This window comes from Hirundo rustica, chromosome 3, assembly GCF_015227805.2.
Source record: "Hirundo rustica isolate bHirRus1 chromosome 3, bHirRus1.pri.v3, whole genome shotgun sequence".
Classification (NCBI taxonomy): domain Eukaryota; kingdom Metazoa; phylum Chordata; class Aves; order Passeriformes; family Hirundinidae; genus Hirundo; species Hirundo rustica.
In genome coordinates this window covers 53,929,996-54,073,469 of record NC_053452.1, presented here as the reverse complement: position 1 = coordinate 54,073,469, position 143,474 = coordinate 53,929,996, and the positions used below count along the sequence as shown (strand labels likewise).

The window sequence follows — 143,474 nt, the reverse complement described above, 5'->3', positions numbered from 1 at the left end:
TCAGGCAGTTGATACTGCTAGCTCAAAGGCAATAAAATCTTTGCATCCAAACATAAGCTTTTGTTAGATCTTAGTTGACAGATGGATTTATAAGTTGATAATACAATCTTGAATTTCTTCTTAAACTTTGTTAAATTGAAGCATTTGGGAAGTGTGGATCTTTCCAAAACAGTTCCTTGAGGAACAACACTGAAATTATGATGCCAGTGAACCTTGACTTTCCAACCATTGTAAAACGTCTTTAAAAGACTATTATAAAACTAGAATCTAGTTTTATTTTTATTTGGATAAACAACTGAAGATACATGGACCAGGGCAGAACTAACCAGATAGGAGTTAGAGCTATACTAAACCTGCAAACTTAACTCTCTGCTCCCTTCTAAACTTTTTTCCCCAGTAAAGATAACTTAGCAGTGGGCTCTATAAAAGGTTCTGTGAACTTTTATGCACTGAGGGCACGTTCTCAAGCACAGTGAAATTCCTGAAAAGACTCTCATAGGTCACTACAGATTTGTAATCAAGTTCTGAATGTGAGCATCAAGAAATCCCCCAATTTCATTTTCTAAATATGATCAACAGTGGTAGAAGTGCCCAGTTTTGTGAAACGTGTACAATTTTATAGCACACTGTTGTACATGGCTCAACAGTGGTCCCGATGTGGCAGCTTGGGAATCCTTATAGAGTAGTACATAGTAATTCCTGAGTGAATGGCTTTTTGGAAGTAGATTTTCTTTTAATGAATTAATGAGCAGCAGCTGTTTGGAGGAATGCATTTCTTTTTCTTTCAACAGTGCTTCATAGATAGAACAAACACACATAACTTGTGGCTGTACAAGAATGATACGCTTCTAAATATATGGACAAAAAACATATCCAGGATTGTTCTTTAGACATTACAAAGCACTGCCAGGCAAACAGCAGCATAATCTTTCGTTTAAACCATTCAGTACTCCTGGAAAAAAACTTTTAAGCCATAACATAAATGGGTTCTGAGACCCTGCAACAGGACATGGACAAACAGAAACAGCTTCTGCAAAGTTTATGTATTGCACTCTACTTGCCAGAAATGGAGTCTAAGTCAGGAAAAGGTGTGAACTAATTTGTTCAAAGTGCAACTAATTGATTATTTCCTATAGCTACCAGCAGACAAGAAATGTAAAATGTCCTTCCCTGTCTGTGTGCTTAGCATGTGATAGACCTGGCAGAAACTGCCCAGGCGTCTTTTGGCTCAGGCTCCAGATTAATACGGATCTTGCCTGCAGAGACAAAATCCTGTGGGAGATGAAGGGCTTACACATAGCCTATTTTAGGGCTATGCCAATATGCTGCTGCTTTTCCAACCTGTATTGCTCCCAGAAGATGCTGGGAGCATTTTTTTCTACTGGCTGTAGAAAACTGGGGATTTTGGACACCCAGCTCCATGTGGCTTAATTTCTACATTCTCCTGAGAGTTACATCCAAGAACTTCAGGGATGATGACTCCTGTAAGACTTAAGGAGGGCATTTTGGACATCTTATTCTGTCCCATGCTACATTTGCCAAGCCAATAATTGCACCTTTCTCAAAGCGCTGTCTCAGCTGAACAGTTTGGTGGACTGGAGAAACTTCCACACTCACGTAACAAGATTGGGCAATTGGATCTTGACACTACTTACTGTGGAACTCTTCAATCACATGAAATGGCAGTCTGCTCTTTCACCTTTCCTGGTGGAGTTTTCTGACTCTTCTCTCACGTGTCTGCCAATGCATTCACCAGGTCTACTGGAGACTTGAGGGACTGAAGCTGCCTAAAAACCTGTATCCCACCCATCATCACACACTGTCTCTGTAAATGGAGCGGGAGAGTCATGCATGGCTTTCATGGGTGAGGTGTTCTGGAGGCTACTTTGGAATGCCACTGAATCCTGGTAAAATTTAATCCCTTTTTAAAATGTTTACAAAGCTATATGAAAAAAAAAAAAAAAAAAAAAAAAAAAAAAATCTGCAGTGACCTGAGCCATCACTCTTTGAAGACCGGGGATGTGAGGATGCTCCTATCTAGAGCCCCAGACCAGCAAAGCTGAATTTAGGTATTTTAAGGTGCAGAAAAGGGCAACAAAGCTGGTGAGGGGTCTGCAACACAAGTCCCACGAGAAATGGCTGAGGGAGCTGGGGTTATTTAGCCTGGAGAAGATGAGGCTCGGGGGAGACCTTATTGCTCCCTATGAATCCCTGAAAGGAGGCTGTAGCCAAGGGAGGGTTGGTCTCTTCTCCCAGACCCTAGCGACAGGACAAGAGGACATTGTCTAAAACTGTTCCAGGGGAGATGCAGGATGGACATTAGGAGGAATTTTTTCACAGAAGGGGTGATTAGACATTGGAATGGGCTGCCAAGGGAAGCTGGTGGAGCCACCATCCCTGGTGATGTTTAAGAAAACGCTGGATGTGGCACTTAGTGCCATGGTCTAATTGAAAAGGTGGTGTTTGGTCACAGGCTGTGCTCAAGGATCTCAGAGGTCTTTTCCCACTTTTATGATTCTCTGAAGGCAGCTGGTACACCTACAGATGGACACAAGCTGGCCGCTCCCTGCACGTTCCTTTTGCCGGTGTCAAGGGTGGCAAGGTGCCGCAGCACGCTTTCACAGTTAGATGCCCACCTAAGGCAGCCGGGCCTGCTGTCACTGCTCCTCGCACCCACCTCCCATCAGGCTCTTACCACAGCCCAGCTGCCCCTGCCAGCCTTTCATCCCTGCGCTGCCCCAGGGACGGGGACCAGTGACTGCCGATGTCCTCCCGCTCTGCTGGTCTGGCTAAGGACGAGCGGCCTGAAACACGCCTCCGGCACCCTGCCTGCTCGCCCCTGCCGGTCCCACCCTCGGGCGGGGACGCGCCGCGCGTCCCCCGCTGCAGGGGGGCGGGAGCCGCAGGGGACCCTCGGCGCTGCTCGGGGCGGCCCCCCCGCCCCACGCCGGTGCCCGGGCATGCGCACAGAGCCGGCGGGGCCCCGCCCGTGCCCCCGGCGGCGGGAGCGGCGGGACTTTGCCCCGGGCGCGGCGGTGCCGTCACGCGGCGGCGCCCAATGGCCCCGCGCGCCCGAAATAGCGCGCTATAAATGGCGCCCGGAGCCCGCCCGGCCCAGGTGTGGCGGTGGCGGGGCGCGGGAGCCGCCGCCCCGGGCCCCGCCGCCGCCGCCGCCCGCACCTCCCCTCGGCGAGGCTCGCCCACGCCCCGAGCGGCCCCGTTGGGCGCGGTCCCCCCGCGGGAGAAGCCCCGGGACAGGGTGTGGCACCCTCGGGGCCCTGGGTGACTGGCTTTGTCACTTTGTCCTCCCTCAAGGACTCGCCGGCTCTTCATGCAGGTTTTCGTTCGTTCCTCCCTTCAAAGCGTGCTCTTCGCTTCCCTCTACAGCAGCCGAGGGGACCCGGTTCCACAACGTCGTGAAAAACCCAAACCTGTCCGGGCACCCGTGTCGTGTGTGTGCTTTTAAAACAGCATCTGTTTGAGACCTGAGACTGCCTGTTCCCGATGAAGGAAGCTGGCTGATAACGCTTATCTCCTTGGCCCGAGCTCTTCCATCTCTCCTGCATTAGTCTGAGCCGTGGTGCCACGGGAGGAGGTTGCAGAGATAGCGTAGGGCCAGGCCCTTTCTGGGTAAGATGCTGCTGGGAGACACAGGCCTGCCCTGCCGGGGGCTCGCAGCTCGGGCCTCCCCACCCTATGCAGACACGCACGATGAGTGCGTAGCTGCAAACCTACCCGCGGAGAAACCTAAGGTGGGATTTTCTTTTTATCCCCTTTCCAGCTGGGAAAGACGAGGATGCATAACTGGGAGGTGAGGAGAGCAGAACTGTGAAAACTGACATGACTCGGAATGAAAGCAAATAGTCTCCTATTTGAAGATGTGTGCCTTCTTAACAAACACACGATAAGGAAAATGTTAAAAATATACCAAGTTCCTGACTATCCTCAAGACAGCAAAGGCTGTAAGTGCAGTGGTCCCCTTCAAGGATGTGTTGTTCCTGTTTGCTTGAGCTGCACTGGTTTTGTGGACATGCTCCCAACACGTGTTCTCAGTCTGCACTGTGCAATTGCATCTGTTCTCACCCTACTACTTGCACATTGTCCTTTGCTACTCTCAGATAAGGTATCTGCTGTAGGATCACTGGGTTTGGGGTTGTTTTTTTTTGTTGTTGTCTATTTTGGGGGGGGGGGGGGGGGTAGTTCTTTTGGTGGCTTTTTTGCCTTTTTTTTTGTGAGACCTTGTTAAGATAATAAAATATATGCATTTTGTGTTGGGAGACATCTTTCAGAGTATCTTATATAATTCTTATATATGTATGATCTTATACAGCTGAATTCTCTAAATAGGAAGATTATTCTCTTTTTTTGGTTGCCACTGGATTCAAGGAGAGGTATTTACTGAAGTGCTAAGCATAACAGCTGGGGGAGAAGAGTGATTGTCAAATGAAATTATGAGGTGACAGGTTCAAAAGAAGGGATCTCTTTGCACAAAACAAATCTTGGAAGTTACTGCTACAGGATGTCAGGAAGCAGTTCAGAAAGTAATTAAGCGTGATCACGGAAGAAAAATCTGCGCGGGGATGTTCAACACAAACACCTCTGATTCAGGAAGTCTTTGAGGTGCAAATCCGCATCCTGGGGAGCAGCCTCCCCTGTGCTGTCATTAGCAATTACTGTTGGCTGCTCTGGAGATAGTCCTGGACTGGACTTGAAATGCTGCTGTTCTGACCCAGCAGTCATCTCTACATTTAACTGTCATTTCGTTCAACATGGGGCTTTTCCCCAATCTTTAGTAAGACAATTTTTTCACAATCTTTAATCCTAGACAACAATTCTTGCAATAAATCTTTGTGACACAGAAATGCTCTTTCTTTATGCTCTGTACTTCTTTTGTTCTTTCCTGCCTGTTACTTCAATTGAGGCATGGAAGGTTGCTTTGCTGTGTGTTTGTATAATAGCACATTATCAAGCTGAGCACTGGTCCATGCCTGTATTTCCTAGTTAATTATTTGATATAAATAAATATTAATAATCTGTATTTCTGAAGGTGGCCACAAGCCAAAAGGTTTGCTGCTTGTTTAAACACTCCAAGTAAGAAACTGTGGAGCTCCAGTCCTCATGTGCTGGCAGAATGAGACAGATGGGCCATTTGAGAAAGTGATTAAAATACCAGCAATACCTGCCTAAACAGTTACAAATTCTGAACTTCACATCTGCAAGGGCTTGTATTTACTACCTAGGGCACGGGACCAGACCTTGTGAACCTGCTGACACTGAAGGGTGAGAGCAAGGATGAGGTGCCAGCATAACAGAACTGGCCTGGGGGGCTGAGTGGTGCCAGCCCCCAACCTCTGCGCTGATCTGCGTGAGCCTGGCTGAGGGCCCGTGGGCAGCTCCTGTTCCAGCCTTGCTGCTGGAAAGAGATGGATTGTCACCTACACTTTCTGTTGAAGAGTCAGTTTGGGCATAGGAATGTTTGCAGGGTGTTTTTGGTTTTGTTTTTGTTTTTCCCAAAAACAAGACAAATTTTAGTGCTCAGGAGTGGAAGTGCCTTGAAATCACGTGGAGAAAAGGAACATGATCATCCCATGGTATTGAACAATATTCAGGCACAGGTCTTCTGAAAACAATTCCTGTCAAGGCTGGAGAACCTCTATACACTCTCATGTGCTTTTTTAAACATGGTGGAAACCCAGTGTATCAGTCATAAGGCAGGGAGGAATAACCTGAGGGAAGGCTGTTTCCCTAAGGAGAAGGGAAAGGAATTCTGTTTCTGTTGAGGAGTCTCCTTGCCATATGGATTGGATTTTACAGTAGTGTACGGCTTTTAGGTTGGAGGCACAACTTCCCACTTGTCCATGGATCCAGTTCAGGATGTATGTGGGCAAAAGCTAAACGGTAGAGCTGTTGTTCTTCCTGTTTGTCTCACCTGTGTTCCCATTGCTCTGCTGATTCATGGGGGATCAGCGAGAGGCTGTGTATGGAATGGGAGACAGCAGCTGTTTACAGAGAATTGACCATGTAAGCCCATCCTGCTGAGAAGTCATGTTTCTTTTACATGGCTGCCATCTCTGTTGCTGATAACCATGCAGACTGTGGCTTTAGCAGCCCTTCAGGGACAGCTGTTTCATGAGGATGAGCAGTTCTTCAGAAGCCACTTAAAGATGAAACTACCTTGGTCTTGGATGCTTTGTATAGCACTTTTCCCCAGAAATGAGTTAGTATATACTGTAAATAAAGACAGTAAAAATGAAATTATTCTTTGGAAGACACAGGCCTGGAAGGGATGGAATAGGGAGCTCAGTCCCACAGAACCAGCAACAGGGATTGGGCTTCAGCCCAAAAAAAAGGGCTGCAGAGCAATTATTCCACCTGCCCCAGACTCAACATACATTTGTACCACATTGTCTGCACCACCATAGCCACCTTCTGTATTCCCATAACTTTTTTATGAACCTCAGATACCTGCTGACCTTTTGGACACCTTCTAGTAGGTGTCCAAAAGTCCCAAGTCTGAAGTCACGTAGGAAGAATGGAGAGGTCAAGGACACTGGGACTGTGTCCCTGTGGTTGATGGGTTTTCCTGTCTCAAGTCCCACACTGCAGTGGCGCCTATTAAGCTCATGCAAAGTTCTCAGAGTACTAGGGAAGACCTCTCCTGACTTCTGTGAGTTTCAGCTCCTGAAAAACACCTGACTTAGATTCCCTTTTAATTTTCCTTCAGCTCATCCAGCCCATTCCCACAGACGCTGCTACAGCCCTGTACGGTCTGCAAGGCTGGGCAGCACCTGCAGCCCAGGCACAGCGTGTAGGTGTGTTCCCATGGAGCAGTTTATCAGCACTTTGTAGGAACTGCAAGTCATCCGTGACTGGGATGGCAGGAGATCTTGTGTCCCAACAGCATTTGGAGGGCACCAGTGTTTTCTTGGAGTGGGGCAGTAGCTGAGGCTCTTTGAAAGAGGAGACCTTTGATAAATTGTCTGAAGGTACAGAGATGGTGCCACACAGGCATAAGGAAAGAAAAAAAAAAAATTATTATTATTGTTTTAATTTTCCGGGGGAAAGGCTTATCTTTATTCACTGATATGTCTTCAGACAGTGCTGATTTACAGGCACATATATAACATTTTCATTCAGTCTGTGTTTTTCACTAACCGGAACTAGACAGTGCCCATCGTGGGCAGTTATACACATGAAAATACATTAATTTGGATTTGTAATTTTTAAATTTTAGTGAATGCTATTTTTGCTCTTCATTTGGTGTGTCAAATCTGCCAGGGGACTTCAGGCTCAAGCACTGTGCTGTAAGAAGAAGAGGTTGGCAGAGGTGGCTCCCCAGCCCCATGGAGAGCCTGGGCCCATGAGGATCAGGTAAACCCATGCTGGAGTTTTCTCTTCTTCCTTAACCTTTGGCCGTATGAGGGTTTTGGCAGGCAGCTTACAAGGCTGGTCACCCTGGAGTAACCTCACTTCTCCAGCCTCAGGACATTCACTTGCCTCTGTGACCCAGCAGAGACCACAGGGCCAGCTGTCACCTGTCAGGCACAACTCTTGTACCCTTTGGTATCCCTGCCCATTTGTCAGCTTGTCCCTGCTGCACGTTTCTAATGCTGCTTTGTGCGAAGGTTTTGGGGCAAGTAGAAGGAAATGCAGCAGAACCTGCCCAACCACTGATCTGTCTACTAGCAAGATGCCCTCTCTGGGTCAGTGCAGTGCAATTTTATTGGCATGGGAGCCTGTCTGGCTCCTAAGTAAATTCTGTTGCTACTGCTATCTTTAAGTTAGAGCAAACTTAAATAATTCCCACTCAGCTGAAAGAATGTGACTGCCAGGGTGACTACAGAGTGCAGCCGTGTCCTTTCACCAAGAGTCACTTGCAAAAGGTGTCTTGGGAATGGCCATTATAATACTTTTCTTTTAAAGTTGGGTACACCTTATCCGTGTGAAGAAATATTTTTCATCAAATAAGCATTCCTGGTGCTGTTATCATTAAACAAATATTTCATTTAGGGGGTATGGAAACAAATTTATGAGTTTTTTTATCTGACACAACCATTAGCTGTTGACAAAAGAACACAGATTGCACCATATTTTAGGGTTAAGAGAATTTGCTCTCCTATTCTAACATATTCTGCAAATTTATTGCAAGGTAATTTTTACAGTGTAGTAATATTTTCACGCTTCCCCCCCCCCCCCCCCCCCCCCTTAAGTGCAGATTTTGAAGTGTAGGTATTATTTACATGCTTGGATGTATTTGTAAATTCTAGTGAAGTGAAAATGGCACTCTCATATGAATGATGCTACAGGAAAAATATCTACCTGTAAGTTTTCACATAACTTTCCACAAGAGTGCTCCACCCATACTACGGCAGGTGGGGGGTGAAATCCCAAGCAACATTAGCTAAAACACCTTAGGCTGACCTTGTAGTCTCTTGACAATCTCCACAAAATAAAAATCCATACAAACTCTTCACATTCTATTAAAAAAAAAAAAAAAAGTGATATGAAGTAATGAGCCTGTCTTTCTAGATACTACCAAAAGTGTTTTCTTTCCTCTACTTCTGAGTTGTTCATATCACTTCAGGTCGGTGACAACAAGGACTTTCTGAACAACACTTTTAATGTCATGTGAAGATTAGCAGTGATGTATAAACTTTGGAATTTTTCTTCAGAGTCTTCTTGACCCTTCATAAACCAATATTACTAAATTATTGCAATGGGTGTAATTAATTATTTTTTTTTCTTAGAACAATTTAAGAATAAAAATCGCAGAGAATTTAAATACAACTCAACACCCTCTAACTGAATTTTCCAGCCAATAAAACACAAGGCAGAAATGGCAGAAATGAAAACCTTTCAGTTGACCACTTTCCCCTTGGACAATTTATAAAACAAATATTAAAGTCAGCATTCAATGGCTTGAATATTTTTGCAAATATCCACAGCAGTCCTCCTAGTGATACTAAAGTCTCATGTAAAGACACAAGAGGACATCCAGTAATGAGTAATTCCTAAAACAGACATTTAATATTCCACTAAAGAAGCTAAAATATTTATGGTTCTCACATGCCACACCTTAATGTCCTTTTTATTTTTTTTTTTTAAACTAGATAAAATAAGCCATAATAAGGCTGATTTCTATGAAGTCATGATAAGAGTCTCTATTCTCATGAAAACAAAACTGTTGTAAAGTCCTGGTCCCATCGACTTCAACACCTAAACCAAATTTTCCCTGCCGGCCTTTGACTCCCATCTTGTCTGTCACCAAAATAAACAGAGCAATTGATCTCAAAGACTAACAAGCAGGTGGAGTGAGAATTCAGAAAGATGACATCTATTAGGATACTTTTAGGCATTAATGATAAATGAAAAATATAGCACAGTATGGTGAATTTGCAGAGTTTACAGAGGAACATTTCATCTTTAGAATGTGTCTGTGCTGTGCTAGCCTAATTTTGACTTCAAACCATCTGACTATATGCACTCAGTTTAACACATTCAAACCTGTTGATCTTCAAACCACCAAGTGGATTTGTTGGTGGTTACATCTCACTAATTCTGATTTTCAGCCACCCACAGAGAGGGTGACACCTTCCAAGGGAACTTTTCCATCTAAGCAAGTGCTACCCTGATTATCACTAAAGAGTTCTAGCCTAGGATGGGTAGAAGGCAGGGCCTGCCTTTGAGGTCACACATCTAAGTGGTCCAGTGAGGTCTGGTGGACCCTTTTGAGGGTATGGGGTGTGAATCAGGTCCTTGAGTGGTGTCATTCCTTATATTCCACTCCCAGACTGGGATCTACCCTGCTAGGTCAGCACATGAGGCAGACAACCCTCTGAAGACCTTTAGGAACAGTAGCCATTGCTCCATTGCCTGCTGAGGTACCTGTGTGAGACTCTCTCAGGGCTGAAGAGGCAGATGAGATTATAGCTTTCCTGTCAGTCCTTTCTCAGCTCCCTGTCAGCCACCAGGCCCATCCTAGCTGGGTCTGTCTGCTCCTTCTGCCCAAGGAAGGGCATGGGGGGAGAGCGTGGCTGCTGGCTGCTCCTCAGTAGCAGCCACATCGATCTCCATGATTGTCTCTCTGAAGATCATCCTAATCCTCTGTTGCCCATTAGAACCATTTTGGTACAAGCCCAAAAGTAGAATTTTATTACGATTTCAGTTAGCCGGTTTTTGATTTTTACCTTAAACTATGGAAAATGTGTGTTTTGGTACCTTGCCAGGCTGCATCAGTAAGCCTGACACTGATCTCCTGGTCACCCCCACAGCTGAACATTTAGGGAAGCCCAGTTCTAAGCCTTTGTCAATCCAATCTGGAGAGATCCTGGAGAAAAATATTACACAACCCGAAATGTGTGATAAGCAGGAGTGATGCCAGGAAGGGCTTTACACTGAATAACCTCTGCATGACAAATGCTAAAGTAATGTGTCTGCAATGTCAACCACCCGTGGCCATGGTGCAGACTGTGGGCAATAAATATGTGGGTGTAGAGGCCTGCCTTTGAGGGAAGGCTTTAATCACAGGTAAAGGTGCTTTGCTTAGTGTTATCAGTGACATCTGGTGGTAACAGACAGCAAAGTAATTTCAAATCTATTGGTTGTGTAGGAGCTTAAATGGCTCATCCCAAATGAAGTATTTTTGACAAGGATGTATTTCCCAAAGTGTATTTCTTTCTGACAAAACCACACGGTGACCGTGCTGCATGCTAGGAGCAAACGCTAAGCAGGTCTCTATATAGTGTGGGATTTTTTGGTGGTGGGAAACACTGGAACCAAGCAAGCCAAAATATTTAGTGTGCCTGAAAAGCAGTTGTTAAACACGTATTCTTTGTTCCTGTTAGCTACATATAGCCTTGTAGGTGTTCCATACCTCACAGCCCTTCCAAATCAATGAACACGGCAGCAATTCAGCACATGTGGGTGGGGGACCAGTGTCAGGTAAGGCAGAGAGAATCACGAGTGCTGCTGGGGGCTAAGTGACGAGTGGGCTGGACTGAGACACCACACACCCTCCCACAGCTCCTGTGGGGACTGTCAGGGAGAAGCCAAGCACTTATCTGGACCCTATTTCTGTGTTCCCAGCCCCTTCTTGGGCTGGAGACCTTTTATAGGGGACAGCATTTATCAGCGATGTAGCTCTTAGGTGAAAGCAGCAGAACCAGTGCACATGGAGACACATCTTCCTTAATTTTGCCCTTAACCTCATGGTGTAAACAGAAGACTTTTTTTGTTTCAATACTGTCTCGGAGTAGAAGTTCCTTTCTGATTTTGCCCCACCAGAAGCTTTGTTCATACAGGAGACTTGTTTTGACAGTGGTTGGGGAATTGCACCTCTCCTTTTCCTATTTGCATGGCCACATATACGCCTCTTTGTCAAAAATGGAGAGGGTTATCTCTTCAGAAAAGCACCTTCTCAACTCCCTGTGTGAGCCTCGCTTGCTGCTCTTCTGAATTCAGCTCTAGTAAGCAGAAGTGCAGGACTTTGCTGTGATTTTTAAACCTGACAATTCAGTAAGGTAAGCATTATCCAATAAATAAACAGTAAAATGAAACAAACTCCAAAACTCAAAACCTAACTACAAACACACACGAGGCATCTCTGCATGTTGTAATGTCACGTTCTCTGTAATGTGTTCTGCTCTTCTGAAAATGGTCCTTGAGAGGACGTTTCACACCACAGATTTCTGAACCCAGCATCGAAACTTTCAAGTTTCATCTCACCTTGAAGAACAAACAGTTCTTGAAGCAGTTAACTTTGATAAGGCAAGTGCAAAAAAGGACACAGATAGGATATCAGCTATACTGAAAATGTGTCCTTCTTTTTGCAGCCTGTTCCTCCTGAGAAGCAGTGACAAAATAAAGACCTCCGGATCTGTTAGGTTGGGAGAATGATCCTCTTTTTCAAGCCTGCCAGAAAGATCCTTGAAGTCGCAGCACATCTGTAACAAAATATGCTTTAATCACATGTTTACTATTGGGATTTAACTCTGGTTTGTGAGTGTTGTAATTTTGAACTTCTGGAGGGCATTCCTGTAAGAAAACACTTCATTAACATATTGAACTGTCAGCAGCCCTCTGTGTTTCCATAGATATATTCACATATCAAATTCAATAATTTGGCCCAGTCAGTGACATCCCCAGTCCATTCTCATACCTGTGGAGCTGTCTGTGTGCTCTGGTGACTCCTCAGCCAAGGCACAGGCAGGGAAGGCAATGTCCTCCTCAAATATTTCCGAGCAGTTGTTTATGAGGAACTCCACCAACACTGTCACCTGCACCCAGAATACAGCTCATGTCAGTCAGGACACATTGCAGATTCTGTCCTGACCCTGCCTGCTCTCTTTGTAGAACGACAGCACAGAGCAGGGTGGCTTCTGCCAAAATCCTGCCTTAAACTCCAAGGGTGAGTCCACCATGGGGGATAAGGCCTGATGCTGCAGACAAATGGATCTGCCCCAACGCAGACAAAACACCATCAGCCACAGCTTTGGCCTCACTGCCTGAGGGCCCAGGGGTGACAATGCCCACAGGTGCCCCTTGCCCTCCACATGCAAAGGAGCTGTGACTTAGGGGGCTGCAGAGCAGCTGCTGCTTTTGCTCAGAGGAGGTGAGATGAGGAGCAGCCTGGCCCATCCCATTGCAGGCTGAGGGACACCTGATCTGAAGGGTTCCCCCAATATCCAGGGGTGCTGTTCTGTTCGGCTGCTGCAATGACAGTGGGATCCCTATGGATGGCTCTAAATTGCCCCAGAGGAAGCGGCTGCTTGCTGAGTTCAACACACCTTGTCATTCATCTCCTTCTGCACTTCCAGCGGGAGCGTGCTGTCTGTCCCTGGGCTCAGCATATTTGGGCCAATGCAGATGGCCAGGTTGCTGGAGTCCATCTTGTTGGTCTCGGCATTCTGGCTGATGTGGTGGAGCACAGAGAGCAAGAGCTTGAGCAGGACGAGGTTTGGTCTCGGCAGCTTGTCAGCCACCCTGCGTGCACACAAACAAAATGTGACGTTAATCGATGCTGCAGTGGCCTCTGCTTCTCGATTTGAGCAACTCTCAATTAAACTTAGAGCGACGTCACTTCCTCCAGAAAGGGGCACGTGTGTGCTCTCTGTATCTTTCAGAAATCCCCATCTGCAGCTGAGTGTGTGGTTAATTATGGGACCTTGAATTACGAGGTCTTGACTGAAAGGCAGCATTGCAGAAGCCCATGCCCTGGAATAGATGGGATGGCATCAGGAGATGTCACTGGGGGCTTCCCAACGCCTGTGGTTGTGCTGTGGGGCTTTCAAAGCAGTCCCAGTCGCCCCCCACACCTACTGTTCCTAAAGAGCCAAACACAGGGGTGGTCTCCATGTGCCCAACTTCGCCCCCAGCAGATGTGAAGGCTCTGTGTCAGTGCCTGTCCCACAGCACCGTGACTGTGCCAGCTGAGGCACTGCAGCCTCTGCCCTCTTCCTATGCTGTTCATTTTGCAGGGCAGCCACCAGCAAGGTCTCCCCTGGACAGAATGGAGTGACTGGCAAGGGTGTTTTCCCATCCTCACCAGTCAGAGGCTCCTTGAGAGTGTTACAAAGTACTCAGAGACACACAGATAAATCAGAACACCGTGAGCCAGAGATGCATGAACCCAGGGGACAGGAACATAGAGAGAGACAGGGACATCCTCTTCAGTAAGCCTATGAGCTGCCACCACTAAGCCTGAAATCAAAAAGTCATTCAGACCCTCAAGATGCTTTAGAGAAAGAGACTGATTTTGTGATCCATCACCCCAGAGCTGAGGAGACACAGAAATGAGGGTAGGTGGTTGGATATGGGCCTTGGCTTCCGGAGGGGGTGCTGCTCCCCAGCACACAGGGTCTGGCACATAGCCGCTGTCTGCACATGGGGCTGCACCGCCAGGCGCGGGTGCTACAGGGTGCATGGCTGCCGCAGAATTTGTCAGCTGCAGGGTTTTTTGAGCACTGAGGAACATTGCAGCCCTGGATGTGTCAGCTGGAAGGAAACAGTTCGGACTTTGTGTTTGATAAGAAGTCTGCCACCTCTGTGGATTTGATAAGAAGCCTTTCACTTTCCCACAGGGCTTCTCCTCCAGTCCGGCTCTGCACTCATCATGGCACAGGGGAGGCCACGGGGGTTTCCAGTTCCTGTTCCCTACTCAGAGCCGCCGCATCATCCATTGAGTGAGCGAGCGCAGTGTGCACGGGGGAGCCGAGAGAGGCCGAAGGCAGCGGGCGTGCAGGCACTAGAGGGCAGGACAGCCCACGGCAATCCGACTGGAGAAACGCGGCCGAGGACACTGCTGGTGTCACCTATTGCACACTCTGCACTAGTGACGCCCGTCTGAACTTCCCTCCTCTGCTGAACCCCAACGGTGTCGACCCTTTGGAAAATCTGGTCACACTTCTAACGTGAGGAACCAAAACTTAGGGTCACCCTACGCAGTCCACAGTACGAGCATAGGCTCAGAATGGTCTGGATTGGAAGGGACCTTTAGAGACATCTGGTCCGATGGCCCTGACGAGTCCACATGTCCTCTAATCAGTCCGCACCACAATCGTGGGTTTCAGGGCTTTTTAACTGCAGCTGCCGAATGTTTCCACATCACACCTCAGCTTTCAAGAAGTTCAGCAGAACTGTTTCAGTCTGTCCTTTGAGCGAGATGAGAAGAAAAAAAAAATACATTATCCTGCCTATATTCAAGCATTTTTTTGGATGTCCCAGTAAGTAGCCCTTGTCACCTTCTTGCCAGAATTTGGTGGTTTAGCTTTCTACCACCATTATGAGATGACTCAGCTGAAGGTGGGAGAAATTGTGCCCCACAGCTCCAGCACACTTAGTGAGAGTGAAGCAAAAGCTTCAGCAAGCAGATTGGCAGGATGCTGAATTTCTGGGTTTTTTTTGTTGTGGTTGTCACAGAAATCTTCTAGAAATATCCATGAAGAAAAAGGATGTGGCAAAATTAAACCACTGAAAACCAGAACTTGTTCTCTGGAGCAAATATTTCAAAAAGTTTGTATCCCACATGGGCTGAAAAACAAAAAACAATCAAACAAAACCAAAACAAACAAACAAACAACCCCCCCAGCAAACTGGGAAAATTTTCAGAAGAGCTCAAGCTCCTGGGTGCTTTGAAAGTATGTCCAGGAACCTTGTCCGTGTAGAAATCTAGTCCCACAGCCTAGTGGAAGTGACAGGACACCCTCTTTTTACTGCTTAACTTCTGAAATCAAATACACAAACTCAAACCCCAATTACATGTAGAGCGCACTGTACAAAACCAAATGAAATACTCAACAGCCACCTGAAATATGCATGATGTACCTCAAAAAGGACAGATTACTGTGGGCTCATTATCAAACCCTGTGCAGGGAGCAGCCTTGTTCTGTTTGCACAATGCTTTAAACTCATTTAGTCTGCAGTCCCAGAGCTGCCACTGGTGATTCATTTCCTCCAGCATCTCTGGCTGCTTTCCCAAGAGCAGAGCTCCCAGCACAGACCCTTGACACTGCTCCTACCCCAGTCCCCAGCTAAGCAGCTCCTGCATAAAACACTAATATTTTCTCCTCATGGAGACCTGGAGGGAGAGCTCAGCAAGCTTTATGCAATGTACTTGTAGCAGTGTTTCCAGAAGGAATGTGTTCCTGCTGTCTCACTGCTCAGGAACCACCAGCAACTCCTCTGGTGCTCTTTGGCCTCAAGGGGCGAATTCTGCCGCATCCCATGCTGCCTGATGCCAGTTTCACTCCAGACCATGGGGCATGGGACTGGCTGCTTTTGCAAGCAAGCTGGATATAAGAAAAAGATGTGCCTCTTTTCCAGTGTACAAACGCTTCAAGATACAGTTCCTGAGCAGAGTTGTAGATCATCATGGCATATGCAGATCCAAATCATTTGCGGCGCCTGATCTATGTGCAGCAGTCCTGGGTATGACCCATGGCACGCCTCCACCGTGTTAGCTGACCTGAACAGAAAAGTCCACCTGGGGATGACATGAACTCCGAACTTAGAAATAATCAGCAGAAGAGTCTCTCAAGAAAAATGGACAGCTGAACAAACCAACCTAGGAACAGGCTGCCTCACTCACACTGCAATGTGCTGGCCACCAGCACTGCAGTGAACATTTCCCCAAGTGTAAAGTGTGGCCCAATGCAAGAGTCGGGTGCTCTCCGTTGCTAAATCTCCTTCCAGCAGAGGCCTTCTGGGCTGCAGAGGCACACCTCGCCCCCAGCACACACATGAGGTAAGACACTCCTTCACTGTGTGGTCTCTGCTAAGGGCTCAGCAGATCACACTTCCCAGCTCTCTGATCCAACCCACAGAGCAAAATGCACGCAAAGGAGAGGCTGCACAGCTCTTTTAACAGAGGCTAAGGGAAAGAAGGATTGTGGTGTTTGTCTTGCCAAGCCACCGTTACACATGCTGAGGCTCTCCTTCCCAGGGAGTAGTTGTACATCTGCCTGTTGATGGGAAGCAGGGAATGAAGTCCTCTTTTTGCTTTGGTTGCATGCACAGCTCTTGCTTTTTTATTAAACTCTTTGACCGTTGAAGTGTTTTTTAATCTTATTTTCTCCCCCTGTCCAACTGAGGGAGGTGGTTAAAAGCATCTCGGTGGATGTCTGGGAGCCAGCCAAGACCAACCCACAAGTCGTTTTTCTTGGGCACGAGATAAAGCCAGTTTTGATCTGGGCATACTATAGCAGCGGTAGCTGATACAGTATAGTATGTAGCAGGCTTCTGCGGGGCTCATAGGGCTCACTTGATTTACAGTGTAACAGAGCCTCGGGCTCTGCAGTGGCTGCTTTCAGCTCCTGTCTTTGCTGCAGCACTTATCTCTATGTTTTGCTGTGCCTGGAAGCATTCTGATAAAAGCAGCAGCCCTGCACTTGGCGCTGGCACAGGCACTGCTCCTGTGCCAGGAGGGCTGTCCTGTGGAGAGCTGAGGGATGGCACCTCTCTCTTCCCCTCTGAGACTGATGTCTGTGCCTTCCTCTCCAGAGGTCCTTACCACATCCTTATCTAAGCTGCTCGGCCATTGTCATCTTTTTGTCATTTGCATAGAAACTGGTTTTGGTCTGGTGTTAAGAGGAACCAGTTTGTCAGTGAGGTGACAAGGAGATGTGCCTTTAGGCAACTGATCCCTGAGTACCTCCATGGTGTGTGGGAGGACTTGGGTGGGTGCCTGGCATGGTTATCACCTCCCATAGCCTGTGATCTTGCACCTCTACAGGTGTGTAATCTCATTGAACTGGCACTTGATGGAAGGGTGCCTTGCCTGCTCCAGTGAATCCCATCAGCTACACTGAGGCTTTCCTTGTGCTTCTTGTGTCTCCCTTCAGCACCATCGGGGGACACATGGTTGAGACAGGGACCCAAACCACATCTGACAACACCATGGATAAGACAGGGACTCAAGCCCCAACAACAGTAATTGCCTTAGCAGTCAAAAAGAACCACTGGATGCAGAGGTCAATGGGGCCATACCAGCAATTAGTACAGGAGCAGGAGGAGGAAGGATCTGATCAGGCAGCTGGTCCTTCAGCAAGGAAGCAGGAGGAGGAAGTGAGAGAAATGACCGGCCCTGAAACTTGGGCAGACTTCAAAACATGCAGAAACGTGACAGCCACCAGCCAGGCAAGCAGATTGCTGCCACTACCACTGAAGAGGGCATCCAATATGTGAGACTAGAAGCAGTGCTGGAAAGTCTTCTACAGTGACCTGGATAACAAACATGTCTCTGAAGTTTCTCTGAAGCCACTGTACATGAGCAAGTGCAGAAGGGTTGTCTGAAATTCACCAACATTATATTCCATTGGCCTGGAGATGGTGGACTGAATGGGCTTGAATATATCAGCTGTGGAGAGAGCACCCCACTGACTTTGACTTTTGCAGAAAACCTGTCTTTCTCCCTGTTCCCACAGGCCAGGGCCTTGGCCGTCAGGGGCACCCAGACACACGATGTGTGCCACTCTCTGGTTCCTCCTGAGCGACCTCATGACGAAGTGGGATGGTGACCTTCCTCTGAGTTAGGAGCCCACGTACACAAATTGATCAGGAAGAGAGATGATAGTGAGGGCCATCCACTACTGCAGTCTGCTTGGCTGCTGTTGAGATGGTGGAAGGCAACCAGCAGTCTCCCTGGTGTAGAAGAGGATTAAGAGTGCCTCTCTTGATTTTGGTGAAGGGGCTTTTGGTCTGACAATGCAAGGGTCTCCAGCCTAGAATAGAGGGTCACTGACTTTGATCAGAAGGAAGAAAGGGGTGACCAGCTTTACTGGGCTGTGTGGATCTGATGGCCTGGCACACTGGATCCACAGAAGCCTAAAGCACTGCTAGACACAGGTGCACAGTGTATCCTAATGCTGTTGCAGCACATCAGAGAGGAATCCATCTGGATTTCTGGATTGACAGGGAGATCCTAAAAGCTGTCTATACTGGGGGCTGAGGTGAGCTTAACAGGAGACAAATGGCAAAAGTACCCTATTGTGACCAGCTCAGAGGCCCCTTGTATCCTTGGTATAGACTGTCTCAGGTGAGTGTACTTCAAGGACCCTAAAAAGGCAGCGATGGGCTTTTGATGCAGTTGCCATTGATTTAGAGAAGCTGAAACATGTGCCTGCCTTGCCCAGCCTCCTGGAGGATCCCTGTGTCATGGGATTGCTGTACATCAAAGAACAGCAGGTGTCCATGGCTGCCACGATGACGCACCATTGGCAGTGCACATCACCCAAGGTTCTCTCATTCCCATCCATGACTCACCAGCTCAAAAGCCAAGGAGTGATCAGAAAGATGTGCAAGGTTTTTTTTTCAAATCTACTTTTGCCCCTCTGTCCTGCTCAGGAGGGAAAATGAGAAAGCATCTGGGTGGGCATCTGGCAGCCAGCAAAGGTTAACCCACCACACTCCCGTGCACAGACAGACTCACAGGCTGGTACATGTGCTCATATACCTGAATGTACATATGTTCTCCTCTGAGCTGATTCGCTTTGTAACAGCGGGCAGAGAAGACTGAGTCAGCTTCCGATGGTGCAAATAAATGTGGAAGAAACTTCAGGTGGAGAATTGACAACACTTATTTGAACAAATTATTATTGTTAATGTTATTATTGTTAATAATAATAAAACCTGCAACAACAACAACATTGCTGCTGTATTGCATAAAGCTTCCAGGAGTGAGAGGAAGCAGTGTTGAGTGAATGTCAGTGAAATGCTGTCCCAGTCCCAAGGAAAACCCGGGTGCTGGCACAGGTCCTGCACTGTTCAGGTGGTCCGAGCAGGGTTGTTGGGGACACCTAAGGGAACTGTCAGCACAAGTGATGGTAGCAGAGCCTGGGTCTCAGTACGTACAAGACGTGGCAGATGGAGTGCAAAGGCAAACGGGCTGCGGAGCAGCAGGCACTTTGGTAATGAAGCGTCACAGGAGCTCGCAGACTCCTCTCTGATTTTACTGGGCTGTGTTCCAGAGTTCGTCTTCACCTTTTTTTTCCCCTTAAGTATCTGCAAATGAAAACCCGCTAAGCTCTTAGTTAAGTGTCTCCTTAACTTTTCGGTCTCTTTTGAATTTCAAATAGCAATTTTTTATTATCTTAATTGGTGACTGGCTATTTTAATTAGGCATCCCAGTTAATCTTACTCTGCTAAAACACATGAGGCTTTGTGGGAATCAAAACAGTTTCTTTTTTTAGCGTAAGCATCAAAAGAAATATGAATTGTAAGAAATAAGATGACCATGTTTGCAATTCTGATTTCTCCCACTGTAGTCTTCAGTTGTCACCTTTAAGTTAGCTGGTATTTTACATGCCTAAAGGTCCTGGCCGAGATGTTGTGTGAGCAAGAAAAAAATTCTTCCCTTTGCAGCAATACAGATAACATTTCTGATCTAACCAGCAAAGCAATGGTCTTTCTCACTTCTCTGGAGGGCTCTTATCTGTCCAATTTGAGCCAATGTAAAATAATAAACACATTTGTAAATGTAGAAATCAATCACCGCTGATCATGCTGTCCAGGAACATATTGCAACTTCCTGAAAATCTGGCCTGCATTCATGTCCTGGAGGGCTTAACTGAGTCTTCACAATAGCTGCAGTGATGATGCCAAATCTCATGTAACTTCCCTGTTGATTTTTTGCAGGCTGCCAGAGGATGTCACGGAGCGGACCCAGCAGCTTGGAATGAAGTTTTGTTATTATTTGATACAAGTGATGTTCTCAGTAATAAAGCTGAAAAAATACAAGAGGAAAAAACCCAAACAAACCAAAAAACCCTCCAGAAATCCCTGGATCGCACAGAGCCAGGAAAGGGATGAAAATGGTGGCAGAACTAGGTGGCTGATTGGTAGCAGCTGGCTGTCCACAAGCAGAGGCAGAGTTGCTGTCACTCGAAGCGGCTTAATGCGGGGATCTGTATCTACCTGTCCTTTCAAGGGGTCCGAGTGGTTTTGAAAGGTGCTGTATTTTGCTGTTTTGTTTGGCTTTTTTTGTTTGTTTTTTTTTTTTTCCTAAGGAGTACCTTGTGAGCAGCCAGGGACATGATAATTCAGCCTTCCTCCTCCTCAAGGACAAACTGGAGCTCTTACTAACCAGCACATATTTGACAGGACATTTGTCCTTCTCATGGGAAAGAGCCGTTCCTTAGCTTTTTTTTCCTAGGGAAAATACCATAATCCAGACTGCAAGAGCAAGTGTCCCATCTGGAGACAATTCATCATTACTTGAAACAAATCCTGCAACTTTAGCTGCCAAGCAGCACAACTGAGGGAGAGCAGGTCACTTGTAAAATATGATGGTTAAGTACAGGCAAGCCTGTAGAAGAAATAATCCATTTTGAAGTGATAAAGCTTCCCAGCACTTGGGTGACTTAGATTTCAACAAGAAGATGGAGAACGTTGGGTAGCAGAAAGTCAATCCCAGTTTCTTAAGAGCTCTGTGCCATTCTTATCAGAATTAAAAGGTTGATTCCCCAAACCTGTGCCCAGGACGACAATGAGAACGTGTTTTCCAGACCTAAGTGGACACTTGTATGGATGTGAGGGCATTACAGTCTTTCTTTACATTCTGACCAGTGATGACAGACTCCTGTTCCTTATGTCACCTGGTCCCATCCCTCATTCCTTCACGCCTGATGGATGCAAATTTGGACTGCAAGTTGCCCAGCACTGGTGCTCGCTACGTCTGACACCCGGCGGTGTTACATTCATACCTGCCAAGCTGCCTCGGTAATAATACTGGCAGGGAGGGCTTGGCTGTGAAGAACCCGCGAAGGGTTTTCTCTTCGTAAGTCGCTTTTCACTTCACTTCTCCCCGCGCCTATTGATTTTTGCCTCCCCTTTTCTGGCAAGCCCTGCCCGCGGCCCGCTCGGCATCCCGGCGGACCCCCGGGGTTTGCTGCGGGAGGGAGCGACTCCTCCCTCGGCGGGGAGGGCCGGGGGCGGCCGGCGCCGGGGTCTCCGCTCACTCGCTGCGGCTCCGCGCCCGAGGCGGACCCGGACCCGGACCCGGACCCGGACCCGGACCCGGACCCGGTCCGGACGCCGCTCCGGCCGCCTCCCGGCGCGATGCCGGGGCCGCGGGCAGGCGGCAGCGGGGTCCCCGCGGCCGAGGCGGTGAGTGCGGGGCGCGGCGCGGAGCGGGGCAGGGCCGGGGGGCGGCGCGGGGCAGCCCCGCTCCTTCCCGGGAGCGAGAGGGGCCGCGGCTGCTGCTGCTGCGGCGGGTGACTTGGGCGTAGGGATAGCTGGGGACCTGCCGGGGATCTGAGCCTGGTCTGAGTCGGGTGACACGCAAACCCCAAGACTCTTCGCGCACTGGAGGTGCGCTCTCAGGGCACTGGGCCGGCCCCGGACCGCTGGGCTCCGCACGTTCGTGGTCCCCTCCCCGCACCGCAGAGCTCTCCTCAGCCGAGAAAGGGGCCACGGGAGCCGGGCGGAGTCAGGGTCAGAGGAGCAGTGGCCAGGTCGACGTGCAGTTCTTCCCTTCTTGCCAGAAATGGAATTTAAAGGGACTGCTCGGCGATATCACTGCGCTGTCAAACTGTCCTGGCACCGTGTTAGGGCAGCTGAGTCTCGAGAGATGGAACAAACAGAATAAATCCCTCAACCACGAGTAAATGGATGTTGACTAAAATAAAACTGTCGGGTTTCTTGGCTATATCTGTGTGAGGGAACGAGTTTAATATTTTGTTGTTGTTGTTCTGGAGAGGTTTAACGTCATTGTAAGAAACATATTTCAGCTTAGTGCATGCTGTGAACACCGTCCCGCAGCACCTGCTAGTGTGGTGTGAGCCCAGGACCAAAGCTTGGTCCCCGGGGGGGTCTCAGCTGCAGCGAGCGCTCCTGTCAGCAGGGACAGAAGCCCCGGCCACCAACCCATCGATTGCGAGGCCAGAAGGGAGCGTTACATCATTTAGTCTGACCTCAGACAGGAGCGAGGTGCTGGCTGGGAAACAAAAAGAATATTGCCGAGGACTGAATCTCTGCACTGAAAAGTGACATTTCTTCATGACATTGTCAGCTCTGACAGATAGACTTTTCTGTGAAAAATGGGGAGCTCTCTGCATGGTTCCCTTACACAGAGATGTGAGGATCGTAAGTGGTAGCTTCAATGCTTCCAAATATAAAAGTTTGTCCATTTTACATGACAACTGATATGGTTTTCCATTGTTCCTCTTGCTCTTCAGAACAAGGGCTGCTAGCAGAAATGGACTTTTTTCAAGTAAGAAAGAGTTTACATAAAAAAACCAAACCAAAACTAAAAGGAGTTAAGACGAAAAAAGATAAAGATAAACAAATAGTAGATGCATTTTCTTCAAAGTTGTCTGGAGAAACATTGTAAAAAAAAGAGAAAATTTCAGATATGCATATTTTCATCTCTCCTCTTCCTGTTTCTTTCTTTTTAACCACTCTTTCTTTTTTGGTTTCTGGTGACAAAGTAGACAACAAATAAAAAGAGCAGGTGATTGTTTAGCAGAGAATGTTGGGATGTTGGTGGCCCCAAGATCAATTTTTACTTAGCTTTATCAAAAAGTAACTTTTCAATATGCATTGAAAAAAATTTGCTGTTTTCTTTAGACATAACACAGCCTCAGTAATTGCACCCATAGCATGAGGATAGATCCATTTTGCTGCACTTTGACACTTCATTTTTTGTTTTGTGGATCTATTTTGCTTAAGCCTCATGCTTCTTTAGAGTAAGAGTGGCCTCTGAAAATGGAACAAGACAGTACCAAAAAAGGCTCTTCGCTTTACCTCCCAGATTTTTCCATATTAACAACATCCACAAATCCCTTACGATGGCACAGGAATGGAGCATCACAAGGAGAGCCAGGCTGTGCTGGGACATGGTCCCAAGAGGCAAGGAGGGTGACTTGCTTCCCCAGCCCTGTGCATCCATCAGCCCGGTGCACCATCTGCCACAGACCTGTGGGTCCTCCTGGGAGCTTAAGAAATGCATATCTGCTCTCCATAGTCATGGATGTCTGGCTTGCATGCTGTGGCAGGGAAAGGGATGGCAGTGTTTGCAGTTAATGAGGTCCAGTGCAAAGCTGCTTTCTGCAGTAATTTATTACCTTGGAAGGCAGGGGTGTGATGCCAGACAAATAACTGGCCCCGTGGGAGGTCAGGACACCAGGAAGGCGGGATCAGGAGGGTGGGAAGATGAGGGGGAAAGAACAAGGTCCCAGAACCACAGCCGCTGTCTCCAGCAGCAGAACTTGTGGGGGGGACTTGTCACAGCTGGGTCTTGGAGCGCCTTCAGCAAAGCCCCTGTGGAGACTCTAAATCACGCTGATTGCACAGTCAATAAAGGAAATCTCATCAGCCCCTATAACCAGGCTGTCAGCTTTTAAAGCTATTTAGACAAAATTCTGTTTAGTGCTGTGTTGTTAGAGGTCCAGAGTAACTGCACTGACTCGAGTGATGATAGTGGCACAAAGTAACTTTGGACAAGAGCTTTACTGTAAACCAGATCAAGGCAAATTCCAGTCTGGTTTATTCTGTGTAAGTCACACCTTAGGATGGCTAGTTTAAATTGTGTACTGCTGCTTATTTCAGAGGGACCACTCTGCCCACACTGATACAATGAAGGCTAGAAATCCTCCTCTTGCATGTATTTGTATGTTCCTTCCCAGCCTGCTTGATTGAGCCAAACATAATCCTAAGGGAACCTCCACGGGGCAGCTCTCATGAGTACTGCTGGGGGCAGTGAGGCAGGAGGGCACCCAACAGATCCCAGGGGGGTACAGAGGTGTGCTGGTCCATGAAGGACAAAGGGGCCAGACAATGCCACCCATCTGTGTGCCACTGGGAAATATTCACTGAGGTCTGCTCATCTGAAATGTCAGCTAGTGGGACTGGCTGCAGAAATGGCCAGGTCATGCACCATTCAGGGTTTGTCTGCATTGAAAGATTAAGAAGCATTTGAGAGTGCTCTTTGGCACTGTGACTTAATTATCTAAAATCAGTATAAATTATAATACCACACGTAAACTGTTAAAGACAGCCCTGAACCCTCTTTGGCCTATGCCAAGCAGCACTGCCATGCTCAACCCCTGCCCTCTTCAAGGCAGAAGTGTCTGGGGATGTTCCCAGTGGGAGCAGAGCCGAGCCTCAGGGTGAGCAGCACTGGCTCACACACAAGCACATCCTGAACCACAAAACCAGGAGCATCTGCAGGTGGTTTGGTTTGGCAGTGCAGCAAAACCATGCCTTGAAGAGTGTTTGGATGGCATCCCCAAACCTCTTGTCACCTCCTTGCCAGTGACCTCAGGTGAGAGACAAAACTGGGAAAAGATCCAGGAAAAAGCTGGAAAAAGTACTTTAAAAAGTACTCATTGCCTTCAGGAGCCATTTTTGGCAGCCTGATGTGCTGAGGTGGTCACAACTGCCCCTGCCTCAGCCTCCTCTGCATGTGCATCTGCATGTGTGCATGTGCATGTGCATGTGCATGTACATGACCTGACTAGGGAAGGGAAAGTCCCTGGGAATTTCATAGCATTCCCTGGGAAAACATGGTCAAGGAAGGGTGGTTTTACCTGCCACCACACCTCCTGGAAATCTGCTGGGCTCTCCTCTCTTCTTCTGCTTTTGGTGTCTTGTGGTCTTTGGTTTAAGTGATCACTTAAAGTGAATGGATGTTCACGTTCAAGGTTCCTGACATTGATGGATCATTCAGGAGAAGAAGGACATGAGTTTGCTATTTTCACAAGGACTCTCTCCTAGTGTGGTAGAAGGGAGTAAAGAGCCTTTTTGTTTTTCCTTAAGGATTGTAGAAACATGTTAGTAGATGTGGGGGCATTTCTGAAAGTCATGAAGAAACTGAAGTCCAAGGTTTTAGAAATGGCATTGGTTTTCAGCTAGTGCTGGCTGTTACTTGCTGAAGAATCTGGCCACTCAAAAACCTCTTCAGATGGCAAAATCATGTCCCTGTATGCACGCTTTGAAAGGCTTTCTGAATGAGTGAAGACAAGCAATGCATATGCATCTATAAACCAGCAGGACATGGTTAGATCATCTGAGGAAGGATGACTGAATTCTGAATTTTCAGGGTTTTTGGTGGAGTGCTTTGAGATAATAAAGGAGATTTGATTTTTGTGCCAGTTTCAAAAAGGAAATAGTTTGGTGCAAGGGTTGCTCAGCACCCTCAGTAATCTACATCCTACCACAATGTGCAGAGCATAGGGATACTTTTTTGACTTTCCCTGCTGTTTTCTGATTATGGTTAACTCTTCAGGCAGATCTTGTGGGTGCCTGGCATGAAGCCCTTGAATGGCGAATGTAGGTGATTTCTTGGAGCAAATGGCTCCCAGTGAGCGCTCCTGAAATTCTGCCATCTGCAGATGCCATCCTTGCATTATTTGCCGTGTGCCTCAGAATGAGAACAGCTCACAGCAAGGAGTAAGAAGGGCTGGATCTAAACTTGTGGCAGAAACTGTGATATACTCTGTTAAGCAAAACCGAATTTCTGTTAAGTGGAGGAAAACCCCTGAAGAGAGAAAATATGATGTGATTGATAGTGAATATTGACATAATTGTGTTCAAATTCTCCCAGTCTTGGAATACAGGACAAAGTTAATTTGTCCTCTCTGCACCTGCTGCAGTGTTGAGTAAAAATCACATATAGATTTTTTTCCACCAAAGTAGTAACAACACTGGGAAATAAAGCTTTTCTTCATGACGTGACGTGACATGACATGGCATGGCATTATCTTGTTCAATAAATCAAATAATAAGTCCCTTGTGTTTGGAGTGAGAGGAGGAATGTCAGGTCTGATATTCTCACTTGTGTCAAATGTGCATGGGTTTACCTACATCACTTGAAATATACAGCTTATTTAATCTTGTCTATATGCATTTAGTAGATGAAATTGTGGCAACTCTAGAATAGAGTTAATATAAGAATAGTAGCAAGAGAAATAACTTGCTTTACACTGATTTGGGGAGAGGAACAAAACCATTCTTCTCCATAGTGCATCACTCTTTCCTTGCTGTCCTGTGACACATCAATCCAGGCAGCCTGAGCATCCTGCTGCCACCAGCTGTAACCCCCATGCACACTCTGGGTAGATGCTAGGAGGGTTGCATTTCCCTGAGCATTCCTTGCTCTCCTCAGAGAGTGCCTTTTCGCTGGTCCTAGGTGGGTTCAGAAGAGTCCTGGCTGATCTCCTGGACGTTGCACCAGATTAAGAAACTGGTGTCTGCCCTCCCAAGGGCATCTTGTTTGGGAGTCTGCACTGAGTAGTCCTTGTGGGTTTAAGTGGAGGTGGGATGACAGACAGCACTGAGAGTGTTAGAAGCTGGTGTGGTCAGAGCTCAGGATACACAGGAGTAAGCTGGGGAGAGAATGGGCCTCTGCCTGGGTCAGGATTCATCCTCACTTCCCCTGGAGGGTGCAGCTATTTCCATTGCTCTATCACTAGGCTGGTGTTTTATCCTGATGCTGCTAAACCAGTGATGAATAGACCATGCCTTCCATGCATATGGTATTTTAACTGGAGCTAGGGAACTTCCCCCAGCAAGAGTCCCAGTGGGCTCAAGCATGAAGACAACACCCTAGAACATCTTAAGATGATCTTAGAATGATAACCTTTCTCCAAAACACATTTAACTCTATGAGCTCAGCAGTGACTGCTGTGAGAGCAACATAGGCTTTGTCATGTACTGTCATGACCTTTTGTTGAGCAGCAGACTGCAGAAGAACTCCTGGTAATAATGAGTCAATATTTAGGAAAAAATAAAAGACGTGCTGCTCTGATAACAGACATATGTACATAATTAGTAATTTCAATGTTCATTTCCTTGACTTCACATTGCATATATTTAGGTATTTGTCAAAGGTAGGCAGAAAAAAGGGCAATGATAGGACAGGCATGGGAACAAGCATTGCCTTCAGAAACCCGCTCCTCTGCAGGTATGAAGCAGTGTCACCTACTCTTGTCACACAAGGTCCCACACTCAGAGATGCCATTGGGCTAAATATACCAGTGTCAAACTGGTATAAACCAGGAGCAAATATACAAATCTCTCCTGTCTTTCACTGTTCCTAGGAGGAAGTGGTTTTCTAGTATCCCAGTGCAGTGCTGCTGCAGCTTCATGGCCATGTGTGCCAGCACTTTTCCCTGCAGTCAGAGCAAGGTGACTTCTGATGCTGTTTTACTTCTTTCTGCTGATAATAATGGAGAACATCACTCAGCTCTGGGAAACTGCATTTGCTTGGCTTACATGGGCCATGGCACCATGGGGTAGCCTCAGCTAACTGGGGTCCCCATCACTCTTCTCAGGGTCTCAGACACCTTCAGGGAGCACATGATGCCTCCAGCTCTGCTCCATGGGGTGCAGGCGCCTGCCCTTTGTGCTGGTCTGGTTTGCACTGACTTGGTGAGATTGTGGTAGAGAAGATCTGCCGACACCACCAGCAGGGCTTGTTTGCCATTTGTATACTGCATGGGGTGGTATGCTGCTGACATACTTTCAGGAGTAAAAATCAAGAGTTAGAGGTTAAAGCTGATGAAATTCTGATGAATTTGAAACAAAGTTCAATAAAAAGCAGATGGTGTTTTTAATCATTCTTTTTCCACTCAGTTAATGAGACCAAATGTTCAGAAAGTTCTCTGTAAATATATCGCCCTGCTTTTCAAGTATCTCAAAAAAATACTGTAACTACAGCTTTAATAAGACAGGCATCCTCCCAAAAGGGCAGTAACCTGCCCTTTATTGGCCTCATGTCAACACTTGGCAGCAAGGAGCCATTTCTTGCCTCTGATGCTCCTCTGTTGTGTCACTTGTTCCTAAAATAGCCTCATTCCTTAGCACTCATACTTGTGTTCAGATGGCGGGCAGCCACACAGAACCTGCTGTCCCAAAGCACAGATTGCAGGGATTTTAGATTTTCAAGAGGCTGGGATCTTCCCTGTGGATTTGGAGGAGGCAGCTTACCCACATCTAATTGAAACCAGCTTGGTTGCCTCTGCATGCTGGGTTCACTGAGAGCAGCCTCCTCTCACCCTGCATTCCAGAGTGTGGAGGTCTCTATCCAGCCCTGTTGGTCCAAGGGCCTTTGGACAGAGAAGTGGGCACTTCTGGGAGAGGATATGGCTCCTGTTCTCCCAAGCCTGCTGCAGAAGCGGGGAGGGAAGAATGGTGCCCTGGAAGATTCCATGTCTCGCCACTGCCAGTAAAAGGAGCTCAGGCTGAGCAGCCCCTGGGCAGACACTGGTGCTGAGGTTGCCCCAAGCTGGGCAGACACCTGCTGGGCTGCCTTGGCTGGTGGCCCCCGGGCTTTGCCACATTGCTGCAGCTGTGCACCAGCCTTGGCCAGTACCCCTGAGCTGAGCTGGCCCTGTGTGACAGCAGCTGTTGTGCTGACCACTGCGGGGCTTGGAGCCTTCACACTCGAGGGGAAATTTGGCAACATCCAGGAGTAAAGAGCACAAACACACATTCTCCTCCCATAGACACACCTATAAATGCTCAAATCCCTCATCTTTAAGGGAGCTTTGCTGTAGGATGGAAACTGATAATGAACTTATTCTTGTTTTCAGCCCCTCAAGACTGTTCCTTCCCGCCGGTGTTCAGCACCGTCGCTCTTATCCATCAAGGGTTTGAGCAAGCCGTGGCTGCCTTCAGCCAGGTATGTACATTGAGTGGCTGCACAGGTGTTTGATGCCCAGGAGCAAGTTGTACACCTTGGCTTGCTCATGCATGTGTCATGTGGCTCTGCTGTCAGTGTCCTGCACTAGAGGACCCGCAGCGAGTCCCAGGTGTGGGAGCCTGTGGTGCCTAGGGTGGCTGAGCTGGCAGAGTTGTGGCTCCAGCAGGAGCCACATGGATGAATGGGAGAGGTGGTGGGAACTGCACTTCCTGCCATTGCACCCAGCTGCTCTTCTTGCCCTCCCACCTGGCCTGTGCGAGCTCAGCGGGAGATAAGCCTCTTCCCTCCCTCTCTCCCATCCCATGCCAAAGTCTGCCAGTGCTTGTTCCTTGTTCATATTAGTTTCTGCTGTGCTGTCGAGAAGACCCCATTGGCAGTTTCTCATTTTTGCATTCTGATTATTTGTTTTCCTCCTGTTTTTCTTTCTTTTGGATAGCAGAAGAGTTGGCTGTGATAGCATTTACTGCCTTATTTTACTACAGGTCATGACTTACCCACACAAACCAATGGGAAATACCTGCTGATGTTAGTGACTGCTCCTCCTTCCCTGATTAAACTATTTCCAATAAGCAGAACACTGTTATTTGAACTGCAGCTATTTCCCTTCAATGCCCAGATTTTCCCTCGAATAAACCCAGTGCAGTTAGTCAAACAGCACTGCTAACTGGGCATGGTGGTGTTGCAAGTGGGCTCGTTATGTGTTACAGAAAAAATCTTCAGGGGGAAAGGCAGAAAGGGCACTGGTATCTTGGGTCTCCATCTTTTCAAATCCGAGGCCTTGAGCACTCTTTGCATGGGGAGAGGGGCAAGTTGTGCTGTGCTGAGCACTTACTCGTTAATTATTCAGCAGTTATGTCTCTCTTCAGAGAGAGCATATTTTTTTGCATCCATTTCTTGACATGAACATCAGGAGCTGTCAGACTGTGAGAATGGCTGAGTTTAACACATTTTTCTTCTGCTGGAAACATTCCTGATTGAAGTCTGTGAAGTGGCTCTGTGTGACACCTCCTGGCTTGCCATACGGCTCCATCTCAGAGCCCAGAATCATCCTACAGCCCAGAGGACAGGAGGAACTCAAATATTGAACGAGTGCATAGGACTCACTGCTCTGTTTTCATTGATAGCATAATTTGGTAGGTGTTACGAGTGAAAGTATGATCACACCCCCCGCCCTACTCTCCTCCCCACAATAGCTACAAACTCCAGACGCCTGCAGGAAAAAGGGGCTGTTATTGTCACTATAGGAAGAAGACAGCAGCATCCCCGTGTTAGCTGGTGATGGGGGTGATCAGCTGGAGGGGCAGCTGTGCCTCTTGTCCAGCCATGAGCTTCTGCATCCTCCAGCCTCTGGTTTTGGCATTTGAACATCTTTCTGTGAGGACAGAGTGTGCTGGGCAGGAAAGTTGTCCCAGTGCCTCATTCCCCACTTCATGCTTAGTGTGGGTCCTCCCTCTGATTTCTGCAGGAGGCAGCATTTACCAAGAACTCCTGCAGAGCGTTCTCAGTGGTCTAATCCACATTGTTGCTGGTGCCATCAGCTAATTTGCAGCTTGAGCCAGCACGTAATTTTGCTCCTCCAAGTGGCGCTTCAGCCGTAGCTGCCACCTCCCTTTGCCCTGAGCCTTGCCTCCACACCACTCTCCAGGCAGTGTGGGCAGGAGAGCTGTGATGGTTTTCACACTCTTTGCTCCTGTGGGTGGCTGCCTGCTCAGCCTATCCCTCAAGCTGTGCTAATCCCAGTAGCCTGGACAGAGCCTCAGTTTATTCATCAGCACCTGTCTCACAGCACTAATGGCCATCAAGGCCTTGAATCAGCTCATCTTCCAAAATGAAGTATCATTTCTACTGAATACATTGGAGTCAATGAATACACAAAACCTCTGAGTTGCAGAAGAGGGTTGTGGAAGTCAGGTCAGACCCAGCTTCCTTTGTACTGCACACACAGTCCCTGCCTGATACCTCACAGATTTGTGACCAGGCCACTGGTGGCTTCACTGTGACATGAAGCAATGGAGAAGACCCACAAAACCCTTTGGAAAGTGATTTTCCAGTGTCTGTGATCAGCATAATCTAATCAGCCTTAAAATGAAAAATGTCATTTGTGTCTCAAAAAAGGCTGCCCTCTTGGGCAAAACTCCAGACTTGCTGTCTGCAGACATGATCTAAAGGCCCTGCACCTATAGAAACATAAAAAGAAAAGCCTCTATTACATTTCACAGCAGGAAGGTAGAATTGTTACAAGCAACCCACCTTCATAAAGCTGTCACCTTTCAGGATGGAGAGCAGTCACAGATTAAATATTCCCTGGGTTTTTTTCTGTGCAGGCAGTAAGTTATGCATATACCATGGAGCACTTACTGGAACACTATCCTGCATAGCCACTATACAGTGAGGATGAATTTCACATGGCAGCAATGGCCTTTGTGAGTTGGTTGCCAACCTGTGAACCATCCAGTCCTGACTGCTGTCAGCCTAAATGTGATTCTTTCTGTCCCCTTCATAACTTCACAAACATTAGACTGGGCTGATGCAGGTGATGGTCAGGACTGAACCATGAGTAATTTTCAGAAAATGGACGAATTTATTCATCCTGCAGGTTCAATGGCTTAGAAACTGGTATCATCCAGCCCTCAAACAAATTCCTTATTGCAATAGCACGCAAGTTATATCCTAATCAACCAAGTGCAGATCCAGGCATTGCATGAAGAGTTGGCTTGTGAGATAAAAAGTCACTGAAGTGCCTGGTTTCTGAACCTATTGAGAAATTATCAGTAGTATTAGGAAAAGGTAACATAAGCATAATCCTGTGCTTAATTTCTGGTTATTAACCAACAGGACAATCAGAAATCCTTTGGATCTATGTTGGAAAACTACTGTTGACAAACTTCAGGAAGTTAGGCAAAACTTTTGCTTTAAAATAGACTCCATAACAAACTGAGACCCTTAAGAAACTTATTTCTTGGGATGTCTAGAGGATATTTTCTGAGAGTTGATGTTTAATTTGTACCAGACATTTTGTGTACCTCTGAGGCTGTTTGCATATTGCTCATTCGGTGTTAACTTCATTGCCCACTCCTTACAGGGAAGACATTAATTAACGTGCATCCTCTTCAAATATTCATGGGGAGAGGATTCCTACCCCACAGGTTTTTCACTTAGTTTTCTGCCGATGTCATGCTGGAGATGTCAGTGGACCCAGACCCACCCTTGGCATGACTGCAGATGCAATTGCAGGAGCTGAGAGGAGCAGTGTACTGAAGACAAAGCTCCACTGGTTTTCAGGAGAGTGAAGCAAGTCTTATTAGCAGCTCTTAGTGTGACATTTGGGAAAGCCATTTAATTAACAACTCTCTCTATTTCCAACCTGATAATGAAGCTAGCACTGCATTTTCTTGTGGAAGGAAACATCATTTTGAGGGGTTCTTCACCAAAGAACAAGGAGTGGGGGAGCTTGGGCTCTGTGTGGTATTTTCTGTGTTACCCTGGCTCCTTTTCCTGCCCAGGCAGCCAGGTCTGAAGCAGAGAGGCACAGCATGTGCTGAACTCTCCTACAGAGATGCTGGATCCCATCCCAAAACTGAAGATCTGAGTCCTGTCATCATGCAACCCCATTAATTTGCCTTTTTATTCTTGCTGTGGCAATCTGAGAAGGCTGAGGCAAGTGTCTGCAGAGATGCAGAGGGGGTGAGTCACACAGAGCCTGGGGGTGACAGCAGAGACCCTTGCGTGGGGTTAAGGGCAGTAGGGAGGTTTCTGGCTGGCCACAGAACTGAAGTGGGCAGGTGTCAATGAGTCAAGTGAAGGTTACAGCAAAACACAATCTCTGAAGATGAAATCAGTGAGGTTGCTGGTAACACCATGGGGTTTTATGGGTCAGCTTGAAGCTTCGATTTCCTTTCCATACCCTCCCACAACTCATTGACAGCCACACTGCTCATGCCCTTCACTTTTTCTCTTCATTCACTTTTGCTAACTAAACTAACTAATTTTTCACCCTTTGTACACTTACACTAGCTAAATGTTTTAGGTCTCTTGTGAAACCAGCAGATAACAGTACTGTGAGGTTTCTTTCATAAACTGACCAATGGGAAATTAATGAACAAAAACATAATACTATCACAGGACCAGCTGAATGGAAGCATAGCAGGCAGGGTGCTGCTTTTTAGGGGAAGAGTGGGCATCCTCCCCTGGCTCTGGTTCAGACAACGTTCAGCATGACATTTCAGCTCTGCACCACACATCCCCGTCTGTAACGCAGGGTTAATAATGCTGGTTTTCCTCATAAGGATAAGGATATGGTGAGGAGAGAAGTTAAGAACTCAACAGAGTGATGGGGCTGATTAATTTGAAGGTAGGTATAAGACAATCAGGGACTGCAGAGACCTGGAGCAAACCCAAAAGATGGGTTTTTTTCGGGGTAAGATTTGTCTCTTTATTAACTCCTAGCATAACAGGACTCTGATCCATGCAGGTTCCCTCTCTTTTTATAATACACGTAATAAGTGAAAGTACTTCATATTAATTAAGAGCAATTTCCTTGAGAAGGAGTTTTGTGAAAACAGACCTATTTATAAACACAGAATAATGTATCCAACTTCTCTCAGTTAGTTCAAAACGATTCATAGAAACTGTACTGCTGAGAGACTCAGAGGCTGGCTGACATTATTATATAATGTGTCTGCTTTCTTTGGAAAAGTTATATTTGTGTTGAAGAAAAGTAACACTGAAAATATCACCCAAACTAAAAAGCTTCTCAGTGGGAAAAATATGTTGTTGTTGCTGGAAGAGAACTTTAAGCTTTTATTTTCACCCATGACCTAACTTAAATGTGAGCTTTAGAAACTTGGCCTATGTGATTCCACATTGTGTTTTTGATAAATTACAATTTCATGAAAGTTGCAACCCAAATGTATTCAATAAACTCCAAAAACGTGGGAGGTAAATATGTTTTGAAGCAATATTGACCTGACACTGGCTGATGCTGCCACAAACATATCTGTTACTCCATGACAAGTCCCAGTGGGCTCTGATCAGATGACTTCAGTGGGGGTGAATTGGGAGCATGTCCCACCCAGGGATCAGCCTGCAGCAGGATGGCCTGCAGGACCCATGCAGCCCTGAGTGGTGACCAGAGGTGTCCAAATGGCAGTGGACCATAAAGATGTCCACACAGCTTTAAAAATATTGGAGGGTCTTCAGGTGTTACTGCCCTGTTCCCACTTAACACCGTTCCTTGTCTGGAAGAGATAAACAGCAGCAGAGGCTGGTGGGTGCTCTGGTACCAGTTCTTCTATTTCGGTATTACAATGCTGCATGATGGGGCTTGAAGTAGGCTGGAGACTTCCCACTGGAAATAAATTTGGGAGCTCACTTGCTCTGTTTCACCTGCAGACTGGTGGGAGCAGAGTGCTCATGAGGTGGCCAGTGACAAGCCACACCCAGCTGCTGGGCAGCAGCTGCTGCCCTCACAGTTGCTGAGCTGAACAGCTGTTCCACAAGGGCAGAATCTGTACTTCCACCAACACATCTTGTTTAAAACAGTAAAACTTCTATAATGTGTCCAAGCCTCAGTAATTACCAGCTTATCTCTAAACAGCTAATAATTTCATTTTACTTCTAAATGAAACTCTGAGGTGAGCCAGAAAAGGTTTTCATGACCTTTCTGCACACACACAACTGTTCCTATCTATGTGCCACAAGGAATGTGCAGGAGCATGTGCAATGCTGCCTAAGACTTAGCTGAGTCCATCAGCACAGCAGACGTGTGGACAAACTCCATAAATGGCCAGTGGAGCTCATGAGATGCTTGTAGAATACAGAATTCTTCACTTAAAAAAAAAAAAAAAAGTTGCACCCAGAGAAGACCTCGGAGGGATGGGGGCTTCAGTGCTGTGACCCTGTTAAAAATTGGGTCTGAAAAGAGAGAGCCTCAAACCGAAAGGTGCACTGATGGAAATCAGGAGTATCGCGTTGCGGGCTGATTAACACCCATGACATCTAACATCCTGTCTGCTGCTGGAAAGGAAACATGCTGTAGGCGTCCCAAGGCTGACGCTCATGCCTGCCATGTCCCCCGTGCTGCTGCTGCAGGCTGGGCAGCGCAGCCGGCACTGTGCCGGACATGCAGACCACTGGCACCCTGGGCATCCGGAGCCTCCATCCGGGACCCTTCCATCCTCTGCAGCATGAGGCAGCCCCAGGGGTCTCCTGGGGCACCTGGTCTGCTAGCAAGCATTGCTGTCAAGGACTTTTCCCCATCACTCAAACAGGATTGTCCTCAGAAATTGCTCAGGTGTTCCCAGCAGAGCACAGCTCGGCCCAGGCCAGCCAGCCCTTGCCAGCAGCATCTCGACACCATCTGGAAACTGGCACAAGCTGGACATCCCCAGCTGGAAGCTTGGATAGGGTCTCCTTTGCTTGGCAGGGTGATGGCCTTGGACAGCAAAAATGTGGACTGCCCCATGCCAGGTCACCACGGAACCAGGCTTGTGCCAGTATTGCCGTGGTCGGTGTTTAGCACCTGCCCAGTCAGCAGGTGAGGACACTGTGAAGAACCACCCTCTGCCCTGAGCCCAGGGTGTGGGCAGGGCCCAGCCATGCCAGCAGTGCAGCCCTGGTCTGTTCAGCTCCCTTCTCCACTTCCAGCCAAGAAAGTGAGTCTATGCTCATCTGCATAGACTCACTCCAGTGCCCCAAGATGACCCAGGTGGGACTCCAAGCTAAAGCCAGAGCAAAGCCAGAATAAAGGTTTCAGGCTGAGGAAAGTTTGACGTTTTCCTTTTCCACATTCCTTCCAGTCCCACATGATTTCCTGCATCCTCAGAGAAAATTCACTCTGTTGTCTTCCTTGGCATCCTCCCAGAGAAGAATACTGAGATTTATGGGTAAATGAGAAGCAGATGGGAGCTGAGTCCTGTTGTTACCCCAATGCAAACCATGGCATGTCCTGCATTGGCAAGTCCTTGTGCAGCCCACTTAGGCCAGTGGCAAGGGAAACCCATGAGATCAGGAAAGACAATGGGCTGCAGGGACATCTCAATGCTATGAGAAGCCCCAGGGTTGAGTTGAGCCACCAAACACTCATCTTCCCCTTGCTCAGGTTTGCCTGAAGCAGTGCCTGTTCCCTGACAGGGAGTCTTTGGTGTTTATGGAAGCTAGGAGAGCCAGGCAAGTCTCATTTTATCAGGGTGAGGCGTCTCCAGGTTTGTTTGGAGATCAGCTTTGAATTGTGCCATGATGTCAGCCTGTATGGACTATTTTGCCACCAGCAAGAGTGGATCCAGAGGGTTTCCTCCCACTCTCTGCCTGTGGTCTCACATTTGGTAGTGTTTTTAAGTTCAGTCACAGAGTTATGCAGTGCTTCTACTGGCAGGCAAGCTCCTGCTAACCAGGCCTAGGAATACCTAGCTCCCAGGTTTATCCAAGCATGGGTGCCTGTAGCCTCACATGGCTGTGAGGGACCCAGAAGGGCTCTGTCCTTCAAAGAGCCCAGGTTAAAATGTGTAAAAATGCTCAGACAGCTCTTACTGCGTGCGTGACACATGCTACTCCCACTCTTTCTCCTTTCCACACATCACCTCCCACAAACAGCACCTTTCCCTTCAGTCTCCACACAACCGGTTAATAGTTAAATGTCAACCAAAGCAGCAAAACCTTTGCAGTTCTCGGCAGGCCTGAGCTCCCTGCTAGCACTCAGCTGGCACAGCAAGCAAGGGCTGGGGAGGAAGCAGTGTATATGTGGGTGTGCTCTTGTGGCACGAGAGAAGGGGATTACGGGAGCATCATCCATGTTTTTCATTCTGCATGTCACCCTGCCACCTGACCTGCAGAAGAGGAGTGAGCTAGGCAGGCAACAAGCAGATAAAGCTTCAGCTGGCTGATGAAGGAGAACCTTCTTATGCCTTGGAGGTGTGCCTCACACTGTGTGCTCACTCTGACTCTGCTCTCTTTGAGGTCCCTGAAGATTTGAGTGTTACCCGGTATGGGAACCGGGTGTCAACGAGATAGAAAATACATCTGCACTCCTTAACCCTGCATGAGGGAGGGCAGACTGGAAGGCACAAGATCCCGAGTTGGTCTCAGCCCAGTTCACTTGAGGATTTGCAGACATGGAGGGGCCCACAGCTCGCAGAGGTGAATATCCTTTCTTCAGGGCAAGTGCAGGTGTCTGTAGGCCACCCAAGCCAATGGAAGGCCCTGGTGTACTGCAGACTGGACCACATGTTTTGAGTTTTTTTCTGTGGCAACACAGACCTGTCATAGTCTCAAACACCATCCTTTTCTCTCTCTTCCCAGGCAGCAGTCACTTCCTATTGTCCCCTACTGGAAAACTAAGTGTCAGGCCCCCAGCCTACAATTAGATCTTTTAAAGCCCAGGCACTGAAGGAACCAGGGCTGGGGTGCAGTCACAGTAGTTCCACTGCTCCACATATATTGGTGGATTAATAAGAAGAAATTAAGTGGAAATTAATTAATCCCATAAAGGTGTGACCTGAGGAAATGCTGCTGGTTTTGGTACATGAAGGAAGGAGCAGTTGCTTAGATTTCAAGCATCCAGTGAAAAGCAAGGGACTTGAGGAGCTTCCAGGGGAGGATAAAGTATATCTTGGTGCTTCCCATGCCACACTCATACATTTATGGATGGACTATTTAATTTTACATCAGTTACAGCCATAAAAGCAAAATTCCATTTACTTTAATGTCAAAATGGAGTCTTACTGAGTTGTCTACCTCTGGCTAGGAGGAGGGATTTTAGCCAAACTCATTGCATCTCTTTCCTAGTAAGCAATATAATCCAGCAGGGAAAATAGAGAGAGAAAGAGACGGGGGGGGGGGAGACAGAAAGAGAGAGAGAGAGAGAGAGAGAGAGAGAGAGAGAGAGTCAACTATTGTATTTCTAAACCTCTTGTTCTGTCTGACCCCAAAAAATTCATCCAGGATGCCTTAATTCTGTCCTCACTGTGCACCCACTCTGTGCAAGCCCTTAAAAATGCTCTTGGTTAAAAAAACTTGTCTACTCTGTGAGTCAATCTCTACACTCTGTATCTGTATACAGGAGTTTTATCAACATTAGTCTGCTAGGCTATGAATTTAGGTTTCCTTGGGACTGCAGGTGTAAAGTTTCTGGGGCCCCTGACATCCCCAGAGTCATGGGAAAGCTGTCCCCACCTCTCCTGCAGCCAAAGGTCCACAGCACCCCTGTCCACTAGTATCTGCATGGCCCATGGCACCTGGCCTCAATTTTCCTAAGGAATAGCACAGCTCTTTTATCCTCTGAGTGTCCATGGTCTGTATCTTGTTTTAATTAAGGTGGATGATGGAAACTGGAACAGGTAACTTGTTTTAAAGCATCTTTCAGGTGTTTATTACCCAGACAACTGATGGTAAGGAAGCGTTTATATACTGAAAGCTTGATGTGACCTTTGGATATATATAAAGCAATTAGCAGAAGTAAAGAGATTAATTTTATGTTAGAAAAGTGTTTGAAACATTGGGACTGAAGAGTGTCTGACACACTGGTGTCTGTATTTTTAAAGGATTTGAAAACTTGATGAAACTGCAGAAAGATCCCTTAAAAACTGTGGAAGGGTTTGAGAAAGCTCTGCAGAACGAATCGCAAAGATGTTAGCCTGGGTAACATAGTAAAAGGAAGATTAGAAGACGACTCAGGTTAGGTGTGGATGTGTTCATGTAGGAGAAACAGCTGAAAGATGGGGCTCTTGGAAGTTGCTGAAATTGGTCTTAGGAGAAGAGGTAGCTGTGCAAACTGGGAAAAATAAAATGTGAAAATAACCATGCTGTAAATAAGCCATTGTGAAAGTTTGAACCACAGTGAACCACATATTTTTGGCTGGGTTCGCTCCAAGACTAACCAGATGAAATTCCAGTGTGCATATGCAGGCAGACTAGATGATTTCATGGACTATTTCCTGGCCTTGTGGATGAACCCATATGTTCATGCTACCTGTTTCCTAGAGAAAAAAGAAAAACATTTCTTCCGATTGACATTTCCTCCTCCTGCAATCCTCACCTAAGCACAGTTTCCACCAACCTCTTCAAAGTGTTGTTCACACAGTTCTGTAAGGCCCAGGCCAGATCTTACCCTTGGCCCTTCTCCCAGCTCAGAACATGACTCTGATGTATCACTTCCAGAGCTTCATTGCAGAAATTAAGGCCCAGTTGCAGGATGACAAAAGAATAAGCATCTGAAGGGACAAAACATAACCAGATGCATCTAGAGAGACAATTCCTCACTTTCTTGGGCAAGCAGGAATATTTAACTACAGACAGCCACACAGTTATAAGGTTTTCCACAGTTGTAGGTTTTGATCCATGGTGACCTTGGATCACAGCTTCCCAGAAACCCAGCAATGAGAAACCATCTCCCCTTTGCTAATAGCAGTAACCCTACTGATTATGTCTCACAAATATAAAGTAAAATGGATTTTCTTACCTCTTATATTTTTTCATATATCTTAAAATAATCCCCGAAACCCCCTGTCTTAAGTGTTTCTTGAAAAATAACAAAAAAACCCCCCCAAGAAACGTTGTAGTAGTTACAAACAGACAATGGGAAAATCCTGCACTTGACTAATTGTAGTACTGTGGCTGGGCTTTGTGTTTGGGGATTTCTCAAAGTTTAACTTCGGCGTGAGTGAGCTCAGAGCCAAACTGAAAGTGAAAGTCAATCTCTACTTGAAGCCATGCTGAGCCAATCACAGGTGAGCTGGGTAAATCTGCAACTCTGATTCTGACCCACACCAAAGCAATCAAACAGATATTTTTGGAGCTGGCTTGAAGAAGAAACTTGAAAGGAGCTTGATTTCCTCAGAACAGCTGCTCAAAATCTTATTTTTGGCAGGCTGCTGGGAACTTTGGTCCTGAAATTGGAAGAAATGTAAGAAGTTGTCTCACATTTTGAATAGCTGATGTTCAGCGGAAGAAATGCTATTTTTTTCAGTGAAAGAATTTTAGGTTCAGTTAAACTTTTCATGATGCAGAAGTAATTTATAAAACAGTTTCAATCTTCCCTTTGTTTTGTGAAGAGACAAACCTCATGCATTTTTCCTCAGCAAATTTACCATTTTGGCCCTGCTGGAGGCTCACATGTAGATAGGTGGCTGGAGGTAGCAGCACAGTCCAGTGGCTGCAGCTTTGTCCTCAGCACCTGCCTCATCAACATGGACCTGCTAATGGGCAAGTCACTGCCCCCAAGGAATCTGCCCACATCCTAACTTCAGAGAGCCTGCTTAGGGCACAGCTCTCCAGGCTGTTATGCTTAGGTATAAAAACATTTCCCAGGAAACTGGTAGCAGGTTCTTAATTTGAAAAGCTGGTAACCTTCTCCTTGCACAGACCTCAGGTACCTGCTGTGTCAGGCAGGAACCTGGTCCCTGTGTCAGCCACGGTGCTCTGATTTGGCTGAGGCCCAGGCCCTGTGCTCTAATAAGCAAGGTCAATAATATTCGTGCTGATGGTGAGATCAACAACAGCAGAGTCAATCAAGTGTGCCCACCCTCGGACCATAAACCCAGCCTTTCTATACATAACATCCTGGCACAGTAACTCTTCCTTATGGAAACAGTCAATTGACTCTTTGTAGAACCAAAGAAACAGTGAGGTTGGAAAATACCTCTGACATCATTGAGTCCAACCCTTCACTTGATACAGCCAAGCCCACCACAAACTCATGTTGCCAAGTGCCTCATCTGCACATCTTTTAAATACCTCCAGGGATGGGGACTCCACCACTTCCCTGGACAGCCTATTCCAGTGCTTGACAACTTTTCAGTGAATCTAGCACTTAAGCATCCATCAATGAGTTTCAAATCAGCCATCTGATACTTCTTGATATACATGAAGGGCACAAGCTTTCTCTTCAGGAGATCAACTTGCATAAAATATGTGCTTGTCCTGAGGAAATCATCGATATCCACTGCTCTTCCCACTGGAGTTCAGCCATGGGCAGGTCTCCTCCTCCTCCAGTTCTATGTTTCTGGTTGGACTGCCCCACTTGTAATAGACCCTAATAATACAGCCTCTGGTTCAGATGCTATCTGATGAGCAGATCTTTCAAAACAAATGGAAATGAGAGGGCCAGAATCTCTCTTTATTTTGAAGAAACTTTGAAATATAGTCCTTCAGGAGGACACTAAAGGTTGAAACGGAATTTTCCTGGACAGTCTTAGTGTGAGGAGGATTGCTAGCATAACTCCAAGGAAGTCAACAGCATAAAAAAGATAAAGTTCAGCATTTAAATGCATTTAATCTGCTTCACATATCATAGATGATTCTCTAGCCCATTTGCTGGGTAAAGTGCTAATTTTAGGGTTCCAGGTCTTGTTTTTCGTAAACTTCCACCCTGAGGGGAGTGATGGTTTTAGTCCTTTATCCTCACAAAAAAAAGAAACAAAAACCCACCACAAACAAACAAACAAACAAAAACAACCAAAAAAACCCCAACGAAAAAACAGCGCATGAGGAATCTAGGACACCGTAGATCATTATTCAGAAAATGCTGCTACTGTAAACAGGTGCCAGCTGGATGCATTGCAACCTAGTGTGTAATCAATCTGACCAGTGACTCTTAGCAAAACTTTTGCCCAGTGGACCAGGACAGCTCCTTTGTAGCAACAGAAGGAAAGGTTTTCTGTACCCTAGCAGGCACAAAATGGGTTATGAAGTATGATATTTCTGGCACCTGCTGTTTGGGGCTATTTTGTTTCTTCCTCTAACTGTTCTGCATACATGCATTTAAATTCTGTGTAGCTGCTCATACATGTAGTAGAAATGATGGCATCCTCCTGTGTCCTGCCCAGGTAATTGCGCTGCCTATTTAGAAAAGCACCACTACAAATCAGACTCCCTTTCCTTTTCCTATCAGCATTGGAGAAAGGGACATGGATCATTCTCCAGGACCCAAAGAATTTGGTTTGGTTCTTAGAAAGACCCTTTCCTTGGCAAAATTATCAGCCTAAGCTCTAAATTTTTTGGGGAAGAAAATATACTAACTTTTCTGAAAGACTTTCTGCTACAGTCCTGAACTGCAAAGACTCCTGAACACCCTTTCTCTTCTCACAGGTCAGTCAGGCCACTGCACTTCACTGACTTTTTCTTTCCTCCTACATTCAAATTGGAACTTTTTCATAAACCCCACACTTCTTAAATTAGTCAGGGGATGAATTAATTTATCAGTCTGAAGGTGTGGGAAATAACAACGGCTGTACCTACTGATTCAGCCTCAAGTGCGGTATTTGTCTTACTAATGGACAAAGAGCATCTTCTGCTTCCCATCAGTGCTATTCATGTCTGCTGAGAAGTGACTTATCAGAGAGAGATGACTGAAAAAGGACAGGAAAACATAAACATATTCTTATTAATTTCTTCTAAAAGCCAGTTCAGATGTAGTTTTTCATTTCCATTGTTTAGAGTAATATTAAAAGTTTCAGTTATTGTTCAGTTATTTTATTGTTGTATTAGATGCACCTCCCATGAGAAATTTCCCTATAAGGCATCCAAAAGCAGAATTCCTAAAATAAATTTGCAATGCCACTTTTGTGATACCATAGTATAAGGCTGTGGGGTTTTCGTGTTGTTGTTGTTTTTGTTTGTTTGTTTGTTTTTCTTTTATTTTCTTTTTTTTTCCTTTTTTTTTTTTTTTTTTTCCCTGCTGAGAAACACAAGAAAGAGCAGCAGTCTTTCCTAGTTCTTTGGAGTTTGTTTGGTGGTGGGGATTTTTTCCATTTATTTTTTTCCTGATAGGGCTACTGGAAATTGGAAATCTTGTCTTTATTTTTCTTGGCTGCTGCTTGGGTGGTAGAGGAAAGTGCCATCAGCTAGGCAACCCAGCTGACACTTAAAGAAGAAAGGCTGTGCCTTTAATGGAAGTTTTTCATGTATCTTCTTTAGCAGGTAGCACAAAAAGGTGTCATTTAAAGTTGCCTTTGAGGGAGAAATAGAGTAATTAAACACAGAATTTTGAGTATAAGCTCATTCAAGTATTTTCCATCTTGCTTATGTTGCATGAAAAAACTAATGCAATAAAAGAACACATTAATTCACTTAGTGAATGTCCCCATTCTTTAACATGACTGTATGCTGCTTTACAGAGAACAACCAAGGTGAGGATTTTTCTGTATATGGCTGAGAGAACTGAGTGATGTGAAAAGCAGAGGCTCTGCACAAAAAAGGCTCCTCTCCCTTCTAGGGCAGCAAGCTCACAGTCCCACTGCCAAGCCTAATGCAAAAGGGCAGCATATGTGTGATGGCTTGCATGGATTAGGCAAAAGTTTGTTAAGTGATTCTACTCAGAAAGGTAGAAGGTACCCAGAAGAATGTTCTGACTCCCTAGCAGCAATATTTCTTTTGAACTCTCTGCTCTTCTGCTCATAGGGACAGAAGCTGATGTACTGGTAAAACTGGAATTGTTACCAGTGTACTATTAGTCCAAATTTTCTAGGAAAACAATCTTTAATTAAATAAGAGACTCAATTAGCCTACTCCTCTATGCTTTTCTCAAGAATAAATAAAATCAATAAACTAGAGGCTTGGAAGAAAAACCTTACAAAGGCATGAGGTCTGCAACTATTTCTGAAACCAGTAGCATAATTTGCCATTAGAGACAGAAACCTGGATTAAGTGGTTCAGGAGAATGATCCAGCCTGCTAATTTCCTACATTCTTACGTTTTCTGTACACTAGTTTTCTCAAAATAAATGGCCCAAGCTGAAAACTCAGCTGTGTTCAAGGCTTCCATGAGCTGCTGAGTATTTGGGCATGGAGGTTTGCTGTGGTCATCAGTAGGGGCTTACCACCACCACACATCTTCACAGATCTTGGTTTCAATCACAACTACAAGCAGAAGTTCCAAAATAGCCCAAGAAAGGAAGTTCCCCAAGATGTTTTTAAAAGCAGGAAGTAGAAGGATGCTACTAAAGCCTCCAGGGCTAATACAAATGCTAGTTTCATTCATAGGGTATGCCATTCTTACAGAATACTTCTGTAACTCAGACTTTTTGGGCTTCCCCATCCTTAAGTATATTTAAAAGACAGTGTAAGGAGACTGTGTTTGGCTGGTCAGAAAACCACAGCCCCTGAGGATCAGACTACAATGAAGAAGCTTTCAGATTAGGCATTGCCTGGGGATTTGCCCTGTAGACACCTCAACACAGTCAACACAAAGAAAGAGCAGGGTAGTCCCCTTAAACAGACCCTGTATGGCTCAGAAATATTATTGATGTGAATTATAAATGTAGTCTGCATGTCTGCCCGGGATGTCCCTATTTTTCTTCCCCAAGTAAAAATGACAGAACTGTGTAAGCACACAAATGCTGCCTACCTGTGTATATGGATGTCTGCATTTATTGGGATTGATCCTGTTAGCTTTTTCCTTACACAGGTGTCTTGGTTTGAAAGACAGGTATCTGCTAGGGAGAGGCAGGGCCTCTCTAGGAATGGGGAATTCCAATCCCTTCCCTCCAAGTTATTATAATTTAGAAGATTAAAGAGGCTTTTCAGTCAGAGCTATGGGGAAAGGAATAACAGTTCTTTACTAGTAAATATAACAGGACAAACAAACAACAACAACTCCAGCAATAATAATAATAATAAACAGAACCAAGAACCTCGAGGGGCTTTGTTTCACAAGTCCGGGGCCATCTGATCTCTGGGGCCCCTCCCCAAGAGCACCAAGCTGAAACGGTGGGACTCTCCGGGGCTGATGGCTGGAAACAGTGGGTCGTCCCCAGCAGGCAGGGGGAATGTCCCAGCAGGCAAAAAAAAAACAAACCGAAAAACAACACCAAACAAAACCTAACCCCCAACAACAGGAAACAAAGGTATTAACACTCAGAGAGACTCCGGCCAGCCTCCTCAAAATGCAGGTTTTCTTGTTCAATTTGGGATAAATGTATAGAATACCATCAGCTCAGAGCAGTGGCCAGGAGGTTGTCTTTTACAGTGGTTGTGCATCCATAGCTGTCTGATAGCCATGGAAGACCTTCCTAAGGCTGGGAGCACTGTCTGCACTTCCCAGCACAGAGTACACAGGCTGATGGCAGCTGGTGTCTTGAGAACCAGTTAGAACTACCTGACTTTCCTCCTCACCCTGGGGGTTGGGGGTCTGGCTTCAGCATCTTCCAGATTAGAAAATATTTGCAGAAGGTTAAGTTTCCTACTCTGAAAAGAAGATTTGTTTGTTTGATTGCTTTTGCTCTGCCTCTGATGATGCCTCATACTGCAAAGAAAAAAAGCAGCATTGAGAGGTCTGTGGTCCCCAGTGGTCCTGGGGACCAGCCAGGATTTGGAGAGATCTAGAGAAGAATGAAGCTACCTTGGGTCATGTCTTTTTCACCTTGCCTTGCAGAACACATATTCTCCATCTGTTTTTTGTCCTGGAAGTGAGGAGGGTGGTAGAGGTGCTGCTGTTCTAACATTGCAATCAAATGAGGCTCTCATCTGATGGGACACTGAAGCACCTCAGGAACATGGCCTAACACAGAATGTGCCCCAGTGATCTGGACTGATAAATGATCAGCATATTTCAGGTGCAACCTAGATGATTGTCAGCATTATGTTACAGAAGACTTATTTGTACTTGGGCTGATGGATACAGGTGTTATCGTGTGTGTGTATGTGTGTGTGTTTTCTGGTTTCTGAAGGTCTCCAAAGGATTGAAATCATCTGTGAAAAGTTAAAACTCCCCAAGAGAAAAAAAAAAAAAAAAAGTTTGAAATCACCCACAGGTGGTATTGACAAATAACTGTTTCCCAGGGGTCCAAGAGAGTTTTCGTCTTGTTTTGGGCTGACTGAATGCTAGTTAGTGAGGCATGAATGTGACAACCATTCTTCTCTGTGCTACCAAATAATCTGAAACTTTTCTCTGACTTTTTCAAGTATACTGTTGTTTGTAATCATTAAGCCAGTCAGCTGCTGTGAGGGTGAGAGAAGCGATGGTCATCTCAGCACTGGGGGAAGACCCAGTGGGGCAAAGCATGTCCCAGAAAACAGAGAATTCTGGTGATGGGGATGATCAATTCACCCCATTTCTCAAACAACAAAATACACACAGTTGCTTTCAAAAGAAAAACACAAGTCAAGCTATGTCACTTGACTGGCAACAAAGTCAAGAGCTCATTTAGAAGAAGTCGAGTGTACCTGAGTTGTAGAAGCTTTCATGCTTGCACGAGAAGCATCTAGGCATTGAGACAAGAGACCGACCAGCTGCCATGGATCTTATGATGCTGTCAGTCATGTGAACCAGGTTTGCAGAGAAGATCTCTCTCATGTGCCTTTTAGACAGTTACTCAGCAGAACAGCTGGCATGGCCCTGGTGGGGAAGGCTTTCTATATCCCCCACTTTGTATCATTCTGCCTGCTTAAACCTTTGCTCTGAGGAGTTCCTAGCAGTCTTAATGGGAGAAATGAGCAAAAGCCCCCAGTCCCAGCAAGGTGAATCTGGGCAAACTCTTCTGTACTCTCCTGTAAATTGCTGCAAATCTAAAAGTTATTGTAACTGGTCAAATTAAAGAGACTGTTTTGTCCCTGCTTCCTTGTTAGTTCATTGCATGGATGCAGACCCACTTCTAGTTTTATCAGCCGCCCACACGCAAAACCCTCAGAACCTGCCAGTTCCTCTCTGAGGAGGAGGATGGCGTGAAGAAATGTCACCAGTGATTATTTTCTGAGTGAACAGTGGGCTGGAACATCCTCTCACTGGCACCTGCTATTATGTAGCCTTCACAGGAGGCCCTTGCTGACATGTGCAATTCCATCTGCTGATCTGCCTTTGCTCACATTCCTTTTTTGCCTGCTTTCTGCTTGGTCTGGAGGCACAAACCCAACCTCTGTCCTGGGTGTGTTTTGCATCCTGTGCCTGGGCACAGCTGGGGATGACCCAGCTTAGGGCATCTCTGGTGGCATGGCAGCCTAAAGCAGCTATTACAAAACCATCAGGAGAAATGAGACATGGGAATCCCAGGCTTCTTTTGTCATAAGGGAGGCATGAGAGTGGTACGGTCTCAGGTTGCTGAAGGGAACCTAGGCAGGTAAATGAGATGCACTTCAGGGCACAAAAGAGCAGAGTGAGAATTTCTGCTGGGAAGAACAGTTTAAGAGCAAGGTACTACTGATGAATACTGCGAACAGTATGGGTGGAAGAAAAATTATGGCATTATTTCCTAATTGTCTTTGACAACGTTTTGTACTTTCTACTTCCCCAAAAGCTTAGTGGGCTTGAAGAAATAATACAAGGGTATTTGTATCACTCTGTCTTTAGGCCCCTTCTACAGGGAGATACAGTTAGCAGGTATCAAAGGTTTGTTCCTAGCTGCTCTTCAATTGAAGTGTATCCATTCCTGGAGGTGTTGAGAGAAGTGAGAGCATACATGCACTCTCCCATAGGATAGCTGGTTAGTAGGAATCAAGGTAGCCAGCATTAATGGGCTGAGGCCCAGTGACAAGGGGGAGTCTCTAGTACATGACATTGTGCAAGTGCCACTACCCATAATCAGATGATACAATAGGATGTCTTCTTGGTTTTCTCTACAGTTTTGGTTATTGTTATGTATTATATGGGAAGATCCCAACACCTCCTGAATTCCTGCAAGATTTTAATGGGATTTGTATTTTACACTTTGCATTTTAACACTATTCATGAAAGAAAATGATACCTTCCTAATTTTCCTGTGGTCATGTGTATCCCTTTTTAATGCAACAGGTTTGTGGAGACGGAATGGCTCCTGCCTGTGCACAAAATTATTGGCATGTCAAGGTCCTGTTAAAGGCTTATACACATGGTTCCATGGTGAAGATGTGCCGAAGGATATCAGTGATCCAGTACCCACTTACAGTAAAGGATATTGCACTAAAGGAACATCTCACTGTGGCCCCATAAGTTAGTCCAAGGCAGAGTTCATTCAGAACTGAGTTCCTCTAGGGACACAGTGAAATCTCTTCATTCATAAGATTTTGGCTGGAACTAGATCTTTGAATCCTACTCATTTTTTTTGAGATGAGTCATTGACTGAAACTTGATTCAAGCATTATTTAGAGCAATTCATCTCTAAATCCTAGATTTGCAATGTTATTATGCCAAATTTCTGTGGCAACTCAAATCAAAACCTAAATGCTGAGCCACATCCCTCTTCTATCTGTGTCCCCAGACCTAGAATTCCAGGCAAGCACCCTGATATTAAATCCATCTGTATTATCAGGTGCAGTCTAAGTCATGATTTTATGTTTTTACCATCTATTTTCTATAGAAGTAATTTGGGGGCTGCATCAGGTAGACCCCCTGTACCTCCTTTCACTGGTACTGAAAATAAAAGGGATTGAATGGAAAGCACTGCCTAAGTGCAGGTTATTTTTATCTCAGCCATCAGTTTCGTGCACAGGGGTCATGAAAAAGAGCAAATTGAAAGGAGTTATACCTCATGCTGCTGGAGCCTGCCTGACCTCTCCCTGACACTAACCTGATCCAAAATTTGCCAAGGCAGTTAGATTCTCAGTCCCATTTTAATTCAGGGTGAGTGGGTGATTAAAAAGGCAATAGGTCCATAAGTACTTTTGAGGATCTGGTCCTTGTCTCCACTTCCTCACAGAGCCCTCAATGGTAACTCCCTAGCACAAGGATGCCCACAGCTGCCAAGGCCAGCTCCAGCCTGCTTCCGCTGAGGCGGTGCAGAAGCTGTGGGAAGGGAGATAAAATCCCACCAGTGGGCACGTGCTGTTTCCATACCCTCTCCTCTTCCAAGGAACCCTAGGATGATACACATACCACACAAAGGAGAGCCCTTGTACGTGTGTGTCATTGTGAAACCCCCATTCTGTGGTTCCTAATGGAAATCCCCCATTGAGAGGACAGAATTTTTTACTAAAAGTGATAGATTATTTCATAACAGCAGGCTTTCGTAAGTGCTCCCTCATAAAGCCACAATCGTAAAACAGAAGCCTGGGATTTTTCCCCATTTTCTGTGGAAACTTATCCCTATTTAATTTTGAACACCACCTAAACAGAATGGTGGTATTTTATACCTGGGATGCCTGAAGAGCCAGGCTGTAGGAATGGGCCCCTGTTTGCTTCTACCTACATGGGTACAGAAATAGTCACACAAACCGCTGTTGAGAGAAGGCAGTTTTGGCGGGAAAATTCATTCTGCAGGACTGGTGGCATCTTGCACACTGAGAAAAAGAGAATGAACAAAAACTGAATTTTGAGGAACTAAAACTTGGATCTGCTAAGCAATTGTAAAGAATAAAAAAGAGAAGGAAGAGAGGAGAACAACCACTGTCTGAGTGCAATTTCCTTTTTAATGAACTACCTCTGTATAAGAAATTAAGCAACTACATTCAAGCTGATGATTTTTTTTTATTATTTTTTTCTTTTTTTTTCAATAAGTACAACATCATCCAGCATTTAGAAACTAAACTGGGAAATACAGGCATGAGTGGGTTTTTTTTCTTATTTTCATTAAAATCACCCTATTTACACAGAACACTGGCAAAAACACAGCCAAAATTCTCTAAGGTAAGCTAAGAAAAAAAACCACTGGTCAACTAAAGAGAAGGTATTGTTCCCATTTGTTATTGAATTCCTCCCCTACTCTTAAAAATAAGTAATCTGCGGGGAGTAAAATGGGCCTTTGTCTCTTGACCAGGTACTCCATTGTAAAGAAAATGAAAGAGCAGAATTTCAAGCTCTGAAATGATGCATAAGCCCAAATGCAATGATTTTCATTGGCTCATGATGAGAGTAGAGGAAAGGAACAAACCTACTAACTACAAGGAGAAAGCAGAGATTTCTGCCTTGGTACCTTAGTTCATTCTCCAGCCCAGCATATTCAGCTAAGCACTTATCTGTGCACTTTTCAGCAAAGTGATGAACTGAATCAAATACTTTGGCGTACTGAACATCTCAACGTTCATACAGATGGTGTCACAGTGGTGGAAAGGAGTGTTTACTGGCTTGTCATTGGGATATAGAGCAAGTAGTCAACCTCCATACATATATCCCTCCAGTCACCACTCCAGTGATTTTTTTTTTGAAGATTAAATACAAAGTTTATTAAATTGGCAGCTACCTCTTAGTGTCAGCACTTCTTCGATGTTGAATATAAAAGGCAAGGACCTTCTTAGGAGCTTAAAGATACAGAGTAGTTGCAATTACTTCAGTGCCATGCAGCTCTTCCCAAGCTCACATTGAAGGAAGCAACTCCTCATGGAGCACGTAGACATCAGGTGACACGATGTCCCACCATCAGCCTGATGATTAAAGGTTAGCCTCTGCTGTGACCGTGCTGGAGCTCCCATGTCAGATCCCTTGCCAGAGGCCAGGCAAAGGGAGGGGAGTTCATGCTCAGAAACATTTCTAATTACACAATCTAGATAAAATGGCTGGCTCAGTCACGATACTGAATGTTTATTTCATTGTCACATGATAACATGTTGTCACAATTTCATATATTATCCGGACGATAAGCTGCATGCTTAAAATAAATGCGTATGTGACATGGCCAGAAGGTGACTGCTGCATTCTGATGTGGCAAGTGGAACTGCAAAGACCTTGGAGGGACACAAATAATGCCCAGAAAAAGAATGTATTTTTCTCATGGGTGATGCACTTCAATACATGGTTTCATTTGTAAAAGGTTTGCCAGGAGGGCTACGATTAATGCCTTCTCTTTACTGTGTAGCGCATAGGAGGCAGGAGAGGCAAGAGCTGCTGAGCTCTTTATGGTGTTCTCCTGCAGGTACCAGCTTTCACCAAAAGATATCAAAGCACCTTATGCAGTGCAGTGACCTTTTATTTTCAGCATGTTATTAATAAGAACCTGAAGGAGAAAGAAGGCGGGCTACCTTTCAGATATTGCATGGAAAATCAAAGGGCAAATTGAAGCACCTCCCAGAGCTCACCCACAAAAACCCAACACAAAGACACAATTACAGTCTTTGGTTAGTCTGAAAATTCCCTAATACGGGGATTACTGTGTTGTAGCTTGTTTACATTTACGGGTTGATTACTGAGTGCTGAGTAAGCATGTTCAGTTGTTAAAGTGATTACTTTTTCCATGCTTGGGACGTTTATTATGTCTGTTCCGTTAAGGCCAGAATGAAAATATTATCTGCATTGTTTATTCATGTCAGTCTCACAGTTATGACAGGTTTACATTGCAGCATACTCTCATCCAAAGAGTGGGAATAACTGATTCTGGAAGCAGATAGAAATGTTACAGGGAGAAGCAACTACCACTGGGACATAAGAAAGACCTCTCAAACTCCTCTTCCAACAAACCATCTCTTCTAAAACAGCCCAGACAGGTGTCAATTACTATGATATATTGTATCTTTAAATGTTGTTTTGCTGAGTACAGTATTGGAAGTGATTAACTTAGAGCTATAATAATTCTAGGAAATTATATGTGAAAGATAAACTCTGTAGATTTTTGTATGCAATAACAGCCACTTTGCCCTGTTACATACTAAATGGAAGAAGAACTCCCTGACACATTTACCATCATCTTCAGTTTGGCATTACTTACAGGATAATGAGTGCTCATGTTTATCCTCTGAATACTAAGTTCAATCAAGCAGAACTAAGGCTCTGTAACAAATATGGTCTTTAGTTTACACAAATGTTACAGCAGTTGCTGAACTGTACATCTTTTGGCTTAGCATTTTACATCTTACAGTGCCTAAAGGAAAGAGGATTCCATCTCTCTTTGAAAAGACCCTTCTCTTGAGGTACTTCTGGGGTATCTAGTCTTATCTTAACAAGTAACTGAATAAGTGATCAATGGATCTAGTAAAATTCACAGCATTTCTTCTCAACTTGTCCTGAGAATGAAGACAGACATTTATTTTCAGAGCTGAGGATGGGTTTTGTACCTGTATCTGTTGGTCTGGTTGAAGATATATCCTCCCTCACAAATTTTCACGCTATTTCTGAATAAGGCAGTTTGAGACTGTAATGCACACAGATACTGTTTTCAGGAAAAAACAAACAAACAAACAAAAACCAACCAAACAAACACACAAAAAACCCCCCACAACCCTCCCAAAGAAACATACTCTGATAAGTGGGAGAAAAGGTAAAGCTCAAACAAAGCACAAAGTTTTACAAGGAAGTGGAAATAGAGAACAAATTCTTCTTTTTAAGCCTCTGCCATCATTGAACAGGGAAATGGACATTGTGTCATGCAGCATACCTTCTCTACCTACTCCTTAGTGTCATCTCTCTGCAGGGACTGTGGGACTTTGAAAGCAAATGCAAGGTTGAGAGCAGGCACACAAAGGCAGAATAAGTAAAGGCACCATTACAGCACCTGGTTTGCACGTCAGCAGCATAAATTAATGGCCAGCTTTGCAGGAATGCAGGCCTGAAGGGAACAGCCTGGCCTTCAAGCTGAGCCCTCTCCAACAATGGGTCAAATAGCTGAACACAAACTCCAAAGCATTTTTTCTTCCTCTGACTCCACTCTCACAAGGGGGAGATCCCAGCTCCTGCTTGCCCTGCAGGGTGGGAATTTCTCCCTTTTTCTTGGCCTGGAAGTGTCCCTGTGCTTTTGCAAATGTGAAGGTGAGGATCTGGCTGTCCTGGCTCTTGATGTGGCAGTCCTCAGTGCCCTCCTGTTGTGTTGGTCAGAGCTGGTGCCCAAGGCTATCCTGGTCTGCCCTGTGGGGACCTCCACTCTCTGCATGTCCTTTCCTCCCGGACACCTCGTGATGCCCTGCAGCAGAGGCTGAGCCCGTGCCATGAGAAGCATTTGCTTTCAGAAATCCTCATAAGGTAGTCAGTCATGCTTTAAAATGGAAGAGAAGCACAGTGTTTATATAAAACACTAACAGAGCAGCTGTTACTAGTAGCAACAATATGGCAATCACCAGCTAATATGGATATGTTTGTTTCAAATTTATCATCTTGATTTTGATGGGTGGCCAAAACCTCACAGAACATTTTATTTTGCAGTGTGTGGATGTGCATGCACAAGGACAGCATGACAACAAATAGCCCTCTTGAAGCGTGAGGTCAAATGTGCTTGGAGGAGTTCAGCTGTAGTTAGCAGAGTTGTCCCTGGAAAGACTTGTTTTGTCTGACACTGCTTTTGCCTGGAGAATGGAATCTAAATATGTGGTCATAAAAGCTCCTATTCTTGGTTAATTTAGTGGTGTTGAGGACCTGGTTACTGGCAGTTGTACTTATTACTTAGGAAGCAGGTACAACACAGGAATGCCAAACTCACAAGGGCAATACAATGATGAATAATTTGGGAAGGTTCCCATCAAACCCCTGGGGCTCTGAGGAAGCCAACTGTAGAGAAATGATGGGCAAAATCCAACTACTTCTAGTTGTTTCTCCTGGGCACCTATGGTAACAGCTGCATTCATGGCACTTGCAATGCCTGGTGCAGCTCCCATGCTACCAGGGCAGTGGTAAATTCTTGTATTCCTGAGCCTGCCTTTCTTTTCTAGTTTTTGTATCAAGGGGACACATGTACAATGAAACCCAAAATTACACTTGGGCCAGCTTTTCTTAGTCTTATTCCAGACTGGCTCCTAGGCCAGTGCCAGTCTACAGATCATATTTTATGTGATAGTGAGATGACTTATGCCTGAAAATCACATGCAAGTTAAAATTCAATGTCAAACTCAGGTTCTTTTTTGTTTCCCCTAATTCACATTTTGAGATCTGAGACCATTTTGATGCTGAAATTCAAAGCAAAACAGAAGGTGCAGAAACGAGAGAAATACAAGCCTATATGGAAAACAACAAGAAGAAAACAAAACAAAACAAACAAAACAAACAAACAAAACAAAACAAAAAACCCCAACAAAACTTAAAAGAAAACATTCATGTTAACCCTGAAAAGCAAAATCAAGATTCACATCTCTCTGTATTCAGTAAGAAGAATAATCTGTCCTTGACAGCAAATGAGCTTGGCAAGAAGTCCCATCTCAGTTTCTGATTTGCAAATGAAGAACATAAAGAAGCAAATTAAGTGAAAAACCTGGTGGAATAACAAAAAAAAAGTAAGCATATCACTTTTCAGTATTGCTTGAGTACCTTCAACCAGAAATCTTGAACAGACTTCAGACTGAATTACACATGTTCTTTACTATTTTTGTGTAAATAAGCAAAAGAGTTTAGACCTGCATCTGCTCAGTCAGAAATGACAGTCAACTTCAATTCCCTGATTACTTTGTGCTGGTCACCTCAGGGAACCCAAGGAATGAGTAATTCCCAAGTGCCACAGAGATACAATAGCAAGCTGAACGCAGACACGGCCGAACAGCAGCCCAGACCCTTTGGAAAAGTGGCCCATTTGTATCTGATCTTCACAACTGAAAAAGCATCCACTGGACCCAGTTATGTGAGGAGGAGTAAAAATCTTTAGAGCTGCTGACTTAGACTTGGGGCAAGCACCCATGAAAGAACAAACAAACCATACTGCAAAGCAAATGCAATCGAAATGGTGTCATGGGAAGGGCATAGAATGCACCTTGTGCTGTATTTATAGTGTTATTTTTGATTTGTAACTTTTTCCTGTGCAATAGTAGCACAGAGTGTAGAAGGGTGGTGGAATCTAACCCACATTGCAATCTAACCTTGATATCTAATTCAGGATAGAAATCAGCTGAACAAAGTTGGGGAAAACCGACAGTGCATTTCACTTTCCAAAGGCAGGTTTAGCATGAGCCCAGACCCTACCTGGCTAAACCTGTAGGAGTTCGGCACCAGCTGGGTCGATGGCTCTTGTTCTGAGTTGTTACAGGTAGAAAGTAGGGACTAGTCTGATGAAAAGTCTGTCTGACCTCTTTTCTGTGATCAAACCCTGAACCATGCCTATGCGTCCCACAACACACTCTGGAGAGTGGTAGGAAATCAGAGCTCCCTTCAGAAAGCATCTATAAATATGGCCTGTTTCTAGGAACCCACTTGCCACCTTGTTCTTTGAGTCCATGAACAGATTGTACAGAGCTTTCCCTTCCAAAAAAACAACCAATCCAATGGCTTTCTGAGTTTGGCACAACTGCTTTCCTTATTTTGGTAAATGTTCCTATTGTTCCCTGGGGAGACTGCAGCTGTGGCAGTGAAGACAAAGCTGGAATACAATTCCTTTTCCACGTGGAAAGGCACTGATGAAGGCTCTTTCTGCTCTATATGGGCTTGAAAGGATCCCTCCTCCAGGCGCATTCAGCCGTACCCTTCTCACAGCTATGCTCCTGCCGCCTCCTTGCTGGTATGATAACAGGGCAAAGGCGAGTTTCAGGATTCATTCACACACTGCCTCCTTCCTAAAAGCCATGGTGTCAAACGTTTGCAAAAGTAATAGAATAAACAAAAGTGAGCTGTAGCTGGGGTTTTCCCATTTGTGGTTTGATAAGGAGAGAAGGAAACAGACACTCTCCAGTCACAGCAGATTTATTCTTTTGTTCTTTTTTTTCACTGTCAACTCCTGGCTTCTTTCTCATGCCAACTGATGCTGATCTTTCATTGCTATGGTCTAGAGTCCTTCACAGAGCCACGGTGTAAGTAAGTGTCAGAGAAGAAAAGAGGAGAAGATGCCTAGCTTGACTGGAGCTCACACAAAGGGGAAAATCACCATTTGGTCCACGTTTGCAGCAAGTGCTATATAAGCCCTCTCTCCAAACACCGGTTGAAGGCTTGGGAGTGGATCACAAAAGCAGCCATGGTCTGGGAGGGGAAAGGGCCCGGCAGGGACCAGGGGCTGATGTCCTAGCTTCTATAAGGAAAATGCTTCACATCTCAAGGAGTGGCAAACCCAGTCCTTAAGAGGGCTGGATCCACCCAGGTTTCCTGCTCTGCAGTACCTCCCTGCTCCTGCTTTCTTTCCAGTGAATGTAAAACACTTCAGCAGAATTGAGGGAAGCCTTGTTTACAGCAAGGGAAGAACTTCTACAAAGGCTAGTTCTATAAAACCCTTGCAAATCCACTGCCTCTCCCAAGCCCCGATCTTTGCGTAAACATCCAGTGTCTTTGAAGGACAGTGCAGGGGATGGATTGGGAGAAACACATCGACTGCAAACACCTCCAGGTGTACCCAAGCCACCTGCCATCTGTTCTCCTTGCCCCAGGGCAGAGGCTGTGGTACAACAAACACGTTGTTCTGATGCATCGTGGTGTAGGGTCTGTACCCAACTGAGGGAGGAGCAGACCATAGCAAAGGTTTCAAGTCTGCAAAGCAGAACTGGGAGGTAGAGATGGAATTAGCCTCCTCAGGGAGGCAAGTTGTTCATATAAGGGAATTTAACTTGTAAACATCTCATATGACAGGCCTTTTCTGTTAATATTCAGGGTGGAGTCTGGTTTTGGCCCTTCATCTCTGTTACCTTTTCCATGCTGATGGAGAAGCTGTGAAGCTGCTCTGGCTGGTAGGTGTGAGAGCAGCTCTTCTGACTCTGGAATCCTCCACACAGCTCTGCAGTGTTTGGCAGGAATCAGCATGTGCTTGCTTACTGCTTTTCACAAAAACAGCCAAGATTCCCTCTGTGGTGCCATAGAATTACTCTGCCAAACCATAGCATTTTAGGATGCCTGCTTATTTCTAATAAAACAGGCTGCTTCAAAGTAATTTTGGCATGTTTAAGTGTTTGTGATACACACCATAAAAGAGCTATTAAATAAAGAATGATATCAGGAGGGTAAAAAAATCAAATTGTTTTTCATATGGGCAGGCAGACCTATACACACACCTTCCACATACAACAGCCATTATATCCCCACAACTGTTACTGGATGAGAACTATTTGGATAGAGATACAGCAGTGTGTGCCAATAGACACTCTGGTGATGTGCTATCAATACACCACACATTACTGTATCTTCTCCAGGGAAACTCACAGCACAGTGCCCTGTGTAGAGCCAGTGCCAGAACTGTAATCTAAGCTTCTGGCCTGGCTAATCACCACCCATTAAACTCACATTTTCATCACAAGTCGCACATTTTCCAGATCAAACCCTGTGTCTTAATAATGAAACAGACTGAGCTCAGAAACACATCTGTGCAGAGTGCTGGAAGTGAGGGCAAGGCAGAATTGAACTGCAGGTCCCCTCTGAGATCCTTAACAGACAGGTGTGTTTGGATATACATTTGACAGATGAAATGAAAAATAGATGCTTCTTGTTGAGGAATCCCACTATCAGCAGTGGTGCTGCAGCTGCCAAGGAGCCTTAAAATAAATTCTCAGTAGAAAATGATGTAGGAAGACAATATATCTGCAAGCATGTGCAGCAGCCCATGGAATTTAGTTGGGAAATTACAAATGGCATGGATTGATAATTAATTAAAAAAACAGTTAGAGCAGTGAGTAGAAGATCAGTAGTAAATGCCCAGGGCTGCAGACTAATTGTTTGAGATTGCTGTTAAGTTTCAGCCCTAAACAAGTCACCAGACCAGTGCCACTACAGGAGCATGGAAATGATGGGGCCTCAGGAGGACTTAAAAGGTGACCTCCAGCAACTCCTTCCACAAAAGCAGAGCAAGTCTCCATTTGCTCTTCTGGACACCTCTCTATTAAACCAAAAGTGAATTTTTGTGCTTTGGATTTCTGCCAGAGTCAGAGATCACCTTTCTGTTCTGCATGAAACAGGGTCAGTACTACACTGTCCGGGTCTGATGTGGTTACACAAAGAATGGCTTTGAGGGTGAATGCAGCAGCGGATGTAGCCATTACGTGCATATGCAAAGGGCTGTGTTAAGACAGCCCCATCCTCTGCACATGTGAAATGGAGCATCCAGGAGGGAAGCAGCAGAAAGGCCACAGTTTCACAAGAGTGCTTTCCACCTAAATCCAATACTGAAGAATTCCCAACCCTGACTCTCAGCCTTAACTCCTCCTTTTCACAAGATCAGCAGACTGGCACCCAGAACAAGGTTGTAATTTGCCTCAATTAATAAATCAATAGAAATAATATCATGTATTTAACATAAAACCCTAATGAATTTTCATTATGGCCTGGTAGAGTGAGTGCTGTATTCCTGATATGCCCAAGTTGGGGGGCAGCTAGCAACAGAATGATGCATGTCAAGCAGAGGTAGATTTTTCCTAGATTTTTTTACCTCTTCAGTTGAATCAAATTTTAATATGTGCACACAAATATATCTTATTCAGATTTATTTTAAACAAGACTTTTAAACTACATATTGTCATACATTACTAAATTACTACATAACACCACTTCATCTATAGATGTCCATAGCTAGATTCAAAAGAGCTACTTAGTACTTACAAAATGTGTGTCTACATCTGCTTGTGAACAGTAAACTGTTGCAATTAGCTTTTAAAAAATTATAAAGAAACATTTCTCTGAATGTTTCTTTAACATTCTTTAACTTTGATATTGCCAAGTGTAACTTGATCCGGCGCTGCGTCTTTATACTGCCAAATCTAATGTCTCTGAGCAGCCAAAGGACAGACTGTACCCACTGTCCTTTAATGGTAAAGAGAAGCTGCCCACACTGCAGTCCCCTCTGCACATCTCACCTCATGCTGGTGATGATAGCTGGAACCTTTACCTGGCAAATGTCTCATCTTTTCCATCCATAACAGCTACCAGATTTTTTTTTTTTTTTTTTTTTTTTTTTTTTTTTTTTTTTTTTTTTTTTTAGGCAGTGGGGGGAAACCCAAAAGGGTAGCTCCTCTAAAAGGAAAGAGGAAGCCAGAAATTTGGTAGTGTCTCGGTCCTGCCCCATGATGCTTCTTCCTGCCTGTGAATTTCCACCTGCCTCTTCTGCATATATAAGGCAGCACACGTGGTACACACTGTTTAGTCGCCTGCCTCTGTCCAAAGGATTAGTAGCAGTGGGGAGTGATGCTGTTTCTCCTTTCCTCTGCAGTTCACGGGAGGTGAAGGAGCTCTGGCTGGACTCACTCTTTGGGTAAGTATTGCCCTTGAAAGAATCTGTGTCATTGTGGTTGTAATCAGTGGAGAGCTCCAGATGCAGCTGCACAGAGATGTACAAAAATACACATGGGGGAGAGGTGCACCCACTGCTAAGCATAGCTCATGGACAGAGCTCACTGAGTTGCTCAGCCTCAGTTGTGTGTGCACATTAATGACCATATGTAGCTGTCACCACTTGCTCAATTTTGCATGGATTAAAAATGGAAAGCTGCTTTTATTTTGTTTTAATCAGGAGGCAGATAGGGCAGCAGGGCTGAATGCCCTTCCAGAGAAGGGCTTTTTATGGTTTACTTGTGTGGGAGATCTTGCTGGTTCAGGATCATACACGCTAGATTGGCTTGCAGAGGAGAAAGCCAAGAAGGGTGCAGTTTTACAAGACTCTGTCCATTCCCTGTTCAACAAACAGGCAAACAAAAGGACTGAAGGAAACCAGAGTGTCCAGAGCTCCTCCGATCAAACTCCTAATGAAAGTGTTAAGCAGCTGTAACACTGTGAGTATCTTAATTATTTCAGCTGTCAACACAGCAACTTTGAAAAGCTCTGATTTCTAAACCATTGTATTCTGTTACTCACACAGTGTCTGTTTTCTTGCCTAGTCAAAGACACTAAATGCTGGGAACATGGAAAGTCTGATTGAGTGCCAGACAGAGGTAAGCAGCCCTTACATTTTCCTGGATCCTTCTTGGGTACTGGTGTGAGATACCTTAGCAAAGTAGGGGTGGCTCCTCCAGTAGCTGCTGGCTGCCTACCCTCACCCAAGAGTGGGCAGAGCTCTTCAAAGGCAGCTGTGTGCCGCAATGAGCAGAGGGAACAGGGCATTGCTGTGGGCAGTCTGTGCATTCCCCCGGCTCTTGAGGAGCTTTGCTCCAGGATCTTGCAGGCTTCAAAGCCATCAAGGCTCCTCAGAGGAGTTTGGGAGGAAATTTCTTGTGCCGGGGAGGACACAAAAAGGAGGCTGTATCTGGCTACAACTTTTCTGGATCAAAAGCCCAGCTTGAAAGAGCACAGGGTTGTGACCCACTGGGTACGACTGGAGTGCCTGGCTGCAGAGTTTACCACAGACCCCTCTACTGGGCAGCAAGGCAGTGTCAGTCCTAGGCTGAGGCACCCCTTTAGCAGGTGTTGTCTGGTTATTTCCCAGTGCCTCCCCAGATTTCTGAGGAGCTGCAGCAACTTGCTGGTGGCTCCCACTACTGTGGCAGCTCTGTAATCCTAGCATGCTTTTTGCAGACTGATGCCAAGAAATATCCCCTGTCAGTCCCAGCAGACACTGAAGATGGACTTTGCCTCTCAAATGGTGAGTTTCAAAAACAAACTGAGGAAATGCCTTCTTATATAATTCTTCCAAGCTGGCACTTGTGCAAAACCACCCGAAACTGCCTGCTCCCACTCCGGGAGAGCAAGCCACAGTCCCTATCCAGGAGAGGGCTTAAGCCCTGGAGTGCCACTCATTGCAAATTTCTTCTTTCCTACATGCTCAGTGGCAGAGGTGACAGTGCTGAGTGCCAGAGGTCTTGGATTCCTGTTCCCTGGTCCTCAGAGCCATGTTTCATTGTGTTCCCTGATAGCAATGGGAAGTAAATGTGTTTCTTTTTCACTCAAGCATCAGCTTTGAGGTGTGGCCCTGCGAGCGAGTACTGAGTACTGAGCACTGTACCAGCTGTTAAACACCAGAGCTGTGTGCAAATAAACCCTCTTGGCAACAGCACCAGCACTTGTTTTTTCTCACCATGCAAAACCTCAGCACCTGTAAACAACCCAGAGCAGACCATCAACAGGGCAGGGTCAAATTTGGAGCAGACCATCATATCAGACCAGTTTTCAGAAGTATCAGAAGCTAATATTTTATATTATACTATAATTTTGGTGACTTTCTCAATTTTTTTTAAACCTCTACCTACCAAGAGCTTATGTTAAGTCACAGAGAGGTCCTGAGAATTTCTCATGTAGGTAAGACAACTGAATTTTGGAGTAGGTGGCATAACATTTATTGCAAATTTGCAGAAGGCAAATCCTTTAGAAAGCTTTCTCACAAAAGGTTCCTTCTCTCCCTGTTTGTGAAAAGGAAAAAAAAAGGCATACCCCATCCCAATAGAACTATAATCTTCAAATTCTTCACCCTCCTCTTTACAAGGCAGATAAAAAAGCCACGCTAAGAGATTTCTAACCCTGAAGCCAGTGAGTGCCTACTCTGATGCTCCCATTCTCTGGAACAAGTATCACATTCCACTGGCTGGGGAGCAAGCACTAGCTCTAGGAGAATTGTCATTAGAGCTGGCTCCAGAGCTGGCAGAGCTGTTTTCATTTCACACTGTGAAAGAGGTCAAAAATAGGAGCCCCTACTTCTACTCTTGCTCTAAGGGTGGGTGGGGCACAGTCAGACCATGTAGTGAAAATTGTTGTCATTGCCAGCTGCTTAAGTGGTATATCTTCCTCAGAGTTATCAGAGAAACTATGGCAATATCAAAAATCTCTATAAATGTTGTTATTTCTGTGCCTTGTATGTTCCCACTCTCTAAGAAGAAACAGCAACTAGAATGTAAAAAACACCCGACCCAAAACAGGAAAGGTGGTGGCCTTGGGGAGATGGCCACAGTTTTATGGTTTAGGCAGTTGTTTCCCTAGCAACCACTTAGTTGTCTCTCAGTTTTTCCCGGTTTGGTCTGAGTTGTTTCGACATACTCTGCACTGCATACAGATGAAAGACTACATAGTGCTCTGTTAATTTTTTTTTCAAATTTTAAATTGATCTTTTGTTTTACTTGCAGCAGATGGAACAAAGAAAAGAAAGAAGGTGATATCACAGTCATTTACTCTGAGACGAAGTCTTACCAAAAGAAATTCCTCAGGACAGCTAGACTTGGGTGCCAAAATCACTCTGTTTGGCCATCCTCTGGCACTTATCTGTGGGGAAGATGATACACTGCCCCAGCCAATCCAGGTAAGGAGGTACCATTTTAGTGGAACTGTTTACAAAGACCTGGAGTGCCTGGACAGAGAGCAGGGTTAGATTGGACATTGGGAAGAAATTCCTGGCTGTGAGGGTAATGAGGTCACCCAGAGAAGCTGTGGCTGCCCCATCCCTAGAAGTGTTCCCGGTCAGGTTGGATGGGACTTGGAGCAACGTGGTCTAGTGGAAGGTGTCCCTGTCTATGGCAGGGGATTGGAATGAGATTATCTTTGAGGTCCGTTTCAGCCCAAACCATTCCTATGATTCTGTGATATCTCTGACTCCAGTGTGAGGCAGGATACCCAGTACTGCTGCATCACCCAGGAGATGATTTTGGTGTTTCCCCTATACACATGCTGCTGATAAGCTCAGAGCTCATCCCTGTAGATGTAGAAAGAGTCAGGTCTGAGTGTTTTGTCCAGCTCACCCAACTTTCACTGGAAGTAACGTGGAGTGTAGAGAATCCAGAACCAGGAATGGAAGATCTGCTTCTTCATATAAACATCTCTGATTCTAAAGAAGTAATTTAAATAAATCTTTCAGCAGCATAAACTTCAAAGGATTTCTGTATTTCCAGGAAAAACAAGTGTTCAGCTATGGACTGCCACAAAAAATACCTAAACAATAACTTCTGGATAAAAATGGTCTTGTAACAGTTTTTCCACTGAATTTGCTTTCCCAATAGACACACATTTGTCTGTACTAAGTAGTATTTGCCTGGCTTGTGAGAGAAGGGATGTGAACTAAGATTTAAGCCATTCCTTGCTTCCTTCTGGAAGTAAGCAAGGATGACTCCACTGAAGTTAGTGGAATTCATTAGTTCGAAAGGAAGGCGGATTAGGGGAAAATCAAGACTACTTCTCATGCAATGTACTTGGAGCAAGAACTAGATACTGAACTAATCAGAGTACAGTATACCTCCAGACAATTTTTCTTCTATTTCTAAAGAAATGCTCACCTGCTAACTTCCTTCATCCAAGTAACTGTTCTTTCATTCCTGTCTGATTTTTCCCCCTGCAGGATCTCCTAACCATATTGTATATGAAAGGACCTTCCACGGAAGGGATATTCAGAAAAGCTGCCAATGAGAAAGCACGAAAGGAGTTGAAGGAGGACCTAAACAAAGGCGGGAATGTTGATCTGAAAAGCAAATCTGTGCACCTGCTGGCAGTGGTTTTGAAGGTAATTCTGAGCTACACTTGTGGGAGGACATTGCTAATATGCACAGGCCCAATCCAGTGCTCTGAGCTGACCTAGGTGGGACTCTTGGCTAAAGCCAGAACAAAGTCAGACTGAATTCTTCAAGCTTAGGAAAGTTTGGCCTTTTCCACCTGATTGTCAGTCCTACTTGTTGGGCTGCTGATTTCCTGAGGAAGCTCACTTTGTCCTCTTGCTCAGCATCCTCCCAGGGAGCAATAGTGAGATTTCTGAGTGAAGGAAAAGCAACTGAAAGCTGGATGCTGTTACTACACAAGTGCAAGTACTGCTCTATCAGTGCTGATGGTCAGGCAGCTCAAGTCAACCTGCCTCCTAGAGAGCCCACGTTGCCAGTAATACTCTCTCTGTGCTTAGGGGTAGTGTCAAAGCTTCATCTAAATCTCTTGGCCTTGCAGGACTTTCTCCGAAATATTCCTTCCAAACTCCTCTCAGCTGATCTCTATGAGAAATGGATGCAAGCTCTAGAGAAGCCAACCAAGCAAGAAAAAATTGAAGAATTGAAAGGGTAAGCTTTTCAACCAGGAAATTTTGCAATCAATACCAGTATAACGGACTGGCTGGCAGAGGCCAACGTCTTTCGAAATCAAGAGTCTCATTTGAAAGCCTGTCATTTATATCAGCTTGCTATTGGTCCATGGGGTTTGGTTTAGAGGGCTCCAGCAGCAGCACTTCCTGAAGTCACTTCAGATTGCTTTATGAAACCACCAATGCAGGAAGAGGGCAGAGGCTGCAGTGCCTCAGCTGGCACAGTCACGGTGCTGTGGGACAGGCACTGACACAGAGCCTTCACATCTGCTGGGGGCAAAGTTGGGCACATGGAGACCACCCCTGTGTTTGGCTCTTTAGGAACAGTAGGTGTGGGGGGCTGACTGGGACTGCTTTGAAAGCCCCACAGCACAACCACAGGCGTTGGGAAGCCCCCAGTGACATCTCCTGATGCCATCCCATCTATTCCAGGGCATGGGCTTCTGCAATGCTGCCTTTCAGTCAAGACCTCGTAATTCAAGGTCTCATAATTAACCACACACTCAGCTGCAGATGGGGATTTCTGAAAGATACAGAGAGCACACACGTGCCCCTTTCTGGAGGAAGTGACGTCGCTCTAAGTTTAATTGAGAGCTGCTCAAATCGAGAAGCAGAGGCCACTGCAGCATCGATTAACGTCACATTTTGTTTGTGTGCACGCAGGGTGGCTGACAAGCTGCCGAGACCAAACCTCGTCCTGCTCAAGCTCTTGCTCTCTGTGCTCCACCACATCAGCCAGAATGCCGAGACCAACAAGATGGACTCCAGCAACCTGGCCATCTGCATTGGCCCAAATATGCTGAGCCCAGGGACAGACAGCACGCTCCCGCTGGAAGTGCAGAAGGAGATGAATGACAAGGTGTGTTGAACTCAGCAAGCAGCCGCTTCCTCTGGGGCAATTTAGAGCCATCCATAGGGATCCCACTGTCATTGCAGCAGCCAAACAGAACAGCACCCCTGGATATTGGGGGAACCCTTCAGATCAGGTGTCCCACAGCCTGCAATGGGATGGGCCAGGCTGCTCCTCATCTCACCTCCTCTGAGCAAAAGCAGCAGCTGCTCTGCAGCCCCCTAAGTCACAGCTCCTTTGCATGTGGAGGGCAAAGGGGCACCTGTGGGCATTGTCACCCCTGGGCTCTCAGGCAGTGAGGCCAAAGCTGTGGCTGATGGTGTTTTGTCTGTGTTGGGGCAGATCCATTTGTCTGCAGCATCAGGCCTTATCCCCCATGGTGGACTCACCCTTGGAGTTTAAGGCAGGATTTTGGCAGAAGCCACCCTGCTCTGTGCTGTCGTTCCTACAAAGAGAGCAGGCAGGGTCAGGACAGAATCTGCAATGTGTCCTGACTGACATGAGCTGTTTTCTGGGTGCAGGTGACAGTGTTGGTGGAGTTCCTCATAAACAACTGCTCGGAAATATTTGAGGAGGACATTGCCTTCCCTGCCTGTGCCTTGGCTGAGGAGTCACCAGAGCACACAGACAGCTCCACAGGTATGAGAATGGACTGGGGATGTCACTGACTGGCCTGCTGGGCCAAATTGCTGAAATTGATATGTTAATATATATAAAATTCAATAATTTGTGAATATACATCAAATTCAATTATGTGAATAATATGTAAGCACAGAGGGTTCAAGATTTTTGAAGCCCTCTTCTGAACTCTCTCTGTGTAGTTCTCTTTTCATCCACAGCTGATCAGTGAAAACTAATGTCTGCTTTCTCCCCACAGAACGACTCTCCCCTCCTCAGAATGACTCTGCCTATGACAGCCCAGATCCTGAAGTGGAAGGCAGCCCCTATACCTCTGAGATGGAGCAGGCCAAAGGGAGGAGTGCTACTGTGAGCAGAAGATATCCAAAAAATACCTCTGCCCCTTCACTGACTTATTTCAGAAATGACATCAGCACAATGGACAGGAGGTATTCAGAATCAGACCTGTCCTTCCAGAACTGCCTTGATGACACAATAAGGAAACAAAGGCTAAACAAAAGTGAGGACAATTTTCCAGTTGAGCAGAAACAGCTATGGATGGAGGCACTGGAGGAACGTCTTGCAGGCTTACCTTCACAATTATCAACTGACTCTCTACCCAAAACATCCTCCAGTTGCTCCCTGGAGAGCTCTGATGGCTCAGTTTTCACCAGCTCCCCAGTAGTTTCACCCTCTAGTCCCAAAAAAACCTTTTTAAACAGGCCTCAGTCCTTTTCTACCAAGGCCACCGAAGACTGTAGTACACCTAGCAGAGAGATCAAAAAACATTCCATGTCATTCTCTTTTGCAAACCGCAGGAAAACACTAATAAAAACCCAGAGTTGGGGGCCTGGAAAAGCCATGTTTTTTCAGAGGGACAGTTTCACAAAGAAAGAAGATCAATTCTCCTGCAGAATTGTCCAGGAGGACAGCCGTAATGATGACAAATTATTGCCTGTGGAGTATCAGCAAAGGCCCCGTCTCAGGTCAGTTGGTGAAGTGTTCAGAGAGGTAGACCAGAAAAACCCTGGAAAACCACCCTCTTATGAGGAGGCTGTTAAAAACTGCCTGGCCACTAAAGTTCCCTCCCAAAATCTCACTGTTCAAACTCTGAGATTAGCGGTGTCAAAACAGGATGTTCTGCTGCCTCATCCACGCAGCCACAGTGCACAGGACACAGCATATACGGATCTGAGGGATCTACGCAGTGCCAGCGTTGCCGCAACAAAGGATTCTGACATGGAAACTGAAACCTTCAGCATCACTGTAGGACTGAACTCCCGTGTGAATTTACCCGTGACCCCAGGAGTCTATCGGATGAGAGCCATGTCTGAGTCCTGTCAAAAGAACAAACTCGAGTGTGTGGCTCAGAGGTGCAGCCAGCCGGTTTTTGAGGTTGAGCAGATCCAGTATGCTAAGGAGTCCTACGTTTAAAAAGCCTGTCCCTCCTCTTTGCACTGTACAAAGTAAATATTGTAAAAATAGACATCTTGCTGATCATTTGTAGGATTTTACTTTCAAGAGACAAAGAATAAGCTAGCTCTGCATGAACTTTTTTTTTTTCCTGAAGTGTCAGTCAGCTTGACATGTCACATCCTTTCAACACAAGAGTTGTTGCTGGTGAAGACCTGTGTATCATTATGTAAAAATGTAAGTTAGTGTTTTGTACATAACCTGTTGTGTAGGAAGAGTAGTTAGCAGATGATAAACAGTGTTGTATTTGTTTTCCTGAAATAACAATTAAAGGTTGGCAGGTCCAAAACCTGTCTCACCTTCTTTTTGTTTTCTGTATGGTCACAGACCCTGTACCATTTTTCATGTGTGTACATGTGCCAGGTTGATGCAGTGCTTTGCTGATTTTCTGCATTAAATGTGGGTTGGCAGTTACTCTAATGGGGGAAGAGCTATTCTGTCATCTAGGCCACTTCAGCACTCCTCCATAAACCCCTGTACCTGCAGCCATTACATCTTCCTGCTTGCTGGTGATAAGAATGATCTGACAACTAAGCAGCATTAGTATTGTACACTGAGCCTGGGGTTAGAGCCCCATGAGGTCATTATGGGAATGTGTGAAGTAACCCTCATGTGTCCTAAGGTGCTTTTAGACTAAATAAACTGGACAGGTGAAGAAAGAAAAAGCAAGCAAGCAAAAACAAACAACCAACCTACTACAAGGAAATATTCTAGATTCTAGTTTTAATAGTTAAAGCTCATTGAAAAAAAAAAGATAAAAAAAGAAGAAAATACTAAAAAGAAAATACTAGGCGGTGTCCTTATAAACTTGTAAAAATGACTGGAAGTGCAACGTGTTTTTGTGGCTCAGCATAGCCTTAAACCAGTAGCAAGGAGATGTTTTTCTCAATTTTAACTCCACTACAATAAAACATTTTTCTGCATGAATTTAGTCTGATTTTAAAATATCCAGGCCCTACATGAACTGTACCTACTTTTATACTATTCTACAGGTACTGCAGGTCTTTTTGAATGACATAGCATGGGTGAGTAGCAGGAAGCAAAGTAAATGACCGGCAGTATCACTGCTATTGTTGTAAGCAAATCCCTTCAGCCTTTTGCCTAGGACTACATCTCTAATTTCTTGTAACACTAAAGCCAAAACTTATACTACCGTGTAACAGCTTTGCTAACAGCTAAGCTGCAAAGAGGTGATGCTGCTCCAAAAGTGAAACACATTAAAAATGGTACACCACCTTCTCAGGAATTATGTTTTCCAGGTGTAGGTGTTCCTAGGATGCAGAGAAAAGGGAAGGTGGGTGCCTGACTTGACAGAAGAAATTATGAGAAGGACCATATTGGTAGACTGCAACTAGATAAAGCATCTCTTCTCTTGGACACTGGAATAGTGGCACTCTGCTTCCAAGCAAGCTCAATGAGAGGGCTCTGACCCAAAAGGTGTTTACTTTTGTCTGGAATCTGCATCTCCTGGATCACAGAACCAGTGAGGCCTGAGATCCTCCTGTCTAACCCCATTGCCCAAGCAGGGTCAGATAAACAGGTTGCCCAGGATCATGTCCAGACAGTTTTTGAATACTCCCACAGATGGAGGCACTGCAACATCTCTGGGCAATCTATTCAGAAGCCACAAACAGAAAACACAAACCTTGAAATGTAATCAAAATCCAATACAGCTCCTTCTTTGTTAAGTGATTCATTCTTTTTTGTCTGTGAGAAGACTAAGTCTCCCAAGAAGATTCCTGCCCTGTAACCACATCAGAAAACCCAGGGTGAATAAGCACAGCCACTTCACCAGAGATGAAGAAAGGCTCTCTTTAGGTCTAAGGTGTTGTAAGGCATATATGACAATCCCACGTAGACAGCTTATCTGGGCTTAAATATTCTGTATAGATGAGTCTAAATCTTCCAGCCCCTGGATAAGTAAGACCATTTGGAAAAGATCACTTTCAATTGGTGTAGGAAAGGGAAGGGAGAGAAGCTCTACAAATTGCTAACAAAAAAGGGCTAAAGTGAAGGATTTGTATAGAAGAGTGTCCTAGTACCCTTCATCCTGCTCTTGCATTTCTTCAAGTCCAGGGAAGAGCATAATTAAAGAAAATCTGAATGCAAACAGACACCAAAAGATATTTACCTCCTCATTGACAGATAGCTTTTGACTTCCTTCATCCCTTCAGACTTGACTGTTTAGTCAGCATTATTTTCATGCCATATCTCTCCACAGAAGTGATTTTTCTTCTACACAGGCAGATAAGAGACCTCAAAAGACTAGAATGACACAAGAAGTAGAGAACTTAGCTTTAGCACTTACTTATCTTCCTTTGGCTCAGAAAATCATTTCATCATGCTACCAGTCCACCTCACTGCATTCTAGGATCCAGATAACTATCCTGGACTCCAAGAGTAAGGCCCTTTAACTCCTATATACAACAAGTGGATTATCTGTTTTACAAGTGCTGTGCCAAAGCTACCTTTGATTCCTCAGCCAGAAAGATCAAACACCCATTTACAACTGGAGGTGGATTTTGGTTGAAGAGTTGAATGGTGACAGTCAGCCTCCCACTCTCCACAAGTTTCTCCATTATCGGTATTGCACCACTTACTTCACACACAGAATTTTCTAATTAAATTTCATGAAGACACTACAAACATGAGTTTGGAGATAGGACTGGAAGAGAGAAAAAAAGCAATATTAAAGCAGAAAATCCAAGCCATTACCTTGCAAGGCAATGCTGGAATTCAGGCTGCTGATGCAGCTTGAATTCAGTTCCTTATATTTGCATCCTGCTGTTGTCCTCAAACACATGGTGCACTCTGTTCTTCCCCACAGGATGCACCTGCACTGGTAAGGAAAAAAGGTTGTGCAGCAAAGGGGAAAATGTAAATTGTGCCATTCGCCAGTACAGTTTGCCTAGCAGGCATCCAGGCTTAGGACATACAGCTATGCCTCATTTGCTAGGATTTGAAAGAACAAACAGAAGAACAAAGGAGTTCTTCACGGAGTACCTCCTTCCTTAACCATGTTGTGCACCAGGAAGTTGTTCTCTGTCACTTGAATTAGGATGGCAACTTATAGAAAAGGGATGATAGTATTAACTCTATGTCCAAACATTAGTGACAACTGAGAGAAACATCATGCCTGCAGGTTTCACAAACATTCAGACATTCAAACACTGTAGGCATTCAAACACTCAGGTGCAGACTGTAGATTTAAGACACCTACATTTATCTATCTGCATGCAAGGCTTATATTTATGTAAGCCTGTGCCTCATCTCCTGCACAGTCTGCAGAAAATGAGGCATAGGCTCTCTGTGTCTCATTTGTCTGGATTCCTGGGACTGAATTGAGTGCAGGTAGAACACAGTTGTCTGAAAAAAAAGTGTCTTTACAAAGTGTCATTTGGATATCTTAGGACCATAGGAATTTCTTAATGCATCAAAAGTGTATACAATTCCTGATACTTAGGTGGTAAAATCCTTTCCCAAAGTTTTCTCTGACTGTGATGTAAGCTTAGACTCCCACCTTACACATACATGATACATTTAGGAACCTTGAATGTAGATCTCTATAATCTAGGGCTGATATTTTTTACTGCCACCAGAGAAACAGTAACACTTGGGATTTTAGGCACCATCTAAGCCTTCTTTAAGGTACCATCTAAGCCTTCAAAAGAGCATTCTTGAGCAGCATTCATGCTTGCCCCCTCTAGAGTTTGGTGTTTTCTGTTCCACCACACCATAGAAAACTCTGACTTAGACCTTTATCGTCTCCATTCCTGACCCTTTATTTCTGCCTTATTTTCATACCCTCTCTATTCCCAGCCTCCACTCTTGACCTCATCCAGCTATTTCTCTTTTAATTGAACAAGCCCCAACCTTTGACTTGCTCTCCAAGCTCAAAGTCCCAATTTAATTTCCTCTCCATCCCTAGACCCACTTCTCTCAGTCAGCTAGTTGCAGTTTTCCCCTTCCAACTCTTCCACAATTTCCCATCTTATCTGCACTGGTTGTTATTGCAATAAGCCCCATCAAAACCTGGCCAGTCTCAGTCCCATCCACATTCCTTGCCTTGTTTTAGTCTCTGTAAATACAGAGAATCAGAATGAGAGAAGGAAACTCCCACCAAGATACAAGAAAATAAATACAGGATTCATGAAGTCTGGTGATGACCTCAGTTCCCAGCTGTAACCATGGAAAGCCTCAGGATGAACCTTCCATAGACAGAGATCCTTGAATTTTTAGGATTTCAGCAAGCGGTCTGCACATCATCTCTTGTGTAGAAATATGGGCTGTCAACTATGATGGAAGGACATTTGGAGCTAGGTTAAGGTGAAATAATGAGTCAAAATAAGCTGTTGCCCCTGTGCCTCATGAAAGCAATGCACAAACTATGATGTAAGGGATATTTTCAGTAATTTGCTCATGTTCTCTGAGAACAGGCAGTGTCAGTAACTTTTCTTCTACCTCTGCAAGCAAGGTCTTGGGGGAGAAGCCTTCTCACCTGTCTGAACTCTTCTCAAAGCTATAATCTGAAGGGCACTTATTTCTGGGAACTGTGAAAACTAAAGAGATAATGAATTCACACCTGAGGAAGAATAACTTCTAACCATTTAGCAATGATGCACACGAGAATTGTTACTAACATGGTCACTTTCTGTGATAGCTGCCTCAACATAAGCCAAGAAAGCCCTTCACTGAACACAGTCACAGAACAGAACCGTTGCTCTGTGCAAGATCTTTCTTCTGTCTCTTCCTCTCATGGTTGCTACCTGTGCGCCCCAGGAACAAGATGCAACAATGATATAACATTTGCTGGTACAAACCCCTGGCAAAAATATTGGTGGAAAGAATTACACCAACCTTGTTGCTCACACTTTCATATTTACCTCTTTACAACGTGGACAGCTGGCTTTTCCTTTTGTGTGTGTGCATTTGGCTCTTCAGAGTTCCTTATACTGTATCCCCTTTGATGAAATAGGATTTGTAATCTTCTTCCTTGGACATTGTGTAACCGGATGACAAGACTGCATACCCTGCATTGACAGGTAGTATTAGGGAAGGGAGAGCATCCTGTTATCACCCAGAACTCTTGCTTTTGAGACTGAATCACTCTGTACAATGTGACTGTGGTCCACAATTCTGACACTTATAATATTACAATAAAGCCAAGAACTTTGGAGGTTTGGAGGTGGTTTTTTGTTGTTTTGTTTGTTTGGTTGGTTTGTTTGTTTTGTGTGTGTGTTTGGGGTTTTTTTGTTTGTTTGGGTTTTTTTGTTTGTTGGGTTTTTTTTGGGTTTTTTTTTTGGTAATGGGATTGTATCTCTTCAGCTTTTTGTTTAGAACTAGATATCTAATTTCTTGTAACACTAAAGCCAAAATGGATAGTTTTGGGATTCTGCTTGGGTTAGATATACTTCAACGTTAAAAAGCTAATACTGGTGTTAAAAGCTAATAGTAAAATTACTGCTTCATAACTCAGTTCCATATTGCAGGGAGTTCCACACAGACGGTTTATATGTAATGGTTCCTCTTGTAATATTGCTATCAAATGTCTCCAATTACAGCATGAAGAAGTATCACAGCTGATAAAAACCCCATCTGTGTTGTTTTTTATCTGGGAATAGGAGTTCTTATTTCTGTACTGACTGTTCTGTTTTGGTGCTGATACATTACAGGAGACCAGGTGGTTTGCTGCAGCACCACACCAGGTTATTCCCAGGTTGACTCACTCCTTGTTCATAAAGTGCAAGTGACAATTTCAGCTTCCCATTGTACCCAGACAGGTCTCTTAACCTGAGAAGAGAATATTACTTTTTACTACAGTGACGCTACCTGGCTATCACAGGAGTGAACTCTGAACAAATAAGAACATGATGCTACTCTGGTAGCATGAGTCAGACCACAGTTACTGTGGCTATCATGTGTTTCCAGGAGGACAATTTCTGACTACAGGAAAAGGAAACCCACCTTGGGCAGGCATTCTGGTTACATTTTTCTCTGAATTTTGTTAGCAGTCAGTCCTTATCACATGTGTCATCAGAACAGAGTGAAAACTTAAGACGATCTTCTGAAAGCTAAAAATTCAGAAGAGGGACCAATTTTTAAATAAAAAGTCTGATGATAGAGAGAAAGATACATGGGAAAAGGGCAACCACTGTTGGAGAAGTGATATAATCCTCATATGGACAGCTGACAATCATACATATCTGTCAGTAAGACAGGTAAAATGGATTAATTACCTAGTGGATGCTAGGTAAAAAAATTGGTTTTTTGCCTCTCTGCTATTCAGAAATGCTAATTATCTAATAATATTTTTTTTCTATAAATGCATCACTTTTATTGTTTTAATCAGTCTATACCATTCACTGTGATAAATATATCAATTTAAATCTCACTTCTCACTGAAACCCATTCCAAGTTCTACCTGTTCTCTACAAAGGGAGAAGAAAACACAGATTATTTTTTATTTCTAACCTGAGGTGTCAGCACATAAGTCTGAACAAACAGTTCACAAATGCTAAACATAGCTGACTCCGTTGAGATCTGTTTCCTCTTCTAGGTAATAATATGAAAAGGTTTCTATGAAGGGTTTCACACTTTCTAAACAAAACATGCTCTTCAGCCAACAAATCTATTTACAGAGCTGATCCAATGGCTGCTCAAAACTCTTCCTTCCTACAACCCACAAACCTCCCACCAACTTCCTCGACAAATGCAACAATTCATATTCAAACCCTGCACCTTCAGTATCCCAGGTTATGCTGAAAATTCTAAAACTGTATTTAAAAAAAGAAAAAAGTTAAAGCCAAGTTTAAGCAGTTTCCAAGTAAGGTGATCAGAGAAGATGCTCTTACAACACAGATTAGGGATTCTTCTGTTCTTCCACATGCTTGCTGCACAGCCTTGGACCATGTAATTCTCTCTCCATTATAAAGATTTAGCAAGTGCACCTGTGCAGCTCTGCCTGTGATTCACCTACCATATCACTTCATCACAACTGGTGACCAGGTGAGAAAGCAACCACAGTATCATTCAACAACTTTGCAGAGCTGTACTCTGAGGAGTACACGTTTACACGATATGGTACAGAGATGCACACTCATCTTGTAAGCTATAGACACCATAAGACATGGCATTTTGAGAAGTCCTTGGGTGTGAGAAAGAGAAGAGCAGCCACTAGTTCTCCATAGGTCATCAGGGAGATTGATCTTGAGCTAAAGACCCAAGACTTGTAGTTTGCGTGTTCAACATAGGGGTCTGCTTTTTCCAAAAGGTCTCCTACCCAGTGCACTTTTGGACTGTGCCATTTAATCTCAAATTAAGCACAGGTGATACTGATCTGCCTCCCAGACATATGATAAAGGGCAATTTATATCAAGATGGGTAAATACCAAGACTACAGTGAAGGAGCAACAGAAGCAGATCTGTCTTGTTTCTTACTCTGCAAGTTTAGTGCAGTTGAACAATTGCCCTCAATCAGGGAGATGCAAAATAAGGCAGAGCTTCCTGGGGCAAAAAGATGGAGTGGGAGGGCCCTATTCAAGGCAGGGAAAGTTAAGAAGGGGCTGGAGCAGGATAGCAGCACAGTCTATTTGAGCTTAAATAAGAAGGTCACCAACAATTGATTTTCCATTTGGCAGTGTAATAAATGATAGTTTAAAATTCAGTGTGCTCCACTCTCTAAGGTGCCTTATCACCACTTCATAACTTTTTCTAGTCACTCTACCTGAAAGCATGTGGTGGCAAAAGGCAAGAAGGCAGCCCCAAGAGCAGGCTTGTATCACTGATAAGCAAAGCTTGTGGGGAACATCGAGGAAAGGCAACCTAGGGAAGATGGCGCTGGGAGTCAGAGGTGAAGTGATAGTGGGAAAAACATTGTAAATTTTGCTGGAAACCATGATTAATAAATTCTGTTTTTTCACTAGTGTTGGAGAAATTAAGGTCTTGAGAACTGAAAGTTTCTAGTCCTGCCCAACCCCACAAACTCAGAACCAGAGTCAAGAGGAAGTTGTGCTGCTAGACAGAAAAGGAAGTTTAATAATTTGGGTTGAAGATATGAGTGATAGGATCTCAGTTTTTTTCTATTAATGTTTATATAACATTATTAACAATCTTTATTTAAAAAAAATGGTATCACCATCAGAACTCAAGTTTAGCTCTGGTACTTATTTTTCCTTCTATGTCTCTCATCTGTCAAAACTCCCAAGCTGGCACATTATAGTTTTTAAAGCTGAGTATCTCCCTGTTAGGACCTGTTTATCTCTCATGCACGGAGGCCAGCACCCATGAACAGCACAAAGACGCTATCTGTGGGCTGCCAGACACCAGTGATACAACACTGACACGGTATTTGCTAGTTCTCTCTGATCACATCACTGCAGAAAGTTGAAAAGTGTTTCAGGGCACTTCTATTAATTGTTGTCTCACAGCATCAGGACAAATAGTACATCTGCACCTCACTTGGGCTCTGTGTGGGTAGTCACACTGATGACTCTCCACGTCTGTGTTTTTTGTATTTCCATCAGACATCTCAGGGCATTGATTAGCAGTGGCATGATGATTTCTGGGATTTTCAAGGCTATTTCAAGCACCTCCATCCCTGGAGATTTTCAAAAGCTGGCAGGAGAAGGCCCTGACCAATCTCATCTGTCTTTGAATTCGTACTGGCTTAGGCAAGAGTGCTACACTAGAGTCCTCCAGAGACCTTTCCAGTCTAGATTGCTTTGTGATTCGTTGATGTCTACTTGAAAACAACGTCATTTTGGCCTCAAATAGAGTTGTTTTCAAAACTGGGAGATCCACACCTTTAACTGCAGGCTCAAGGGGGTAAGAATTACAGATTACAATTCCATCTCAAAACCATGAAAACCAAATCTAACCCAAATTCCATATAATTACACAGTTTTATACTAGGGAAGCATTCCTGTGATTTTCTAAGCAGCCATGGTCCTCCTCCAGACACAAGGCAATGCTCTAGCAAGGCCTTATGACCCTCCCTGTCCTTTTTGACAATTAAGCATTGCCTAGATCCATAAACCTCCTTCCTTTCTTAATTATGAAAGGCTGCAGAAAGTTAGGATGGTAGAAACTGGACTCAGGTAGTCTGTCCAGCATTGTATTGTATAATGCACTGTGGCACAAGGTCTCCCAGCCTAGCAACATCCAAGCTGGGGCCCAAGGAAGACGCAGGCTCAGCACTGTAGATCCCTTATATTGTATTTCAAGGTGTCATTCACTAGTTACAGATGCATCCCAAGTGCTGCAGGAAACAGTGGGTGTACATCTTCTGTTACTACACACTAACACCTTCACATTTGCTTTGCTGTGAATAAACTTGTTTCATGTCCAAAAGAAGAAAGCCAAGGGCATGCCATAAGGCATGGTACCATGCCAGGAAATTCTCATGAAAACAAACAAAAACCTTAGTATGTTCAAGGCCTTTTAACAGATCCACAGCAAACCTGGAAGGAGATAAAGCCCTCGTTCTGCAGCTTTCAAGTCAGCTGAAGGAACTTCAAAAGACCTTTCTTAGCTGCCATATGGCAGATGGGCTGATTCATTCCTTACTAGTTACAGGCAGTACCTCTGGCATTGTGATTGTGCAAGTCCAAGAAAATCCTCCAAAGAATATGTGAAAAAGCTATTGCTACTGTAAGATCCAGAAAGCAACTAATGGCAGGAATCTGATTACGATCAGTGTGGGTTTGGATCCTGCTCCACTCAGTCGTGTGATAACACAGTGTTCTAGAATTCACCAGTTTTTCTAGAAAAAAAAAAAAAAAAAAGCCAAACAACCAAACCAACAAACTCACAAAACCAAACCAAAACAACAACAACAAAAAAATCCCCAAACAAACAAAAAATACCCCACAAAACCCAACAAAAACAAACAACCCCCCCGACAAACAAAACAAAAAATCAACATAAAAGGCAGCAAGAGAGAAAAGCTACCTTTTTTTCTGGGCATGGCTTTGACACTCATAAACCTGCAGAGACCTTTGCACTGAACTGGTAACTCAGGAGGTTGCAGTGTTTCACAGAGATAAAGAGGAGAGTCACTGCCATTCAATCAGTGAACATATCAGGTGAACAAGAAATTCTCCCAAAAAATGAGACACCAGCTGGGGCCAGCTTAACAAAATGAACTTGTGGTGCAACACCATCTCCTTCAAAAGATTTGTGGTCTCTAGGGAACAGGCAGCTCCTCAGGAATCTTGACTCCAGTGGTTACAGGCTGTCTGACATTTTCAAGGCTATGCTGCAGCTGTTTTTCACATCAAGAGAAACACCAGATCCATAACAATACTGGAAAGGTCTACCCAGATTTCAAGTCCCCTGTCTAACAGCAGTATAGCCAACTGTATAGCCAAACTTAAATTTTCAGAAAATATGAGTCAGATCTCCAAAATCAAAGGTTTGTATTAGTCCTGGTCAAATTTAAGGATCATAGTGCTCTGGCTTGGCTGGACTAAGAACTCATTCATTAACTTTGCTTGCCCAGACACAAGCAAATATTGAAGGGCTGCTCTCCCCTCCTACACAGTGACACTTGCACTGTACTTCTGCAGGCCCATGTCCACCTGTCCCACCACCCAGCCAGCAACAGCATAGTCAACACAATTCCCATTCCTCTACTGACTCTGCAAGCTGCACAATAATCAATTACATAAATATTGTTTTTTCCCCACTTGGCTCCCACACTTGGCTTTTTGGTAGTTTTTGTTTGGTTGGTTTTTGTTAATTTTTTGTTTGGTTTGTTTGTTTGTTTTCGTTTGGGGTGGGTTTTTTTAACTTGTTTTTCAAATAGTTTCTCCTGCTCCACAGCTGTCCCCATGCCTTTGAGGCTTCCTGTGGAGTACTTGGGGCTGCAGTGGAGCAGTACAGATGTCTGCAGCAGTAAAATAACTGAGCTAAAAGAAATAGAATTTAACACAAGTTTTACATTTAAACCAAAGCTTTCAGAAACAAAGGGCATGGGCTATTTTATATGCTAAGTCTTGCTAAAAGAATCAAGGCATATCCTTACCCGCATAGGTTAAAAAAAAAAAAAAAAAAAAAAAAAAAAAAAAAAAAAAAGCTATCACTGTATCAGTAACCCTTCAATGCTTTTATGTTTCTCTTAATGGAAATTTTTCACAGAAGCTGAAAACCTCTGCTCATGATTTGCCCTGGCAGGGAGTGCAGCTCACCACGGGTGGGACAGCATACTGAGGACCCACCTCATCTCTCTATCATCATAGGACACCTTTACAGTAACCAAATCTCCAGCTTGTGTGGAAAACACGAATTTGGGGTGCAGCTGTTCGAGCCGGTACTTCCAGGACACCGCTACTTAAGCACGCCAGCACGCCATCCAACACGGTTTCGCGACCCCCCCAGCCAACCTTTGCACGCCAGAGCCAGCGCAGATGGAGTTAAGCCGCCTTGCCTTTCCCTGGAAAGCGGCGGGTCCCTGGGGAGCCATTCCGAAGGCGGCGGGAGGACGGTGACACCTGGCGGGCCGACGCCCGCATTGCCTCGGCCGGGCGGGGCCCGCAGCGCTGCCGAGCGCGAACCCGCTGCGGGGGAGGTGATGCGGCTGTCGGTGATGCTTTCCCAGCGCCCGGGGCCCGGGGCTCGGGCTCCGTCCCGGCAGGAGCAGCTCCCTGAGCGGGAAGGCCGCGCACAGCAAAGGGAGAGCCCCGGGCTGACCTGACCGCGGCATTCCAGTACCGGAGAGACGACAAGAGAGCTGGAGAGGTGCTTATTACAAGTTCATGTAGTGACAGGACAAGGGGGAGCGCATTCCGACGGGATTTAGATTAGATATTAGGAAGACGTTGTTTGCTGGGAGGGCGGTGAGGCGCTGTAGCAGGTTGCCCAGAGAGACAGTGAATTCCCCACCCTGAAATTGTTCGAGGTCGGGTTGGACGGGGCTTTGAGCGCCCCGGTCTAGTGGGAGGTGTCCCTGCCCATGGATGATCCCTAAGGAGCCTCCCAGCCCGAGCCATTCCCTGACGGGCCCGCACGGCCCGCGGCCGCCGTCCCGCGCATGCGCCGCGCGTTGCCCGGGTGACGGACGCCGTTACCGCCGCGCACGGAGCCGGAGCCGCCGCACGGAGCCCACCATGGTGCCCGTCCGGGCGCCCGAGCTGGCCGTGCCCGCCGGCGTGCCCTACAGCTTCTGCAGCCAGCCCCGCCTCCTGCCCTCCCGCCCCAAGTACCGGCAGCAGTCCGATGCCGCCAAGAGGTGAGCGCCGGTGTCCGGCGGGCCGCGCCGCCCGCCCCGGGCCGCTGCCCCGGTGCCCTCCGCGCCTTTCCCCTCGGCCCAGCTCCTTCCCGAGGAGCGCAGCCCTCGCCGCCCTGCCTTTCTCCCGCCGGCCGGGGAGGAGCCGCAACGGGCGCTGTGTGTGCTGTGCCGCAGGGAGAAGAGCCCGGCGCGCTACTGCAACATCATGATCGACCCGAGAGTGGTGCGCGGAAACGTCCTGTCCGTCCCCCCGCGCCCACCGCAGGTATGGGCGTTCTTTAAAGTGCGTCGTGCCACGGTTTTGTTGGAAAGTCGTAAGTAGGGCGGAAAAGCTGTTCCTCATCTATAATTTTACTTTTGATGTTTCATGTAGTCACTACAGTAGGCTCTCCAGTTAAACCAGCCTGTGACTGTTTCCAGCTCTTCTTTAAAGCACTTAGTTTCATATGAATTTCTTCATTTCTGATTTTTTACACACACACCCACACACCCACACCCACACCCACACACCCCCTTTAAGTACTTAATGCCTTTGTTTTCCTCCTCCGTTTCTTTAGTGTAATGGTCCTGAGCAGAAGTCATTACTTGATAACCTGCTATCATATGCAAGGTATCATCAGGGAGAATTGCAGCTCTTGAGAAACTGAGTCGTGGGGTAGACTTTGATTTATTCTACTGCAGAAACGGAGCTAAATGATCCAGCTGTATGCAAAAGCTGCTTTGAGGATGCTAAATTTTGTTTGTGTTACTGCTATATCCTGATATAATAGTAAATCATTAGAATGGTTTGGATTGCAAGAGACCCTAAAGATCACGTCGTTCCAACCCCTTGCCATGGGCAAGGACATCTTCCACTGGTCAAGGTTGCTTGGAGTCCCACGCAAGTGTGATACTTTGTTTTCAGAGAATATTTCTGCACAGATAATTTGATCGTACATGAATTTAAAGCAGTCTGCTTTTTTAAAAGCTACTGTTTGAAAGTAGATTCGTGTTGCTCAGTAGCCATTTCTTAGAGTGAATTTTACATCAGTTTTTGTTTAAGAAGTTCAAAGCTGATGTTTATTTCAACCCATAAGTAGAATACTGAATTTAAATGCTACTATGAGTTTCTTTTTTTGTCCTATAATTTTTATCTAGCTTGTCATGCAACACCTTCTTCTTCATAAGATTTGTGGTCAATTCTGTTCATAATATGGTAACTGGACTTAACTCCCTTTGACCTCTCAAAATTTGAAAACATACCATTGTAATATACTTTATCTAACAAAGTTCTGTATACAATATTCACTTTCAAATAAGAAATTAATTCATTATTACTCTTAATATGAGATGCCATTATTATGTACCTGTAGGCAGCTAGCATAACTTATTAATTTCATGTCATACAGTCTTTAGGTCAACTGAAAATTTAGGGCCAGGACCCAGGAAAGTAAGTCCAAAATACTAGATAGCTGGCATTAAAATCAAAGAGCAGCCTGCATTCTTCTGTAGAGAAAATTGAGTATAGTTTTCAAGTACAAAGTGTATTCTGTCTTGTGGGGTTTTTTCTCCTCCACCCCTGCTCAGAGTACCCAGCCCAGTACCCTTGGGGTTAAAAGGCAGAGGAGAGCACAGAAACAGCTACTGGCCAGAAAGCTTACACAAGAGCATATTCGACCAGGAACGCCAGAGCCTGTGGAGGGCAGAGAACATGTTCATGTGCAGACAGGTAAAAGACTGCATTTTTTTTTATATCTGTCTGAAAACAAAAGCTTGCTGATCTATATTCACTTGCTAAATTGGTGATGAAGTTGGTAGAATCACACAGTTTAAAATCATAGAATGTTGGAATCAGAGGTTCTAAACTTGTCTAACTAGTGACATTTTTCCCAGAAGGTCTATTTTTCAGTGTACATTCTTGAACACTAGTCAAGACTGCTTCATTTATTCTTTCCATTTTCAGTATAATTAGAGAAATTTCATATATGCTTAAAATTGAAGGTTTAAAAACTTTTGATTGAGGTGAACTACCGTTTTGGGAATCACTTCTATGAAGTGCACATGACATTACAGAGAACACAGCATCAGATGGCCTTTGCAGCAAATTGACCTATGTTTTGAGAGGCCTTTTTTCTAACTTTATAGAAAACATTTTATTGCACTCTTTGGGTGTAATTCAGAAGTCATTAAAAACTGTTGAAAGCTAAAATAAACAGAATCCCACTTTGAGTATTCATTGTGCTTTTGTTTCTAGAACTGTATTTGGAAGAGATTAGCGATCGGATAATAGAGATTGATGGAGAGTGTCAAACAGATGAATTTTTGGACAGACCACCCACTCCACTCTTCATACCAGCCAAAACAGGAAAAGATGTGGCCACACAAATAGAAGAAGGAGAGGTATGAAGTCAGGTCCACAAGTGCTGTTTCCCGTACAAAACACATTTCAGATGCAAAATTGAAGTAGAAACAGAAAGGAACTAATCCTCATAGAACATGCAAAAAAACCCACCAAACCAAACTCACCAATGTCTGCTTTGAGGTTAAGGGCAAAATTAAGGAAGATGTGTCTCCATGTGCACTGGTTCTGCTGCTTTCACCTAGGAACTACATCGCTGATAAATGCTGTCCCCTATAAAAGGTCTCCAGCCCAAGAAGGGGCTGGGAACACAGAAATAGGGTCCAGATAAGTGCTTGGCTTCTCCCTGACAGTCCCCACAGGAGCTGTGGGAGGGTGTGTAGTGTCTCAGTCCAGCCCACTCGTCACTTAGCCCCCAGCAGCACTCGTGATTCTCTCTGCCTTACCTTACACTGGTTCCCCACCTGCACTTCTCCAGCCTGGCTTCGGTACGAGGGCTTTGTTCATCCTCCTTTTCTCCTTGCCAATCCTTGTTAAGAATAATTGTGATCAAGGGACATTTATCTCTGTTTCTCTGGCTCCTATCCTTAGTTGTTTGACTTTGACATTGAAGTTAAGCCGATCCTGGAAGTGTTGGTTGGGAAAACAGTTGAGCAGGCTTTGCTGGAAGTCATGGAGGAAGAAGAGCTGTCCCAGCTGTGGTCACATCAGCGTGCCTTCGCAGAGCTGCGTAATGCAGAGTTTGCTGAATTGCAGCGCTTGGAAGAGCAGGACAGGCGAATCAGGGAGGAGAAGGTAGGACTTCCTAAGGGCAAAGCCTGTCTGAATGCTGTCAGAAGGGAGAAAAACGTTTCCAGTACTGAACGACAGGCTGTGATATAAACTGGGTATGCCCAAAAGGGTACTGCCAGCTTTGATATACCTTGTAGCATTTTGATGACATACAGCTGCACTCTGCCACTTGTACCACAGTGCACTCTGCCACATACAACAGCACCACACTTGTGTTTATTTGGAGCAGTCGTGCTTGAGTGACTTGGTGTAGTTGGACACCTGGTCAAAAGGCCAAAACCAACAGCATTTTCTTCTGTACCTAATGCAGCTCTTTCTTAAGCCTTTTTGTTACAGTAAGTGCTAAACAAATAGTCAGAGTGCTTGGAAGTAAGAGAGACACCTCCTGTTCTTTCATATGCAATGCATGCTCTACTCTGTGCATACCTACATCTCAAGATTGCAAAGTATTATGCTGTATTAATAACATTTAGTAAATAAAAATAAAGAGAAAAAGCAAGTATTAATTACTTACTGTTCATCAGCCTTGTATAATTGTGTTTTCTAATGTTTTCTGGAACAAATTTGAGTTTTAATCTTTTTGTATATGCAATAAGATATAATATTGGAAGATAAAATTTGGGGAAATACTTAACAACTTCATTGCATTCCAAGGCAAATGAGCAGCTTGATCTGCAATAATAAAGCGAAAACCAATGAGATTAATGTATCCTGAGGCATCAGAGAAGGGTTTCATTTGGCCAGCTGTGATGCCCTTATTTTACAGATTTGCCAAAATCAGAAAAGGAATACTATAGAAATGTGTTTCCCTGTAATTTGGGATATTTTAATGCTCCATAGATTAAGTACAAATTGATTTCAAGCACTCTTTCATGTGAGGAATTTCAGTGGAAGTTAGAGGCTGCAAATACCAGGGAGAGTTCATAGTTGTCTGTACTTTTTACTGTCTTTGCTATTTGTGGGACACACACTGTGATAATTCTTCAAAGTCTAGATCGAAGGAGTCGTAGCTAAAGGCCTTTAAATTGCACATGCATAATTGCCTCGACAGGAGCGTCGCAGACTGGAGCACCTAGAAAAGCTGCGGAAACAGAAAGAGACTGCAGAGAAAATTGCAGCTCGGGCATTCGCTCAGCGTTACCTGGCTGATCTCATACCCTCAGTCTTCAACAATCTTCATGACAGTGGATTTTTTTATGACCCTGTAGAAAGAGGTTTGTTTTGCTTTTTCTTTTTAAATATGTGAGCAAAGTAATATAAAGCTCAAAACAACCATGAAACATAGCATATTAGAATTTAGAATTATGTCATAAGACTTTATTCATTTACATTTGTGGCTGAACACAGAAAACATGATTGGTCGTCTGTACAAATAGTGAATAGTGTCAGCAAGAGCTGACAGTGTGACAATGAGAAGAGCTACTCCGGAGCTGGAGAGAAATAAATGGGTAGTCAGGATTGGGAGAGAGAGAACCAAATTGAAGTACGTGTATTTTTATTGAACAGACAAAAAAAAATCAGTATGTCACTCTGAATATTTTCTAATGATTATCAGGGACAAATTAGTCAATTAGAATTAGGGCCTGAAAATAATTTTGGAATTGTATATCGGTGACTTCCAAGCTCTTAGAATCTGCTGCATTTCTTATGAGCTACCTTGCTGCACCGCACTTCACCAGTCTCCACACAGGCACAGACCACAGCTTGGGAATGGTTACACTCTTTCCAGGGTCGATGGAGTCGATGCAGAAACTGAGTGTGTTTTGCAACCGGGGCAGGCTTTGGGATCACAGTGTACAAAAAATACCATTTGAGAAATACATAGGTAAGCAAGAGCTCCTTAGTCAGATGGAACAAATGCTTTCAGCAGACCAGAAGCCAAATATCTTTGGAAAGCAAGGCAGGAAATGTTATTCTCCTGACTTGTTCAGGATAGTTATTTGGATCTTGCTAGAACATGACTGTGTATCTCATCTGTGCTACACCCTTCAAGGGTGCCAGACCTCTTTGAAAAAAGCTGCTAGTTGAGAGGAATCTGCTCTGAATCTATAATGATCATGAACCTCACTAAGAGAGGTTGGAGGTAAGAAACCAAACAACATCTGAGAGATTTCATCTGACTCTTACAGAGAAAGTGCCTTTTGGTGGTGGTGGGGGGAGTTCATCCCTTAATTGTTGTACCAGTGAAAACAGCCGAATCCTGTTGGTCATCCTTTACAAAGTGACATTTTCCCTTTGTTTCTTCCTGCTAAATTCTTACAGATATTGAGACAGAATTCCTTCCATGGCTGATGTCAGAAGTGGAAGAAACACTACAGAAGAAGGTTCTGGGAAGGACGATGCTTGACTGTAAGTTACCAAATCCTAGAATGTAATTGGGCTGCCTGATATTCTTGATTGTTTTTTTTGCTGGTCAGAACAAATGTCACGTTTATATCGTCACTGTGGGTTGAGATATGATGTCTCATTTTAGGAAAAACTCCAAGCACCAATGGTTTTTGTGTTGGGGCTTTTATTTGTTTGTGTTTGTTCATTGATTTGGTTTGGTTTTTTACTATATTAACATATTTTAGTGTTGGAAAACTACTGCTACATACAACAAGGTAACTGATTTTTCAGCTGAAACAATGGACGTATCAGTCATGCTGCATTATCCACTCTTATCACTTTATATTGTTTGAGGTTTATTAATGCTGGGAGGTAGAACACATGTCAGGAACAGAATAGTTGAAGAAAACAATTCTTTTTTTCTGCTGTAAAGTTTCTACCTTCTCTATGTTACACAACCACTACTGCTGTAGTGTTCTTTGTAGTGCACTCAATTGTCCCAGTGGGAACAGAAAAGCTCATCTTGTGTACTGCCACATTTATACCATGAAAGTATCTGAATTTTCTTGGGTAAGCTCTCAGAGCTATGGATTATTCTGCTACGTGAAAGGAGGATGAGGGCAGGCCATGGTTGACTGAGAAGTGAGGTAACCAGTATTTTTCATCAAAACAAGGGCTTACCTCCTTATCAGTCAATAATCTTGTCCTTGCTTTTGAAATAGATTGAAATATCAGTCTTCTTTGGGCTAGTTAAAGCTAAATATTCAGGCTCTTTTATTAGTTCAGAGGCTGTAGTTGAAACACCTGAAAAGCCTGGATTCTGTCTTGTGTAGAAACACAAAAGTATGGTGTATGTATGCCCAGCAGTGTGCTCCTAGATCAAACAACTTTTTACACTTGTATTACACCTTAATTCCTATAGCTTTTCTCTTGCTGGAATTTTGGGGTTGCATTACAATTGTGTTTACTTCCTTTGGTTTATTTTTAGTTTAATCAGGATCCTGAATTTTATTTGTTAAGGGATAATATGATTTGGACAATTAGAGTGGGTGTGTTAGGTATTTTATGCTGATACATGTGCCAGTATGTACACTCAAGGATCTCTTCTTCATGTAGCTCTTCAGAATGAAGAGAAACTTCTTTTGAGAAAAAATACTCCTTGTGACTACTGAATAAACATCCTAAGGAGAATGGAACTGCAGGATACAATATTGATGAGAATATCTATATTCTTGTTAAATCCATTTAAGTATTTAACCAGATACCATTGTCTTGCTCCAGTCCTTAGGTATTTCTTCATTTTTAGAGTTATTTCAGGATTAATTCTCTATTTAAGGATTTATAGGTCAGTAATATATACAAAAAAAAAAGCGCCTCAAATTATAGGTTTTTTTCCTCCATGGTTGTAAATGGTGGCTATCTCTGTTTCAGCCTTGATTCGTATGGTGGTTGAAAAACGCTTAGACGAATTTAGCCGTCCACCTCAGTCTGATCAGAACGAGGCACCTGCTGAAGAGCCTTGGGCAACAGATGCAGCTCCCCAGGTGTCTGGTGAGGCAGATGCTGCTGATCAGCCAGTTGCAGAGAAAGAGGAGACTGACCAACCTGTTGCTGAGGAATGGGCTTCAGATTCCTCCTCTCCTCAGTTAGAAGAACAAGGTCAAGAAGGAACAGTGGATTTGGAACCTAATTAACAAACAGGCAAGTCATCAAGTAAATGGAGACCAGTGGCTTAGAAATAAGGAATTAATTCCTATCTATTTACAGGTATTGTGCCCTAGCTGTGCTGAAGGATGAACCTAAGCAACAGTAGAGCATTAAAAGATGTTTTCTGTATGCCGGAATTGTTGATTTCAGGCTGCCAGAATCAAGAGAGAAGTTACTTGTGCAATGAATGGCATGGAAAATCTGTCCCCTTTTACACAGTCCAATCCATCAAAACCTGGGAGGTTTATGGTTGAAAAGTAATGCTGTCCCAGACCCTGTGAGAGAAGGTCATGAGAAGGATGTTGAGAGCCTCATAATAACCTTTGAAAATGCTTTGATAGTGTTCTTGGAACAACATTTCCTTACTTATTTTGAAAGGTAGTTACTACAGCAATTTAATAAATTGCTTTTGACTCATGTTAGTCTTTCCTCACAAACTTGAATGGACATCTCAGCAGGCAATAGAGCCAAAGAAGGTGTTCCTCAGGCTTGTCAGGTTCATAAGAGTTACCTGACCCTGAGAATTTCTGCCTGTGCAAAATCCTGCTCAGCATCGTCTCTTGGAGCCCCTCCTGGAGGTGAGGGGCTTGAGCTACATGCTAAGTCCAGTCTCGGTTTTCTTTGTAATCGTCCTTTCCTGCCGATTCACTGGAAACGGTACCAGGCATGACTGACAAAATGTGCCTTCACTGCCATGTGTAGTTAGTTGTCCGTTCACGGGCCAGTTCCTCAGGTGGGGCAGTCCCCTCGCAGAAGTACATCTGTGCTACACGGCAGCAACACCGTGTCGTTGTTGGGTCGGTGTTCCCAGCAGCAGCTGTCCCCGGCAGGCAGGTGGGGCCGCAGGGGACAGCTCTGCACCCACAGGGACATGGGGGTGCACGGGGCTCTGCAGCTGCTGGCTGTGTGCGTTCAGGGGGGAGCCGAGAGGGGCCGAAGGCAGCGGGCGTGCAGGCACTAGAGGGCAGGACAGCCCACGGCAATCCGACTGGAGAAACGCGGCGGAGGACACTGCTGGTGTCACCTATTGCACACTCTGCACTAGTGACGCCCGTCTGAACTTCCCTCCTCTGCTGAACCCCAATGGTGTCAAACTTTTGCAAAATTTACTCATTTATAGCATGAGGAGCCAACACTTGAATCCCTGAGTGCAGTCCACACTGGCTCATAGAATGACAGAGTAGTTTGAGTTGGAAGGGGCCTTATAGATCATCTAGTCGAATCCCATGCCTGCCATGAGCAGGGGCATCTTTCCCTAGGTCAGGTTGCCCCAAGTCCCATCCACCTTGGTGGTCACAGAGAAGGTGGAATCATCTCTTCAGGGCTGACCCGCGACAGTGCAATAAAAAGCCCTATGTCACTTCAGAGGATGTGCACACACTGTCTTCCCCTTGGGCCTGCCGGGATGTGGATCTGCAACTGAACCCCAAGTAAAGGAAGCAAAACCGGGACGTGTGTGCAGGATGTTCTAAATTCTGTGAGGTGCCTTCCTGGGAAGCTGCTAGCCACCAGCAGTGCAGGTCAGGACGTTCTGTGGATCCTCTCAAGCACTGACAACTCCGCGGCTACGGCAGAGGCAGTATCAGCGGTCGGGCAGCCGCGGGACCTGCACTCCCCTGAGAACAAGCTTCTCGGCAGCGCCGCCGCAGAGCGAGCGCTGGGGCACCAGCGGCGGCGGAGCTGCGCCCCCGGGCCGCCCCCGCGCTCCGCTCAGGGCTCAGCCCCCGTCCCGGCGCTCCGCAGGGGCGGAGCGGGGAGGGGACGCTGCGCGGCCGCCCCTCGGCCCGGCCCTCCCTCGGCCCGCCCGCCGCCGCCCCGCCGCCAGGCGTCTCCCCGGGGCCGGGCACCGCCGCGGGGACGGGAGGAGCCGCCGCTGCCGCCGCTGCGCTCCCCGGCCCGGCGCTGGGGGAGCGGGCGGCACCCGCGGAGCTGGGCCATGAGGTGAGCGGGGCCGGCGTGCGGGGCCGGGCCGGGGGCGCTCCGCCGTCCCGCGGCGGTGCCGGGGAGCTCGGGGGAGCGGGGGGCCCGCTCCGGGCAAGGCGCTGGGGGGCGGGCGCCGAGCACCGGGGCTGTCGGACCGGGCCCGCTGCCGCAGGAAAACTGTGCCACATTGTGTCCGCCTTCAGGAGGAGAGTTTCGTCTTCGCTTATTTATTTTCCGCTTCTCCTCCTCGACTTTCCCCACGCCCCGGCCGCCGTGCGGGCTCTCCCGCTTGTCCACCCGCAGCGCCGCGCACCGGAGCCCCGGGATGGGCGCCCGCCCCGGTCCCTTTTGCCTCGGGGCACAAAAAGGCCGCAGGACCGCGAATCTGCGGGAGGAGGGGACATCTCCCTCCTTCGTGCCTCTCTCCAGCCCCACGGCCCTTACGGGGCTTTCAGGGCAGAGCGTGGGACAGCGGGCGGTGCAGTGACCCGCGTCCGGCGGTGGCACCCCCGTGACGAGAGACACGGGTCGTGGTCCGGGAGGTTTGTCCCCGCGTGGGAAAACTTCTGCGGCTCCGAAGGTGCGCCCGCCGCTCGCACACGGGTCTCGACGCCTGCATCAAAACCCCCGCCAACAAAAGCCGCCGCAGCACGGTTCGCACAATTTTCCGTCTCTCCTCAGGAGGCTGACAACTTGCCGAGGTCAAGCCTTGAGCTGTCATTGAGACACGACTTTTTTTTTTTTTTTTCCTTTTTTTTTCCTGTGGGGAAGAGGGATTTACTACATTTTGGGATCTGTTTTTTTCTTAAAGTGCTTAACTTGGTTAAAATTTAACTTTCAATTGTTTTTAATTTCTCTGGTAGAAGTTTCTGTCCCTTAGTCAAATAACAGTTCATTTTTTAGAAAGGTATTGGAGAGCCAAACTTTTCTCTGAGGGTTGTTGCTTCCCCTGTCTGACTTTAACACAAGTATGTTCCACCTTGCAATGCATGGTAAGGCAAACTGCTTTTGTAGGAGATATTTAAAGTAGTTGATGAAGAGCAAAAGTACCAGCTGCCTTTGAAAGTTGAGTTTAAACACAATCTTCCCACCTCATCTGATATTTTTCATTTAAAAAGGACTATATAGGACAGAATTCAAGCCATGTTTTTGGGTGGATGATATATCTACATGCATGCTTTTTTGTGGCCATGTTGTCTAATATGATGAAGATCTTCATGAATAAATATAAATGATGCATACATTCTCTTTCCAGGAATCAGTAGCAGAGGATGTGCCTGGCATTATTACCAGGAGATTAGCAAATTCAGCTCTGGCAGAATGGGGAAGAGGTTCTCAATCTGAACACTCAGATTGGATTGCATTGCAGTTGTAAAATTAACATCAGCGGGTATGACCTGATTCTTGGTTGCTCCAAAGCTTAGCAGAAAATCTGGCAGTTTGAATCTGAGATACCTAATTATATGCAGCAGCACAAGGTGTCAAGCAGTCTTGTCCCCTTCTTGGCACCTTGCAAGAGTGTACTTTTTTGTTGTGAGGTCTTCAGTATGCCAGTGACCTTGTAACATCTCTGCTGTACTCTGACCCTTTATCAGGGAGAAATAAAGATGCTGTCATTGGGAATCTCCCTTCACTGGTCCTTCCTGTCCCTGTTGTTGGTTTGGAGAAGCAGTGCAAGGAGCACCGCTCTGCCTTTGTGCATGGGGAGTGGTCACACTGCACAACACAAAATGGGGCTGTGCGGGGCAGGTGGCTCTGGGTGGAGCACAGGGAGTTGTGCTAAACAGAAGTACAGGTACACTCACAGGATCAGTGACAAACTGTGGTTTTATTCCTCGATATTGTGTGTGTTTGCTGCCCTGATGCCACTGTATGTGCAGTATATTTTCCACCATTAGTGTGTTACTTGCCCTGAATTGTAAATCAAAGCAGTCAAAATCTCATTTGCAAACCTAATGGGAGCTGGTATAGATCCTGGAGTACTATAACTGTGTAATGGGCTGACAGCCACCACTTTTTGAATTGTTCGGTGCTCTGACATGTAAATAGGATCTGGTTATTCTGATCATGCAGATGCTTAAAACTGATAATAAGATTATTTGTGTAAGAAGCAGAAGATGGGATGAGCGGGAATAAGAGAGAGAAATAAGATTAGGAGGACTGTACTAGTTCCTCTGGACCTGTGTTCCAGAGAGAGAATAGTAGTGGGATGTTTGAAGAGTTTGGTACAAAAAAATCACATAAATACAAGAAAATAAATAATTCTTTCCTAAAGGGGGGCATTAAATAATGTAATTTATTCTCTAAGTTTAACCAGGGCAGGTCACAAATTCATGCTCTCTAGCTAAAGACAACACCTTCTATTTCCTCTAATTTCTATAATTTTCTCTGCATCAAGAACCTCCTTGCTGTAAAGTTCTGTGAGCACTTGCATGTCTTCTCTCTGTGCCTGCCCTTCTGCCAGGACTCATTGGAAAGGAAGCATCATAACTCCCCTTCCCTTGACTATTGAGACACATTTAATCTACAGTGTATTGACAGGGCTGGGACCTGATCTGCTGTCATCCCTCCCTCAAATTCTTTATTTCTTGACTGATGATTAAACCCCAAAAAACATTGACCCCCACCCTGCCCATAAGTGAATACACACACTGTACACAAGGCAGTCATTGTAAGTTTGATGTGTTTGAGCACTTGACCTGACACCTAACTTTACAAATCTAAATCATCCTCTTCAGTAAGAGCAACCTGGCTCACAAAAGATGTTTTCATAACTAGAGTATTGCCAGCTAGTTCCCTACTGGCCCCTCTGGGCTTTTATTTTAAGATGTTCCTGCTTTCAAAGATAAGCATGAGGCAAACAGGACTGCTCCAAACACCAAGGGAATAGCAGTAACACACTTCTACTTTAGCCTGTGCCACTGTGCAGGCAGCTGCATCATATAATTTTCACTAAATCCAGAAGAATCTGTTTGTTCTTTTCTTGTGTGTGTGGAAAGAAGTAGGAAATCTCTTTGAATGATGCCAAGGATACCGCTATTTTGTGATAACTAGCAGGAAATAACAAGAGTTATGACAGAAAGAAGGTCAGTTGATTTGAATTCAGTATGGGAAAATCTTGCAAGTTGATCATAAAATTTAATTGCACACATACCCTGGCAATAATCAAATAAATATTTTTCTTCTAATTTTGCTTTTTTTGCTGACTTGTCTCTATGTTCCAATGAATTCTTCTGTATATGGGCTATTTCAATTTGCTGGGAAAGAGTGTTTTGGGTTCCAGATGTCTCTGACATGACCCTCCAGAAGCAACAGTTATTTCCGATGGACTTTGCCATCTCTATGTTTCTCATATTTCCTCTTTTTTTTCTTGCTTTTTCTGCTTGTACTGATTGATCTTTTGTAAAATGGCATGAGTTGCAGTGCCATATGAGGATCAAGGATGCCTTTGTAAACTAGTTCTGTCTTGGAGGACAGAGTAGATCTGCTTTTATCTTTCTGTGTCTTGTACCTAGAGCACTATTTTAGGAGAAGCTGTTGCACAAACAACTTAGGATAGAAAAATACAAGCTTAGAAAAGCACTCAGGAAAACATTAGTGTAGCAGTATCTAACCCGTGCTAACATGCACAACACCAAGCAAATGTAGCGCATTGAGCAATATTGAACTTAGCTCTTCCACTCACTCTCTTGTTTGCGGGTTCCTATTGCTATTAATGGTGTTGAGGGACTCTTGAGAAGCAAGGATGTTTTCTGCAAGAGTGACAGATGTCTTTCAGAGAGAATCACAACAGCAAGAGTCCCATGTGATTTTTTGGTCATAAACTGCCACTGCAACTTTGTTGCTGTACTTTAGCTAGAATGTTATTTCTACCACTGCCGCTGTAAAATGTGATGGACAGCTTTGGTTTGTCCTGTCCTGCAGAAATAACAAACTTTAGGTTCAGTATTGGTTTTTTAAAGATTATGATTAAACCACTGTAAAACTGAACAACAAACAAGTTATTTATATAGCGTTAGAATTCTGTTTTGCCAGTGCCTTGACAGGTTGATGCCCAAAGAAGACACCAAGTGTCTAGTCATTATATTGTCCTGCAATAATAAGCAATGAAAGGACCAGTGAAACACATATTAAAGATATAACTAAAGTAGTTCAATGCTTATTTTGTCCCCAGAGAGGTAGATATTACTTCTTTTCCAGGTGGAATTATCTCTAGTCAGCGTCACAGATCCGGCATGCAGAGAGAACCAAGAGGAGTTTGAAAGGAAGGGAAGTAGACATGTTGAACAAAGACCTGGAAAGAGGGAGTAAGCAGAAGGCAGAGGGAAGGTAGTAAAATGCTGGAAAGTAGTAGCTAAGAGAAAAGTTACTAAAAACGTAACTGCCATTTGATTGGCATAACAAAAGAGAAGCTCATAGATAGGAGTACAAAACCTCCAGAGATTTGTTTTGTAATCATAAGTTCTATTTTAATTGAATTTTTATTTAGCCTTAGCAACCAGCTTAACTTTCTGTGCAGAGAGGCAACCTTTGTAGTGCTCCATAAATGTTCCATACATGTTCTAGGATGCTGGTTTTGTTTGGGGTTTGGTTTTTTTTTAATGTGCTGGGAGTCATGGCTCACCTGCATCATTGAGTAAGGAAAAGACATTAAACCCTTTTGAAGTGATTAAGACCAACCAAGAAGATGTAACAATCTGTTTCTGTTTCAACTGCACTTAGGTATCTCAGCAATCACCCATATTAATTTGGCAAGTGGCTTAATATCTCTCACAGTGAGAAGGAGCAGCAGGTGATTTGCCTGCTGAAACACTATGTTTTTGTGTTCTCGGGGCTCCACCAAGGAAAGACCAGGGCTGCTGACCAGAATGAGTCCAAATGTACTATGACAAAACAACTTCTCCCTCTTTCAGTGGAAGAGAAGTTTGAAAACTGGTACGTGACATAATCTGAGTAGATGCATCATTTGCTTCCGGTAAACCTGGAAGCCAGAGAGCCCTTCCTCATCCCAGTGGTGCCAGGCACTGGAAAGAGATCACTTAGTGTTGGCCCTCAGTGGTGAATGCCAATGAAGGTAAGAAAAAATGTGTCAGATGAGGATTTCCACAGTTGGGCTGTTAGACTCCGAATGGTGGAGAATGAAATTTCTCTTGTCCAGAGAACGGCAACAAAGCTGTTGAAGGGTCTGAAGTACAAATGAGGAGCAGCTGAGGGAGCTGGGCTTGTTTAGACTGGAGAAAAGGAGGCTCAAGGGAGACCTGACTCTCTACAGCTCCTGAAAGGAGGCTGTAGCCTGGTGGGGTTGGTCTCTTCTACCAGGCAACCAGCAGCAGGACAAGAGGACATTGTCTCAAGCTGGCCCACAGGAGTTTTAGGTTGGACAGTTGGAAGAAATTCTTCACAGAAAAGGTGATTAGACATTGGCATGGGCTGCCAAGGGAGGTGATGGAGTCACTGTGCATGGAGGTGTTTAATGAAAGGCTGGATGTGGTGCTTAGTGCCATGGTCTAGTGGACATGGTGGTGATTGGTCATGTTGCACTCAACGATCAGAGGTCTGTTCTCACCTAGTTGATTCTGTGATTCTCTAACGAACAATTTCAGCAAAATGTAGCACAGCCTGGAGCACCGATTCATCACAAGCCAGTGAAACTGATACAAGTCTGCAAAATGTTTTGGTTTCAGTTAACTCGGGCTATTCAGGCAAAAGTAAGTTTACCAGAAATATTTTGACTTGTTCATGACTTACTTGTTTTTACAAACCTAACACTCTTTTCCTCACAAAGCAAGTAAGTATGCAGGCAAAGCAAACACTTGTACTATAAAATCTGTGATACCCAAATTCTGTCGTTCTGAAAGGTATTCTCAGCTTGCCCTTGTTCAAAACCATTTGAGGGGTTTTCATGTGGTGACACTCACTCCGTCCTGGCTTGGAAACATGTTGCTTTGGATTTGTAGTTTTGCTTAGAACAAAAGATTGGCGAGGTGTTTTGCATCTCTTGGGGGTTGCAGATGGATTGTAATGATATTCTTGTCACTAGTTGTGCCCGGCAAGGGTTCTGGACCTAATTACTTCTCACATAGCAGCTGCCAGGGACAAGAATAATTTTCACACTTGGAAATCATCTTTACTTGACTTGTGCACATTTACATGCTGTTCTTCTCTCTAAAATACTCTTCGTGTAAGTGATAGAAGGAATTGTCTCCCTTTTTAATCATTGAATTTGCTACATAGATTTTTCACTGAGTCTGTGGAGGGTTTTGGCAGCAAAAAAAAAAAAAAAAAAAAAAAAAGGCATCCTAATTTTTAAGCATTTATTGAATGAAAAGAAGAAAGGCTGCCCTGGCCAAAACAGAGAGATTGACAAGACAGAAAACAAAACAAGGATAAATGGGAGATTAAATTGCTTTCCACCCTTTGTCTTACTCTAATAGAAAAGATAACGCTCGAAATGTTTTTTTTTTTTCCCTTTAAGTTGTTCTTATTGTTTCAGCGATTTGTCAGTGTTGATGTCTGAATCTCAGAACACTTCAAATCTTTGCAGGCTTCAGGGTCTCTACAGCCAAATATTTGCAGATTTTTAGACCTCTAGCTAAGATGAAATACTGAGTTACAGAGTGTGTAGTCTGAATCTCAGAACACTTCAAATCTTTGCAGGCTTCAGGGTCTCTACAGCCAAATATTTGCAGATTTTTAGACCTCTAGCTAAGATGAAATACTGAGTTACAGAGTGTGTATTACGATGTTAGAGGTCATCAAAATGGCCTGATTGAGAAGGGGTTGTGGTCTCAGTCCTTTCAAAAATAAAATTATCAGATTTTTGCTAAGTTTTTCATACCACTGTTATCAACATCAAAAATCTCAGCATTAAAAAATAAATTTTAAATAAAACATTACAAAAATGAGTATGGATTTCTTAAATTAATAGGAAACAGAGAATATAAATAAGATTGTTTTACATTTTTTTTATCCTAATCAAAACAACAGTTCATGAAATAGTTGAAGACAATGTCAAATGAAAGTCTGGTTTTGATCTGTAAAAATATCAGCAGGATATATTACTTTGAAAAATTTTGCTTGTCAATTTCACTAATTTTTTAGACTGTAAGTCTCTGAATTATCTTTGTGGTCAGAGTGATAACTTTATAAATTTATTAAATAATCATCTAATTTAGAAAGACCCATAGTCAGGTTATAATTTTTAATATTAAATTCCAGCCTGATAGCAAAAATTGTCTCACATATACTTAGGTGTTATGGTTGGTATCATACTTTTAATAATATATTTGGGTCCCAGGATCTGAAATTGCAGTAAATTTTAATTTTAATATAATGTGTTTTGACAAGGATATTCTTCCAAAGTTGAATCCACGAAGTTTACCGAACAGCTTAAGACAGCAGAATTGTGGAGAGTGTGACCTGTGCCTTCAGTTTGTCCCAGCAGAGCACTGACTCTTGAATCTTATGGATTCTCCCAATGTGAATATGGTTAGCAAGTCATTAGTGACCATTTATTAGAAATCTGTTAGTTTGTTATTAAGATTGTAGTAGACATTGGAAATTAGAAGGTCATGGTGCAACAAGTAAAATACACTTTGGTAGCTGTTGACAGAAAACATCAAAGTATTTGATAGCAGGCACTTTTAGATAACCCTAAAGTTTTTCCACTTGCAGACCTCACATGCTGTATAAACATCTGACAGAATATATTCATGTAGTTTTTTATAACTTAATAAACCAGACTTCTGGTAACTTGGGGTACAAATGCCAAACATCTGAGTTGTTTCAGGTTATTTTTCATTAACTCACAGAACCATACTAAATGGATGTTTCAAAAGTCAGAGTTGAAGAGGTCATGCAACTGTGTGAAGAAATGAACACGAGTGACCTCTCGGTGAATTTTAATAAAAGGTTAGAGATCACTTAGCTTGTTTTTTCTACATTATTGTAACTTTTCTCTGTCAGGATCACTTTTAAATGAAAAAATGGTATTCTTTGCCTCTGTTGCTAGAGCACATGGAGAAGTTAATCAGGTTCCAAGGCTCTCTCTGAAAAATTGGCATACAGACAAGTGGCTGCAATAAAAATGCCAAACTGCTGAAATACAAGGTGTATTTTATATCAGCCTGCACTTGGCATTCATTAATCTATGGTACACCATATTCCAAGCTCTTTATTTCGTATCGACAGGGGAATTAATGGTGACTTCTTTTTAAGTTTTTTTGTCATTCTATGGAGGTAGTCGCTCTTCCTCTACCAGGCTCTACATCATTGACTTTGTTATCCTGTTTTCATAATTCCTTTTGTGTTCTCTTTCTCTGAAAAAAAAAAAAAAAAAAACAAAAAACCACCAAACAAACAACAACAACAAAAAACAACACAAAACCTTGTGTAGAGAAGAGACAGTCTCCTTTAATTTATTCAAGTTTCAGTTTTGCTGGACGAAACAGTAGAACAACATTGCCCTGCAGGAAGAAATTTTAAATAAGCATGAACACTGTGTATGTAATTCCACATTTTTTTGGCTTCTTGTTTGAGTAATGTGCAAGAAGAAGCACAGAATCCCAAACAGATTTGTATGCAATTCCTGTCCAGACCTTGGAAAGGCAGGAGTCCAGTTATAAGTCTGTGTTACTGGTTGTCAATATGGGAGAAAAAGAGGTTCAGTTAATCTTTAAGTTGAGAGTGAGGAACAACATTTCATCTTCCTTTTATCTGAGAAACAGGTTACTGGACTGAATATGAATAGTCTGCATCTATATCTGCTTTTGTTGAACAACAATCTGTGAACCACAATTTGCAGAATTTTGGAGTCATTAAATGGCTTGATAACCAAAGGAAATATTAAGGGAACAGCCAAGTAATATTTAGAAACGTGTATCATTCACTATTAAAGCATATATGCACCATTTGGAGGATTTGGATATTATTAGAGTTGTGCACCATAGGCATTCTAGGCACTACTATGAAAATATAACCCCTAAAACAAAACTACCTTTTAAGAAAAGGCAATAATAAATCACTCCTCAAGTTACAGTTTAGTTCCAATAGAATGAGTCCCTGACAAATAATATGATGGCTAATTTCAGTAAATTAGTTCTAATAATTATCCCTTGCCTCTGTACCGTATGAAGTGGTAGCTTGCATTTTCCATGCACTATCCTGCTCCAGCCAGTCCACGTGTGTGAACAGGAGCAAAAGGATGTGGGTGGTATTGCTGCTGAGTTTGCCATTGACAGGTCCAGCTGCTGTCCCAAGGAAATCTGAGCTTGCAGGTTGAAGCAAACAAATGGAGCAATGTGACAAGCAGCTGTTACTCAGTATGTGTCTTTAGCATTAATTAAAACAAATCAGCTCCTGCAGTTTCTCTGCCTCAGGTATTAAGTTCTTAGTGAAAACTTTGCTTATGCTTCAGAGTTATAAGATGTATTCTTGTTATCATTGCCTACTTCAGGCAGCTCAAACAAATCTCTGAAGTATGAGGCCTTTGGGGGTGGAGAGGAAAAGGAAAACATTTCTACTAGCCAAGAAGCTGTTAACAAACAGCGAGACATATTGTGGAAGTGTGTTAATTATGCTTTGCTACATACTTTATGTATAGAGACATCTGGGTCTTATGAGGCAACTAAAGAGACTAAGCTGCTAAACCCTTTGGAATCACTGGGAAGATCATTTTGCATCTAAAATAATTGAAAAATACCAATATTCATGACCCAAAATCCTTTTTCAGGTAAAACTTCCTCACTTTTACAAGTTTCTGAATGAAGTAGTCATTTCACAGCATTGAAATTTAAAACTGCTAAAAGTATATGAGAGTGAGCAAAACTGAGAAGTGGAATTTGACCAAATAATTTGAATATAAGTGTTTTTATAATATAGCAGGAACATTACACACTGCATCACCTTATTGTAATAGTGTTTAGGTTGTATATGTCATAGATAATGTGCAAGTTTGTGAGCGTTTTGGGGGTGGGAGGTTTAGAATGCCATAATCTGAGCAAGATGTGTGAGGTAAGGTGTTGGCTTCTAGACGACAAATCTGTTTTTATGATTTCCTGAAATTTACTGACATTGCCAAAGTACTGGCTAAATTTGTATCCCCCTCTCTGGTCATGGGAGTAACTGTTGCACCGTGTGGGAACTTGTCTGTTTGTCTGTCTCTGCTGTGGGTTTTGCTCACCACATTTGGAAAGTTTTTAGCTGCTAGTGTGTGTTATTTGTATCAAGCTTATGAAAGAAGTGAGTGTTAAAAGCCAGGTTTTTGTCAAACTTTTTTGAAGCCACAGACTTGTTGACTCTTTGGGGACAGCTGCTTGAGGATGATTCAGGAAAGGGGTGAGAAATCTCCCTGCTGACCAGTCTGTCCAGCAGAGGAGTGGCAGTGCCCTTCTTGAAATAAGTGTGGGGATGCAAGCTGGAAGTGATGAAAAAGAATTTAGCCAAGGTAATGAGGGAGAACAGGAAAAAGTGCTTTTTCATGTGACCTTGTACAAGTGGGTTTGATGTTTATTTTATGCTGGGGTTCAGTCCTGAGTTTCAGCCAGAAGACCAGAGTCCTCTCCAAAGGGCTCATTGAAATGGAAATGGTTTTGCCCTGCTGCTGTGGAATGCAAATTATTTTAGGAATGTTCCTGGGTCTTGAGGCTTTCTAAAACTCGCACTTACAAGATTTTTTTTTTTTTTTTAGCTTATTTTATCCAATTCTCATAAGAAAATAAGGATCCAGAAAGATGATTGGTGCCTTGATCCTGACCCAGCAAAATATGAAGTGTAGGTTTGTCTTCATGTGTACAAATAGTTCCCTGCAAGTCAATGGTGGGAAAACATGGGAAATGCAGAATTGCTTTGCTGGATCACAGTCAAAATTCTGAGTGCTTTGCAAAGCCAAACAACAAGAGCAGCCCTCAGTAAGGCAGGCTGGCATGAGATGCTGTTTAGTGTCTTTCCCTAGGAGTTTGTCTCCCTTTTGTTACTGTCTCTTTTTAAAGATTCTATGTAATAGCTTTTCTTGTTATCAGAGCACTGGAGATGGGCAAAGATTGTTTTTTATGCCTTGTCTGCCACAGATCTTTTGCTGATCAAAATAGACTGGTGTCAAGAGACACAGGCTGGGAAAATATGGTGAGAGACAGTGTCATATTTCAGAACAAGAAGAATTTGCTTTGAAACATGGAGTGGGATTTGTTGGTCTTTGTGTTTCTGGTATCAGGGCACAGGATATAAGGTGTATTTACTTTTAATGAAAATTGGGGGTTTTTTGCTTTAAACTGAAAACAGACTTGGATAGATTACATGTCTATGTCTGGACCATATTTGCTGATGCTACACGTTGAGGTGATCGTTACCAGGTTAGAATATTGATTGGCTGGTGGAGGGAATGATAAGGCAGGACTTTTTTATGTATCCAAATTTAATGCTAGGTATAGCTTTGCTGAAATGTTAGTCAAGGGATCCAAAAATTTTCAATAGGATGACTATTGAAGTCACTGACAGGGCTCTTGGTTGCTTGCATACTACAACATTTAATCTGTTGAGGTGTGTATATAGTTATGAAGCTTCCTTCAGCAGCAGGACCAGCTTATGTATTTGTATAGTGTCTGTGTATCTGTAAACACAACTTAAAACTTTACCGTGAAGGTACACAAAATATCCTTAATAAATACATTAGAGAGAACATCCTTGAGAACATGAGTTTTGTCCACTCACAGTCTGCCTAATGATTTTGTACGGTTCTTTTACCTCTGCATAATCCTGAGAGAAAGACATTACATTTATAATTTTGTGTTTTCCTTATTTTTTTACATTCACAAATAAGACTTAGGGAGCTTTGCAGTATTAGTGAGCCAAATTTCTGGATTGTGTACAAAAGCCTTCATGTGTTGTACTGCACAAGCTTTTTTGCTCAGTCAAGGGAAAGTTGCAGAATCCTGTACATAAAGAAAAAGATGATGGCAAAACACTTTTTCTCTTTTGTAATTGTGAAATCATACCATGACTTGAAAAACACCTCAAGTAATTGTAAAAGTACAAATTATACTATTTTATATTATAAATAAAGTGATTTATAATTTCATCTATTTTGCAAGTGAGGGACTCTACATGTGGTAGATTAAAAATGCACAGAATATCACTGTTGATCAGTGACATCAAACAAATCATATGTGTGATGAGTTGTACTTAGCATGCACTAAATCCTGATATGGAGGTACATGTGGGACTAACACAAACTTCAGAAAATCTGCATAGGTTTCTTTAGATGAAATTTTTGGCTGTGCATATTAATTTTTCCCTGTCAGTACTCTGTTAATCTTAAGTAATTTCTACATCATTATGATGTTCTTTCCTGTTCATGAATTTGGGAGAAGAGAAACTCTGTCAGCAGTTAGCCCAGCACAAGCACTAGCAGCAGCCAAAAGAACGCAAGTAGGGGCACTAGTGGAATGCTAACGCCGTGTGATAGATGTGTTGTCTCCTGAAGGTGTTTTCTTCTGAGGGATTGCAACCTGAGTCATCAGGTGTGCTGAAAGTTAAACCCCAGTAACTGATTTCTGTGGTGGCGGAAAGAGAGTCCTTCCTGGTTTAATCTCAGTGTAAGTAGGTTAAATGTGGTTTTCCTGTCACATCTTTGCTTGTGTATTTTAGACATCTGCAACTCTATTACTTACCATCGGTGTCTTGAAAAAATACATTTACTGGTGTTTTACCTTTATTTAGTTAAAATATGATAAAAGATACTTAGATAACAATGTCACTTACATGAGGCTGTTGTGAATCGGTAAATGAGTTGTGCTGCGCATTCTTCCAAGTATCTAGGGAATAGCAGTGTCCCTTTTCAGCGGCATGAGTAAGGTGGACAGATGACTTCCCATCGTGAGATTAGTCTTTTGATGACTGGTTAATTAATGTGCCTCTTTGGTGGGCAGCGTGAAACTGAGGTGCATTTGGGGGCTGTATAATGTCAGATTGCTACAACGAGTATGCCTGTGTTGACAGTTGTCATTGGTTTTGGACATTGTTTTTATGTGGAAAGCAATGTACAGAATTCTGTAATAACCTCTGCGGACTTGGTGAGGGGCAGAAGCTGACTGGTTCAGAAAGCCATGTTTTAACTCACAGTGTGTTCATAATTCAGAAGCTGTGATCTGGGTCTTTGTCTCTGCATGGCGTCGGTCTCTTTTGCAGGCAGCGTGTTCTCTTGTTATCTACAGTAACAAGATGGCATCGCATTGCAAGCACAAGGGTATCGCGCACAGTGTGAATGCTTTTTCTGTTGCTGCCACTTATGTCTCTTCCCACATCTGGGCCTGCTTTTCCCTTGGCTTTCTGTGACATGATTCCAGGGAAGATAGATGTACATCTTCTGAAAGAGAGGTCGGTAGAAGAGTCCTGTCACGTGAACCCACATGAGAATCCTTGGGTGTTACATGCAGGGCAGCTGTCTTGAACAACAAGTTGTTGTCTTACATTGCAGACATTGCAAAGGTCCCTCAAGCAGCAGTTTCCTGGCTTCCCTCGCCATGGAGTTTGTTGTCTCTGGCAAAGATGAATTTCAAGGCCAGGGAAACAAGTGCTTTGTGGTAAAACCTTGTCATCATCCTAGAACTCTGCAGTGATCTGCAGCAGCCGTAGAAGGTGGAGTCTTTGCTGCCCTTCTTGCTGCCTCCCAGTGTGAACCACTGGTAAGCAAGGAAGTTATCAAGGCCATTGCTGGCAGCCGTCCCGGATGTCTCGTGCATCATGATCAAGACACTAGCCCCATAGGTCCTGTGCAGGCTGGTTTCCCTTGCTGTGGATTTTCTTGTGGAAGTCGCCTTTCCTCTTGTGTAGCAGTGACCTTGATCCTCATTGTAAGTCCTCCTCATGAACCATACCTGGAAACTGCTGCCTGATTTCATTACTTCCATTTCTTCCGCACCAGAACAGAGCAGGTAGCAGGCATTGCCTTTCCCACTGTGGGCTCTGGACATCTCAGGGCAGTCCTACCACCATCATATGTGTCTGGTCTGAGTCATACATGCTGACAGTGTACCCACTGCAATCACTTATAAAACATAAAATGAATAGTCAGTGAATTTTTGGCAATGGTGGAGCAATTCAAAATAACCCAAACCCTAAAATCCTGGCTCCTACACAAAATACACTGTGACATGTCCTTCTAGGCAATGCAGAATCCATCCTCACTTCCTCTAACGTGTGCAAACCACTATCCACCACCACAAAACATTGAACTTTTCATCATTCAAAGTGCCTATAATCACTGCTTTGCTATCTCGTCTGTTAACCATCTATTATACTTAACCCATCAAATCTTCTTCAACCTAAATGAATAAGCTATTTTTCTGATATCTGAAAGCCTGTAAAAACCTCATTAGGCTTTGCCTCACATTTTCAAGGCTGCAATTTTCATGTGTGGGAAATACCCCCTTCTCAGCTTCTCTTCTGCCCATTCATTGATGAGAAAGGACACTTAAGAGCAATTGCAAACAACTTCTTTTGACTGTGTGGGTAGCACAGCGAATTTGGCCAATATACCTACAACACTTCATCTAAAGGTCAGTGTGGTACATGGCCAACCACCTGAGTTTCGATGGAAAAGTGACTGATGTGGTCAAAAACCTCCAGGCACTGTGCCTGCTTGGCACAGTATATGTGGCTGCCACAGCTCTGCACATGCTGGAACCCCCTTGGTCAGGGGGCAATACACTGCACAAGTGGTGCCCTCATACCCTTGAAGAAGGAGAGAGATTTATGGTATGGTTTTGTGCAGCTAGGATGACAGGCAGTTCTGGGTCCGTGTTGAGAATAACTGCAGGTAAGAGCTGGCATAGCTTATAAAGGAGCTGGTGGTTCTACTTCAACTCCCCTGCCCCTGCAATTACACTGTTGTACTTATCCTCACCCTGTCAGAGATAATGTCAGAACCAGCTGTTGGAAGAGGAGCAGTTCCTTGTGATGGTGCACCTGCTGTTCTTCTGTCATGCGAGTGGGTTGTGTTACAGTGACTGGGATGCCCTCGTGGAGCTGCTCCCTCTTGGTCTGTAGTTTCTGTGCCCTTCCCAAGGGCTGGACTTGGGCACCTGGGATTGCTAACACTGTTTCATCGTAGAATTGTTCAGAGGGGAAAAATTTCTCAGATGTCAGTGGCCTGTGGAGAAAAACACTTTGGTGGTTTACCTCCAAAATTACATCATAGAACAACTCAGCCAAACCTTCCTTAACTGGGGTGTTCATGGACCACAGTGTTACTGTAATAAGGCTGGAGGGAGGATGTGTGGGGGCCAGGGAGGGCATGGGCTGAGGCTGCACTTTCTCAAGACAGGAGAGTGCTGCAGACCAGATGTGTGTCAATGAAGGTATACTAATGACTCAAACCATATGGGAGGGAAGAGCCTGTGTTGGCGTGGTTTACCAGGTAATTGCCCTGCAGATTGAATGCCAGCACAATTAAATCATTTTATCACAAATCTAGTTATTCAGTGGGGGAAATGAAATCTCTATTAGTTGATGGCACTGCTCTGACAGTGATAACATTTAGCCTGCTGTTTCTGGGTATGACAAAGGCTGGTGCGTGTACAGTCACATATGGAGGCCATTAAAGTCCACTGCTCCTTCTGCAAGGGCTATATTTTTAGAAATTAACACCACAGACAAGAGTCTTGCTCTCAGCCAGAATGGCGTCAAACTGCAGAGTAGATTTTTTTCAGAAATAAAGTGTTTTCTGGATGATGAAAATCAGATTAGGACACCTGCTGCTTAGGAAGCCTGCTGTCAGCATGCCTGTTTTTTTCTGAAAAGAGGACTCACTGATGTCTCTCTAGCATGTGGGCCCCTTTATTGCTGCTTTCTTGCAGCACAACTCAGTTCTGGCAACCAGCTTCAATTAATTTGGAAGTATTTTACTGACTTGCTGTCATTTTATTTTTAAAAATGAAGAATTTTTTTTTAACCCATTTCAGTCAGCAATAAGATATTGTTGTATTCATCAGAGTCAAGTTTTCATAGAATCACAGGATAGTTCAGGTTGGAAAAGACCCTTCAGATCATCAGTCCAACCATTAACCCAGCACTGCCATGTCTCTAAGCATATGCGTTTTTTAAAATATCCACAGGAATGGGGACACTTCCCATGGCTGCCTGTTCCAGTGTTGACCAGCATCCACAGGTCCTTTTCAGCCAGGCCACTTTCCAGCTACTCCTCCCCAAGCCTGTAGCACTGACTGGGGTTGTTGTGACCCAAGAGCAGGACCCAGCACTTGGCCTTATTGAACGTCTTCCATTCACCCTATTTCAGACACACACACCCCTTTAAACACTGCCTGTTTTATACACGGCATAAAATGGCATGCACTGAAGTGATTCCTACTGTTATTTGTGTGTCCCCTTACTAATACACGCATTATTATTTCTGTAGCTCCAAGTAGCCTTATTCAGTCATTGCGATACCCATGTGTTGGGGATTGCTCAGACAGCTACAGAAAACTCAGACTCTACTCTTATGTGCTTGATAGTAAAATTTCAGTAAAAAACCAGCAGATGAATGAGAAGGGAACAAGATGAATGAGTTCAGCAGAAAACCGAAAGTCTCCAGAAATCCTTCAAGACAGCAAATATAGTATTTTGTCCTATATGTGGTTTAAGTGTCAGGACTGTTAGAAATATCAGGCTTAAACAGAGAATAGCATGCAGTGGAGTAAAATACACAATGCTTGAAAATTCTGTTGTAATCGATGCCTGGAAAATACATAATAATAAAAGTTAATGAAGATGTCGAATACAGTGAACTGCTCTTAATTAAAACACATTACATTAATATTGTCAGCTTACATTGTCTGTGAAATGAAGTGGAATCTGTTTTTCTTTTCCTCTACAAACTAAGGTTCTTCCTTTTTAGATTTCTGTAGATACGTTCTCATTTCCTAAAGAATGAAAAGACTATGCGTATGATTATTAGCATGAGATAGAAACATGAATAGTCCTAGTTCAGAAAACTGATAAATCTTTTTTCATTTATTTTGTCTAGGTTTCCTTTGCCTGATCTGTAAACATGTCCACAGACCTGCTCTGTAAGTACATTTTCATCATCCCACAGTGATTTTTTGTACCATATGTTTTTATCGGGTTCCCAGATGTACTCATGATTGATGTCTTTTATCTGAAGTATAAAGTCTGCTTTTACATTTGCGATTCTTCTGAGACATCTGTGGAACAATATTACCATTATAATCAACGGGATTATTCTTGGAATAAAGCATGACTTAATGTGGGTAAAATTGTAAAAATCTGGCCCAAGTGTAAGAACAGACTGGCTCATTGAGATTTAAAATTGCAATTCTGTCTAAAATGTTTTATCTATCTTTGGTGCAAATACCATCCCAGATTACTGCAGAGTGATGTGCTCAGGGTTTTTTAATCATTTTGTGAATTTAACTCGTGCGTCCAAGGCATCATTATCCCAGTCACATCCAAATCTCCTGCCTTATCACTATTATTTGTCCTTTTTCTTAACTGACAAGTGGTATATCCTTGTACTTTCCTGTCATAACTACCACGGAAGGTTGCTGCTCATGTTTCCCCGATACTTGCACTCTCTCACTCCAGCTTAAGTTTTCTGAAGCATTAAGCACATTTTTTCTGCTTATTGATCTGATCTGCATGCTTTCTTTTGGAGTTCCTCCAGAGCCTCAACTGCCTTTTTTTTTCTCATTGCCTCCAAGGGCTGCCCAGCTGCACACTGTGCAATATAAGAGAGGGAAATTTCAGACACACATTTTATCATTCTTCAGTACCTCCTTAGAGGAACAAAGGAAAACAGGATTGGGGTTTTTTCCATTAATAACTGCAATCAGTTAATAAATATAAAACCATCAGTGGCTTAGCGGAAGATAGCAGTTTTATGTGGAGATCAAGTTATTTGTTAAAATGAATTTTCAAATTTTTTTCTGCAAAATGGCAATTTTGGGGCATGCTTAAATGCCATTTAGATACAGAGAGAACTCTAAAATAAGGAATGTAATATGCCTGACTGTATTGTATACAACAGGCGAAACTGTTATCAGGAGTGAAATATTAAAGAAAGCAGAGAGCAGGGTGACTGCACAGGGACCATGGTTAAGACTCCTTAACTGTACTCAGATGTTTGTGTGTTTTAACAAAAAAAATTCATGCCCTGGCAGTTTCATTTTACTTTTTTTCAGCTCAGCAACAATGCCTTTCTCATGTTTCCCCAATGATAAGGGTGTTAGAGTAGTTGTCACCTGAGTAGAGGCTGAAAGAGGGTGTGTTCTGCTCGAAGAAGAGAAGGCTCAAGGGGATCTAGTCATGGTCTTGCAGTACAAAAACGGTGGTTATTGAAAAGAAGTTGAAAGCAGCCTTTCCCCAGGCATGCACTATGACAGGACAAGAGGAGATGGCCGCAAGTTGCTTCAGGGGAGACACTTGTGTGCAAGGGGCATTTTCAATGGGGATCGATCAAACATTGGAATAGGCTGCCCAGGGAAGTGGTGGAGTTGCCCTCACTGGAAGTATTCAAGATACAGCTTGACAAGGCCGTGGGTAATGCTATTAAAGGGCCTGCATTCATCAAGAGTCTGGGCTAGTTGATCAATACAGGTCTCCTGCAACTTCATTAATTCTCCAGTTCTTGTGCTCTCAGCTGTGCAGTGAGTTGTCACCTCTACCACCTGTCCCTGATCTTCTCGGGATTGTACTGCTTGTGCTGTGCCAGGTCCTGTGATACTTGCTCATGTTAGTGGGATAGCCATTTGTCTTCTCCCTTGGAGATGTGGCAGTAGCCTGGAGGCAGTTCCAGTGCTGAGGGAACTTTCCAGGTTCCAGCTGGTGGGTGTTTGTGACAGCCAGGTAGTACCTTGGTGAAACATCAGGAGAATGCTAAAGAATGACATGGCAAATCTGTACAAGTGTGAACTGACTTCAGATCTTTATGACTGTAGGTATATAAATAAATATTTCAGAGCCAGCCTGTGAGCTCAGTACTGGCACATACTAACAAGCAGCAAACACTAGGGTGTGTGTGAGGGATAATATCTACCAGACTGCATTCCAGGCAAGGAATTTGGATATAACCAAACTGTTTGTGGGGGAAAAGAGAAGGAGATGAGCAACATGTAGGCATGTGGAGCTGGTGCCAGGTGGTCTCAGCACCAGGTCTTTGGCTCATACTGTTTAGCAGTAGACGTGTAGCCTAACCACCAGACTTTAAGCTTGACCATGACATTGTCTTTTGCTTGGTTCAATACAAGGTAAAATTTTAACATTAAAATCTTGTTCCAGATTACAGTAATGAAGACAAGATGTGTAATTTTAGAAAGTAAAAATTCTAACCAAACTGGAGCAAACCCCCTTAAATTTCTTAGAAAAAAAACCCCCACTGCAGTCCACGGCAAATTGCACAAAGAAAATATCATGGTTGTACAATACAAGGGCTTCTGCAGCTAGACCTCAAACTCCGGCAGCTAAGTCTTCAAGCTTGTGGAAATAAATCAGAAAAGCCAACATTCCAGAGAAGTTTCAGCACAATGAATTTGAGGTAGCAAGTGTTTCTCTGATTTAGATGGAGAAGCTAAGCAAAAAAAAGACGTTTATGAGAAGTCTGTCAGCTACTGAGGCTCATCTAGTTGAGGGAGCAGAAGACTTCCCCTGGAGCTTGTTTTTCTTTTTATAGTTGGATGAACTAGTGTGCAGTATATTATGCTGCCTGAATGTAGGGGTTTGTCACGGTTAGTGCCGGGGGCTGTCCCGGGAATGCAGGAAGGTGATGGGCGTGAATGGAGTGTGCAGTGGTCAGTGGGGATAGAGCCTGCTCTTCGGGAAACCTGTTGCCGCTCCTCTCAGCACAGCCAGCCAAAACCAGGCAGGAAAGGAGGTGGGTCTTTGATCCCTTTGTTGTAGCTGCTCCCTGGGAATTTGCTGAAATCAATGCCCTGTTTTCCTGAAGAAATGAATGGCTATGCCTAACTAGCTTTGTGAAGTGCTGGGGAATTCACTGCTTCTGTTTATTGACAGCTGAAAAGGAGCACATGGTCCTGAATGGGTCCTCCTGGGGAAACAAAACAGAGCGGAGTTAGGCTTAGTTGAATACAGGGGCATTTGGAAAAGTCTGCCGAAGGACGATGGCATGGTTCCTTACACCCTCTACTAGCATAGCCTGACTTTTTATTAAATTTGCCATTTTAAATAAGGTAAGGTTTGTTTTGATTTCACATATGTAGTGCGATTGTGAAATGTTTGCAGTTCAGTTCTTGAGTGCAAAACCAATGTTTGAGTTGTGTTCTGTCATGGGAAACGCCTAAGTAAATCTTGCGCTGTTTCTAGCCTCTGTGTGAGTTCATTTGCTCTTTTGTATCTCATTGTATCTAATGGTGATTAATGAATATGAAAAGTAATAGAAAATCAGTATTTGGGTCTTCCAGTCAGGTCCTGAACATCAGTTATTTATGTAAGCTATGATATGCAATTTTTTTATGCCTTTGAAAATCAGCTGAGTTGCATCAGGTGATTTCTTAACTGGTACAGACTCCTGTGTCAATACTTAAACACAAGGCATTGACTAACAAGAGGGCTTCTCTGGCAGAAAATCTGGGAATCTTAAAATCCTTTGAAATGTGAGGATATATTTCCAAACCCCTGTTTCCATGCATGGACTCCAGGCAAGAGGTAAACTCACCACTATGCTTGCTGCTGGCTTTAGGTGTACATGGGGTTTTTTTGTAAAGACAGAAAAGAATAGCAAGAGAAGGATGATAATGAAGAAGCAGTATTTTCATTGTGCGAGTTCAGAACAGTTTATTAGACCAAGGTAATCTGGTGTGTAATTCATATGTAAATTTTCTACTGAAAACAGGAGAACAAATTGCCAGAGTTTCTATATTAGTTTCTGTGGTGACTGAAGGAAAAGATTTCTGGGATCATGTAGCTACAGCTTCCAGGTGTGGCCCACTTATGATAGCAGGAAAAAAAGTTAAGTAATGTCATTTCTTCCTTTGTTATTTTAAGTGTAAGGGCAAGCTCAGAACAGAGTAATTGCTGCTATGCATCCTTGTTCTTACATGGCAGTAGGAATTGCTGGTTTTTTGCAAACATAATTAAAGTGCATGGATGCAGTAGTTTGAAAACTCTCAAGTACTCCCCTCATTTTGAGAGAAGTGCTTGGAAAGTTTCATGTTTTGTTAGAATAGTTTGTGTTCCTCAGTCTGGCATTTTTTCCTTGAATGATTTTCAGTTAGGAATCTTACTGGTTTTGTCTCATTTTGTGCTTTTCCCAGCAGATAACTTATCTGTTTTTCTTGGAAGAATATGGGCTCCATATGCAAACACACTTTCTTTAGATTACTTTGTGATCCTTAAAATGAAAATACATTGCTTAACTGCAGAGCATCAGCATGTTTACTTGTGGCTTCTGCTGTTAAGTTGTACAAGATTTTCAGAGAGCAAAGGCAAAAAAACCCAAATGAATTTATAATTTTGACTAAGATGTGAAAACTGAACTCAAACAGGCAGATATCAAAGTTTGTGGGCTTTGTTGTCATTATTGTTATCCAAATGTATCAAGACTGGTTTTTGACCTCACTTAAGTGTATTTCTGCATAATAGGCATTGGAAGCCATTAAAATGTAAAGCTAAAGCTAATATAAAGTTAACATTTAAGTTGGACGGGAGATATATTTGTAGGTCCTTTTAGTGCTGTAATCTCGATGTGTTATGAAAATGTTGACCAGTGAGGGTTCCTGGGTACTTGTAAAGGTGCAAATAGAAAAGAATCGCAGTCGCGGAAGGCTCGGTTGATCGGGGCTTTTTTAGTTGGTGTAATGGGGAAGAAAGTGGATGATTCATGTGTGACACGGAAGGTGGCACTTGTTCCCCGTTCCTTGGGCGATAAGACAAGGCAGAGTGTGTTCTGTTTAACTTACTGGACTGGAAGGTGCTTAGGCAGATGTGAGTGGGGAGGTGCGTAGGGATGTTCTGGCAGGACAATTGTCCCTTCGCCTCTTCTAACATCTTTATAAAATATGAAATTGTTTTGACCTATTGGCAATGTTGAAGTGGAAGAAATATAAAATATTTGATTTCTAACCAACAGAGTAAAATACACCAAACACAAGGTGAGATATGTAATCATACACAGCTTTAAGTAAATATGTATGTTAAATAACAAGAGTTATATAAATACATATCTGAGGAATGGTGCATTTCCCCCAAGGTGGTGTTTTACCATCTGTTGATCTTGTTCTTTGAGCTAGGAAATAAGAACAAATTCTTTGCAAGTTTGCATTGCAAGATTGCTTCTTAGATTCATGCAACAGTGACTACTGTTATTTGTGTGTGCGTGTGTGACTTCTGCAAATAATTTAAAGAAACTACAGATTAATCAAAAATCTCTAAAAAGTATCTGAATTTTATTTGCTCTCAAACTGGGATGACTGTCAGCAGAATAAATAGAGCTCTATGGAGATGCTTTATAATTTGAGTTGAGAGCTTAATCTGTATGAAAAATTCCACAAGGTTTTTAAACCCACAAAATTTTGCAAGTCTCACGCAATTCTCTTATAATAATATATAATCATGTACTTTGTATTTCTGTGTCTTACAGGGCTGTCCTTATGCCTCAGGAGAATAGTTATTGTGAGGAAAATGTACTATACTGCTGTCTAATTTGTTGCTGGCAATCTTATTAGCCTTTTTTAATCAGTCTGTTAAAGAAGTGCAGGTAGACATAATTTCTTTATTAGTGTTAGTCAAGTCATTATCTAATTATCATATGGTTCCCCATAAAAATATTTTTTGTATGAAAAAAAGAAATAAATGTTGTATCTTGGGAAAAATAAAATGAATGAGTGGAAACACAGATACAATACTTGCACATGTGAGTATTTTTTCACATAAATAAATCTTTGTGTCTGTTCAGCAGCAGAGCTTCCCAATGCCTACGTGGTTTTTTTAAAAGAAATCACTTCATGCCTTAAAAGAGGAGAATAGAAGAGGGTCATAAAGACTAAGGATGAGAGTCTCCTACCCATTTTTTTCCCAGAGAGGCTGGGAATCAAGCATACTTTTCCTGTTGGAAATGAACATAGGAATAACAGAAGATGTCTGTTACGAAGTGGATCGTAAGAACGAAAGCTGTTCTGCTAAGCTGTTAATGACCCTTAATTTACAAAAGCCAAAGCTTTTAAAAGATGACTCCTTAATTTCAGTATTATATACATATACTTTGAGGTTCATTGATAAAAAAAATAACTTTTTTTTTTCTCTTGGGTGGGAATATCAGTAAGAAGTTTCAATGGCTCACTGAAGAAGTTAAGTCATTTTCCAGTTTTATTAATAGCTTCCACTGAGTATAATGTGGATTGGAATGCTCTTTCAGGACTCAGCCCTGACCAGTCTTAAGTGTCCATGTATTCACTTCTCCACATGGACTTCTTTCTTTTGTAATATGGCTACTTGCACATCAGTGGAGTCACGTGCACAGACTGATACCTGCAGAAGTGGGTCCTGGGGTGCAAACACTGCACTTTGATTCCCAGTAGCTGTACTTGCTTCTTGTTTTTAGATGTGCCTCTAAAGACATCAGGTTCTGCAGCCACAGGTTGAGTACTGTATCTCTTTGCTCTGCATGCCATGCTTCCTCTTTGCATTCTCCTCTAAATTCATATTACCTTCTCCAAAGTGTGTCTACCTGCCTGGTTCTTTCTTCCAGTAAGCAGCTGGAAATATATCCCAGGTGCTATTGTCTGTGCTGGTAAAGTTCCCACAAGTCCAGGATGAAGGTCACCAGTGGAAAATGAAGGATTGATTTGGGCTGGTTTCCTTAGGAGAGGTAGATTTTATCAATAAGTTTTCCACCAGTCTCCTCCACACAACATCTAGACTTGAAGGCCAGTAACAATGAAAGAGTGAGAGATCCAATCTAAGATTCCCTTATAAGGGAATGTTGCAAGGCTTGGAAATATTTCAACTAATCGATACTAAGCTTCAGTCATTATAATCACTGCACTTCCTTTATCAGAATTGAAACCATGGTGTTGACCTGCCATCAATAAAACTGATGGTATTAATGCACTTAATGTGGTGTGTGTGGCTGTGTGCATGTGTATTTATACATATGTGCATTTAGGAAGATGTATTCTATGGGGTTTTTTTCTGCTATTATAAAGATGGATGATTCTGGTGTCTGTGTTGAACTGCTACAGTAGCATTCACATTTTCCACTAAAACGTCTGACGCAAAAATAAATCAACCGTCCTGCCAAAAATCTCTCCAAAAGAGAAGTGCTTGAGATATATAAAATACTTCTGCTGTGGTAGGTAAAATCTGTGGTGTGGGAGATGCAGATTAGGGGGTCCAACATGTGGCCCAGGAGCCACAGGGTGCTTATGAGCAGTTTGAATATGACTCTCTTGGTGGCTGTCTGTGTTTCTCTGATGAGGGGATTTTAGTCTTGCCGTCTGCAGTATAGAAGCAGCACACTTTGGATAGTGCTAGTGAAGACCTAAAGCGAGCAGAAAGTGCCACAGCCAAGGAGCCACAGCCTTGCACCAGGTTGGACTGCTGCTGGGGAAGATAGGCAGAGTGCAACAGAGGAAGGCTTTCCTCTCAGAGAGCTTTTTGCTGGGCACTTCATAGGACCATGCTATGCTGACTCAGGTTCTTTCCTATAAAAAGTAGCAGTTGTTTCTGTGAATTTGCTGTTAACCTCTTTCTCTGTTACTTATGACTTCATGCCAAGACAGTGGAGCGAGTGAGAGAGAAGGAAAAAAAAAACCCCTGGAAAATCAAACTGCATTTTTCAATATGATTGTTTGAAATGTGCTCAGCTTTCAGCAGAGAGCGAAGTCTCTGCACTGATTAGAAGCTATTGCATGTAAACTATGGGAGGTGACTTCACTTGAACTGTGCTCATTTATATATACGGATTCTGATAACAACCAAATCCCATGTGGTGTACTGGAAATGTGACACGTAAGTTTTATCCCAAGAATAACCAGAAAATGATTCCTTTTAAAATTAGCTTTCAATCAATTAATGAATTTTTTGACCTCAGGTCATTTTTAGATGAATGGGCATTCCAAGAACTTTGTTAAACTAGTTGATCAGACTGCAGTGAAGTTTGCGCCTACATACTTTCCCTCCTGTTTGGTTTCTTGGGGCTTTTTTCTCCTTTAGTTTTGCAGGAAAGATGTGCAAGTTATTGCCTTTTCAGGTGTTCAAACAGTGGAGGTAACTTTTTTTCTGTGGAGTTTGTAAGACAACAGAGCACAGGTATGCTTTTGCTGCACAGCGTTCATGGCAACATGCAGAAACTGCTGAATTTCATAGCCCAGCTGTGCTGCTTGAGGTTTCTCTAACTGTTTCGCTCCACAGATTTGCTAGACAGAACGTGCCTCACTAGGATTAGTGTGAGACTGACTTTTAACAAAAACTGTTTAAATTCCTTTGGGCTATGCCTGTTTTAGTATTCATGGCCCCCAGGTGGAAGGCTTACTGTTCCAGATGAGCTTGATTATCATCATGATAACTCTCTATTAGGAACTAGTAATTAATCATAGTGTTAATTATCTTGTATGTGTTTGTATAACAAATGGTTTTGCAGTTTGGTAGAATTTACATATTGGAACTTGTGTCTGCCAGAAAAATGCACACATGCTTTGTGTTAGGTTTCTTTACAGTCAGATAAGTGCTGAGCCACCCTTCTAGAGGCATTCTTCCATAAGAACAGCTGGTCAGGATCATACTGCTGTGAGGGAGGAACAGGTGCCTTGACAGATGATCTCCCACTGCTGAAAACGAAAGGATGCACTCTCCTTCCAAATCTTCATTCTTCTTGGGAACAAAGACAAGTACAGGGAGGTTGGAGGTGAGGTGAGGGAAGGTGTCACAGCAAATCAGTGGCTGGGTCAGGGTGCCTGAGGGCCAGGTCCACCTGCAGTGCTGGGTTTTAAGGAATCAGTTTGACCTGCTGGTCTGACTGAATGTATGGGGTGGGGTGGCAGTAAGGCATGTTTGCTGTTCTCTTTCTCTGTTTCTGTCTCCAAATATAGTAACTCATTTTTAAAGTTTTACATTTTAGTAAAGTGAGGTCATGTTCCCATGAATATGTTTAATGTTCAGAATGATTTCTGGGATGTTTGCAAACCACCTAGCATTCTCCTTCCCAGGGAGGGGCCTCCAAGAACAGTAGGCATTTATGTGCAGAGTGCCACTAATGCCTGAGCAGGACCAGGACGCTTCCTCACCCTTCACCTGTGTCTCAGGTGCTCTGGTTTTCTCACCAGGAAGCCTGGGCATGGCAGCACAAGCTCTTGGTAAGGGGCCAATATTGCCCCAGCAGCATGTCCACAGTTTCTGTGCTGGTGCTAGCAGGTAGAGACTGCAAGGCTTCAGGGTTTCCATGTGTCAAAGACATGGGAACTCTCTGCTTGAAATCTAAAGTTTCCCTCTCAAGCACACAGGAGTAAATCTGTAAATCTACCTTCCTTTTTTTTTTTTTTTTTTTCCCCTCTCTTGTTCCCTTCCTTGTGAGGGTGCTGTTATTTTGGGTGCAGGGTTATGGAAAACACTGCACCTGCTTCCCAAATAAAAATAAGACAGTGTCATGCACAGAAGTGCAAGTCTTCAGTCTTTAACCAGGTGAATGATTGTAATTGCAAAGTCAGCCTGTAGTGAGGTTTCTTGATTTATTTATTTCTTATTTTTTTTCCACACAGAGCTGAGCAGTTGTACATTTCTGCTAATACAGGGTTTTGGTGTATGACATAGAAAAGACATAAAAAGGAGACATTGAGGAAATGTTCACTTATTTTTATGCTGGACTTGGGATCAGTTCTTACAGTTAAAAAGTAAAGATCAGTCTGTAGACAATTAAGCATAACAAAATATCAGAGGTTAATGGGATTTGAATAAAATGAGTCTGAATTCTGGTAATTATAACAAGTTCTATTTTACTACAGTATAAATAGAATCAGTTATGAATCAGTGCAAAGCTTCATTTTGCACATCAAACTTAGGATATAAGGCTTCTTTCATAAATATTTTTACAGAGAAAGTGTGTGTCAGTGGCCCACAACAATGGGAAAATAACTTGTGATTAACTGTTTGCTAATCGAGTACTTTGACTTTTTTGCCAAAGAAATTGTAGAACCAGGATATCAAGCTTTTCCAGCCCAGAATGCTGCCGACCAAACCTCAGGCTGGAAACCCCTCATGCACCTTTGGCTAAGAGAACCAAGACTGGCATGTGCAATGTACCTCAGACAGAAAATATCCAGAAGGTGTTTTTGCAGTGTTCCTCTCTGTGAAAGCTGAACAAGGCTAACGAAGTGCTACAGTTTTACTCAGGAATAAATTACCGTTGTTTGCTATGCAAATCTTATGATTGTAATTAGGCTAGGATTTGGACTGCTGTGTACACTGATCTTTGTTCCCTCTGCGCATGGGAGCTAATTCTAATGCTGCAAAAGAGCACGGCAAAAGCCAGGGTCTGCTCAGCCTCTGATCATTTCTCACAGGGTGCATTTGCTCCAAGTGGACAATTGAAAAGGAATGATTTACCTCTGCCTTCACAGGGGACGTAATTGCACCGCAGGCATCTTGTGGGCCACTGAAATGTTCAGGTACCGTAAAGTCTCGCTTGAAAGCGGGGGTTAGAGAAAATGCAGGGAGGAGGTCCTGATAGGCATCTGTTTTCTAGCAAACTGGTTTTTAAAAGTGATGTTCCGCTGCTGATTGGTTAAGGATCTGGTGGCATGTGCGAGCTATCACGACAGCGATTGCAGTTCCTAGCATGGCTATGTATAGCTCCCGTTATCTGTGCAGCAGGGCTCTGCGTAACCGCAGCCCGTGGCTCCTTGCCCACGCTAATGAGCTCTACCCGAGGCCGGGCTTGTGCCTGGGGGGGTGGCACAACGCTCCAACCGTGCTGCTGTTTTGGAAACCAGTTTGTTGACTGTGCTCAAGTCCAGCTTGCCCAAGCTGCCGTGCCAGCTTGGCTACCGTTGGCTGCGGGAGCTTGTCCCAGAGCAGCGTGGCTGGCCCCAGAGCTGTCTGGAGGATGAGGCAGGCTGGCAGCTGAGGCTGCCGGGCTCTATAGGCTGCAGCAAACGAGAGCTGTCACCTAGACCTGGACTGGAGCGAAGCACCAGCGTGGTGAGGACAGTACAGGTGAGCCACACTCACAGCCCATTCCCCTCCCTGGGAACGCAGCTACCAGCGTCCAGTCAGCTCATGCGGTGGGAGTGCATCCTGCGGGCAGCGGGCCTCAGTTTTGTGATGACCCAAAGAGCAGGGCAAAGCCTGGGCTTGGCTGCTGCCAACCATGCCTCCCAACGTGTGGGAGAAGCGAGAACAGAGGCATTCAGGTGCAGGGGTACCAGCTGGGGGTGTCGGGGAGATGTATGTACGCTTCTCTTAGCCCTTCCAGCAGTGGTTGGCAGGGGTGAGCACCTCGTCCTTGTGATTGGGGTGGGGGCTGCACACCTGCAGCCAGGTCAGAGCCTGCACCTGCACCAGGGCAGGGCTCTTCTGTGCCCCGCTGCAGGGAGGTGCAGCAAAATAAAAATCTTAACAGCGACAAGATCTATTAACTTGTGCAGTTTTACCTACAGATAGATAAAAAGGCATTATTTGGAAATTTTTCAGGGTCATTGGGAGACAGAGGAAGAATGAAGAAGAACCCTCTAGGGGACAAGATGGCATTGTTTTTCTAAAGATATAGTAAATCTAGTTTTTAACAGCTTGTAACTCCTATAAATCTTGTTTATTTCTTTTTGCTGCCTACTCATCTAAATCACAACAAAACAGAGGAATGGTGGCAGTATTACTTTTTCTTGCATGCTTGCACATGACCTCGAATCCATTAATTTTGTTTGTGTAAATACAGTTTAAGGGAGCAAGGAAACTGAGAAAGCGACGAGGTACTAAGGTGCCTAGCAAAAAACAGAAGAAATCTTCTTTGCAGAAGGTGATTTTTCTGACCAAGTGTTTTTAATTTCTAGTGCTAATACGACAAAGTGCGTGTTGTTTCCATAGCTGGATGCGCCCTATTGCAGAACAGCTTAGAGTGTATTCTGAATCTGTTATTGAAAAAATATATTTTACTTAATTAGCCAGGTTAAAAAGGGTCATAAAATCTTTGTGAGCTTTACAAACTCTGTGCTGCAGCTCTATGTACGTTCCTTTGCCAATGGAATCTGTAATTTAGCATTGAAACACAGAGGATCATGACTTTTTCTGTAATTATCTCTGAGGAAGAATGTGAACTTGACAGTTTTGCACTGTTAGTTTTGGGGAGAGAAATTACAAAGTTCTCCATTTCTTCAGTAGCCCCTACAGTTATTCTATTTGCAGTGCTCCAATTCTGTTTTTCTTGTGCACCTGGCAATTTTTAGAATGCAATAAATTTGCAGTCAGGGTACTAACGTGTTGGCGTGGGGTCAGAAACACTGTGTAGTGAATGTAATTCCAGTGTGCCTGTTATTAAATAACTTAAGTCATTCTAGTTGTCTTCATGACCCATATAATGAAACGCAAAAAACCGCAACAAACGTCGGACAGCTCTGAATATTTCTCAGAATTGCTGAATATTCTGAGTTGGAAGGGACCCACAAGTGTAATCAAATCAAACTCCTAAGTGTAGAAGGACTGAACCCACAACCTTGGTGTTGTTAGCACTATGCTCTAACCAACTGAGCTAATCTCATATTTCAAGGTGTTGGGCAGCTATGCCAGGACAGAGTCCCAGGCCACGGTAGCAAGGTGCTTAACAGCACTTCCAGCTCTGCGGGTAATTATGTTCAGGGCTTGCTGATGTCTTTGTGCTGCTGCTGAGGTGTGCTGCCTAGGCAGTTGTCTGTGGAGCTGCTCAGCTTGGAGGCTCTTGCTCAACACCCAGTTGGATGCGAAGCAGTTCCTGATTTTAGAGGAGAGCCTCTCTGCTACCCACGTGTGAATCATTTCAGACCTTCTCTCTTGGATCTGGAGGACCAAGGAGGGTTAGCTAATGAAGCACTACTGCAGAATTTGGAGGCTGATTCAAGGGATACCTTTTTTTTCCCCTGCTTTCCCTTTCCAGCCTTCCTATGAGCTGCCCACCCTGGAGCCTCGAAGGTGGGCACTGCCCTGGGGCAGCTGGAAGGTTTGCTCAGGAGGTTGCTAGTGATGAATCACAGAGGTATGGCATGGATTGATAAGGTCGTGTACTTTATGATTAGACACATCCTTCCTCTAACAGCGGTTCTTTGTCTCCATTTTGCTTTTGGTAATGTGTTTCAGCCGTTTGCATACAATGACTCTTCAAGCAGGAGCTGTTTGACTTGAGACAAAGTCACTATTATTCAAAGCAAGCTCAGGAAACCCTCACAATTTTGTTGCCCTCAGAAGGGTGAATTTGTTTAAAAGTCAATTAAGTTAAATCATCAAGGAAATATTTTTATTTTCTTACAGCCTAACTGTAAAGGACTTTTTGGTACATAAACAATTGTATAACAAGAAAAATCTGCCTGGCAGCTATATTGTTGGAGTTTTTGTGCATTTTAAGTGATGCCTGTAGAGGGGCATGTTCTTTATCTGTAGCACTAGCAAAAATTAGTAATGTTTTTCAGCTATTCACAGTGCAGGTGTGCAGCCTGGGAGCCATGGCAAAAGAAAACTTACATGTTCCACAAATGATTGAAAAATGCTGACTATTGTAGTGCCTGCAGCCTGACCAATACACAAGTCTATCTCCTCTGTTGGAATTGATGGAGAGCCCAAAGAATTCAGTAGGAATACTTCAGGTTTATCTGGGGAGATTTTGGACTAGATTCTCAAGGTGCGTGATTTAGTCAAGTGCCTGCTTGTGTTTGCAAACAGAAATCTTTTTGAAGTACCCTGAATATGACATTTATGGTGCTACTGTCCTTTTTCAAACTATCTCTGATGTCTCCCTGGGCACTGTCTCCTGAGCCCTTTATGCTCCTTGGTTGTCTGTGATGAAGCCTCACCTCTCCTGCCCCAGTCTCTGCTACAGTGCTCCCTTGGGCTCTCTTGGCTGTTCTGGCTCCCCTCCTCTGCTCTGTATTGTCACTTACTGAATAGACTTGCTCAGCAGAGTTTTCAGAAGGAAAACAAAAAGAGGTAGTCATGGATGACCAATATCAGCTTTTCTTTTTAACTCAGTTGTAAAGCGTTGTTGGCTCCCTGGTTTGGTTTCTACTGTCTATAAAAAGGTTTTGTGCAAGAAGTCTCCTTTTTCCCATTGCCCTGTGTGACACCAGTGCTGAGATGACCTTCTGCTGGAAAGTCTCATTGCTCAGTTTTGTCACTGCTCTGCAGGAGTTGCCCTGGCAACCAGTTTGAGCTGTACTGAACCAAAAATATCTCACTGTGCTGGGGGAAAGTCAGTATGCAGACATGTATTTCTCTTTAATGAGTTCTCTGGATGGCCCGTGTGTTCAGCCTGCAGATGTCATTATTGGGAACCAACAGCTGGGACAGACATGCGGTGTGCCCCTTTTCCTTGCTTCCACAGGCAGAGAGGCCTATGAGGAGGCTGCTCCTGCATGATTGTCAACTGAGCTGTGGCTGTAGGACCCGTCCTACTCATTTCTCATGGTACCCTGAGGGTCTCGTCTTCTACTGAGGATGGTCTGTGCAGCAGACACAATGTCTTTCTTGGATTCCTTGGATCTCTGCAAATTTCAGAATATCATAATCACAGAATGGGTAAGGTTGGAAGGAACCAACCTTATCTAGGTTATTGCTAATGACTTTGTCCACATTTCTATATAAATATATGCATCCTACTTTATAGCTGGGCATGCAGTGAAGTCCAGTTTTGCTCGCGTCCTAGTCTTTAAAGGCACAGTTTGTGACACTTCCAAATGAGCATGGGTATAAATCTTTGGAGGTCAAGACCCACCAATTTGCTCAGGAGAGAACGCACAAACTGGAGGTGTTATTTCAAACCTTCCTTGTTTAGTTTTGACTTGCAGATAATCTTTTCACTACCTAATGTAGAACACTGATGTGAAGAAAAGCATTCGTAATTCCAGATGTGTTCTCAAGATGACAAAATTAGAAGAGACTAAATTGGAAAGCAGTATGTCATTTTTAGTAACAGGTTGCCTTTTCTGGATTTGTAGGGTGTGAGGATTGCGGTAAAAGCCTTATAGGAGAATGCAAACTCCACGGACCACTCATCAGGGCTAAAGATAGGGTTATTCCCAGCCGAGCCCGTCTCACCCTACCTCACTACCTCACTTTGCGAGTGTTGGAGCTGAGAGCTGGAAACCAGCAGAGTAAGTATTTTAGCTCTTTTTCCCACATTTGAGAAAAAGGAGACAAAAACACTGGCCTGTTTTCATGAGTAACTCAAGGCATAATCATTGGGCATTAGCATTATGAAGACAGTTTTCAGCTGAGCACAGCTGAAACTCACAGTCAGCTACTGTTTCTTGTGACTGATTTCTGGTAACAGACGCATAAACTGATGGCAGGACATTAGCCAGAGCTGGTGTGACATTTAGCTGTGAGCAACCAGTTAGCCCTGTTCAGTCAATCCAATTTTAATGAATGCTGAATTTGTATCTAATAATAACAACCATGCAGTACTACTTTATTTCTCTTTTCCCAAGCATGCAAAACAGGAAAGAGTATTCAATGAAAGGTCAGAAACAACATGGTAAATGACATCCCTTATTCACCCCCTGCAAACTCAAGAGATCACAGGGGTAATTTACCTTTTGCAGCATTTTCAGTTCATATTCCAGAAAGCATGTTGTTTCCTTCTGAAAGGAAAGCAATTTGAATGCCCAAACTTGAACAAAGGAATGATGTTCTCAGTGTGCAAATTTTCCACAGCTACCTGTGTAAAATTAGTTCTGCCTAGATTGCTTTTCAGAAGGAGAATGACAAGATGCCTACACTGTCACTCCATTGATCTGGCAGTGGAATAACTGGAATGATTAAGAATGCTAATACTGTGATTTATAGATTCTCTCCACTCTTATTGGGAGAGAACAACCTCCCAAATGGTGCCAAAAAGCAGACGACTATGATAACATCAGTTTGTAGATTGAGGAGTGTTGACACGTTTGTGTTGCATATTCAGTTTAACATCCTGTCATGGATTTTTGATACTTTTTAATTTGATGTAGTTTCCATTTTAAAAAAAGAAAAAATCAGTACCTATTTACATCCTTTTTAGTTTTTTCACCTTGGAATTATTTACTGGGCTTATTTGTCTAGAAAAAGAATCCTTGTTCTGCACTATTTTGTTTATGTTCATTTTCGTAACTGTATGCATACAAGAAATAGTTTGTGATGTCTGTACTAATATTAGACTGCTCTTTGTTTTGTTCACAGTTCTTGGTGTATTTGCAAAGAAAGTAATACAGAAGAGAACACAATTTGGCCCTTATGTTGGTCAACTGTCTACAAAACTGACCTGCTATGATGAGAGCAGGCTAGTCCTGCAGGTAAAAACCCACTGCCTTTCTATGAAGTGCATATGTGTCCTTAGCAGCTTATACTTATTTAGATGTTTTAATCAGTCAATTTGCCATCTGATCTAGTTCATTAATTGTACTTTTGATGTGTAAGTATGAATGTAAATCACATTATTAGGCAGCACAGCATAACCTGAAGTACCCAAATGTTCCTGTAGACTGTTTTCTAGAACTTTTCTTTCCTGCTTTCTAGTTTTACCATTTCTAGGGTGTTAGGGCTATCAGTCTAACAGCTCTTGATAAGCTTTTCAGGGAGCATAGCTACTGAACTTTCTTCCCAGATAACACAAAAGGATTTGTGCTTTACACTGTACCACTGGGAGGTTTGAGTTTGTGTGCCGAGTTAGCAAGAGCGACAGAAATATGCACTAAGGCACTGGCTTAGTAGGGAGAAACAGTGCAGGGATAGGGAAACACTTATTAATTTATTTTAAATGCTATTGTTATTAATTAATAATAACTGTTAATTTTTATATAGACTTTGACACATAGTGCTCTACCTCCATTTATTTAATCAGATTGTTATTTAGGGCTGGTACCTTCTGTTGCTGCACATGTAGGTACTGACTGTTTCACCTGGACTATGACACTATTTATCCAGCAAAAATTGTGGCCTCTCAGGACTAATGCGGCTTAGACAAATCTACACAGACATCCTTTCCCACAGGAATTCCTTGGGAGTGAGAGTTGATCGCAGTCCTCTGGGCCCCAGTCTTTGCGTTTTGCTGTCAGGCTTGTGGCTGAGCACAGCTCTGTGTCTGAGTCCATGGTCAAACCACAGCCTCTGTCAAGACTTCCCAACAGGTCACGGCTCTTCCAGAGTTTGCATTTCATATCAGACTCTCTCACCCCCACATAGAGAGACACTAGCAGCAGCTGTCCTGTGACACACTGTGTCTTCATTTGAGCTTTCTCCAGAAACCTGGGACTGGAGAACACTGTGTTGTGAGGAAATGCTTCTGAACTTTAGTTTGAGAGCTTCAAAGTAGTAATAGCTTCAGCAGTAGCTGTAAACCTGATTTGCACATGGAAATCATGAGAATCATCTGCCAGGAAAATAACACTGTCCATCTATGGGATTTTCATAGCACATGGATACCAGTAAAGATTTGTTCTTTTCTATAACTAAATATTTTCAGTCTTTTGATTAGATACAATTAAAAATGCAGAGAATGTACTTCTCTAACAATGGATGGATGAGCTAAGCACCCAGTTCCTTCCTCTTCACCAAGCCATTGCAAACCACACCCTATCCTCTATCAGTCAGCACCATTTGCTTAAAAGTATACAGTGATAAGCACAGCTCTGGCTGATGAATGGGCTGTTTCTTCAGAAGAGGAGATTAGAGTCCCAGATTTCCAATATGACAGCAGTAGCTGCCTTGACTTCTCCCTAGCACGAGTATGTGACCAAACTTGTCCAACAGGCAGGTGCTTTCATTGGAAACATGATGAAGTTAGATAAAATAGTTCTCAGAAGCAATGAAAATGCAACTCTTTTTTTTTTTTTTTTTTTCTTTTTTCTTTTTTTTTTTTTTTGCGGTTACTTGCTCAGTTAGGTAGTTAATAGAACAAATACAATACAATCTGTGCTGACATCAGTTGTGCAGCTTTGCTTGTCCATGTTTGAGACACTATTGCAGAAAAGCAACTGTCTTGTTTGAGGTTGGTAGTTTTTGCCTCATAGGGGCATTCTCTTGGAGGGGAATGTAGGTAGAGTGAAGTAAAGGAAGAAGAAAAAGACCTTTCTGGCACAACTGTTCATTTGTATTTACTTTTGCATTGTTAAGAGGAAAAAGAGAAGACTATTAAAATGCCATTATGTTGTGTGTTACTTCTCTGGACTTATTAACACAAGCTATACAATTGTTCCATGCAAAATGTAGTAACACTGAAGCTTGAGATTATCGAGTGCTCAGGAAGTAGATTAAGGCATAAAGCTTATCTTTCTACCTACCTGCACTTAGTTCTTATAATATTATCTTTATATAACATAAAAATGATGAACTATAAATGGGAAATACATACAAAGGCCTACAGTTATTTTAGTTGTGGGGTGCTCAGCAGGTATTCATTCTTCACTTTCTTTTGCACTCAGTGTTCATTAAGAGTGATCTATTTCAAAACAACCATGATTGCAAATTAAAGAAAACTAATGTGCCTCTATACAGGACTTGGTTTTATCATAGTCGTCCTCCTGTTCTCTTTGTTTCAGGTGTTGAAAGATGGAGGGAAATACTTTCTGGACACTCCCAATGAGGACTGTGGAAACTGGATGATGTTTGTCCGGCTAGCCCGGAACCAAGAAGAACAGACCCTCGTGGCTTATCAGCACTGTGGAGAAGTCTACTTCACAACAGTTAAGGTAGTTAAACCTACATCGCTTCATCTGTCATCCAAAAGGAAATTTAGAGACAAAGGTTCTGGAAGATGAACTCTTTTACAATAAAAAATTGATTATATTCTGCCAACTGGATCATGACATACATACCAACCTTTAATGCCATTTAATCTGTAGTAAAGCAAGCAGTGTATGGGGTTTGTCAGGAAAAGGTGTTGTGCACTTGCTGTTGTGGGTAGTGAAGAAACTGAGCCGAGGGAACGTAAAAATCATTCATGATGATAGTGTTTAAACTGAACGCTCTTTAATCCCAGGTAGGTATATGGTGAGAGTGTTTGGCATTATTACATTCAACAGTACTTTATTCTGGAAATAACAAACAAATTCCTTCCTTTTATTACATTTCTGGACACGTTGTTTTCTGAGCACATTATTCTGTGCTCGGGAACAGGGTGTTAAGTGAATCTTTATGTAGAATTTTCCATGCTCATTAAATCTGAAGACTTAACTGCAAAACTTAGAATACTGCAATATTGCCATGAAATGATCAATTCATGTTGGAAATTCTGGACTGCATCTTTGTCTAAAGAGAGAGAGCATAGTACTCTGTGTTGATAAATGAAACTAGAACATACAGTCTTGTTTTTTATTGTTTTGGCCATTTTCTTAGGCAGAGTTGGTTTTAATTAGAAATAACTCTTTTGCACACTTGCAAAATGGATATCTGTTGAACATAATGCTTGTGTATCATTGTGAGCAACATTAAATTAAAAAAAAAAAAAAAAGAATATTGGTGAAAACTAGTTACTATGAATTAAAATCCAGCATTTCAGTTTCATATCCAAGATTGGCACATATTTCTGTGGTATAGAAGAATTTAGAGATTATCCTCCATTTTTGTTTCTCCACCTACACAGTGAGAAAAATATTTACTGTATAGTGGTGATGATAGAATAACATTTCATACCCTTAAAGTCTTTTATAACAGTATGGAATATAGTTGATTTTGGGATTAGTATCAACACAAATATTAAGAAAAAAACCAAAAATGTGAAATGGTATATGCTGCTCTGAGACATATTTAGGCTGTGTTTGAGATTCTCATGCAATCATTTGAGATTTCAACTTGATTTGAAATGCATGAATATGCTTGTAAAATTGACAGGACTACTAATACTCTATTTGGGAAGCATGAACTTTTCCAAGAAGTAGTTGTTATAAGCTGGTAACATAAAACCTCCAGTATAATTTAAATCCTATTGAACCAGCTATCTACTGACTTCAGCAGAACCACACACATTGGCATTAATGGAGAATTGCATCCTATACACTGACACAAAGAGTGTCCTAGGATGAGGTATGTGTCTTGGAACCTTTGCTGTGCTGTGTGTCACAGGGTATTACTTCAGTTTTATTTCTCTGAAGTCCCAGTATTATTCAGGGTGCTGTGGCATCCTGCAGATTTTGTCCTGGTCAGTGATGCGATGGCCTTGTGCTACACTTAGGCACACCCTGCTGGTCGTGCTGTGAGGCTGGCTTAATGCTGATTCTGAAGTTGCTTTCTCAAGACATTTTTAGTAAAGTGTATTAAGATGGGAGTAGGATTGGCTCCTTTCCCCACCGTTTTTACAAAGAAATGGGATTTCAGTGGCATGAAACTAAAGCTACTAAAGCAGATGTGTAAGTGGCATCCTGACACCACCATTATCTTATTTTCTGACCTGATGGCTGCAATCCATAGAAATAAGTAAATTCTATACCTTTTTAAAGGTATAGAATTGCGAGGAAATAAATAACATCTATGGTTGCTGTTGGTCTGATCCCAGGAGAGTTTCATGTGGTTGCTGCAGTTCTCTTATTGTCACTGGTGGCACAGAGTAAAAGACAACTTGTAGTGGATTTGTGTACTGATATTTAATGTCAGTTTTACTGAGATGAGAGCTTTTGAATTATTTGACTGTTTCACACACTGATGCACTTGCTCTTCCCCCAAAGTCACATTGACCAGGTCTCAGCTTCCCATAAAGGATGGGTGCTGGTCTAGGAATTCTGGGCAGAAAGCTGTGACAGTGTCACACTGTGCAATTTTTTGTGGGCACCAGTCTCAGGTGTCACAGGCCAAGGTCCCAAGACATCCTTAAACGTTTGTCTCACAATGCATGATGAGCCTCCTAATTAATGGCTCTGCCTCATGTCCTCCATTGAGTGGAGAATTCAGGATAGACCATTTCTGTTTAGGACAGGTGTTATCAAAATGTACACCTAACCCATACTAGTTGTAGTTAGCAGGCAGGCTTGTGCTTGGGAGTTCAAAACTCAGTTTTCAGCATTAAACCCACAATTAACCTGTCTTCATTCACAATCTACATTGTCTTTTCTCTACCATGCTTAACCAACACCAATATTACAAAATAAGGGGATTTTATGATGTCACATTTTCTGGAATAAGACTTAGCTGCTCTCTTTCTGGGCTAGTTTGTTTGGGGTTTTTTGGGGGTTGTTTTTTTTCTTTTGGTGGCACGGGATTTTCTTAGTTAAAATAAAACTACAAGTACAGTGCAGTTTGGCTCTACCCCTGTTGCAGCAATGATGGTTTTTATTATAGATGAAGAAAATTGTGTACAGGGTCAGGGAGTCATATAAATTATGACCCCCCCAAGTTTAGTTTTCTTTTTTGCATTTAAATAACTAATAGCTATTTAGCCAGTGACTGTAATCATGCCTCTCTTTTTCTATTTGCTATATTATTGACTGAAAGTATTTGTCAGAAGAGGTCATAGTCCAGTCCAAGGAGAGATTTGGGCAAGCATGACTGGATGGGAGACTGCCGATTATGGGCTCCCTTAATCGTGTGGGGGAAGGCTTCGGTGGAAGGAGGGCAGAGTTACGATAAAGCCCGCTCACAGCAAGCCTGACACACTGGAGCCACTGCATGGAAAGGCACCAATTTGCCTTGCATTCCACATATTGATCAGCTCTGCACCCATGCTCAGTGTGACATACCCAGGAGGCATCCAAGATCTTGTGCATTCACAATGTGTTTTCCCTTTGCCTGTACCCTATAGTTAAGTGTTACATCCAGTGGGCTTCCAGACATCAAAGAATGGGCATGGGATATTGCTTAGAGAGACTGCTGGATGTCTGAACATCATAGACAAACACATCTCAGTGAACAAAGATTGTGAGGATTGAGACATCCCTCCTGCTACTGCCCCCCGCTGCCCCAAATCTCTGTGCATACACAATTCCACTTTTAGAAACAGAAAACCCTAGTGGGCAGTAATGGTCAGAAAGTGCTTGAATCTTGAAACTAAGTCACCAATAGTTTAAACAGAGTCAAAAAATGCAGTTTGGGTAAGGACAAAATACTCCACACCCCTGCCCTGGCCCTGTCTTTTGTATGGTTTGGTTTAGGAAAATTGACACAAGTAAACATATGGTTTTTTTCCATTCATAGCCAATTGAACCCCACACAGAATTGAAAGTATGGTATGCTGCCGATTATGCCAAATTTATGGAAGCTTCTGCAGTCTTCATTAAAGAAGAATCAGATGTCTCTCCTTTGCCTCCAGTAGCAGTAAGTACCTCTACTCTGCATTGAAGCCATCACTAGATGTAATAAATTACAGTTTATTTGCATTTTTTTCTGTTTATATAACTCTGGTAGTACGAGTGTAGGCTATAGAGTATTTTGGGTGATTTCAACCAAGCAGCTACTCAGAGAAAGGTTGTTCTTCCTGTCCTGTGTTTGTAATCCAATGGAGCCATCAGATATAGTCAGAAGTAAGTGACAGCACTTGATGTATTGGAAATACTTAAGATGGGCACTAATCTGTGGATAATCAAGCCATCCAGCCTCAGACATTTTTCACCGTTTCCTCTTCTTTTGCTCTGACTGATTGGTCAGAGTGCCCACTAATTATTTCAGTCTTTCCTGTTCAGTAACCCTTCTCTACTAATTCAAATACCTTCCCCTCTGTATCACACCAAAAATCCTTAAACTGATAAGAAAAGTTTGTAAATGTTAAAAACATGGCTGAAAATCAATACTTAATCTAGAAGGAACGTGAAATGGGGACTACAAATGAACCAGGAATTCATGTTCCAAGAAGCCTTGTGAGGCTTTTAGAATATTGCCCAGAAGGAAGGTGTGGGAGAGCCCCAGCATGAGACATGAGGCTTAGCAGAGAGGAGGGCTCAGTCGGGAAATGAAGATGGAGTGGATACAGCCTCACCATGCCCTCCAGAGCAAGCTAGCCTAAGAGCAAGGGAAAAGGATGGTTTATGAGAAGCTTACATAAAAGGTAGAGGACGTTGAGGATGTACATGGTCATGCATTAATTGGAAGTACATTTCATCAGTGATTGGAGATTTTTGGTAATAGTTTTTCATCGGCATTTTTAAAATATCAGTATTTAAAATGAATTCAGCTGAATTTAGGAGAGCTCTTATTTCCACGGAAGTAATATGTCCAAATAATAAAATAATAGCACTGTTTGGGGGAAAAAAAAAAAAAAAAAAAAAGGCTTTAAGTCAGGATAGGCTTGAGATCCCTAAACCTAAGGTGTTTCTTATCCAGTTAGTGGAAGTCTAATGCCAAATGTCAAGCTAAGCAAGGAAGTCTCTCCTGGAGCCATTGACCGTTGCTGTATGGTAAAGCATGGAGTTGGTCCAAGACACAAGGAAATCTGTATGGCTAAATGTATGTACATTTTTGTACAGAAACTCATCCCATTTTTTGTGTGGCTGGAATAGCAGATAAACTATGTCAATCCAAGGATAAAGTACAATTTACAACTGCTTTTATGAGTAATTTCATAAATACAACAAACATAGAGACTTTTAAATTCAATAAGCACAGATAAACAAAGATGAAGGACTCAGGACGGTTACAGTAAATGCTAAATAAAAACATGTAAATCAGCATTTAGCCAAACTTACCTTTCCTTTGAGTTTTTACTCCTAGAGAGAATCTATTGTGAGTTGAACAGCTAGGTAGTAGCACATGGAAGTAAATATCACCAAAGACAATTATGGGTCTTAGAAAAGCACAGGAGAAGATGAGTGAGGAGAATATGACCTTTCCTTAGAATGGTTAGTAAGAAAGAGCTGTCTCTGTTCTCATTGCAGAAAGAGCCCGTAGACCCTTGGATATGCTCCAGCTGTGGAAGCACTTTTGCAACTTTTGCTCTGTTGGAATCTCACCAGTGCATCCATAAAGACCGAGTCCTTCCTACGAGGTTCAGACCACCAAATAAATTGGGACCTGTAAAAGCAAAAAGCAAACTCAAAGGGAAACTGAGAGGAGCATCATTAGGCAAAAGCATTACTCAATGCTTTGGGACCATTTCCTGTTCCTCTGCTGCAAAGTTCAGCTGTGCCAGCTCAGGAAGCACTTGTGGTGCCCTTGTAAGGTTTATACCTAAATGGAGGAATGGTCGGTCTTCACTGCTGAAGGGAAAAGAAGTGAAGCAGCCAGACGGTTATCCCTGCCGACTCTGTGGGAAGATATTTGATTCCATTGACAAGCTCACAGTCCACACTTATGCGCACAAAGGGGATCGTCCCTTCAAGTGTTCACAGCACGGATGCACAAAAGCCTTCATTTCCAAATACAAACTGCTCAGGTACAGCTCTGAAGGCTTTCCTTTTCTACTGGGTGTGTATGGGGAAAAAAAAAGACCTCTTTTTCCTTTGGGGTGTTCTAGTGAGAGTTAATCCCTGAGGTCCAGTTTTTATTATTATTACTGTTCTTGATAGAATTTGAGAAAACTAGACTCTCTTAATTATGGTGGCTACTCAAAAATATGATCTTGAGCAGTTTTAATCTACTCTATACTTTATGATTAACACCTTCTTCCCCTTCTCCCACCCCGCCCCCCCCCCCTCCCAGTTTCCCAATTTAGGCTTTTACTGATAACCTGAGAAGTTGTGAGAATGCCTTCCTTCAAGAATTCTATTGTTTTCAAGTTTAGAGGCTGCAAGAGTAAATGTACTAGAATAAATATGAACACAAATAACTTATTTTGTGGGTGTATTTTTTTTTTTTTTCTGTTAGGCATTCGGCCACTCATTCTCCGCAGAAATCTCACCAGTGTGGCTACTGTGAAAAGACCTTTCACAGGAAAGACCATCTAAAGAATCACCTTCAGACTCATGACCCCAACAAGATGGCCTTCAAGTGCGAAGAGTGTGGCAAGAAGTACAACACCAAGCTAGGCTATAAGAGACACTTGGCTCTTCATGCTGCCACCAGTGGGGACCTCACGTGTAGGGTGTGTGCCCAAGAGTTTGGTGGTACTGAGGTTCTGTTGGAACACCTCAAAAGTCATGCAGGGAAACCGACTGGCAATATGAAGGAAAAGAAGCATAAGTGTGACCACTGTGAGCGTCAGTTCTATACCCGGAAAGATGTGCGACGTCACATGGTGGTTCACACGGGCTGCAAAGACTTCCTGTGCCAGTTCTGTGCCCAAAGGTTTGGGCGGAAGGACCACTTGACACGCCATACTAGGAAGACTCATCCACAGGAACTGCTGAAGAGCAGGTTGCAGAATGGAGACTCTGTGGGTCTCCTTGACCAGCTCTTTTCATACAGACTGAAGGAGGATGCCAGCATGCTGTCCCCCCTTCCTGAAAGGGTGCCTGTGCCGAATGGGATTGTGAATAGTTCAGAAACAGAGGAATACAACTGCTCACATCTTCATTCCCAGCCAAGCTTAGAAACTGCTCTTCCTCTTGAGTCTTCTCCTCAATTGCAAAGGATGGGCTGTGCAGACAGCCTCCCAGCTGTCCCTCCCACACCATGTTCAGCAGCTGTCCCTATCAACCTGAACCTTCATCAGCCCAACAAATATGACCTTACTTCTACCTCATTTGCCACAGGATCCCTCAAGAATCTACCAATAAAAGTGGATGTTAAAGGTTACAATGTGCATCTTCTCGAGGACCTGCCATTACCAGAACCTCAGTTTCTCCACAAAATCAGTATGGAGGAAGCTTCCTCAGGGCTTGTAGGGGATACTAACAAGTATCCAGCGCACAAAGAGACAGAGGCAGCAAGTGAAACTGCAAGCCTGCCTTTCATGGATCTCACTCATGTGATGGGTTTCTGGCAGCTCCCACCAGGAGACAACCAGAACACTCTTGGGGACATCACAATGGCATTTGGCTCAGAGGAACCGTCACACAGGCTGAATGGCCTCGGCCAACAGCAAGGTCTTCAGCTAGCCACTGGGGGGATGGCCATAAACCAGCTGCATCATCTTCCTCGCTCCTTTCCATCCACTACAAATTCTGTAACACTGCCTCACTTTCACCATGCCTTCAAGTAACCATTACCCTGTGTGGGTTTTTTCCCTTTTTTTTTTTTTTAAAAGACTGTGCTTCTTACTTAAATCTGTTAGGACTGGGGTGGTTTGGGTTTTGTTTTGTTTTAAAGAAAACCTGCCCCAGATGTTTTCAAAGCACATTATGAACACGGTAGTTAAATTCAGGATGTTTATAAACAAGAAGCTCTATTTTTCATACTATTAGTTTTTAGCATATGACAACAGTAGTACTAACATATTTCCCTCAGCTCCCTCTATATTTTTCTTTTCATGCAAACAACTGAAAAACTATCTTCAATGACAGCAAAGTATATTAACAGGCACAATAAAACTATGGCTGCTGCAATAGGAGAAATACAGTTAGGGTGAATGGGAAGAGGGGGGAAATCACAAAGAAATCAATTTAATGAGCCATAAATCACAGCAAATTTGTACACATGGCAAATGTAACAAACAATTTATCAACATCAGATAGATTTCTGTTAAGCAATTAATTAATGAACTTTATTAATCCTTAATTTAAATTAGAATCATTCCAAGAGTAAATCTCACATCCTTGTTTCACTTGCTTCAATGAAGATCATCACTATTATGATTATGTTAAACTAGATTTTGTTTTCTGGTGGGCAGTTCAGCTGTGTGCCTGTGCTGCCTCTTTTCTAGGGCTTGAAATAACTACTGCTTCTGAACAACTGTGTAAGACCTGCTCTCTTGGATACATGCAGTTCTTAGTATGGGAAGTGAATTGTCTCAAGCGTGAACAGAACATAATTTTCATTTTGAGCTGGATCTGTCAAGACATCAGACACTTTTCTCTCTCTCTCTCTCTGTCTCTCTTTCTAGTAAAGCACTTGAGCATTTGCTTAAATTTAAGCTTATGGTATCCTGTTGGGTCAACAGCTTGATTAATTTAACACTTAATAAAAAATAATGCATTCTACCTAAGGGGCCTTTATTCACCTTTTGTTGATAAAAATGGCCATTGTTTAGTCTGGGATATGATTAATTGTAACTATCTGAAAATAGGAGCTTTCACAGAAATCCAACCCTGGCCCAGGGGAGCCTGCACCCAAGCGGGACCCCTGTGGAGCCAGGGACAGGTCCATGCACAGAGGGGCTATGGTGGTGAGCTGACACTGGGCCCTGTTCAAAACCAGGTTCTGAGCCTGCCTTACAAGTGTCAACTGAAATTAGTGGGTGTGATAATGGTTGAGGCCATTTTACTCAGCAAGTTCTGCTCAGAAACATTGGGACTGCTGCAGTTGGACTCCAACCTTTGTTTCTTGCAGACTAGAACCATGGAGACTGTTTGTTTCCTGGGTAAATTCTCCATAAACAGTTCCTGTGGACAGTGTGTTGGTGTGACAGTCCTATCATCTGATGCATGAACAAGCAGAAATTGTAAAAATCACATTTTCCAGATGCCATTATTAAACAAAAAACCAAACTCTTCACAATTTAATTTGTTTGCCTAACCCATAGTTAAAAAAAAAAAAAAAAAAATCATGGTTTTAGTAGATGGCTCAGTTACTAATGGATTCTATTTCATCTAAAACAGACACAAAATTTCTGAATCTGAGTAAATTCTTAAACCTCAAGAATGACTCTTCCATTAAATCCAAAGAGAGTCCATAGTACCCAATGGTCATTACTAATATAACATGGAACAAGCGTATTCTCTTCTCCATTGTTAATCGCAGGAATATCTCCAGAGAGCTTCAAATAAAAAAAAAAATGTTTTTTAAGTGATTGCTGGTTTGCTGTTACTGAGCTCTGGGTCACTGTAATTGTACAATGTCATTGAGTATTCTTAAACGCTGATCGGTACTTGGATTAAGGATTGTCTTAATGCAGTTCATGAGAGAATATGTTCTGCAGAGGCAGTGTTGAGGAGTATTTTTTATTACGAAAATTTTTGCGTAAGACGAACCAAGAGGAATTTTAAGGCCATTCCTTATAGTGACAACAAGCAGAAGGAGAACAGGTACTGCCCAGTCATGTCCAGTGAGTAGTTATTTAAATTATGAGTTCCAGAATAGGGAAAGGGTTGCAAACAGTGTTACATGCACATTCTACAGCCAGGCTTGTGTTTTCATCTGGACTTGGTAAGGTGTGTGTATATCCATTTAAGTGCATTGTTTTCCTTGTTTGCGCAAATTGTATTCACTTGGCTTCAAGCAAGTGAATGTAATGGTAAAAAACCCAAAAAACCTGAAACTACAACAAAAAATTCTTTGCTACAAAAAAAATAAAATAAAATTAAAAAAAAATAATAAAAAAAATAGTACGGCCTTATCATACACATTTTGTCATTTTGATTTGTGCTTTTATTGGAGATGTCAGTAATTACTGAAATACTTGTCCTTGAATTTAAATGTGATGTTAAGAAGCAAACATTCTGCGGACACTGAGCACGTTTTTTCAGCTGCTCTTTCAGCCCCTAGAGCAGAGTACCTGAGCTCTGGGCTGCCAAGGGAGGTGCTGCTGCCTGATCTCAGCCTCTTCCAAAATATGGAAAGATGAAAAGCATTTCATCTGCATATGTAACTACAGGTTAAAGACCGTCTCATTCAAATAAAAAGAAAATAATCACTTTTAATACATTTTTAAAATGCTTTAAAAGCACATGGTTATGGTGTCTGCAAGTAAAGCACAAAAGCAAACCTTAAATGTGCAATGCTGCTTAAACCCATCAGCCCATTAAATTTTCTTTTTCCAGATTCTTGGCAACATGAATGTAGTAGAAGTTGATGATGTCCCATGACAAAGAAAGGCACTTTATTTCAGAAAGTTATGTTGTCACAAAAAATTGTTATGTTTTGTCACTCAAGAGATGTGAGATAGGCCTGAGTCACCTAATACTGTAAGTGGGACTGGACTTTCTGAACATGTTTGTTAGGGAAACCTCTGTGAGCATTTCTCAGAGGCCATCAGTAGCTGAGGTTCAAGCTGCAGGACATCTCTCTGGTGGCACTGCCTTTGGCTCATGCAGGGCTGTGACAGCACCAGTGTGGGGAGAAGCAGCCCCACATCCACCGTGGGTACAGTGGAGGAAGGCAGCAGCCCGAGCACTGACAAGCCCTCCTTCTCTGGCACAGCCATTCCTCCTCCAAGTGTGAGCAGTGGATATAAGGACAGAGGACTGCCGTGGAGAAGGTAGGAGAGCCCATGGCACAGCAGCTAAGAGATGGGACAGAAAGGTTTGAGAGATCTTAGGACCTTACCTCAAATTCAAATAGAGAAAAATAATCTTTTATCTGAACTCTGCTTGAAAACCTGTAGAAGCAGAGCAGTATGGGGTGAATAAACAACTGAATTGCTATAATCAAATCATACTGTAAAAGAACAAAATTTAGTAAACATTTGGTCTTGGAAAAGAAATAAATTATTTTTATGAAAGAAGAAAAAAACCCTGAACCTGCTGAAAAAATGTCAAGAAGCTAAAATTATACTACATGAAACAAAAGACTGCATCCTCTATGTAAACACGAGTAGATCTATTGCTAAGTTTCCATCCTATATCAGAAACCAAGCGCATTTCTTTTTCCTTCTATTTTATTTACCAACTGTTGGAACTTTTCATTTTCTTAGTCAAAAAATTGTTGTCAGTTTCAGAGAGTTTCTCACAGCCAGTCTGAACTGAGATGGTACGTTCCGTACATTAATGATAGGTTCATTTCTAGTGGAATGTTTAAAATGCTTTTCCTCAATACATCATTCCTGTCCTTTTTTTTTTTTTTTTTTTTTTTTTTTTTTTTTTTTTTTTTTTTTTTTTGGTAAGATACTGGAAACTAAGCTGTGAAATCCTACACTTCTATACACAGAGAGAAAATAATGGGGACATACAATAAAACTTGCTCTAAATTTGAGGATTCATTTATTTGTTTGTTAAAGAAAGCAACTATGGTAACGTCACACGGTATAGTTTGGAATGGGTTTGGGGCTTTTCCTCTCTTCTTCCTGGACTGAAAGAAAGGCTAAGCAGCACTGCATTAACATACTGGGGCTACTGTCATATGTGCTTTTTTCTAGCTCTGGGAGTTACAATTGCTTCAGTGTCATCCTTTCTGTATCCATCTAATCACTATTAGCTAGAGTCTAAGTAGTTTAATTAAACTCTTTAAAAAATGGTATTTATTACCGCTGTGTCCAACTACTTTTCATCTTCATTTCCTTAATGAGCATGTAATTGGTAAGAAAATTCCTTGTGGATTTTAATTGATAGCCTTAATGAAAATTATTGGGCTAAAAAGCCCCTACTTGTTGCATCACTGAGAGTTTATGCAAGGTGATCCAAGGCTGACAGTGGATGAAGTGGCCAAAAAAATAAGGGATAGACCTCCACAAAATTTCTGTCTTGATCAAATTTTAAAAGTAATTAAGTTTTAGTCTGAACTCAAAGTGCTTTGAAGAGATGCACAATACACATGGTCATTTATCATGTATCAATCACTATCATTTATTGTTTACTGGAAGATTGTATTAAATATTCACATGAAGTTCCACAATGTTCATTTGTCATGTTCAATATATCGAAACATTAGGGGAAAGAAAAAGAAAATAGTACTGGATCTTCCTACATTTTGTTAAAACCATTGAATGAAGCGCTGGTAATGTCCACCCCTCTGGGCAATCATTTAATTAAATTTTGGCAATGGACACAAATAATCTCACAGCTTTAAAAAGGATAGCATAACAAGATTTGTAGCCTAGAGAGAAAAACCCCAACCAAATCTGAGCCAATGAATTGCAGTTTGCTTATTTTATTGGTAGCTGTAGCATTTCAGGGGGAAACGATGCTGAAAAATTGTGTCCCTTAAGATCCTCCATAATGTGTCAGAAGAAAGCCTTAACACATCCTTGCCGACCAGTCACTGTCGTTTTCTCTTGTTTCTCTGTCGTCTAAAAGCAGCAGTAAGCCATGTACTTGCTATTTCTTATTGTAGAAAGAGCTTTTATATTTTACTCTGTTTTCTCTAAGAAGATTAAGCCTGTATTGGTGGGAAGGCGAGGGAGTGGCTCATCCTGGAAACCAAACCCAGGCACATTAAGGATGTGACCATTTATTTGCACCACTCAAAGCCAGTTTTTCACATCTCCTTCTCAGCTAAAAAATACTCTTGGGTAGCACTGAAACAGATTTCTCCCCTGCCCAAAGTGCTCTGTAAGGCACCTGGCAAAGCTCAAGTTTTACAGAAAGTGCAGCAGCAGTTGCCAACACCCAGTACCTGCAAGCTCACCTAGACCAGTCTTTTTCGCAGTTCCACTCTCCTCCATTTTAGATGAGAGCGTGGATGTCTGTCCCAGGGACCCATTGGGAACAATGGCTGCCCCAAGCCTCTGCAAACTGACTGCAACTGCAACCCCAGTGATACCTGGATTTGCCAGTATCCCTAGGGAAAGGAGGCATCAGGCCTGACAAGCCCCAAGTTTCAGAATTCAGTGGCTAAACCTTGAAAATATTGATGGTATCACTAAATCCCTGTGGGTGGTCTGCAAGACCCTGTGTGATAACCACAGGAGTTACTATGCTGTTAACATAGTCCCAGGTAATATGGATGACACCACTGGCAGCAGTTTTGCTGTAGCTGGTAAAGTCCAGGAGGTGGGTAGAGCTGATAATGGCACTGTGGACTGGTAACTCCCCATTGCAGTCTTCTCCACAGCTAAAGGATCCAGCCACTGACCAGCATCAACTAGGGACGGTAAAACTGCGCACAGAAGAACCCTGCTACCACTTTGACTGTGAGTCTCTGCGACTGACTGTTTTGCATCCCATGCCAAGCACTCTCACAAGCTTCTCTCCCAGGCTCAAGATACCTTGCCAGCTCCAGGGAATCATTCTTGGCCTCATTTCCTGCTAAGAACTCATGTTCTGCAGTTGTATACATTTCAGAGAGGTGCAAGTTGCTGACCACCTGAGCCATCCTCTTGAGCAATAGCACCACAACCACCTTAAACAGGGGCTGGAAGGGTTCCTTGCTGTTCTGACATGGCTTGGCATGTCCAGAGATGGGAACCTCACTGACTGCATGGTCTGAGGAGCAGGAGCACCAAACATCATGGTCTGGGAAACGAAATGTTGAGGAGAAGGAAGAACCTCCACACTGTCATCCTGACATTGTTGTTACTGAAATGAATGCTGGCATCTTCCACACTTGGACAATGGAAGCACACTGTAGGTGCACAGCATGTGCTGGAGAGGTTTGCACTATTGTGTAGCAAATCCTCTCGAGATGTCTGTCACAGCAGAGCACAATCACTGCCTACTTGGGATGGGACTGTTCCAAATCAAAGAACATCCAACACCAAAATTAGTATTCTCAGCAGCCTGTACTGGGGCCCTGAGGAGCTCCGGAAGAGGTTTCAGTGAAATTAATTGCTTAAATTCATACAAAGGAGTTCATACTGAAAACACTGCAACAGGATATTCTGTATAACAAAAGCAAACAAGTTCTTTTTACATTATAATATTGAAATAAAAAAAAAAATAATAATTTCTTACTCAAGCTTTCCTGAAGATTTTTTTGCAGCAGATACACCCCTGGATTTTCCTGTTTTCTTCAGTATTTCTGAAGACGTCCCTGCAAACCATTATTTTTGAAATTTACTTGCCACAAAACACGTACACAAATTCTCAAACCTCAGAAATGTAGGGACCAAGGATACTGATACAAGGAGTGGTATGTATTATCATTCACAGGTTATACTACAAATAACCTTTAAAATTACTTTTAAAACATCTTCTAAATATAGACTTATACAGGTCATGATTACCAGTAGCAACGGGTCCTAGAAAATATATTATGTGGTATCCTTCTTAGAGGGAACTATTTTAGGGAAGTGGTGATGTTTATTTTAAAGATAAAAGAACAAGGGGAATTTGGAACAAACAACACCCGAAAAAAAAAACAACATACCTCATTGAAATGGATTTAAGGTAAAAAGGATGGAATTAATCTTAAAATTGAAGATTAAAAGTTACGGAATTCTTTATGGGCAAGAAGAATCTCAAAGCCAGACTGTATATTTTAGGTCTATATAAATACCCCTGTTTGAGGACCTCTAACTAAAAATTCATTTGGGTCCCACCTGAGGACCCAAAAAAATCCCCTCTGTGCATACAGTCCGCACAACAGATCAAGATAGTGGCCAGGAAAGCCATTCACTATCACCAACATCCACTTGGAAATTTTTGTGCTTTCCCATTTATAGAACGTGTTGTGTGGAAATGAGTTTAGGATTTCACATCAGGACTCGCCAAAAAAAAAAAAAAAAAAAAAGCCCAGCAAAACAAGCAAACTTTATAATTCTACATTATCCTATCCAAAAACTGGATTCCAAAGGTTAGGATCTTCTTTAAAAGTGCCTCCCCCACCTCAAATGACTCAGGGTTTGTTATAAGAAAAACCTAAATATGACTAAATGAACTCTTTGCCTGGCTTAAGTTTGCCTTCTTGTACTCTCTTCAGAAGTGATAATACAGCAGGTGTTAATGTTGGAGCATTTCTCTCAGTCGATGGTTGTTCGTCCTAGTGAAAAAAGATGCACAATCATCATTCAACTCTAGCAAGGAGCTTATAGACCCTAGTGAAAATTCTCCAAATTGCTGTTGAAGTGATGCTAGGAAGGAAAAGGCCAAAGGTCCACCCGCTCGCATTTGCAAACCATTTTTCCTGCTTCAAATAGGTGAAAGAATAATAAGATTTTCAACACCTCAAAAAAAATAAACTAAAACAATATCCCCCCAAACCAGCAGTGCTCTCCTAAAGGAACTGTTTATATTATTCTCTGCACTAAAACAAAACAGGATCCCACTTCAAGACACTGATGATCTCTACTTTTCTGATTCCCTCAAGGGGCTCTGCCCTTTGGCCTTGTGTCTAGTGACCAGGGAATAGCAAACCTTCCAACAGCAGGGAGCCCTAAAGGACAGGAAGAGCTTTCTCAGTGTACTGCAAAAGCTGCCAGGTTTCTGACTCTCTACAGCTGTTACCCTGGAATATAACTGCAGAAGAGTCTGAAGAAGTCAGTTTTTTTTACTGTCATATTCTGTCACTTTTTTAATCAGAAAAAAGGGCTCCAGTTACGGGCGACTCCCAGCTGATATTTAGCATGAGTGTTGTTATAAGAGCTAATCAACTTCCCTGGAATTTCAAGTCTTATATTAATATAGACCTTTACTGACCACAAACTACAGTTTAGCAAATCTGCTTCCAGGCCAAGTGTGACTGTGCTTACCAAAGCCTGTCTGGCGGAGTTTGCAGCACAGCAGACAGCTTGCTCTTCACAAATCTCCATGTCCCTCTGTTGTGGAGCCTCAGTAGACCTTTGAGAGCAGCATGGAGGTTGAATACAGTCTGACAGTAAGAAAGAAAATCTTGTGTCACAGTTTATACACAAGGAGAATTCCCTGGATTTACTGGAGCCCTCAAGATGCAGTTCAACATCTGGCCCCACCAGCAGGTGTCCATGATGAATTCCCATCAGCTTCCAAAGCACAAACTTAGGAGAAATACAAAACCTTCCTCTAGAAAAACACTTGGGATGCTAAAATGCATGCTTATGGTATTAACCCAGAAAACAGCAATTGCTTTCAGGAATAAATCCTGGGGATTAATAAAGAAGATTTTCTTATCTTTGTCCTAATCCTACCCATTCCCAACCTCACAATTAACTAGTCTGAGCAGAGCTCCTCAAGAAGGACACAAATATCCAGGCTTCTGGCTGCAGGGAGTGTCTGAGCCTGCTAAGTGCTGGAGAACAGTGGGAAAGACACCTGCCTGAACTGTGAACAGGTGGATGATCTGCTCAGCCCGCTGGGAGAGCTCAAAGAGGACATGGGGAGGCTGGGAAGCATCAGAGAGTGCAAAAGAGAAGCAGACTTGTAGAACGACAGCCTTCCATCCCTGAGAGAAGTACAGTGGATGGAAGATCAGCAAGAGTCGGAGGAGCTCTGCCTCTCTTGCCATCAAGCTGAAGAAGGAGGGTTAAAATCAGGGAAATGTAAACAGGTCCCTGCTCAGGGAGGCAGAAGAACCCCCTGCTGGTTCCCTTGCCTTCCCAGGGGCCCTTACAGAACAGGTGGGATGCCATGGATCTCAAGGGTCAGGCAGATAACACGGGAGAAGAAGCTCTGTCTGGGGAGTGTCCCGGGGCAGTAGAGTCAGCCAGAGGGATTACAGCTACAGGTAATGAAAGAAGGATGGTTGTTGGGGGTGCCCTGCTTCTGAGGCGAACTGAGTGTCCTGTGTGTCAGCCAGATTCATACCATGGGGGGGTCTCCTTGCTGGAGCCTGGGTAAGAGATATTACCAGGAGACCCCCTGGACTAATTCAGCACACTGATTACTGTACACAAGTGATTGTCCAGGTGGGCAATGACATGGACATTTGGTCATAGGTTGGAATCGATGAACTCAGAGGTTTTTTCCAATGTAATGGATTCTGTGATTAACAAAACACTGCTGAAGCAGCTGCGCCCCGTCAGCTGAGGTACATGGATATTACATGTGAATATATATACCAAGAGCCAGGTTTCTATGTGCGAAGCAGCATTATGAAGAATAATGCAGTGTGGCTTTCTAAAATCTTTTTTGACAGCATTACTGTCCAGATTCTGCTAAAAGCCCTTCAGCAATTGTTATGACGGGTACAGTCCGACTCATTGTAATGAACCATCAGTGTTCAGGGTCAACACAGTCACATTCAGCCATCACACTGCCCTTGATGCTCTCAAACCATTCCTCCGTGTCCAGTGCTTTTTACAAAAGCAGCACAAGTGCCCTTATCTTAATACCAAATATTCAGCATGTTTACAAATTATTTCTCTCAATAACAATACAGAAAAGTTGTCCCAGCAGGCACTGAAAGCCTGCTCCTGACCAGCAACGTGGGCAAAATTGTTCTGAGCATGGGGGAGGGGAGGACGAGACAGGGCAGGTACCTGGCTTCAGGGGTGCAGCAGGGACACCTGGAACTTCAGGGAGGAATGGGGAGTTTGGGACTATATTTGGAAGAGGATGAGACCAAAATGAAATCTTTCTCTCTTTTCCACAATCCATGTACTTTCTCACCAGTCCTGTAGTACAGGATATAGTCATATATCCAGATATATCCTCACTAGACTACTCAGGAATTTGTCCTTTCTAAAAAGCAATTCTTGAGTTCCTCTCTCCTTAACTACTCCTGCTCTTGCTCAACTTGATTTCCTCCATGAGGGAGAAGGAAAGGGAGGGTCTGCTCTTAGAGTCGGTAAAGTAAGAACAGAAATAACAGAGTCATTAAAGAACTCAGCAGTGGAAATTCAGAGAGGAGCTTGACCTCAGTCAAGGAAGGAAGACGTGTCCTGCTGCTTATATTGCATTGCTGTCATCTAGGGGAGGAGAGAGGTTGGAGTCATGGCAGCTGCTCTTGCTATCAGCCACGGATCCCTGCTCACTTTGGGAAGAGAGCCCAAAGAGCCCCCCTTCTTCCTTCTGCTCTCTGCCTTCCTAACGCAGGCAGGACTCCACTGAGACCCTTTTCAAGATTGCTGCCACACTTTATAAATCACACTATCATGAGATACTGCCTGTGTGTGCATCTTTTTGGATCTGTAACATTTACACAGGGAGCTCTCTGCCGAGGCTGAACCTGGTATTAAGTAGTAAACCAGACCCGTCCTTTTCTAAATGCCTTTCCCTGTCTGCAAAGCAGGGTGGAAAAGGGGCCAGTGGAAAAGCCAGAGGTGGGGAAGTCTGTGTACATTACTTGTTTTGAATGGAGAGAGGATGTATTTCACCCTCTATTATAGGATAGTACAGCTATCCCGACTCTCCTCCTGAAGTGTTAATATCAGACCCCAGACTCGCTGCCTTTGAGCTTAAAATGTATGGTTAGTTTTCTCTTCCTCCCCACTGCCTCTGCCTTGCATTCCTGCTCAATTCAAGCCAAAAAATAAATCTGAAAATTATTGCCTATGGAGGGAATTAATGTTCACATTCTGTTGTGCCAGGGGTGCAAAACTGGATCCCATCTGTGGTCAATAAGGTGTCACTGCCTTATCAAAGATCAGTACAAGAACCACAATAGGAAAGCAGACCACAAACCACAAATCTGGACTGGGGCTTGGTGGGGGAGAAGGTGGAAGAGGGTGTCTCTCCTTCACAGCTCTTGTGACCTGCTTGGCTGATTGAATAGTACTAAGAAAGTACTCACAATGTTGTTTCCAGTCAGATTTCTTCCCTGGCTGTTTCTGTAATGGAAATAAGAGAAGACACAAACTACATTTCCCTCTTGCAAGGGACAGAAATATCTTAGAGCAAGGGTTGGTTTGCCTTTTTTTTTTTTTTTTTTTTTTTCCCTTGAGGGAAAGAAAAAACCTTACAAACAACAACAAAAAAAATTGCTTTTTTTGAAAGGCACAGGAAAGCTGATTCAACCCTTCACTGTCTATTGATAGCACCAGAAGAAGGATAAAAAACCAATGTATTCCAACAAAATACCATGGTCATGGCAGACCTAAGAGCACTTAGGAAGAATTAGAAAAGACACTATTAGAAAAGACACCTTCCCTTCTCCACTTGTCACATTCTTTTAACTTTAAACCTTTGTGCACTTCTGTTTCTTTCCACAACTGATTTTAAAGGACATTTTACAACTGCAGTCGACCAAATCAGTAGTGAATTGGCATCTCTTGAAAAAATAATATCCATTCATGTCCATGTGTTCTCACCTCCTCCCCAGCAAAATTACTTGTTCCAGTAAGAACTTAAGCATCTTTTCCTCCATCTCTGTAAATAAGTTCAGCTAAAATACATTTTTAAACTCTCCAGTAAAATGGCAGTGAATCTCTGCAACTTCTTTTGTGAAATGGCAGCTCTCAGTTTTAACCTTGGGCATTCATGCACCAACTATCTTGAATCATGTTCTCTGTCAGATTTAGGTGAAGAGAAACCTATTAGAGATTAACTTTGTCTTTAAAATATATATTTGAATATTTACTCAAAGAGCAGAGACACTTAGGTGTCCAGGGCAGGCATGACATCTACTGATTTGGCTTCTCAACAGAGAAATATTCCCAAACACTAGCCACACAGGGAGGGGGAGGAAAGAATTTGGCACCCAGTCAAGCACATATGTGAGACTCATCCACAACATCCAGGCTTTGTTCTTGGAGGAAACAATAGTGTTACTGGATGAAAGACTTCATATGGAGATAACACACACACTTCAGTTTTAACTATAACTTTTGCAGGGGCTGCTTCTTCACAGTGGTGAATTCTCTTGCCCATAGTCTCTGTTTCAAGATGCTGAAGGGTTTGC

General features: G+C 43.5%; 3 protein-coding genes across 12 annotated transcripts; all 3 read left to right on the top strand.

Annotated features, from left to right (window-relative positions):
- Nucleotides 1-56,463: 56,463 nt before the first annotated feature.
- Nucleotides 56,464-67,430, top strand: TAGAP (T cell activation RhoGTPase activating protein). 4 transcript variants are annotated; one of them, XM_040059013.1, is made up of 11 exons: nt 56,464-56,520; nt 58,986-59,027; nt 59,460-59,544; nt 59,650-59,703; nt 60,284-60,350; nt 61,822-61,994; nt 63,024-63,185; nt 63,617-63,726; nt 64,410-64,605; nt 65,118-65,235; nt 65,474-67,430. In XM_040059013.1, exons 3-11 carry the CDS (start codon nt 59,518-59,520, stop codon nt 66,646-66,648), a joined length of 2,082 nt encoding a protein of 693 aa, XP_039914947.1. In that variant the 5' UTR covers nt 56,464-56,520; nt 58,986-59,027; nt 59,460-59,517; the 3' UTR covers nt 66,649-67,430. The 4 variants fall into 4 exon arrangements, with proteins under 4 accessions (XP_039914947.1, XP_039914946.1, XP_039914948.1 ...); XM_040059012.2 differs by lacking the exon at nt 56,464-56,520 and having other exon boundaries at nt 58,935-59,027; XM_040059014.1 differs by lacking the exon at nt 56,464-56,520 and having other exon boundaries at nt 58,935-59,027; nt 61,825-61,994; nt 65,474-66,947.
- A 10,870-nt stretch (nt 67,431-78,300) lies between these two features.
- Nucleotides 78,301-86,495, top strand: RSPH3 (radial spoke head 3). Of its 2 annotated transcripts, none has more exons than XM_040059395.1 (8): nt 78,301-78,423; nt 79,088-79,178; nt 80,480-80,621; nt 81,147-81,292; nt 81,843-82,046; nt 83,095-83,257; nt 84,306-84,392; nt 85,803-86,495. In XM_040059395.1, the coding sequence occupies exons 2-8, from the start codon at nt 79,119-79,121 to the stop codon at nt 86,063-86,065; spliced, it is 1,065 nt and encodes a 354-aa protein (XP_039915329.1). In that variant the 5' UTR covers nt 78,301-78,423; nt 79,088-79,118; the 3' UTR covers nt 86,066-86,495. The 2 variants fall into 2 exon arrangements, with proteins under 2 accessions (XP_039915329.1, XP_039915328.1); XM_040059394.1 differs by lacking the exon at nt 78,301-78,423 and adding an exon at nt 78,787-78,913.
- A 1,441-nt stretch (nt 86,496-87,936) lies between these two features.
- On the top strand, nt 87,937-132,914 carry PLAGL1 (PLAG1 like zinc finger 1). 6 transcript variants are annotated; one of them, XM_040060031.1, is made up of 9 exons: nt 87,969-88,019; nt 89,257-89,391; nt 105,022-105,064; nt 120,134-120,289; nt 121,356-121,468; nt 123,713-123,862; nt 127,296-127,415; nt 128,969-129,465; nt 129,897-132,914. In XM_040060031.1, exons 3-9 carry the CDS (start codon nt 105,046-105,048, stop codon nt 131,170-131,172), a joined length of 2,331 nt encoding a protein of 776 aa, XP_039915965.1. In that variant the 5' UTR covers nt 87,969-88,019; nt 89,257-89,391; nt 105,022-105,045; the 3' UTR covers nt 131,173-132,914. The 6 variants fall into 6 exon arrangements, with proteins under 6 accessions (XP_039915963.1, XP_039915965.1, XP_039915964.1 ...); XM_040060029.2 differs by lacking the exon at nt 89,257-89,391 and having other exon boundaries at nt 87,937-88,019; XM_040060030.2 differs by lacking the exons at nt 87,969-88,019; nt 89,257-89,391 and adding an exon at nt 93,293-93,410.
- The last annotated feature ends 10,560 nt before the right edge of the window (nt 132,915-143,474 follow it).

What these genes read in the sequence shown, in the direction of transcription:
- TAGAP (XM_040059013.1), top strand. Translation starts at nt 59,518, where the DNA reads ATGAAAGTGTTAAGCAGCTGTAACACT. An exon ending in TGTTAAGCAGCTGTAACACT is followed by an intron (nt 59,545 to 59,649) that starts GTGAGTATCTTA and finishes TTTCTTGCCTAG; the next exon opens with TCAAAGACACTAAATGCTGG. An exon ending in AGAAGGAGATGAATGACAAG is followed by an intron (nt 64,606 to 65,117) that starts GTGTGTTGAACT and finishes TTCTGGGTGCAG; the next exon opens with GTGACAGTGTTGGTGGAGTT.
- RSPH3 (XM_040059394.1), top strand. Translation starts at nt 78,792, where the DNA reads ATGGTGCCCGTCCGGGCGCCCGAGCTGGCCGTGCCCGCCGGCGTGCCC. An exon ending in TCCCCCCGCGCCCACCGCAG is followed by an intron (nt 79,179 to 80,479) that starts GTATGGGCGTTC and finishes ACCCCTGCTCAG; the next exon opens with AGTACCCAGCCCAGTACCCT. An exon ending in GGCGAATCAGGGAGGAGAAG is followed by an intron (nt 82,047 to 83,094) that starts GTAGGACTTCCT and finishes TTGCCTCGACAG; the next exon opens with GAGCGTCGCAGACTGGAGCA.
- PLAGL1 (XM_040060029.2), top strand. An exon ending in AGAGCAGGCTAGTCCTGCAG is followed by an intron (nt 121,469 to 123,712) that starts GTAAAAACCCAC and finishes TCTTTGTTTCAG; the next exon opens with GTGTTGAAAGATGGAGGGAA. An exon ending in CTCCTTTGCCTCCAGTAGCA is followed by an intron (nt 127,416 to 128,968) that starts GTAAGTACCTCT and finishes TTCTCATTGCAG; the next exon opens with AAAGAGCCCGTAGACCCTTG.